Source organism: Microtus oregoni, unplaced genomic scaffold (genome assembly GCF_018167655.1).
Source record: "Microtus oregoni isolate MIOR12 unplaced genomic scaffold, Mior012 000022F_ref0000154, whole genome shotgun sequence".
NCBI classification, from domain to species: domain Eukaryota; kingdom Metazoa; phylum Chordata; class Mammalia; order Rodentia; family Cricetidae; genus Microtus; species Microtus oregoni.
Genome location: NW_024543081.1, coordinates 11196698 through 11337448, shown reverse-complemented (window position 1 = coordinate 11337448; position 140751 = coordinate 11196698). Strand labels below are relative to the sequence as shown.

The 140751-nt window shown below is 46.6% G+C and overlaps 6 protein-coding genes across 8 annotated transcripts in view; 4 read left to right on the top strand and 2 right to left on the bottom strand.

The window, feature by feature from the left end:
• Desi1 (desumoylating isopeptidase 1) overlaps window positions 1–14999 on the bottom strand; it is a 24524-nt gene extending 9525 nt beyond the window's left edge. The window contains exons 1-3 of the mRNA XM_041672084.1: window positions 14688–14999; window positions 2619–2640; window positions 1319–1388 (exon numbers count right to left, since the gene is read on the bottom strand). Coding sequence (XP_041528018.1) covers window positions 1319–1388; window positions 2619–2640; window positions 14688–14775 — 180 coding nt within the window. The 5' untranslated portion in view covers window positions 14776–14999. The remainder of the gene's footprint in view (window positions 1–1318; window positions 1389–2618; window positions 2641–14687) is intronic.
• Window positions 15000–15252: 253 nt separating this feature from the next.
• Window positions 15253–38061, top strand: Xrcc6 (X-ray repair cross complementing 6). Of its 3 annotated transcripts, none has more exons than XM_041671677.1 (13): window positions 15253–15295; window positions 15880–15968; window positions 18071–18183; window positions 21051–21189; window positions 21425–21679; window positions 24905–25088; window positions 26528–26714; window positions 29221–29389; window positions 30667–30828; window positions 32234–32363; window positions 34595–34695; window positions 36082–36195; window positions 37735–38061. In XM_041671677.1, exons 2-13 carry the CDS (start codon window positions 15893–15895, stop codon window positions 37923–37925), a joined length of 1821 nt encoding a protein of 606 aa, XP_041527611.1. In that variant the 5' UTR covers window positions 15253–15295; window positions 15880–15892; the 3' UTR covers window positions 37926–38061. The 3 variants fall into 3 exon arrangements, with proteins under 3 accessions (XP_041527611.1, XP_041527612.1, XP_041527610.1); XM_041671678.1 differs by having other exon boundaries at window positions 15262–15299; XM_041671676.1 differs by having other exon boundaries at window positions 15278–15415.
• Window positions 38062–39841: 1780 nt separating this feature from the next.
• Snu13 (small nuclear ribonucleoprotein 13) lies at window positions 39842–46066 on the bottom strand. Its single transcript, XM_041672262.1, has 3 exons — window positions 45963–46066; window positions 42833–42953; window positions 39842–40929 (listed from the first exon to the last, which is right to left on the bottom strand). Exons 1-3 carry the CDS (start codon window positions 45963–45965, stop codon window positions 40667–40669), a joined length of 387 nt encoding a protein of 128 aa, XP_041528196.1. The 5' UTR covers window positions 45966–46066; the 3' UTR covers window positions 39842–40666.
• Window positions 46067–50710: 4644 nt separating this feature from the next.
• On the top strand, window positions 50711–59512 carry LOC121461451. The gene is made up of 2 exons (XM_041672537.1): window positions 50711–50920; window positions 55151–59512. The coding sequence occupies exons 1-2, from the start codon at window positions 50711–50713 to the stop codon at window positions 59510–59512; spliced, it is 4572 nt and encodes a 1523-aa protein (XP_041528471.1).
• Window positions 59513–62372: 2860 nt separating this feature from the next.
• Window positions 62373–123766, top strand: Mei1 (meiotic double-stranded break formation protein 1). The gene is made up of 31 exons (XM_041672379.1): window positions 62373–62557; window positions 64057–64180; window positions 64897–64947; window positions 72459–72532; window positions 76128–76233; window positions 77462–77665; window positions 79525–79655; window positions 80988–81102; window positions 82094–82210; window positions 83593–83692; window positions 83797–83931; window positions 87756–87870; window positions 89278–89369; window positions 90720–90861; window positions 93469–93580; window positions 97152–97212; window positions 99112–99209; window positions 100851–101019; window positions 101321–101468; window positions 107160–107435; window positions 111561–111726; window positions 114480–114584; window positions 115811–115921; window positions 116189–116349; window positions 118351–118432; window positions 118588–118763; window positions 120616–120697; window positions 121080–121186; window positions 122049–122180; window positions 122346–122458; window positions 123583–123766. Exons 1-31 carry the CDS (start codon window positions 62399–62401, stop codon window positions 123626–123628), a joined length of 3810 nt encoding a protein of 1269 aa, XP_041528313.1. The 5' UTR covers window positions 62373–62398; the 3' UTR covers window positions 123629–123766.
• Window positions 123767–124730: 964 nt separating this feature from the next.
• Window positions 124731–137109, top strand: Ccdc134 (coiled-coil domain containing 134). The gene is made up of 7 exons (XM_041672182.1): window positions 124731–124863; window positions 126601–126719; window positions 127900–128021; window positions 128217–128301; window positions 129751–129932; window positions 130240–130311; window positions 135769–137109. The coding sequence occupies exons 2-7, from the start codon at window positions 126617–126619 to the stop codon at window positions 135892–135894; spliced, it is 690 nt and encodes a 229-aa protein (XP_041528116.1). The 5' UTR covers window positions 124731–124863; window positions 126601–126616; the 3' UTR covers window positions 135895–137109.
• The last annotated feature ends 3642 nt before the right edge of the window (window positions 137110–140751 follow it).

Genomic DNA, 140751 nt, shown 5'->3' with positions numbered 1-140751 from the left:
GCAGAACACTCCAGAACGGAGCTTGCCTATAAAAGCCACTGACTGACAGCCCCAGAGCACTTCCCTTGAGGTTGACATTACTTTAGGCATTGGGGAAAGCATGGTGAGCAGGACCAGTTATTATGGTAGGTAGAGGAAAATTACCCAATGTTCCAGAGAATAAGAGGTCAGTATTGCAACTCCTATTGTTCATTCATATGACAAATGTATATTGAGAACTTATATGCAACATCTAAGGCTAGACAATGGGAGCACAATATATACAAAACATGAGATTTCTGTCCTCACAGAACTTAAAGTTTATTAAGGAAGGCATGTAAAAAATTCTATATACCAGTGGATCAAGAAGCTGAAATAAGGACCTGGCTGAAAAAGTGAAGAAGGGGAAGGCCAGGCTGAGGTTTGTCGGAGGGAATCAACACCCAGCTCAGACCTGAAGAATGTGTGTATGCTAGTTACTAGGCAAGTACACCTCCAACTACTGAAAGCATTTTAAAGACTTTATTCTTTCTCTGTCTTTTTTTTAAACATTTATTTATCTATGTGTGTGTATGTATGCACACATGCGAAGTGGTCAGAGCACAACTTGCAGGAGTCACAATGTGGGTTGCAGAGATTTGTCTGCTTCTGCTTTCTTTTTTTTTAAAATATTTATTTATTTATTATGTATACAATATTCTGTCTGTATATCTGCAGGCCAGAAGAGGGCACCAGACCTCATTACAGATGGTTGTGAGCCACCATGTGGTTGCTGGGAATTGAACTCAGGACCTTTGGAAGAACAGGCAATGCTCTTAACCATTTGAGCCATCTCTCCAGCCCCTGTTTCTGCTTTCTAAGTGCTGGGATTAAAGGTGCGTGCAGCCACCCTGTGTTACGCCCACCTCGACCAGCAAGGAAGACGCAACACTGGAGCTCTCCTTGCTAGGCAGTTTATTCAGAACCTTGTTCACTTTCTCTCTCTCTGGGCAAACCTCTCCCAGCCCTTAAAAAGGCACAGGCCGCCAACCCCGGATTGCCAGGTGGGCACTGCCCACAGGTCCACGCATATGCAAGCAGCTGACAATCACTGCGTGATAATAGCATGAGTCAGGCCTTAGCCAATATTCGGAGCTGATTATCACAGAGAGCACTCGCTTTCGGGATCACGGAGGGCGGGAGCCAGCACCATTAGGTGCGGCTCCACGCAGCTCTCTACAACCCTGCTTGACTTGTATGCTATATGAGGAACTAGCACAGGCCAGAGGTCATGGCAGAAGCCAAACTTCTCAGGCTATAGGAACCCCTCAGACTCTGCAGGTCAGGGGAAGACACTCACCGGGGAACAGCTGGAAATACCGCCACTGCCGAAGAAGAACTCATCCCTGTGGACAACTATAGAGGTGTGCCTGCCACAGAGAGGGACAGTGAGTCAGGAAACTTACAATTTCTCCAAAACAAAACAAGTACATACTGCAGTGAGAATAATTTCTGCCCAAAGACATCATTGTGGTAGCCAATTTTATTACATTAGCCAGATGAAGACATAAGACGTACTGTGTCCCTCTAGATCTGGGATGATTATCTGGAACTGTCCCCACCTCCACACTCGATTTCACAGATGCTCAAATCCCTCATCTAAAATGAAATAGGATCTACACAGAACTTATACACACTCTTAAGTACACGTTAAATCATTTAAAGATGACACACAGTATCTAACATGACGTAAACGTCATATAGTCATTACACTCCATGATTCGGGGAGCAATGATAAAAGAGAACTTTTCAGAACATTTAACATTCCCTCCCTTCCCCCCTTTCTAAGATAGAGTCTCACTGTGTAGCTTTGGAGGGCCTGGAGCTTCCCATGCAGCCAAAACTGACTTCTGTCTCAGAGATCTGCTTGCCTCTGCCTCTCCTGCTGGGTGCTGGGATTAAATGTGTGCGCCACACTCCCAACTAACATTAGGATTTTGACACTGCTCTTATGAGCGAGGGCACAGAAGTATATCCCTTTTTTGAACATTTCAATTTGCAATGGGTGGAACTCGTGGACAGAGGGCAGAGAGCACCACAGATGGAGTGTCCTCCCTCTGAGCACTGACTGACATAGGGGGCAGATGACTATCTATTGTGGGAAGCAGTAATGGAAGGTGACTACCCAATAGGTGACAACAGCACCCTCCCCCTAGTTCTGACAAGTCTCTAGACATGGCCAATAGCTTGGGAGGTAGAGGGATAAAATCAGCTTCATGGAGAACTGCTGTTTTACACATGGGAAATTGGGGTCTAGAGAGATGGCTCAGCAGTTAAGAGCACTGCCTATTCTTCCAGAGGACCCAGGTTCTATTCCCAGCACCCACATGGTGGTTCACAACTGTCTGTAACTTGAGTGAGTATCATGGAATTCGATGCCCTTTTCTGGCCTACTGGGCAGCAAGCACATACATGCTACACAGATATACATACACCCATACACATAAAAATAAAAAATTTAAAAAAATGTCAAGAAAATAAAGGCTATGGGAAATTAACAATGAAGAGCCAGGCTTTGAGCTGGGAAATGTGGAGACAATGGGGCAGTGAGCTGCTCTGGTTCACAGAGCGGACAACACGAGGAGTCCCACCCCACTTACCAGATGCCTTCCAGTTGTTTCCCTGTGGAGAAAAGGAAAGGTTTAGCCATTTGCAACAAGACTGAACGCCCCCCTCAGCCTGCGTAAACTCACTCAAGCAGGAGACGACTGTTAGAGCCCTCCTGGAGGGTTTTCTAGTAAATCAGCTCTCCTCTGTGGCAGCCCTCTGCTGAGACAAGGGTGTTGAGGAAGTTCAGAAGCAACTCTGCTTTATCAGAAGGCAAATAACACCGGCACGCATGTTTATGTCTCTTCTTCCTTCCCATCTTGGGTTGCATCAGCTGACTTTAACCTCTCCGTGTCATTTACAGCAAGCCCACAGTAAAACAACGAAGGATGGGACCTAGTTTTCCATTAAGGTGCAAGTCTTCAGAAATTAATGGAGCCAAACTAAATGCTGTGTGTTTTATTTTTTTAAATATTTATTTATTATGTATACAATATTCTGTCTGCGTGTATGCCTGCAGGTCAGAAGAGAGCACCAGAACTCATTCCAGATGGTTGTGAGCCACCACGTGGTTGCTGGGAATTGAACTCAGGACCTCTGGAAGAGCAGGCAATGCTCTTAACCACTGAGCCATCTCTCCAGCCCCTGTGTGTTTTTTTTTTAAAAGGCAACATGCATTTATTTGGTGCTGGGGACTGAATGAATGCAGGTGTATGAACATGCTAAGCACATGCTCACCCACTGACCTATTATCCTATTCTTCTACTTACCAGCTACCTTCAGAAGCTCCAAGTCAAATCAAAAGAGACATAGGTAAATAATTAACTAAAACACAACGTTGATAAGCTCTGAAACTGTGGGTGCTATGTTAATAAAGATGAAGAACTATCTTCAAGAGCTTGATTTCAGCCAATGAAGGAGCAAGCAGGGGCAAAGTTGGGCGTATCTGCCAGAAAGAGCAGTCTGTGCAAATATGTGAAGACTGAGGTTTTGTAGGGCAGAGGGCAGGAGTGGTGGTACTATAAAGAGCCAGCAGGCCCTGTGGCAAGGCAGGGTGCCTGCACTGGGTAGGACAGAACTTTCTTAAAAAGACTCACTTTTTTAAAAAATAATTTTTACATGTATTTATTTATTGTATGTGTCTGTGTCCCAGTGTATATATGGAGGTCAGAGGACAGAAGCTCTGGGCATCAAACTCAGGTTACAAAGCTGGCCATTAGGCATCTTCACCCACCAAGCTATCTCCTGGCCAAATATAAGATTAGCATTCTATTTTTATTTTATTGTAGTACTGGGGATCAACCCTAGGGCCTTGTGTATGCTAGGCGAGCATGCCACCACTCAGCCACATGTCTGAAGCAACATAGCTCAGGCTGGCCTCAAACTAAAAGCAATCTTCCTAGCTCAGATTCTTGATGTTGAGATAAGAAGAGTCACTTGAATATGTGTGTGTGTGTATAGGCCAAAGGCTGACATTAGGTATCTTTCTCAATCACTCCCCATCTTGTTTTGACACAAAATCTTTTTTTTTTTTTTTTAAGACAGGTTTTCTGTTTGTCCTGAAACTCACTCAGTAGACCAGGCTGGCCTTGAACTCACAAAGATCCTCCTGCGTGATGGGATTAAAGGTGCATGCCACCACACTGGCAACACACAGAATCTCTTAATGAATCTATGAATCAGGTAGGCTGGCTAGCCAGAAAGCCCCAGGAATCCTGTTTTCACTACTCCAATGCTGGGGTTACAAGTGTAACACCTGGTACTTTCTTCTCTTCCAGAGAACTCAAGTTTGGTTCCCAATGCGCTCTTCTGGCATTTGAAGCACTCCCCGCCCCACACACACACACCAACACAAATGTACACACTTAACATATAAGTAAAGACAAATCTTTAAAAAGATGCTGTTGTAAGGGCCAGAAAGATAACTTAGCAGGTAAAGGAGCCTGACATCATGCCTGATGACCTGAATTCAATTCTAGAAGAAGCAACTCCTGAAAGTTGTCTGTGACCCTTCATATGCATGCTATAGTACATATATGCACGCACATTTGTGCGTGTACACACACACACACTCACTAAACATAATTAAAATTTTAAAAAAAGATATGTGGTAAGCTGGGTATGGTGGCACTTGCCTATATTTCAGCATTTGGAAGGCAGAGGCAAGAGGATCAAAAGTTCAAAGCCACCTTCAGCTACATAGCGGCTGAGGCAGCCTGTCCAGGAGAATGCTATGAGATGTGGTAGAGAGAATGAGCTGGAGAGGAGTTAGAGAGCAGGTTAGAGGTCATGGGAAAACATGGGAGACAACACACAAAGATTCAGAAGGACAAGGAAGGCAATGAAAAGGTCAAAACATGGGCGAACCTCACTCACTCACCAGGGTTATCAGTTCAAATGAAGGTTTACTGATTGCTAAATGTCACCCTCATTGTATGTTCTAGGACCTGCTCAAGGACAAAATTCAGTGTTGCCTGGAAGGATAGCAGCATGCTTACACTCCCGCTGTGCTATATAAATTATAGAATTTTAAACATGTATCTCATTCTTTTTAAAAATTTGTATTTGTAGTGGGGAATGCATACAGAGCTTTGCATATGCTAACCATGTACTCTACCACTGAGCTACACTCCAAGGCCTAGGTCCCCCCCCCCCAGACAAGGTCTTACGTATTCTATGCTGGCCTCTAACACACTATGTAGCAAAGGATAACCTTGAATTCTAATTCACTTCCACTTTCTAGGATCAAGCCCAGGTTTTATGCATGCTAGATAAACACTTTGCCAGTGGAGCCGCAGTCCCAGACCTAGTCACATATTTTAAATGTTGCACAGTGTACATTTATAATTTTTATTTATTTTTATTTTTTGCTTTTTTTAATTTTAATTTTTTTTATTTAAATTTATTTATTAAGGATTTCTGCCTCGTCCCCGCAACCGCTTCCCATTTCCCTCCCCCTCCCCCGATCAAGTCCCCCTCCCTCATCTGCTCGAAGAGCAATCAGGGTTCCCTGACCTGTGGGAAGCCCAAGGACTGCCCACCTCTATCCAGGTCTCGTAAGGTGAGCATCCAAACTGCCTAGGCTCCCACAAAGCCAGTACGTGCAGTAGGATCAAAAACATTTATAATTTTTAAAAGATGAAAAAGACCCATGTTTTGAGTCAGGTGGTGGTGGCGCACGCCTTTAATTCCAGCACTCAGGAAGCAGTGGCAGATGGATCTGAGTTTGAGGGCAGCCTAGCCTACAGAGTGAGTTCCAGGATAGACAGACCCATGTTTTGTCTAGTACAGAAAGACAAGACAAGATGTGAAGATAAGTTTGTGGGTGATGTTTAGGTAGAAATGTAAGGATTGCCGTGTTGGAGCCCACCCTGGGGAAGAAAAGCATGAGGCCTTGGCAAGATGGCAGGCACGGGAAAAAGCAGGCTGTACTGAGTTTTAAGTTTTTAAGCAAGATAAGGACAGGAGGAGATGAAGTGGGGGTAGCAGTATGAGCTATGAAAGTAGGGCATAAAGTCCTGTAGGAACCTGAATTAGACTCAATGGATATTAGCATAGCATAGAGCAGATTATTTCCCACTGAGATTTCCTCAGCAAACTGGAGAGTAGGTAGTCACATGGCTGTGTGTCTCTAAGCATATTGGCACCCCACACATTCATTCTAAGGCTTATGGAATATGGATGTGGGAAACAAACAGGAGGCATGGGTGTCAGCTCATGGATGGCAGAAGGTGTAGGACAAGGCATGCTATTGCCAGCCTTCATTGTCCAGGAGCAAAGAGGTACATAAAAGTCTTGGAGTAGCACCCAACCTGTTTTCATCCACGGAGCTGGAAGAAGCATAAACAGACACACAGGCCATCAGCCCCAGTACTGCTGCTGCTATGCAGTGCCTATTAACAAGAGTTAAGTGGATGGCGATGACAGAACTCCTGAGGCACAAGCCTCTTAGGAGGTGGCATTTGTCTCCGTTTGGTAGGGAAAAGAACACATTAGCTCTATGGTATAGTTCAAGTGCAGCCCTGGTTCACTCCACACAACCCTCTCCTAGCAACAAAGTATTTTAACTGGCACCTTAACAATGAGATGCTTACATGTTACCTGGAAAATGCTGGGTATTCTCTGGGAAAAAGTAAAAGGAAGCATTTGAATCATGGAGCCCTCTGCCATCAATATTATAAGCCCCAGTACTGTATTAGCAGTATAAGCCCCAGTATTAGCAGAAGGGTTACCCTCTTTCTCTGCGGGGAAAAAGGGGGTGCCAGGAAACCACACCAAAAAAACCTGGGGGTGAAGCGCAGTGGCAGAGAATTTGTCCTACACTATGCACAAGGCACAGAATTCTAACCTGAGCAACATAAAGTAATAACTTTTTTTCTTTTTGGTTTTTGAGACAGGGTTTCTCTGTAGTTTTGGAGCCCGTCTTGGAACTAGCTCTTGTTGATCAGGCTGGCCTTGAACTCACAGAGATCCGCCTATCTCTGCCTCCCAAGTGCTGGGATAAAAGGTGCGCCACCACCGCCCGCCATGTAATAACATTTTCTTTCTTTCTTTTTTTTTTTTTTTTTAAAGGAGAGAATCAGCGCCAGGCTCCTCTGAGTTAGTTTTTTTTTTTTTTTTTTATTTATTATGTATACAACATTCCTTCCATGTAAGCCTGCTGGTCAGAAGAGGGCACCAGATCTCATTACAGATGGTTGTGAGCCACCATGTGGTTGCTGGGAATTGAACTCAGGACCTCTGGAAGAGCAGTCAGTGCTCTTAACCTCTGAGCCATCTCTCCAGCCCCCTTTTTTTGGATTTTTCGAGACAGGGTTTCTCAGTAGCTTTTGGTTCCTGTCCTGGAACTAGCTCTTGTAGTCTAGGCTGGCCTCGAACTCAGAGATCCACCTGCCTCTGTCTCCCGAGTGCTGGGATTAAAGGTGTGCGCCACCACCACCCGGCCTGTAATAACATTTTCAAAGATAGGTTTAAAAACACTTAACAGGGGGCTGGAGAGATGGCTCAGAGGTTAAGAGCATTGCCTGCTCTTCCAAAGGTCCTGAGTTCAATTCCCAGCAACCACATGGTGGCTCACCACCATCTGTAATGGGGTCTGGGGCCCTCTTCTGGCCTGCAGGCATACACACAGACAGAATATTGTATACATAATAAATAAATAAATAATAATAATAAAAAAAAAACACTTAACAGGGGCTGGAGAGATGGCTCAGAGGTTAAGAGCGCTGGCTATTTTTCCAGAGGTCTTGAGTTCAATTCCCAGCAACCACAAGGTGGGTCACAACCATCTATAATGAGATCTGGTGCCCTCTTCTGGTGTGTAAACAGAACATTATATACATTATATGTAAATAAATTAAACAAATCTTTAAAAACAACTACAATAACAACACAATAGTGTAGTACAGATTCTTTAAGGTCAGTACAGGAATTTTTCTAGTGTGAAAATAACTATAGTCAGAAGTGATAATACACACTTGTAATCCTAGAGAACTGCTGTGCAACCAGCCTGAGGTCCAGGATATGTAAGCCAAATAAACCCTTTCCCCCACAAGTAGCTTTGGTCATGAAAGTGTTCACCACAGCAACAGTAACCATAACTAAAACACTGTTTGTTTTTCTTTTAACAACAGAACTGGACTTTATTGTAGAATCCAACACAGGAAGGCTGACGTCTAGTGAGTTGTGTTAAACATAAGGTGGCTGCAGACGTTAAGCAGGAGTACGCAGAGATGCAAACTACATTCATTTGTATTTTGTCATAATAAGGATGCAGGACTGCTATTCCCTCCTTCCTTCAGTGGATATAGAACAGTGAGCACACAATGAACAATAAAGACAAAAACAAAGCACAATAGACTGCGTTAAGACATGAAAGAAAAAAACAAAACCCTCTCTCAGACCTGAATAAATTCTAGTTAATCTCCAAGTCTGAGTCATTCCTAAAACCAATACTGGGAAAGAGGGTACAGTTCAGTGAGGCCCTGGTTTCCTGCGTGACACCACACACATGGGTGCTCATATCCCTGAAGGAGCACCCACTCTCAGCAGTCACTGGGGGTACTCTGGGGGCAGTCTTCTGCCTCAGAAGCTTCAGGACCCTGCTGAAAAGACAAGTAGCTGCTGCATTTATCTTGGCATGCAACTGTTATCCCTTTTATATGGTTATTTAACTTTATACACACAAGCACATTGCTTTTCAAGAAATAACACCTAGAGTAAAGAGGCCCTATTGCTATTGTGCTAGGATCTAAATATAAAGACCCAAATAGTCACTAGATTGCATTCTGTCAAGGACACAGGTTCAGTGATTTTTTTTTCCCCAAACAATGGTCTCATATATACAAGCTAGGCAAGCTCTCTACCACACAACTTCCCAGAACTTTAACCTGAGAACAATTTGATGAGCTTCTAAGAGAAAATAACTTTGAGTCAGAAAAGAAACACCAAACACCTGTCGCGCTCATCATGCAAGCCGGAGGACCGAGGCAGTATGATGGGAGTTCAAAGCCAGCCTAAACTGCATGAGGCCCTATATTAACCTCCCACTCCTCCAAAGCCTCTGCATTTATCTCTCTGTATTTTTTTTTTCCCACAAAAAGAAGTCAGGGCATTTAAAGAGTAACTAAAATTATTAAGAAGAGCTGAAGGACAATTTTAATAGCTAATTCTATTAGCCAAATAGTGATATGGGGAGAAAAGGCACAAGAACGCTGTCCACTCAATTAGAATGCTAAGGATAATTGTGAGACACTGCAGAATACACATACGTTTGCACGGGAGGCATATGTCCTCAACATAGGACAGGACAGGGGCCAGAGGGATGCTCAGTGGTTAAAGAGCTTAAAAGGGTCCAAGTTTGGGCCCTGGCCCCCATGTCCAGTGGTTCACAATCGCCTCAAACTCTAGTTTCAGGGGATTCAATGCCCTCTTCTGGCTTCCATGGGCACCAGCACACAGGGCATGCTTGTATAACTAGAGCTTTTATTCACTATTTCCCCAGCCCAGAAATGTTTGTTGTTGGTGTGTGTATGTATGTGTTTTGACTTTTTGTTTGTTTTTCTTGAGACAAGGTTTCTTTGTGTAGGCCTGGCTGTCATGGAACTCACGTTGTAGACCAGGCTGGCCTCGAACTCCTGGAGAATAGCTGCTTTTTTATTACTGTAGTATATTCTCAGATGTGTCATACAGGCACACGTAAATAAAACTTAAAAAAGAAGACAGGATAATTTGGTGAAGTCTAAGTCTGTGTTATTTAAGTCAATCATGAACTGTAACAGGATTGGAAAAGGCCTTGAAGTTATTTTTTAAAAGGTTAATTTATTTATTATGTATAAAGCGTTCTGCATGCCAGAAGAGGGCACCAGATCTCATTGTAGGTACCTGGGAGGCACCATGTGGTTGCTGGGAATTGAACTCAGGACCTCTGGAAGAATAGCTAGTGCTCTTAACCACTGAGCCATCTCTCCAGCCCGCTGAAGTTATTATTTTTAAAAGTAACTTTATTATTCTTTATGTGTACAGGTGTGCACCTGTGGAGGTCAGAGGAGTGTCAGATCCCCTGAGCTGGAGTTACAGGCGGTAGTGAACTGGCTGACAAGGGAGCTGGGAACAGGTCCTCTGCAAGAACAGTACGCGCTCCTAACCACTGAACCATCTCTCCAGCCCACGGATAAGATCTTGTAAGAGGAAATTCAAAGACCAAATGTGACATGAATTTGCTGTGGAGAACAGAGGGCTACGAGGGACGGGCACAACACTAGAAGAGTAGCACACACGGGGAGCCCAGATTTCTGCTCAGTAGAACTTGAGACACCTTCAGACGTTTGAACAAGGAAGCCACTTTACATTAGCCGTAAGGGAACACATTACCTTGGACAGCACGTATTAGCAAAATGTGGTGAAATAAGCCGTGTCCATAACCCAGATCTCCCAACTACCTGCTGTGTGACTTGGGGCAAATTACAGACCTATTTCACAAAGGCGTGGTAAGGATTCCAGTGTATGTGACTCAGGAAAAGGAGTGTGTTGTGTGGGGTTGGCTTGCTATATTCTAGAATTCCTTTCAAAAATAAGCAAATAAACACAACCAATTTTACCACATTTACCCATGTGCGTCTATGTGTGGGTGCAGAATGTTGCACCTGTGGTGGAGAGAAGACAACTTGTTGGAGTTGCTTCTCTCCTTAGGTTCTGGGATCAAAGTTAGGTTGTCACGCTTGGTGACAAGTATCTCAACCCAATAAGCTGTCTTGCTGGACTATACGAAAGTTTTTTTTTTTTAAGTTTAAATATATTTAGGAATGAGAAATCAATATACAGGAATTAACTGACTTAGGGTATACCTAACTTTAAGAGTGGTGGTATCTGAAAGGGAAGCACAGAAAGGCAATGCCTATTTCCCACTTTGAAGAGGGCGTCAGACCACCTGGAACTGTGGTTTTACTGGTGGTGTGAGTGGCTAGATGTGGCGCTAGGAACTGAACTCTAGGCCTCTGCAAGAGCAGCAAGTGCTGTTAACCACTGGGCTGCTTCTCCAGCCCGTTGGTTTATTGATGGACTGGCTTGTACGTGTGTCTCCTTGTCTGCACTTACACTACTGCTTACAAAGGCTAGAAGAGGGTATCTGGTCCACTGAAACTAGAGTTACAGAAGCCATGAACCACCCCATGCGGCTGGTGGAAACTGAACCATGTCCTCTGCAAGAGCAGCAAGTGCCATAACTGTTGAGTCATCTCTACAGTTGATTCGTTTTATTTTTGTTTGTTGAGACCGGGTTTCTCTGTGTAGCTTTGGCTGTCCTGGAACTCACTATATAGACCAACCCAACCGTGAACTCATGAAGACCCACCTATTCTGCTTCCCAAGTGCTGGGATTAAAAGCGTGTGCCACCACGACCAGTTTATTTTTAGAGTTTACTGAGTACAACTAGAGCACTGCCTGAGCACACATTTAATTTTGGCACAGAGGCAGAGAGGCTGGAGGATCTCAGAGTTCAAGGCCAGCCTGGTCTACAGAGTGAGTTCCAGGGTAGCCAGGGCTACACAGTGAAACCCTGTCTCAGAAAAATCAATAATAATAACAACTCACTACTACCAAAGCCCTGCCTGCCTTGTTTTTGCTTCTTAGAGACGGGTTCTCACTCTGTAGCTCCAGTTGGCCTCACATTTGTGCTAATCCCCTATCTCGGAGTACTATGACCTACCCTACCTGGCTTTTCCTAAATGTCTTTAACATTAGAAAGTAACGACTCTGATTTTTGCTAACTCTCCCTTCCTTTATTTGTAAAAGGGAATAAAAATACAGAAAAAAGAGAATAAAATTTGTGGCAACACTGTGACCTCTGACGTGCCAAGTTAGTGAAGTTTCATGTTTGGCAATGCCTTCTACAGCATCACATCTATTTAAAAGGACATGGGTGCAAGGGATGTAGCTCAGTGGTGGGACGTGTGCCTAGTAGACTAGATGTGCCTGGGTTCAATCCCTGGAGGCTAAGGGTGACCAGTCTATTACTTCATCTTTCGTATACACTTCTGCCTTGACAACCACAGAAGCACTTTTCAGCCCCTCTGACAGCCAGGTTTTCCTGCTCTACATCTTGGCTGGTCAATCTTTTATCTAGAGGACTCTAACTCCCTCGCCATCTTCCATGGATAGCTTCTTCTTCCTCACCCTATATATTTTTTTTTTTGTTTTTGTTTTTGTTTTTTTCGAGACAGGGTTTCTCTGTGGCTTTGGAGCCTGTCCTGGAACTAGCTCTCTAGACCAGGCTGGTCTCGAACTCACAGAGATCCGCCTACCTCTGCCTCCCAAGTGCTGGGATTAAAGGCGTGCGCCACCATCGCCCGGCCCTATATTTTCATTTTAAAAAACTCTTTGTTTGTTTGTTTTTTGAGACACGGTTTCTCTGTGTAACTCTGATTCCTGTCCTGGAACTTGCTCTGTAGACCAGGCTGACCTCGAACTCACAGAGATTCTCATGTCTCTGCCTCACAGGGCTAGGATTAAAGGCATGTATCATCACTGCCCGGCTCTGAAACTCTTATTTAAAACCTAGCTTCTCTCATTTTCTATCTTGGCATTCAGCACAGATCACAATTTGTTACACACACACAAACACACACACACATATATTTCCCACACTAACCAGCTCTAAGATTGCAAAAATCTCTGTTGGTTCTACCCACCTGATAAACATTAAACATCAGCACATACTAAGCCCTCCAATATTTATTTAATAAATTTGTCCAATGAACGAAACAACCAATCTCTTGGGTCTTTTTCAGCTAAAAATAATATTCTTTTTTAGATATTAGGACAAAAGAATAACCAGTACGGGGAGGGGTGGCTTTATGGGTCTAAGGAGACAAACAATGCCTTCCGGTGCTAAAACCAATGGCTGCACTCCAAGGTTTAGTTAGAACCTGACTGATATAATCTACCAACGACTCGAACTCTCTGTTTAAAAAGAAGAGATGTTTGGCTTTCAGATTTGCTAACGTTCTTCTTAGGTGTGCAGGAGTCTGAACTCAGGCCTTGTGCACGTTAGGCAAGGCCTCTACCACTAAGTCACACCTGGATCCTAAGCCCTGCCAACAACCCATGACCTAGGTCCATATCTCTCTCCAACAATGGAATGGGTTGGTCACATGAGAAAAGCCTGAAACACTCATTAAAAAAACACATTTCCAAAAATTCTGATGTAGTGTTTCTGAAGCATGGCGCCATGATCCACACATTTAAAACTTACAGACGCGAACAGGTATTTAAACAGTGAGGAAACTTTAGGGGGAGTTTCTCTTTCACTCCAGGTCTGCTTTCATAAACTGCCAGATACCAGTTTCTTTGGTAGAGGAACTGTTTTAATCTAATTTCTCACTCTCTCTCTCTCTGTTTTCTTTTTTTACACTATGTAGAACTAGGCTATGTAGCTTAGGTTATTGGTCTTGAACCCACAACCCTCTTGCCTCAGCCTCCTGAGTACTAGGATTACAGTGTGCCCCACCACAGTTGGCTCTAATGGGTTTTATTCTAATTCCATTTAACAATGTATGTTGGAAATGAACACATCTTTTTTTTGTTTGTTTGTTTCAGTGCTAGAGAGCAAACCCAGGCCTTGAAGCACGCCAAGCAAGAACTCTACCAGCGAGTGAGCAACGTACTTCCTAAGTCAGGTGTGCTTTAACAAACATTCTAGATGATTCTGAGGTGAAGCCAAATTTAGAAAGCACTGACTGGCCCAGGGTTGGAGAGTTAAGTTCAACTCAGTGCCATGTCACTAATGGATGCCTTAAAAAGTTGCCTGCCTCCCTTTATCTCTGCCCCTTGTCCTCCCTAAGAACTAAGCCTTTCGCCAGGAAATGAACGATACAAAGCCATGTCATTTTCAGTCCCTGCAATCCTTTCCTGTCCGTCATCACCTGAAATGACAAACCTGACAAGGCCTATGGGACAGACATTTTGGTATTTGAGTCGAAACGAAGTTGGACCTACACGGAAAAACATTCCAACTGAACACCACCGAGGATTACCTTACCGATACAACAGCATCCAGACCTCCCCAGAATTCCTTGCTTTTTTTTTTTTTTTTTTTTTTTTTTTAAAAACATCGGGTCAAAAGCAATTAACCGTTGAGCGAAGACTACCTTGTAGGACGGGCTGTGATTAGTTCCAAGTTCTGGCTCGGGCTGACCTAACTTGACCTAACCTGGAACCGGGCGAGGGCAAAGGCCCTCTAGCGCTCCCTTCCTTCCCGTCCACTCCAAGGACTGCAGAGGGAGTTTCCTTCTGGCGCGGAGGGCAGAGACTCCGAGGGCCACCCGAGAATCTCCTCTGCAGTGTCGCTTCCACCACCAGGGACACGCGCTGGAGGCAGCCTCACTTTCTCGACTTGAGGCCAAGGAAGGCGTGTAGAGGGTTCCCCAAATGCCAGGGAACCCGCCAAGACCAGTCGGCTTACCCTAGTCCCTAGCTGAAGGGCTTGCTCCCAGTCAGAGCATATGCGTCTCCTAGGATCCGATCAGGAAGCTGGAAAGGGGGGTTAGGGAACCCCACCCCACTCTCACCCGTGGGCCCCTCTTCCCGTCTCGGCATTACTTCCCACTGACCCCGGTCCCCTCACCCAGCATGATGGGGCTGAGCCGCCGGGCCAAGCCCTTGGATAGGTCGTACACGTAGAGCTTCACCGGATAGAGATTCGGCGGCTCCATCAGGACCCGTGGCGGCGGCCACGATGGCCCTCGGGCACCCAGTAGCGACTTGGACCTTCCGGTACCCGACCGGGGTGGGGAGAGGAGGGTGCGGGAGACCGAGCCCGGGCCCGGCCTGAGGGCGGGGGAGAAGCAGCCCTGCGCTACTCGCGCCCCCGCGCCCGCGACCAGCAACGACTACTGTGAGGTGACAGAGAGAGATCCCAGAGACTCCCCACGCAAGGAACAGGGGGCGGGGGCGGGGGCGGGGGCGGGGACGCACTTTCGCGCATGTGCGTTCGGCGCTGACGGACTGCGGGGGCGGGGCTTCAAGGAGAGGGCGGGGCTTTCCCTGCCCGCGCGCGATCTAGTTTAGGAAAAGGGGTGGAAGCCACGGATGGGGATGGGCGTGTCCGCTTGACGGGCAGAAGGGCGTGTCGTGCGTGGTGACGTATTCGTCGTTGATTGGGAGAGAGAGCCGGAGCCCGCGCGGACGTGTGGCCCGCCTTCTGTCCCCTCGGCTCGCTCACCTGCCGCAAAAGTAGGTAGGTCGGCTGTGCTGGAAGTGTTGGGTGCACCCTGCTGTTGCCCTGCTCGTCCGCTCAGTGTCGCGCGGCCCCTTGTTTCACAGCAGAGCAGCACCGGTCCGAAGAAACACACTGTGGGTCCTCCTCCTTTTTCCCCTGGGTGTGGTTGAGACTCCATCGGAGTCCCTGGCTGAGGGTTGGTGGAGACGTGGGAGGAAAATGAAGACGATTGTTGCAGCCAGTACACCAAGTACCGTCGCGGTGCGACCTTTAGGTCTGGGCCGCTTCGTTATACCCCGCCCCCCACCGCCAACCACTTTGGTCCTGCAGCTTGCTGGAATGATCCCCATGCTCATTTCCTCTGCTCCCTCCCACCGAGAGCTTTCAAGGTAGCAGGAGCCCTCATTCATATTCCTCAACAGTGACCCGAGCGTTTTGAGCAGATCTAGAAAGAACCTAGAAGTTGACTTTCTTTTATTTATTTTTTGTAGCACAAGACCTGGCACACATGGTAGGCAAGCGCTCTATCTCAGGGCTACCTTCCTCGGTATTTTTTTCTGTTTAAATTTATTTGTTGTTCATAATTTATCTCACCTAGTGAGCAAACCAACATGTCAGGGTGGGAAACCTATTACAAAACCGAGGGCGAAGAAGAGGAAGAAGAGGAGGAGAGCCCTGACTCCGGTGGTAAGTGGCTTCATCACGTAGTGTGGTTTGCGTGGAAGAAAGACTTTTCCTGTGTCCTTTTTTTTTTTTTTTTTTTTTTTTACTGGAAGCACTTTGCTGTCAGATCGCTCTTCCTTTTCTCCCCAGATAATCTAAAATATTTACCCGCTTTGGGTTTTGCAGAGCTGTTCAGATCCTGTTCCAATCTGTGAACATTCATTCCTAACTCTTCATTTTTTACTAGTCACTAATAGATTTTTTTATTAATCTTTAATCAATGATTCGATGCACGGTAATCTTTGTCACTTTATTTACATATTTCCCCCCCTCCCCCAGACAGGGTTTTTTGCATAACAGTCCTAGCTGTCCTGGAACTCACTCTGTATACCAGGCTGGTCTCAAACTCACAGAGATCCACCTGCTACTGCCTCCCTAGTACTGGGATTAAAGGCGTGTGCCACCACTGCCTGGCAATATTTTGGTTTTTAAATTTTTTTTTATTTTATGTGTATGTGTGCATCATGTGCATGTCTGGATGCAAAAAGGAGTCAGAAGAGGCAGCTGGGTTTCCTGAACTGAAGTTTCCATGTGGGTGCAGCAAAGTGGACCTGCGTCGTCTGCAAGAGGGCAGCAAGTGTTTTTAACCACTGAGAGACCTGTCTGGCCCTGTTTGCTTATCATTTATTTATTTATTGTTTTAATTTCAAGACAGGGTTTCTCTGCATAGCCCTGACTGTCCTGGAATTTGCTCTGTAGACCAGACTAGTCTCAAGCTCAGAGATTCAGGTGAACTCTGTCTCCCGAGTTGTGGACTTAGAGGGGTGTACCACCACTGTCCAGCTATTTATTTTTGAGATGTGGTTTCATGTAGACCAGGCTGACTTCACATTCACTGTGCAACTGACATTGACTTTGAGCTCCGTATGAGCCCTGGGAAGTGAGTTTACATGAAGTGGACTTGGTGGCTACACATCCTGCCCTTCGCCTTTCCTCCTGCCTCTTACCTAGGAATCAGAGCCCGACTTCAAGGCTTGCTATGAAACCTCCCTCATCCTTAGAAATGGATAAGAGCTGGACAGAGAAACCCTGTCTCGGAAAAACAAAACAAAGAAAGAAAGAAAAAGGTATAAGAAACTCCCAGGGGCTGGAGAGAAGGCTCAGTGGTTAAGAGCACTGGCTGCACTTCCAGTGGATCTGGGTTCATTCCCATTACCCACATGGTGGTTCACAATCCTCTACAGCTCTTATTTCCAGGGATCTGATGCCCTCTTCTGACCTCCAAGAGGAAACTAACCATGCACATTGTTTACATACATACATGCAAGTTAATCATCCACATATAAAATAAAATGAATACATTTAGTAAATAATTGTTTAAAGTAATTAAAAATAAGAAATCAAGACTAATGATTCAAGATACATACTTAAATGAATTTTTTCCTTTTTTTTAATTTTTTTTTTTTTTTGAGACAAGCTTTCTCTGTGTAACCATGGCTGTATTGGAACTCATTCTGTAGACCAGGCTGGCATCAAACTCAGAGATCCACCTGCTTCTGCCTCCCAAGGGCTGGGATTAAAGGTGTGTGCCAACACCGCCCAGCTACTTATATGAATTTTCTTTAAATATTTATTTATTTATTATGTATACAATATTCTGTGTGTATGCCTGAAGGCCAGAAGAGGGCGCCAGACCTCTTTACAGATGGTTGTGAGCCACCATGTGGTTGCTGGGAATTGAACTCAGGACCTTTGGAAGAGCAGGCAATGCTCTTAACCACTGAGCCATCTCTCCAGCCCCCTTATATGAATTTTTTTTATGAATTTTTTATGTGTAGTGCATGTACTTTGGTTTTGGAGATTGGACCCAGGCCCTCACACGTGTTTTAAAGAAAAACAAGGGAATGAGAGCCAAGACAATCAAGAGAGTGGTTTCCTCTGGGGAGACAAAGGAAGAACAAAGGGAGGAGTAAGGGCACTTGGCAGGACCCGTGTTAAGTGTGTTCACTGTATAGTAATTGTCCGACTGTCCTTTTGTTTTACGGAGCTCTTTGTTTTGTATGAGTGATAAGCATATTAAGTATGATGCAAAAGGCAAACATTTTCTGTCATTTGTTTCCCCATAGGAGAATATAAATATTCAGGAAGAGATAGCTTGATTTTTCTGGTTGATGCCTCCAGGGCTATGTTTGAATCTCAGGGTGAAGATGAAGTCACACCTTTTGATATGACCATCCAGGTAAGACTTCCTTGTTAATGGACTCATAAAATCGAGGGTAGGTGTGATGGTGCATGCCTTATATCCCAGTACTCGGGAGGCAGAGGCTGGCCAGGTCTATATAGCTAGTTCTAGTTCTAGGATAACTAAGGGCTGTATAGTGAGACTCTGTCTCAAAAAACAGGAAGAAGCCCGTGTCACAGAATGTGGGTGGGTAAGGTGCTATGTGGTAATCAGGTCAGAACCCTAGGGAGGGACTAACCATTGTCTCCTAACTGGCTGGCTTAAGCCTGGAGGACCCATACTGGTCCCAGTCCTATCAGACTGTTACTCATCCACAGGCCTCATGTGAGTTCCAGAATCTCCTTTTTGATGAGAATCCTACTTATTTTGCACCCATCCCCCCAAGAAAGGTCTGGGAATGATGACATACGCCTGTAATCTGCATTTTGGAGACTGCAGTAGGAAAAGCATGTCTTCAAAGGCAGCTAGGGTGACATCCTGAGATTCTGCCAAGAAGGAAAAGGAAAATTAGTGCCGCTTTAAATTGTCTTGTTTTTCAAGACAGGGTTTCTCTGTGTAGCCCTGGCTATTCTGGAACTCGCTCTGTATTCCACGATGGCCTCGAACTATACATCTGCCTACCTCTGCCTCCTGAATGTTGAGATTAAAGGCCTGTGCTACCACTGCCTGTATATTTTTAAATTTTAATACTGTGTGTGTGTAGAAGGTCAGGGGTTATCATATCACCTGGAGCTGGAGTTCCAGGCAGTTGTGAGCTGTCTAATATGGGTGCTGGAAATTGAACTTGGGTCTTCTGCAAGAACAATGTGTGCTCTTAACCACTGAGCCATCTCTCCAGCCCTACCCTACCTAGTATTCCTTTTTTAAGTTGAGTGTCTCATGTAGCTTAGGGTGGCTTTAAAATTTGCTTTGCACCCAAGGCTAACCTTAAATCCTTTCTCCATCTCCCACGTACTGGTACTATAAATATGTCCCACCATACCCAGCACATGCCATTTTTATTTATTTTAAAATTTTGTTTATTTTGTGAATATGGGTGTTTTATGTTCAGGTATGTCTGTGTTTGTATGCTTGATACCAGAAGATAACAAAAAGGACTTCAGATTCCCAGACCTGGGGTTACAGTTGTGAGGCACCATGTGGGTGCTGGGAATAGAAACTGAGTCTCTGGAAGAGTAGCCAGTGCTTTTAACTGCTGAGCCGTTTCTTCACCCTCACAAACACCACGTTTAAAAGTTTGTATGTTGATGGCGGATAGTCCTCTCAGATGGTTACCTGTACTTGCATCTGATGAGAGTTGGAGGACACCCTCCATTTTATTCGGGGTACTCTAGGATAATGGCTTCCACCTTCTGGGTGAGCTTGGAGAAGGTAGAGTGGGTTCTCCTTGGAGTTGGATTGTAAAGTCAAGTGTTGCTGTTCTAGTGTGGATAAGGTCCTTTTGAGACTGGCTCAGTGGTTGAGACCAAAGTTTAATCCCCAGTATTACCATAACCACAAACACCACCACTTCCTCCTTCACTTCCTCCTCCACCACCACCACTTCCTCCTCTTCTTCCTCCACCACCACCACCTCCTCTTTTTCCTCCTTCACCTCCACCATCTCCACCACCACCTCCACCTCCTCCTCCTTCACCTCCATCACCTTCTCCTCTTCCTCTTCTTCCTCTTTCACCTCCACCACCACCTCCTCTTTTTCCTCCTTCACCTCCACCCTCACCACCCTCACCACCACCACCCTCACCACCACCACCTCCTCCTCCTCTTTTTCCTCCACCACCTCCACCACAGATAGACACACATACACATATCTTTTTGCAGGTGAAACCTGAGAGTTGAAAATTATTTGTAGTAAACAATTATAATACAGTCTTAAAATGGGCAGAAGAGGCCTAGGGATATAGATCAATAGGGAGAGTGATTGCCTAACATGTGGAAGACCCTGAGTTGGTGATGTGTACCAATATTTCCAGCATCTGGGAGATAAAAGCAAGAGAATTAGAGGTTCAAGGTCATCCTTGGCTACATATTCAAATTCCATGCCAGCCTGGGTCCTGTCTCTAAAAGGGGGCTGGGGACAAAGGACTTGAGTAAGCTGCTGTTAAGAGTGCTGAAAGGGGCCAGGCACGGTGGTGTACCCCTTTATTCCCAGCACTCAGGAGGCAGGCGGATCTCTCTGAATTCAAAGCCAACCTAGTTTACATAGTGAGTTCCAGGACAGGCAGGGCTATGTAGAGAGACCCTGTCTCAAAAAACCAATAAAATAAAATATCATCTTTTTTTTTTTTTTTTTTTTTTTGGTTTTTCAAGACAGGGTATCTTTATGTAGCCTTGACTGTCCTGGATCTCTCTATGTAGACCAAGCTGGCCTTGAATTCACAGAGATTAGCCTGCTGGGATTAAAGCTGTTCACCACCACTGCCCTGGCTAAAATAAAGTCTTAAAAAGAACATGAAAGCATGCAGCTGGTATGTAATAGTTCCTCGGAGATACAGACCTCAGATTGCTGTGGGTTCAGTAGTTCTGCTCTCGATGGGTATGACATGTGGAATGAAAACCAGACACTCCGTTGGTAGGATCCATGTCTACCATGCATAAAGTCAGGAGTTCAGTCACCAGCCCTGCATAAAACCCGCCGTGATGGGCCACTCTGAGGGCCTCCAGCCTCACCTTCCATGTGCTGGGTTACAGACGTGCCACCATGCCTGGTTTATGCGGCACTTGATATCCAGCCTCCGGCTTTGTGCATGCCAGGCAGGCACCCTCTTGACCGAGCTCCATTCCTCAGCTCGTAAACTCTAAGTGCTTACTGCGCCTGGCTCTGACAGAAGCTTAGTAAACACTCAGAATTTTTATTTTCTCAGTGTATCCAGAGTGTGTACACCAGTAAGATCATAAGCAGCGACCGAGATCTCTTGGGAGTGGTGTTCTACGGTACCGAGAAAGACAAAAATTCAGTGAATTTCAAAAATATTTATGTCTTACAAGATTTGGATAACCCAGGTCAGTAATATTAAAAAAAAATGGTTTCCTTCATGTGGGAACTTCACTAAGCCGAAAGAAAGAGGGCTCTGGAGAGGAAGCAGCTTTACCCTTGGCTGGGAACTTGCTTTCTTCACAGAAAGTCCCTGCCACACTAGTTCCATAGCGGTCGAATGAGGAGGCCTCTGTTAGCCTGTGGTGAAGGTGGTGCTCACGGCCTTATTTCTTTGCCCACTTTGACTCTGCCTCTTACCAGGTGCCAAACGTGTGTTAGAGCTTGACCAGTTCAAGGGACAACAGGGAAAAAAGCATTTCCAAGACACAATTGGCCATGGATCTGACTACTCCTTGAGTGAAGTGCTCTGGGTCTGTGCCAACCTCTTCAGCGATGTCCAGGTCAAGATGAGTCATAAGAGGGTCATGCTGTTCACCAATGAAGATGACCCTCACAGCAACGACAGTGCCAAAGCCAGCCGGGCCAGGACCAAAGCTGGTGATCTCCGTGACACCGGTGGGCATTTTCCTCATCCTTTCATTTTGTTATTACTTTAAAAATATTTGTTTTTATCTGTATGTATGTGCCTATATGTAGTTACATGCACCATATGCATCCAAGACTCTGTGGAGGCTGGAAGAGGCATCACATCCCCTAGCGCGGGGGTTACAGATGGTTGTGTGCAGCCATGTGTTGCTGGAAATTGAACTCAGGTCGACTGCAAGAACAGCCAGTGCTCTTCACTCCCGAACCATCTCTCCAGTCTTGTTTCCTTATTTGCTTTTTTTCTTTAATTTTATTTATTTTATGTATGTGGGTTTTTTGAATACATGCATATCTGTGCATCTGTCTCTCCAGCCCCAAAGGAATGTATATTTTAATTTTTTTAAAATTTAATTAATTAATTTAAGAATTTTGTATGTGTGGATATGTATGTGTGCTTGTATAGATGTTTGCATACCACTTTCGTGCCTGGTGCCTGTGGAGGCGTGAAGAGGGCATTGTAGCCCCTGGAACTAGAGTTAGACAACTGGGAGAGCAACCTCTGAGCCATCAAAGCTGAGCCATCTCCCCAGCCCTTCTTATTCTTTTTAAATGACTCCTAACTTATTTTCTTTATAGTTGAGATTAAGCATTTGCTTTTGCCATCAAGAGCCAAATGAAAGAGTAAAGTAAAACTGGGGTCACACCAGTGTGGCCTAAATAGTCTTGCCTGCTATCTAAAGGTCTCTAGCAGGGCACACTTGTCTTGACATCAGTGCTGCTAGGAATGATAATGATTTGAGTGTTGTTTGAAGTAGTTATGACAGCTGATAGGCATAGCCACTTTCTTTAGGTCCTGATAATGTTAATAGTCAATCTAGAGTTTGTATATTTTTGTTATATAGCCCATGCTGGTCTAGAACTTGCTGTGTAGCCAGGCAGGCCTCAAGCAGGCAATCCTGCCATAGCCTCCCAAGTGGTATTATTCCTGGTGTGCACTGTCGTGCCTAGCCTAGGGAGGCATTTGAAGGATGTGTGGCTTAGGCTGGAGAGATAGCTCAGTAGTTAAGAGCACTGGCTGGTCTTCCAGAGGACTTGACCTCCATTGTCTGCACCCACAAGGTGCCTAACAACTGTCTCCAGTTCCAGGGGATCCGACGCCCTCTTCTGGCCTTTTTGGTTACTGCATGCATGAGGTACAGAAACATGCAAACAAAATACAGATAACATATAAGTACATCCTTCAAAAAAAAGAGTAAAGGATATTTGGCTGTACCTGCTTATGCATGGCCAAAATCCCAGCACTTTGAAGACTGAGGCAAGAGGAATATGAGTCCAGCCTGGGCTACAGAGTGAGACCTAAGCTAAAAAACAATCCAGCAAACGAAACCCATTTGAATTGAACTGAAAATAGATGCTTGAGTTGGGCACAGTGTTACATCCCACAGTTTCAGCTGCTAGGGAGCGTGAGGCAGGAGGGCTGCATAATCTAGGAATTTCTGACCAGGCTGTACTGCAGGACACCAAGCACTATCTGCCTGCTTGTTTGATAGATACAGGTTCTCAATTTTCACTCAGGCTGGTTGGGAAGTTGCTGTGGAGCTGAGGATAACCTTGAATTTTTGGTCCTAATCCTGACCTACCTCTCAAGTGCTGGGATTGCAGGCACGCTCCACTACTGCCCTTGGCTGATGTGTGTGTGTAATGTATATACTAAATATATATAAATTCATGTATATTTGTTTTTACGAGACCAGGTTTTTCTGTATATCCCTGACTAGCCTTGAACTCACAGAGATCCATTTGCCTCTGCCTCCTGAGTGCTGGGATTAAAGGCATGTGCCACCATTGCCCAACTAGCTTTTCTGTATTTCCAAGATCAAAAAAAAAAGAAAAGAAAAGAAATAAAGAAAGCAAAGACTACATAAATTCTCTGTGACCTAAAGCTCAGTATGTGGCCCAGTGTAGCCTCAAACTCACAGTAGTCTTTCTGCCTTAGCCCCACAAGTGCTGGGATTATTTGCATGTTTGTTACAGACATGATCTTTTGAATATTTCTCTTTCTGGAGATAGGGTCTCACTGTGTATCCTTGACTAGCCTGGAACTTGCCATGTAGACCTAGTGACTTACAACCTGTTACGTTTCTCCTGCCTCTGTCTTCCAAGATTTAGGATTATCCATATATCACCACATCTTGCCTGACACCATCTCTTTTTAAAACAGAAATTTAAGTCCTCACCCTCAATCCCCCCAAAAAACCAAACTTAGTTGGGTATGGTGGTGCACCTTTGATCTCACCACTGGGAAGACAGAGGCAGATGGATCTCTGTGAATTCCAGGTCAGCTTCGACTACAGAGTTAGTTCCAGGTCAGTCAGAGCTACATATTAAGACCCTGTCTCAACTACCCCCTCGATAGATAGATAGATAGATAGATAGATAGATAGATAGATGAGATTTTTTAAATTGCATTTATGCCAGGTAGTGTTGGCACACACCTTTAATCCCAGCAATTGGGAAGCAGAGGCAGATCTCTAGAAGTTCAAGGCCAGCCTGGGCTACAGAGTAAGTTCCAGGACAGCCAGGGCTACACAGAGACAGACCCTGTCTTAAAAAAAGATAAAGAGGGGGCTGGAGAGATGGCTCAGAGGTTAAGAGCATTGCCTGCTCTTCCAAAGGTCCTGAGTTCAATTCCCAGCAACAACATGGTGGCTCACAACCATCTGTGATGAGGTCTGGTGCCCTCTTCTGACCTTCAGGGTTACACGCAGAAAGAATATTGTATACATAATAAATAAATAAAGAAAAATATAAAAAAAGATAAAAAATTGCATGTATTTATTTTACATATCTGTGTGTGGACACGTGGATGTCACTTTGCAGTCTGTGAAGGTCAAAGGACAATGTGTAGGAGTCAGTTCTCTCCTTCCAGTGTGTAGGTCCTAGTATTGAACTCAGGTCGTCAGGCTTGGTGGCAAGTTCTTTTACCCAGTGAGCCATCATGCTGACTTAACATTGCTTTGTAGAACATGGGAGATGATTTAGTGGTTAATGTGTGGAGCTCTTTTTTAAGAAAAACTTTTCACCAGGTACCGCCCCATCATCCTAGCACTCTGGGAGAGGTGTGGGGTCACAGAGGCAGGAGCCTTGTTAGGAGTCTCAGGCAGCCAGGGCTACATAGTGAGGTCTGTGTGAACACAGAGTGGTAATTCTCATCTGCTGTACTTGGTTTCCCTGTTTGCTCTGTTCTTACCTCAGGCGTCTTCCTTGACTTGATGCATCTGAAGAAACGTGGGGGCTTTGACATATCCTTGTTCTACAGAGACATCATCAGCATAGCTGAGGGTGAGGACCTCGGGGTTCACTTTGAAGAATCAGGCAAGCTGGAAGATCTGCTAAGGAAGGTTCGAGCCAAGGAAACCAGAAAGCGAGTACTGTCCAGGTGGGCACCCAGCCTGTGTGAGCTCCCCATCCTTCTCTAACGCACCGCAAACAGTGCACAGGTTTGACTCCCGCACCTGCGCCGCTGCCACACTGTTCCTCCACCTGCTTTACCTCGGGATAACGAGACCTGTTTCTTCTTTGGCTGGAGATGGTACTGTGAGTCTGCACAGTAATGCAGCCTTCCCTTTCCTTGATGTCTGTGTCCTCTGCTACACTCTTTAGTACCGTGTCTGATCTCTGTAGATGGCAGATGGCAGGAACATCTGCCTCATGAGGTTATGTGTTGTAAAGAGTAAGTAAAAGACATCTAACACACAAAGAAGCTTAACAGGTGTTATGTATTTGTTTATTTTAAGTTATATGTTTGTGTGGGTGCCCATGTAGGCAAGAAGCACTGGATCCCTTGGAGCTGGAGTTATAGATAGTTATGAGCCACCCAGCATGGATGCTGAGAGTCGAACTCAGGTCCTCTGGAAGTACAGCAAGTGCTCTTAAACACTGAGCTGTATCTTCAGCCCCCGGATGATAGTTATCATTGTCAAAATTATATTATTATTAAGCCAGTGAGATAGCTCACCAGATAAAGGTGCCTGATGCCAAGTCTTATGACCTGAGTCCTTTATTATTACTTATGTATTTATGTATTTTTTTATTCATTCATTTAAGACATGATTTCTTTGTGTAGCCTTGGCTGCTTGGAACTTGCTCTACAGAACAGGCTGACCTCAACTGAGAGATCCTCCTGTTCCTGCCTCTGCTTCCTGAGCAGATTTAATCCCTGCCTCGGGGATTAAAGCCATGGGCCAGCACACCTAGCTTTATTTTGATTTCTTTTTTTTCTTTTGGAGACCAGGCTTCTCTGTAGCTCTGGTACCTGTCCTGGAGCTAGATCTTGTAGACCAGGCTGGCCTCAAACTCACAGAGATCTGCCTGCCTCTGCCTCCCAAGTGCTGGGATTAAAGGCGTGCACCACCACTGCTAGTTTTTTTTTTTTTTAGTTTTTTTTTTTATGTATACAATATTCTGTCTGCGTGTATGCCTGAAAGCTACCAGACCTCATTACAGATGGTTGTGAGCCACCATGTGGTTGCTGGGAATTGAACTCAGGACCTTTGGAAGAGCAGGCAATGCTCTTAACCTCTGAGCCATCTCTCCAGCCTCTATTTGTTTTTATATTTTGGACAGAGTCTTGTATTTAGACCTGACTCGCCTGGTATTTGGTATGTTCCCTATGCTGGCCTTGAACTCATGACAATTTTACAGTCTTAGTCCCTCAACTGCTGGGATTAAATTCTTGCTACCACACCCAGTACTATATTCTGTTTAGAGTCTGCATTTTAAGACATTATTGGAAAGAATAAAACAAATTGAAACTTGGCTGCTGTGAAAACATTTTACATGGGAAAGTTCAATGTTTCTTTTTTTCTCCTCCCTCAGGTTAAAGTTCAAGCTTGGTAAAGATGTAGCGCTCATGGTGGGCGTCTATAACTTGGTCCAGAAAGCTAACAAGCCTTTTCCAGTGAGGCTCTATCGAGAAACAAATGAGCCTGTGAAAACCAAGACTAGGACTTTTAATGTAAACACAGGCAGTCTGCTCCTGCCTAGTGATACCAAGCGGTCTCAGGTAGGTGGCTAACCCTGCTCAGTCTTCTGTTCCAGGATTGACAGGAGGTGGGGGCCGGGATGGCTCAGCAGTCAAGAGAGCACTTGCTGTTCTTGCAGAGGACCCAGGTTCCGTTCCCAACATCCACATGATGGCTTACAACCATCCATAACTTCAGTTCCAGGAGCTTAGACCCCTTCTTCTGACTTCTGCCTGCACCAGACGTGGTCATTGTCCATAGGTATGCGTGCAGATAAATAAATCTAAAAAACAAATCAAAAACACCAAAAAGCAGGAACAGGCATGGTGGCACATGACTTTAATCCCAGCACTCTGGAGGCAGAGGCAGTTGGATCTCTGTGAGTTCAAGACCAGCTTGGTCTACAGAGTGAGTTCCTGGACAGCCAGGGCTATAGAGACCCTGTCTTGGGGAGAAAAGATAAAAAAAACAGGAAGGGAACACTTTGAGCAGGCTGACCAGCTAGGTCACTCTTCACCTGCATCTTTCTAGGTAAGTTGTTAAGACAGGAAGCCGCTGACCTTGCAACCATAGCACGTGGGTCTGTGAGGGCAGAAAGCCAAATAGGACAGGTGTTGGTGGGTGGGAATTTTGGCCCTGATTGCTCAGAACACACTGCTATAACTGTTTAAGTACAGCAACAGGAAGTGCTTTGCGGTTAATCCCAGGCGCTGAGGAGTTAGGGTTTGCAGGTGCAGTGGACTGTTTAAGGGGGAGAATTTATTTTTGCTGAATTATTTTGCTTTGCCCCATGGATGTACCCTGCTTTTCTGAGCATGAAAGATCAGGTCCAGCGCCTTCTCTCTTTTTGTCTTTCTCTGGTGTATGTTCTTTAGAAGGATGTGATACTGAAAATTAACACATCCTGCCGGGCGGTGGTGGCGCACGCCTTTAATCCCAGCACTCGGGAGGCAGAGGCGGATCTTTGTGAGTTCGAGACCAGCCTGGTCTACAAGAGCTAGTTCCAGGACAGGCTCCAAAACCACAGAGAAACCCTGTCTCGAAAAAAAACCAAAAAAAAAAAAAAAAAATTAACACATCCTTTTACTATTTTGTGACGGGTTCTTCCTGTAGACCAAGCTGGCCTTGAGCTCAGAGATCGACTTGCCTATGCCTCCCCACTGCTGTAATTAAAGGTGTGCATCACCATGACTGATTAAACACATTAACTATATAAAATGTGGGAGATGATCAGACTTTTGTATACCTGCAGGTCCTAACTGTCTGACTAGTTAAGTATTTTTATTCAACCCATTACACACACGTTTTTTTTCTGAAGTATAAAGTTCACACCAGAAGGTCTCCATGCTGTTTGAAGGATAGAAAGTATAAAACATTCTCTTTTTATTTGTAACTAGACTGTCATGTTGTCTTATTGGGTAGCAGTCATCTGACCACTGAGTTTCTTTATTAATAGATAAATCAGAAGGGTCATTTTAAAGGCCTGTGCCCACTGCCCAGCAGGTGTTTCTTGCTGCCTCCCCGCCTCCCCACCAGAACTCAATCCAGGACCTGATGTGGGACCTTTCATCCCATAAAGTCCTGTGAAACAAGTGCTTTCCCCACTGAGCTGTTTCCACAGTCCTTGGTTTGTGTATCTGTTGTGTGTCATGGATAGGCCTGGGAGCTCAATAAATATAATTAAATAAGAGAAAAAACAATTTCTGAGGATCATGGCCTTTGGCACAAGAAAGATACAGATTTAAAGTTCACCGTCAGCCAGGCGGTGGTGCCTTTAATAAAGACAGTCAGAACTGTGAGCTTGAGGTTAGCCTGGTCTGAAGAACAAGTTTCAGGACAGCCAGGGCTACACGGAGAAACCCTGTTTTTGGAAAGGCAGGGAGAAAGACCACTGTAGTTGTATAATCTGGAGCATGTGCCCAGCTATTGACCTTCAGTTCAGTTGTCTGTTAAATGCGTTTTTGTTGTTGTTTTGCTTGTTTTACTTTAGATCCAACTCAGAGCCTCCTAATTGCTAGGCAGGCACTTGACATTGAGCCATCCCTGCTGCTCCTGTTAAACAGCCTACCTCCCAGGACTGCTACAGAAGACAAGTTAGATGGCACATATAAATTACCTGGGGGTTGTATGAGGAGCATGCTTTCCTTGAAGAAAGCTGGTCTCTGTGTGTGTACACATCTGTGCACCGTGCACTCATGCAGAGGCCAGAGGCCATTGGTTATTCTGCTCTGGCCTCCTTATTCCCGTGAGATACGGTCTCTCGCTGAAACAAAGCTTATTTCCTTCGCCAGGTTGGTAGGCCGCAAACCTCGAGATCCTCCTGATCTCCTCCCCTAACCCAGCTGTGGGGTTCCAGGCACATCTGGTGTTACGGGGTGCCAGGGATATAAACATGTCCTCACAGCTGTACAGCAAGTGCTCTGACCTGTTGAGCCATCTCTCCAGGCCCCACAGAGCTAATTTTAACTTGCTGATGTTTGGTGGCTGTAAATGTATCTCTACATAGCTCTTTGGTGGCCCTTGTTATTCCCATCCTTTCTTTTCTAGACATATGGGAGTCGTCAGATTGTGCTAGAGAAAGAGGAAACAGAGGAGCTGAAGCGGTTTGATGAGCCAGGTTTGATCCTCATGGGCTTTAAGCCCTTGGTAATGCTGAAGAAGCACCACTACCTGAGACCCTCCCTGTTCGTGTACCCAGAGGAGTCCCTGGTAAATGGTGAGTACATGGGCTTCCTATTTGTGTACCCAGAGGAGTCCCTGGTAAACGGTAGACCAAGGAATAACCCACCACTGTCACTGGGTTTCCTAAGTGGATGCTGCTTGGACACGTATAAGAGATATATGAATGGGTATTTTAAAAATGTCTCATGTTTGGGAAAACTAAGGTAATGTTGCATGTTTCTGTTCTGGAAATGGGGACTGAGCAAAGTTAAATTTCTTCAATACTGCCATGTATTGTAAAAAATCCAGGGGGAGGGGCCATGGAATTTGAGTTTTGGGTTTTTGTTTTGTTTTTACGTGCATTGGTGTTTTGCCATGGAGGTCGGGTTCTCTGGGGTTACAAACAGCTGTGACCTGCCCTATGGGTGCTGGAAACTGAACCCGGGTCCTCTGGAAAAGCAGACATCTCTCTAGACAGTCATCTCTGAGCCATCTCTCCAGACCACAATTTGAGGGTTTTGTTGTTTGTTGTTTTTGTGTGTGGTTTTTTTGAGACAGGGTTTCTCTCTGTGTAGCTCTGACTGTCCTGGGACTCACACTATAGACCAGACTGGCCTCGAACTCATAGAGATCCACCTGCCTCTGCCGCCCAAGTGCTGAAATTAAAGACGTGGACCAACACCACCCGGCTGGAATTTTTTTTAAAGCTTTCATCCTATGGAATTAAAAGAGGGACCAAATAATAGAGCGAAAACTGAACCCAGGACATTCCTCTGCTTTAACTGTGGGCAGTTCTAGGTGATAATGACCTTTGCCCTTGTCTGTACTTGAGCATTTCACAAGGAGCTCATCGATACCTGAGTGGCTTCCGTTAGTACTGGAAGCTCATTCCTAACATCAGCCTAACATTGGTGCAGTGGGATGGCAATGAGTCATACTCCCAATGCAGTATTTGAACCCCCAAACTTGATTGCTTTTCTTTCTGTTTCTCTGTCCCTTCGACTTCTACTTTCTCTCACCTTTTCCTTACTGAGGTATCATGGCCCAATAAAGAAAATGAACAAAATTTTATGGCTGGGTGTGTTGGCACATTCCTTTAATGCCTTTAATCCCAGCACTCTGGGAAGCAGAGGCAGGCAAATATCTGAATTCCAGGCCAGCCTGGTCTACAGAGTGAGTTCCAAGACAGTTGGAGCTACACAGAGAAATCCTGACTCAAAAAAAAAAAAAAAAAAAAAAAAACAAATCAAAAGAGACTGTGGTTATGCTGGGGAATGAGGTGGGAGAGGAGAGTGCTTTGGGACACAGGCCCTTGTGCTGTTTGTTTTTCAGGCAGCTCAACCTTGTTCAGTGCTCTGCTCACCAAGTGTCTGGAGAAGGAGGTCATAGCCGTGTGTAGATACACACCCCGAAAAAACGTCCCCCCATATTTTGTGGCTTTGGTGCCACAGGAAGAGGAACTGGACAATCAGAATATTCAGGTGACTCCAGCAGGTGCGTGGCAGAGAGCTCCTGAGCCTTCTGTGTGCTTTGGGATCCCATAAGGGGTCTGAAGCACAGAGTCCCCGATAATCAGGCCTGGGAAATGTGAGATTTTAAGGTTTTGTATGTGGATGTGATGTCCTCACAGGCAAGGCCATCGTAGATGGCAACAGTGTGCAGTCACAGGTTGTCAGGCCTCAGGATGGGCTCCACTGTATGTATTTGCACGTTGTTTCAGGGCTTCTCTGTTGACGTTTTCCTTTACTGAAAGTCTCTTGTTCCCCTTAGTACTTGGTGTAATTGCCAGGGCAGTGGTGTGTGGAGACGACATGGATAAACTGAAGTCAGACTTGCTTTTCCTTTTTAGCCCCTCTGTGCATAGTCTCACTATATAGCCCAGGCTGATCTTGAACTTGTGCTCCTGCCGCCCCTGCCTCCTGAGTACTGTCATTACAAGCACGCACCGCCATACCCAGCTGTGACTTTTGTCTTCTGCTGTACATCTGAGAGCTCACTTTCTTTTGTTTTGAATCCATCTCCACCACTAGCCAACTTGGGGACAGAATTTACTTTTCCTATTCTTGCTTGAAGGTTGTTTTATATTTGGGATAATTTCATGTGCTTATGCTTAGCACAAGATGTCACTGATCTAGTCCTCTAGTCATGCTAATAAGAACCAACGTCAACATGTTAGTTTGGGGCTATCAAAACCAGGGTCATCAACATGCTTGCTTAGTAACCTAACCTCTCATTTAACCTCTCACTGTTTCATGCTATAAGCTGGCTGTCCAAAACCAGTAGTGACCTCAAAGTCCTTGTCAATAGTAGACACAGTGTGTGTGTGTGTGTGTGTGTGTGTGTGTGTGTGTGTGAGAGAGAGAGAGAGAGAGAGAGAGAGAGAGAGAGAGAGAGAGCGAGAGCGCGCGGAGGGGAGAAATTGGCTCGTTTGTTTAACACCTTCAGCCCTGCCATAAGGGCCCTTACCTAGCAGCAGTATTGATTAGAGTGGCTGGGTTTTTCCTTCTAGAACCATGAAGGGACTGTACCAGGATCTACAGGATAACTCCTATCTCTTTAATCTGTGCTTTAAACTGCAGTAACAATGGGAAAAGGCTGTAGCTCAGAGGAGAGCCCGATGAAGCTGGGACCATCTGACTCTGGATTAATAAAATAATAATAATAAAAGCTAGACGCTGGGACCAACTGTTGCTGCCTGGCTGTTGCTCCCTGTTGGGGCATCCCTCTTCTGTCAGGTTTCCCATGAATCCCCAGAGAGTCTGTTCAACTAACTTTCACAGGTATCCCCTGATAAAGGAGGAACTGGACTTATAACCCCCAGCTGCAGCATCACAGGGCTCAGAGACAAACAGCCACACCACTTAAGTCAAACCTCAGAAGACCTGTTTTCCTTCCTCAGGCTTCCAGCTTGTCTTCCTCCCCTTTGCTGACGACAAACGGAAGGTGCCCTTTACTGAGAAGGTGATGGCCAACCCCGAGCAGATAGACAAGATGAAGGCCATTGTTCATAAGCTCCGCTTCACATACAGGTGAGCGCTGGGTCAGCCTTGGGCTTTCTTCTGGTGCTCTACTGAGTTGGACCGTGTTAGAAATTCGGGTTAGACGTAGACTAAGAGGGCGTGGTTCTCTTCAGGTAGTCAAAAACAAGAAATCATTATTTGTCACCAAGAATTTAAAAAGTACATGGGCTTTTAATCCCAGCACTTGGGAGACAGAGGCAGGTGGATCTCTGTGAGTTTGAGGCCAGTCTGATCTACAAGAGCAGTTCCAGGACAGGCTCCAAAGCTACAGAGAAACCCTGTCTGGGAAAAAAAAAAAAAGGCTAGAGGTTTCACAAGTTAGAAAAGAGTGGCATGTGTTTACTTGGTTTCTTGTTTGTTTTAGATTGGCTCTTACTCTAACTCAGGTGGGCCTAGAAATTGCTATGTAGCCCAGGTTAGCCTCAAATTTGCAGTACTCCTTCTGCTATGTAGCCTATGTAGCTGTGGAAGAACTGGAGCTTCTGATCTTGCCTTCTCCACCCCAGCACTGGGGTTACAAGCAGGGGCCTCCATGCCTGGTTTTGGTGTTGGGAATTGAACCCAGGGCTTCATGCTGACTAGTCTCACACTCAGCTGAGCCACATCCCCAGCCGCGTCTTTCATTTTTTGAGAGATGTGATAACTCATGTAGCCTCATCTATATTTCCCTAATGAAAACGACAGTTGAACGAACATCTCGTGTATTTCTTGGCCATGTGTATGTCCTCTTAGGAGACATGCTTATCAAGATCTTAGCTTTAAGTTTTTGAGACATTGTCTTGTTGTCTAGCCCAGAGTGGCCCAAGTGTTGAAACTGGTGGCATACATCATCACACTTAGCTTATAGTCTATTTTAAAGTCAGTTTGTTTCTTTGTTTTTTGAGATAGGGTTTCTCTGTAGCTTTGGAGCCTGTCCTGGAACACTCTCTGTAGATCAGTCAGGCCTCGAATTCACAGAGATCCACCTGCCTCTGCTTCCCAAGTGCTTGAATTAAAGGTGTGCACCACCACCCGGCGTTGTTGTTGTTGTTGTTTTTGCCATCAAGCTTGAGTTTTTCACATTCTATCTTTGCATCCACTTCTACTTGTGGGCAAATGATACCTTTCATTGTAGTACACACCCATAATCCCAGCACTTGAGGAAGTGGTGGCAGGGGTATGAGGAGTTCAAGGTCATTACTGTGCAACAGTTTGAGGCCAGCTTGGGATATATAAAACTCTGTCTCAAAAAAACAACAACAATACAAACAAACAAAAACAAAAAGATGCCTTTCTCCTGCAGCTGTAACTTCCTGCTATAGTCCTTTCCTAGAAAATGGGAGCACTAAGAATCCACCATGTAGGGCTGGGGATGCACTTTCCTAGCCTGTACAAGGCTCGGATTTGATCTCAGGGCATGTCTTACACAAACACACATCAAGAACAATAAAGTACCATGTGTTAACAACAGTGCCAACATTCTATCAATTATTTTTGTTAATATTTGATGCTGAATTGAATCTGGGGTCTCCAGCATATGAGGCAAGTCCTCTTCTCTTAGCTACACCTCAACCCTGTCCTTTATTCTCCTTAAGAAACCTGAAAGGGGGGGCTAAAGATGGCTCAGTGGTTAAGAGCATCTACCGCTTTTGCAAAGGACTGGAATTTGATTCCCAGCACCTATGTCAGGTGCTTCACAACCACCTGTAACTCCAGCGCCAAGGGATCTGACACGTTTGACCTCTGCAGTCTCCTGTGATGTCTGCAGATGCCTATTCTTGTGTGTGTGTGTGTGTGTGTGTGTGTGTGTGTGTTAGCGCAATCCTGAAAGGTTAGTTTTATGCCTACTTTGCAGATGAAACAGGCTAAAGGCCAGTAGGCTCCCTTTTCAGTCTCATCTAACAGAAAAGCGTAGAGACCGGGTTTCAGCTCCGTGTATGTGGCTCAGGGTTCAAACACTTATCTCCTGTGCTGCTCTGTACACAGAAAATACGTTCCATTTCTTCCCTCTCCGTCCCGTTGTCCTTCATTTCTTCTCTCTTTAATCATTCTGTTTTCTCTATTCTTATCTTTGCCTGAAGCTTCTAGTGACAGGCAAGTGGCCAGGTTTGCTTTGCAGTTAATGGTCTAGTATCCAGTGATAAATTGAGAACTGGAGAGAGAAGTTGATTTACTTGTGAACTGGCCTTAGACCCGTGCTGTCTCCGCTGATTATTTAGTTCCTTCCTGAAAGCTCTTGTGTTCCGATGTTGTTTGAACAGGAGTGACAGTTTTGAGAACCCTGTGCTGCAGCAGCACTTCCGGAACCTGGAGGCCCTCGCTCTGGATATGATGGAGTCTGAACAAGTAGTAGATCTGACACGTAAGGAATGTGCTTTTTGTTGTTGGTTGTCGGTGCTGGGGATTGAACCTGGGGCTTATACATTGCAGGGAGGCAGCCTTCTGCTTTGTTTGGTGAGCTACATCCTTAGGCGAGATCTTTCTTTAAATTTCAGTTGGCGGCCTCGACCTGTCCAGTAGCAAGTGGTGATGGTGTGTGTGTGTGCTGGGGGAAGCACAAAGGAAGACAGCTTTTGCTTTTGACCCTCTGACCAGTGATCTGAAGTGTTTTTCTAGCCATCTCCAAGACTCCTCATTCAGACCGTCTCTGCTTGAGATGTTTTCTAGGTCACCTTAGACTGCCTGGAACACATTTGGCTAGCTCTGCACTGTCAGGAGGAAAGAGTGCCAGGCTCCTGAGACCTGACTCAACTAACTAGGCCACCCCATGTCTGTGTGGTGAAAGTTAATGCTGATAACATTTACTGAGGCCTGCAGTGTGGCAGGCACTGTTGTCCTGCCTGCTGACTCAGTTAATATCCATAGTTCTGAAGCGGGGGCTTCTGCTGCCCTTACTTTCCAGAGAAAGGGGTGGTTGGTTTCTCAGAGCAGTCAGTAGTGAATACATTAGGAAACAGAGTCCTTCCCTCGCCCTGAACCGCTATACTTGCTGCTTTTCTCTCGGGCCTTGCTATCAGGACCCCCCCCCCTTTTTTTTTTTTTGTTGTTGTTGGTTTTTTGAGACAGGGTTTCTCTGTAGCTTTGGAGGCTGCCCTGGAATTAGCTCTTGCAGACCAGGCTGATCTTGAACTCACAGAGATCTGTGCCTCTGCCTCCCAAATGCTGGGATTAAAAGCATGCGCCGCCACCGTCCGGCTCTTAGACCCCTTCTTGATAGTGTTTATGAAGATACAGGCTGTGACAGGGAAGTGAATGGTCACTGGAAGTAGATTGGACTTAATGAAGGTCCTCGTGACAGTTAAAAGCACCAGAACAATTAGTTTGGCCTGCTTAGTGTCCTAATTCTCTGAAGCGTCTTACATCAGACAAAATAGCTCTTATTAAAAGCAGACATGATTGTGGGGATTGTCTAGCAGAAGACAGTCTTTCAGTTTAGCAGCCTGTGAGGAAGGACCACTCCCGTATCCTCAGTTCCCTCCAAGTGCAAGAGAGAGTGTGTAGGATATATGAAGGCACTAAGCCATTTAAATAAGGAACTGGCATTTTTCAAGACTTGGGAATCTAAGGAGGTCATAGACTGGTCCATCACAATACTGAGGATGCTATGCATGGAGGATGCCAGAAGGATCTAGTCCGTGTTTTCTTGGTCCCCTGACTCAGTGCTCTCGTGTTTCCCACAGAACTGGAATGGACAGGCCACTGGAATGCGTGTGACTCACATGAGCACCCTGTTGTTTTGATTTTCTAGTGCCCAAGGTTGAAACCATGAAGAAAAGACTGGGTTCCCTGGTAGATGAGTTTAAAGAACTTGTCTACCCCCCAGGTTATGACCCCGAGAGCAAAACTGCCAAGAGAAAACAAGGTGAGGGCTGCTGCTTGATGTACGGCATGCTCCTTTCAAAGGTTTCCTTGTGGTCTTTATGGTCTTATCACAGACATAACTGGCTTTCTTACTTTTCTCTTCATTTCTGGGGGGATGATGAGTGTATAGGGGTCAGTGAGGACCTCACATCTCCAAGTAAGCATTGTCATTGAGCTTCATCCCAGCCTTTTCAGAAATCTATGTACATGGGGTAGTGGGGCAGTATGGGGCAGATAGGGACAAGTCCATATATCAAGGGAATAAGGTGGAGAGCTATAGATGAGGACACCCAACATCCTTCTCTGGCCTCTACAAAGACATGCACTGGTACACATGTGATAAGAATTGCATCAATAGCTGGATGTGGTGGCACAGGCCTATAGACCCAGCACTCAGGAATGACAGGAGGACCTGGGATACACAGCCTCCAAAAAAGTGACATTTATACTCCATCTAGGAAGAAATGAGTCTGTTTTTATATGTTCTTTAGTTGTTTTGCTTTGCGACAGGGTGTTTGTAGTTCAGGCTGACCCTCAAGTCCAGGAAACCCCGACTTCTCTTTCTGGGTGCTGGGATTACAGGCATGGATCACCACACTGGCTTCTATGCTCTTAACAATCTTGTACTTTACGCCTATTATCTAATTTTGTACGATTTATTTATGTGTTTTATATGATGTTTTATCTGTACATCTGCACACCAGAAGAGAGAGCATCAGATCCCATGGGTCTACAGTTATAGACAGTTGTGAGGTACCATGTGGGTACTGGAAATTGAACTTGCGACCTCTGGAGGAACAGCTAGTGCTCTTAACTGCTTAGCCATCGCTCTGGCCCCTAATTATCTAAGTTTCTGCAAAGACAATGGTAAAGAGAATATATGTCCTTCTTTGACGTGTAGCCCTCCAGTTGCGAGTGTAGTCTCTTTGGCTCCCCCTGTTGTCTGCTCCTGGCACTGACCATTTTCCTTACAGATTTCCTTTACTACGAGGCTCACGTTTGTAGAGAAGCACCAGATACACTGTCACCATTTTGGAATGGTTCTGGCTTAGGTTCTAATCCTTTTGGCTGTCTTTGGCAAAGTAAAACCATATTTAATCCTCGTTGCCCAGTAGACCCATGACGACAGGAGTGTCAAGAGATCAGATTGGTGGCCATCCTGATTGCTCCATTTTGCTTCAGAACTGACTCCTGTCATTCCCTAGAGGTTGCGTCAGACATTGTCTGGTTTACCAGTAAATTTGTCACTCGCCCTGTCTTTATTGCCTGGTGCCTCAGAACTTAAATGGTTATTTTCTTACACCTTGGATTTGCTGACATTGAAACCAGGGCCTTAAGCATACTAGGCAAGCAGTCTATTGCTATGCTGTGTTCCAGAAAAAAAAGAAAAAGTGATAGGGCCCACACAGAATGAGCATCTGCACTAGATGAGCAGATGGCAAATGGTCAACTGCATCCGCATCCTAGGACGGTCCTGTGCCACATTGCTAGGGTACCACTGGAAGAATTTCTAGGTTGTTCCTTCCTGCCTTTTCTCTAGATGAAGGTTCTCCAAGTAAAAAGATTAAGGTGGAGTTATCAGAAGAAGAGCTGAAGGCCCATTGTGCCAAGGGCACACTGGGCAAGCTCACTGTGCCTACACTGAAGGAGGTCTGCAAAGCCTATGGGCTCAAGAGTGGACCGAAGAAGCAGGAACTGCTAGATGCTCTCACCAGACACTTCCAGAAGTGAAGACCAGTTGCTGTGTCTCACCAAGCTGCAAAGAGCTGCCTGATAGAAATGCAAGGGACTTTATCATGGATTGTGGCCTTCCCACTCTGCTGTGCTGTGCCTTACACTACTATATGAATAAAGAGCTCTAACTTTATACTGTGTATTGTTCAATATGAACGGGGAAGTAGCTGCCTCAAATCCAGAGGTTACTCTAATTGTCTCTTAGCTTAATTCCTCCCCCCTCCGGATGTACATATCAAGTGGAAACAAACAGGAGGTCGGGGAAGAGTGTGGGAATGGATAAGTGGTCATACAGGTCCTTCTGGAGTGACAAGCCTTAGGAAGATTGTATTCCCATGTCTTCCTACCTGTTCTCTTTAAATATATGATGCTGGGGCTGGAGAGATGGCTCAGCAGTTAAGGATACTTGTTGCTCTTACAGAGGACCCAAGTTTGTTTCCCAGTCCATATATATATATATATATATATATATATATATATATATATACAACCATCTATAACTCCACTTCTAGGGACTCAATACCCTTTCTGATCTCCATGGGCACGAAGCACACAGTGAACATATATATTTGCAGATAAAAAACAGAACTCCTTTTGGATTCATATTAACAAAAGAATTTACAAAGACAGAACTCCCTGAAACCCGAATCCACAAATACCCTGCTTGGGATAACTGGCCCGGTAGGTAAACAGGTCCTTAGCAGTGGGGTTCCTGTCCAACCAGACTGAGGAAGATGAGCATCATCTGTCTTCACTCTTCTGACTTGTATAAAGATGAGCATCATCTGTCTTCACTCTTCTGACTTGTATGGTAGTTATCTGCACACTGTTAGATCTCAACTAAAGTCCTGTTTGTGTGATAGAGGTGTAAAGCGCAAGAGGCAGAAGTGACAGTGACTTCAGTTGCCAACTCTTCATGTGCCTGACTGACTGCCAATAGTGGTTTCAACTCCCAGGGCACACTGGTTAATGGCTTCATTTCTGGTTGGGAGAGAAGGTAGACTGTTACTGCCATCTAGTGTGCGGACGCCTGCCAGGCTGCCTGCAACCAACCAACTTGTGTTAGGAAATCCTGCTATATAGAACAAGTGGGGACAGAAATTTTTTTTTTTTTTTTTGTTTTTTTTTTTGTTTTTTGAGACAGGTTTCTCCGTAGCTTTTGGTTCCTGTCCTGGAACTAGCTCTTGGTAGACCAGGCTGGCCTCGAACTCACAGAGATCCGCCTGCCTCTGCCTCCCGAGTGCTGGGATTAAAGGCGTGTGCCACCACCGCCCGGCTGGGACAGAAATTTTTAATATTATTTTTACCTTTATATGATTTGGTATTTTGTCTGCATGTTTATGAGTGTTGGAAACTGGAGTCAGACAGTTGTGAGCCACCATGTGGGTGCTGGGAATTGAACCCAGGTTCTCTGGAAGAGCAGTCAGTGCTAGTCCCTCTTTTCCTTCAGACAGACAGGGTTTCTGTGTAGACCAGGCCTGCCACTGTGTCCAGCATGCTGGGATTAAAGGTGTGTGCATCATCGCTTGGCTTTTCATGGCCTCTCAGTGAAGAGTTAAGGCTGGAGATATAGTTCAGTAGTAGGTGTGTGCTTGCTGCTTAGCACCAAGTGAAACAACAGCTGGGCTCGGAACAGTAGTAGAGTACCTCGGAAGCCCTGGGCTTCATCTCCAACACCAACACACATATCAAAATACAATAAAGCAGGGGTGTAGTGCATACCTGTAATTACAGCATGGGAGGTGGAGGCGGGAGATCTCTTAAGAATTCAGGCCAGTCTGGTCTACGCACCCGGAACATCTCAATGTTTCCCTACCCGTGTCACAACTGCCCTAGAAATGCTAAGTGTTTCATTTTCAGATATTAGCTGATAAAACCCCAAATCAGGCACTGCTGCCACATTTAAAATGTAATATGAACATATTTATTAGGATGCTCAAGAATGAACATTATTTTCGCTCTTCATGTGACAGAGAATACATTTGACCCATGTTGAAGGAGGAAAGGGATAGGGCTCTCCAAGTGGGTGTCAAACAGCCCCACAAGAAATCCCCATTCAACGAAGGGCAGAATGTCCCTGACAGCATTGTCTCTGCTCTGAGTTCCAGCCCCGATATTCTTTATTACAACTATTCTGTCCTTGTCACTCTTCAAGATCCAGGCAGTCAAACTCAGGCCGCCTAGGAGTCTGCAGACCATCCCTTTGAATTGTTACTGCCTTGATACCCTCAGTAGGGAATGGGGTGAGAATAGAAGGTTACACATATCAAAAACACAACATTAATAAATGGCACTTGGACGTAAGTTTAACATTATCAGACTTTCTCTTCAAATGACGGTGGGTGGGAGGGGCTGCTGAAAGCTCTTCAGTCATGGTAGCATATATGGAGATCTCCTATGCAAAGGTGCAAGGGACGAGTGTTACTGTCATCTTGTCCTGCAGAGGAGTGAGTTTGCAGATGGCTTAGGTGTTTCCTGGTTCTTCCCACTGTTAAACTGTGCCGTTCTGCCTCTCACCTGCTTTAGATATCATTTTGCTTAGTGTAAGTGAAACAGATTAAAAATGGTAGGAGAGGGTGGAGAGATGGGACAGAACAACCCTGTAAGACTATAAAATACAAAAACCAGATGTAGTACAATATTTATAATAGAAACTGGCTGAAAACACTACATGCTAACAGACGGTATGATACAGAGTAGGGTGGGAGCAGACAGGAAGGGCGGGCAGAGCCACAGGCCTACACCAGGAGCCTTTCAATAGACTGCTGGATGGACTGGATCTGCTGCTTCAGCTGAGAGCCTTCTTTGATGGTAACAGAACAGGCGATGACAGGTCTGGAGACCCCACAGGCCCGTCCTAGAGCCTGCTTGGAGCGCACAAATACATAGGGGACATTCTTGTCTTCACACAGCAGTGGGAGGTGCAGGATGATCTCCAAGGGCTCAGCGTCTGCTGCCATCACGATGAACTCAGAGATGCCTCTGTTGAGGGTTTTGGTGGCTGTTGAGACAGGACATGAAATCAACAGATAACATGGGACGTGGGCAGAGCAGCCACAGCAACGCAAAGAACAAGTAACAGGTACAAGGAAGCAGACAAAATGCTTAGGAACAAGTCAGGCAAGGTGGCACACACCTTTAATCTCAGCAATAGGGAGGCAGATCTCTCTGAGTTTGAGGCCAGCCTGGTCTGGTCTACACATTGAGTTCCAGGATAGCCAAAACTACATAGTGAGACCCTGCCTCAAAAAGGGGATGAGGCGGGGGAGAGCAATTTTCTGGCTGGAGCAGCCCTGTGATAAGGCACTCAAATGCTAGCCAGTTGCTTAATCCTTAATGTCTTCCTCACCCACTCAGCATAAAGATCGACCAGCGAGAAGTAATGCTTCTATAGTGTGAACGGGTCACCAAGGCCTCAGTGCTCTGTCCCTACTGCACACTCTAGTCTCCCCACAGCACTGCTGCCTTGCAGACACAGGACACACCTTCCTTCACTATGTGAACTCCAAAAGAGGACACAACAGAACAGGCCCAAAAGTGCTTTATTTTGCCTTCTGCCACAACATAGGTAAAAGATTCTCATTTTTTCAGGGTTCTCCTAAAATCTCAAGCATAGTATTTAAAAACAAATCAGCTCTACCACAGAAAATTATTTGGTTTTATTTTCTCTAGGCAGAAATGTCATGGTGCATGTAATTAGTCCACTGAAAAAGTGCTCACTCACCAAACCAAGCTACAGCCAGGCATGGTAGAACGTATTTATAATCCCAGCACTTGAGAGGTGGGGACAGGAGGATCGGCTGGCTACAGAGTAAATTTGTGAGGCTAGTCTGTGTTCATGAGGCTCTCCCAAACAAACAAACAACAAAACACAAAACTCCCTAGCCTCAGTCTGTCCCTACCTGTACCACCTCCTCCACAGACAAAAGGAAAATGTTTCTGAGAACCATTGGAATCCATGCATCCCAGGGCTGGAGAGGTGGCTCAGTGGTTAACAGCACTGCCTGCTCTTCCAAAGGTTCTGAGTTCAATTCCCAACAACCACATGGTAGCTTACAACCATTTATAAGGATGAGATCTGGTGCCCTCTTCTGGCCTGCAGGCATACATGCAGGCAGAACACTGCATACATAATAATAAATCTTTCTTTTCTTTCCGAGACAGGGCTTTTCTCTGTGTAGCCTTGGCTGTCCTGGAACTCACTCTGTAGACCATGCTGGCCTTGAACTCAGAGATCCATCTGCCTCTGCCTCCAGAGTACTGGGATTAAAGGCATGTGCCACCACATCCTGGCATAAATAAATCTTAAAAAAAATAAAATAAAATACATTCACCTCACAGCACCAGATACTGGGGAAGAAAAAAAAAAGGATTAAAATCCTTTTCCTTTTGATGGTTCTAAAGAGTGAGTACAACTTCATACACGAAGTTTAACTGCCTTCCAAATGGCCCCATAAAAATAAATTATATATTCAGAGAGAAAGATAGCAAAATATTAACTAATGACTCTACATCCTAACTACCCAACACATCTTTCATTGGTCAGTAAAGAATTGGTTTTTCGAGAGAGGGTTTCTCTGTGTAACAGTTCTGGCTATCTCGGAATTCACTTCATAGACCAAGCTGTCTCAAAAGAGATCATCCGCCTGCCTCTGCCTTCCGAGGCCTGGGATTACAGGCGTGCACCACCACTGCCCAGTCTAGAGTGTACTGTTAGCCCAACTATTTAGGAGGTCGAGGTATGAGGACTTTGAGGCCACCCTGGGAACACAGCAAGACTCGTCCACAAACTAAAAACAAAAGTGAAGAAGGGTGAGGGAGAGTGAAAACAAAACAGTCTTTCTTCCAAACTAGAAACGCTGGAAACAGGCCCACAGCACCCCACCATCACCCTGGAGTCTAACCTTCATTGGCTCCTTTCCGAAGCTGCTTGTAGTTGCACGACTGCTGAACAAGGTCCAGCAGCTTCTTGGTGAGGTGGGCATCTGCGAGGGGATAGGCCTTCGGGTTCACGTCAGCCTCTGTCTGTAAGGAAACAGAATCAAAAGGGATTTCAGACAAATGACAAAATATTTATCTACAACCAAGACAAGGACCAGCTTGGTTCCCTCCTTACACATAGACACTTGCATATCCCCCCCCCCATATTTTAGGGACAGACAACGTTCAACTTCAAAAACAGCCCCTAGCGATTCAACAAAGCACCCAACTAAGTACAGACACAACATGTCTATTAATACAGGCCTGACCACTCGTGCTGGCTTCTGGACTCCAAGGGCAAGAGTGATCACACACCCCCAGCACAGGGCTGTTACAACACACAGAAACCCTGTCTCAAAAAACCAAAACCAATACCAATGAAAAAAGATCCTTAAAAAAACAACTTCCATACTTTTATTTAGCCTTAGCGGGTTGTCTAGTTTTATTTTAGCAGTCTGATAACTAACATCCCCTATGGTTCTGCATCTATGTTTCGTGGAGATAACCTCATCTATCACCAAACTCACCAAGTCAGGATTTCCTTACCACAACCACCCAGTTCAGAGCATCAAATTCAAGTTATTCAAATTAACTTTGCCAATGAGGATATTAATATATACAGTTCCTTATAATGATCATTAAAATAACCTTTAATTAAATTAATTAATTATTTTTTTTGGTTTTTAGAGATGGTTTCTCTGTAGCTTTGGAGCCTGTCCTGGAACTAGCTCTTGTAGACCAGGCTGGCCTCGAACTCACAGAGATCCGCCTGCCTCTGCCTCCCAAGTGCTGGGATTAAAGGCGTGCGCCACCACTGCCCGGCTTAATTTTATTTTTCAAATATACAAAATAAGGTTTTATCTTTTGACAAATTCAGGGCTACTGAAATGGTGCTTGCTTCCCACTTGAATGATTCCAGAACCCACATGATGGAGAGAACTCCCCAGGTTGTCTACCGATCCCACATGTACATCCATACCAGTGAACAAATGCAGTAAAAAAGAGAAAAAGTCAGGAGTTTTGGCCGTATGCCTTTAGTCCGGGCACTCAGGAGGCGGAGGCAGAGGCAGGTGGGTCTCTGGAGACAAATGCACTCTTGGGCATGCAGAGCTGGAACATTTAGACCCTATATTTTAAGTACTAACATAGTGGGTTTAATCTTCATTTTGGGTTGCTAGGGTGTTCTGTTTCTTTCCTCTCTTTAGGTTTATTTCTATTTTTCATTATTTTCCCCTCCACAGATTTATTCATTCACTTGTTTTTCCCCCAAACAAACTGAACTAGGTTGGGTGGACCTGAATTCCTGGGCTCAATCAAATAATGCTTTCAAGTAATCGGAACTCCAAGTTCTCAAATATTAGACAACAATCTAAAAGTTTAGGTCTCTTTAATTTCATGTTTTTGAGGTGCTGGCAACTGAATTCAAGACTTTGGGCATGCTACCAAGAACCACACCTTTTTGAGACAAGGCTTGCTATACAGCCCAGGCTAGTCAACTTGAATCCCTAGCTTGATCAATTTGGTCTCCTTTGATACCTGACGGTCAGACATGCATGATTTTCATTTAGCAAATACAGCCATACATAACCTAATAATGCTTCAGTCAACTAGACCCTGCTCACATAAAATGCTAACGGGGCTGAAAAAGGCCAGTGACACTAGTCACCTTAAAGTTCCAGCAAAATACCTTCTTAATATCTGTAAACTGATCGACGTGTTGCTAGTTGTATACAGTGGCACATAAAATTACGCACAGTAATAAAAGGCTTGCTGTTTACCACACTACACTTCCGTATTCTTTTGTGTATTAAATGTTTCCTGTAGACAGTACACTTGTCATGGCAACAGCATCCCGGCTTCTAATCACGAGGCCCAAGCATGACTGACTAGCTCTGGTGTGGCGGCACACACCTGTAATCCCAGCACCCCGGAGGCTGAGGCAGGAGGATCTAGAGTCCAAAGCTAGAACGCACCCGTCCTTGAGGGATGGATGCGCGCACAGCAAGTCTTAGAACTAATTCCTGCCCATTTCAGAGTCGATGCAAAGTTCAACCTGAGTTGCACCGGAGCTCAAAACGTTTTCCCGGGTTCAGCACTGCCGTAGAGGCTTTCTCAAACCAGACGGGGGCGCGAACGTTATCAAAGCAGAGAACCAAAGGGCTGAATGAATATCTCACTAGAGACGTGAAAGGGCTCGGCCAAACTCTTTCCTCCTTACTGTGTTCCGATCCCAATTAGTTACGACAGGAACACGAGCTGGAACCGGTTCCTCTCGCTACAATATTCAAGCGGAGCCGAGGAAGCGTTATCGTCACACGTGAGGCTCTCAGAACCTCTGACTTCTGAGGTGTCGGTCTCACCGACCAGCGGAGGCCACGCCACATTTCCCTTGACTCCCCCCCCCCCCCCATCAATCCTTAATGCGAGGGCGTGAAGACACACGCCTCTAATCCGGAGGCAGAGTCAGACGGATCTGGGAGTTCGAGATCAGCCTGGTCTACGTATCGAGTTCCAGGCCAACCAGGGCTACATACTGAGTCCCTAAAAAAACAAACCGTAATCCGCCCCAGGATTCCCTAAACCGGGTTCCCGACAGGACAGCAGATGCAGACCCCACGGAGCCACGCTCCTGAACCCCAGGGTGTGGGAAGCCGGTGGGCAGCAGTCGACTACCTGTGACTTCATGTCATCTTCTGGAGATTATTATAAAAAGAAAAAAAAATAAGCGAAAGGCAATGGAGGACGATGTTTCCATAGCCCTCCGCCATCCCACGTGGGGCGATCATTTTCCCACGCTGCGCCCGGCCTCTGGCCACGCCCACCGCTGCAAAGCGGCTCGGGCCACGGCGGTCCCGGGCCTCCCGCCGCCTGAGTTCTCCACTCTGCCGCCCACGACCACGCCGCGGCGACCCGAGTTCTACTCCGGGAACCGGAGGTCGGCCATCGCCGGGCGGGCGAGATGGCGCACGCGCTCCGCCTCCCACCGGCATGAGCGAGCAGAAGCCCGCGTCCCCCGCTCCCCGCGCCGGCGGCCCCACACGCTCACTCACTCACCATGGCTGCGGTGCGCCGGCCTCGCCGCGGGTCGAGAACACCCAAGCTCCGACAGACCGAAAGCGCCGCACGGAAAGACGAGCGGAAGTCACTTTCTGCGCGGGAGGAAGCGGAAGTGATATCACTCGGAGCGCGCAGTGACGTCGTCCCGGCCCCCGACCCACCCTGCTCAAATGCCGAAATCCGTTTGCGTGAGGGAACGTGTGTTACTGGTTTCCTTAGCGACTTAGTGTAAATTGTCGGCCAAAACTGTGAATTAAACGTTCGATACAAAGGGATTCAAGGGTCACCATATAAGTGCCATTTTTTTCTTGCTTTTTTTTTTTTTTTGGTTTTTCGAGATGGTCTGTGTAGCCCCATCTGTTCTTTCACTCACTCTGTAGTCCAGGCTGGCCTCGAACTCAGATCCACCTGCCTCTGCCTCCTAAGTGCTGGGATTAAAGGTGTGGGCCACCACCACCCAGCCATTGCCTGACTTTTTGTTATTTATTTATTTTTGAGCATATACTGTACCCTTTGAAAATCCTCTTCTCAGGCCTGAGGTGGAGGTGGTGGCTTGCCTGTCACCCCAGCGTGTGAAAAGTGAGGCAGGAGAATCCGTTTGTTGCCAGCTTCAGTTACATAGCGAGTTCAAGGCCAGCCTTCAGCCACGTGAGACCTTGTCTTCCTCCACAAGAAAAAATAAAAACTCACCTGTCTAACTCCTCAGTGTTAAGACAGAGATCTGCCAGCCTCTGGGATTAAAGGCATGTGCTTGTCCCTCTCTTAATTGCCACACTAAAACTCCATTATTAAAGGATAAATTAATGTCTAGTATTTACTCCTGCGAGGTCCTCAGTGATCCTCTAGGCCCCCCGTTTATTCCAACATGGTGCCATACACATTTGGGACCTTTTGGATCTAGCCCAGCCCACACCATTCGGAGCCAATTCAATGTGGAGAAGCTGAGAGCTGGGGAGATGTTTAAGAACCATGCAAAATAGCGTCTCACTTTTCTAGATGGAGAACAAATGCCGAGAGAAGGGAAGCCTGCCCACCATCACGAGGAAAACAGTGCAACGCTAACACAGAGCTTGAGATTTTTAGCTATTGGCCTGGGTTATTTTCAACATATGTTGCTACTTGAGTATTGCTGGAGGTCAGGCAACCAGAAAGATTCAAATTGCCTGTAGGAGTTGAACAGTTATCGAGTCTGGAGAGATGGATCACTGGTTAAATGCACTGGGTGCTCTTCCGTAGGGTATTGATTCTATTCCTGGCACCCACAAAGCAACTAACAGCTTTGGTGACTCCAGTTCCAACTCCCTCTTCTAGCCTCCGTGAGGACTGTGATGCACAGACTTACATTGGGGCAAACACCCATACACATGAAATATTTTTTTTTAAGATTTTATTTATTGGGGCTGGAGAGATGGCTCAGTGGTTAAGAGCATTGCCTGCTCTTCCAAAGGTCCTGAGTTCAATTCCTGGCAACCACATGGTGGCTCACAACCATCTGTAATGAGTTCTAGTACCCTCTTCTGGCCTGCAGACATACACACAGACAGAATATTGTATCCATAATAAATAAATAAATAAATATTTTAAAAAAAAGATTTTATTTATTAAGTATACAGTGTTCTGCCAGAAGAGGCACCAGATCCCATTATAGATGGTTGTGAACCACCATGTGGTTGCTGGGAATTGAACTCAGGACCTCTGGAAGAGCAGCCAGTGCTCTTAACCTCTGAGCCATCTCTTCAGCTCCTGAAATCTTTTTTTAAAAGAGTGAATATAGCCTGATGGTGGTGGTGCACACCTTTAATCTCAGCACTTGGGAGGCAGAGGCAGGTGGATCTCTGAGCTCGAAGCCAGCCTGGTTACAGAGTTAGTTATTAGGACAGCCAGGTTTTTGGAGACAGGGTTTATCTGTAGCTTTGGAGCCTGCCCTGGAACTAGCGCTTGTAGACCAAGCTAGCCTCGAACTCACGGAGATCCACCTGCCTCTGCCTCCTGAGTGCTGGGATTAAGGGCCTGTGCCACCACTGCCTAGTCATAACTGTTATTGCACAAGTGAAATTACAGATTAAAGCAACAGTTTTCAGAGTCAGTGGCCCTGCAGGCCCTGCTTTTCAGGGTTTCTCCAATAGAGAACCATTTGTCTGGTGGGTTGATATCTGAATTATCAATTGTTATAAACTGTAATTGCATCATGACCCGCAATAGCTCATGACAATTGCTCCTGAAAAGTGTCTAAAAGCAATGGCATTAGAAAAGTCTTTTTTTATTGATATTTATTGAGCTCTACATTTTTCTCTGCTCCCCTCCCTGGCTCTCCCCCCCCCCTCTTCAACCCTCTCTCAAGGTCCCATGCTCCCAATTTACTCAGGAGATCTTGTCTTTTTCTACTTTCTACTTCCCATGTAGATTAGATCTTTGCTTTATGTTTAAAAACCACCTATGAGTGAGTACATGTGATAATTGTCTTTCTGTGTCTGGGTTACCTCACTCAAAGTAATGTTTTCTAGCTCCATCCATTTTCCTGCAAAATTCAAGCTGTTGCTATTTTTTCTGCTGTGTAGTACTCTATTGTGTAAATGTACCACATTTTTCTTAGCCATTCTTCGATCAAGGGGCATTTAGGTTGTTTCTAGGTTATGGCTATGACAAACAAAGCTGCTATGAACATAGTTGAGCACATGTCCTTGTGGCACAATTGAGCATCCTTTGGATATATACCCAAATGTGGTATTACTGAGTCTTGAGAAAGGTTGTTTCCTAATTTTCTGTGAAATAGTCACGCTGACATCCAAAGGGGTTGTACCAGCTTGCATTCCCACCAGCAATGCAGAAGTGTTCCCTTTTCCCCACAATAGCATAAGTGTTTTTGATCTTGGCCATTCTTTCAGGTGTAAGATGGAATCTCAGAGTTGTTTTGATTTGCATTTCTCTGATGACTAAGGATGTTGAACATTTCCTTAAGTGTCTTTCAGCCATTTTAGATTCCTCTGTTGAGAGGTCTCTGTTTAGGTCTGTACTCCATTTTTAAAATTGGATTATGTGATCGTTTGGTGTCCAATTTCTTGAGTTCTTTGTATATTTTGAAGATCAGACCTCTGTCTGATGTGGGGTTAGTAGATCTTTTCCCATTCTGTAGGCTGCCGTTTTGTCTTGTTGAGAAAAGTCTTGATAGAAGATTTAGGTTTATTTTTTAAACTTTTGGAGAGGGTTCAAAGAAATTAGTTTGCTATGGATTATTTGCTACCAGGAACCTAGATTTTTCCATGATTGGGCAGGTTACATCGTTTGATCGTTCATGTCAGGCAGCCTCTTGACATGACACTTATTCTCTTCACTCCAGAGTACAGAAAGGTTTAAGCCAGAGCAACATGGAGATGCCCAGCATGTTCTATTTCAGCCTTCCTCCTCTTCTCTCCTGAGTTCTCTTTTCTCAAGGTCAAACAAGTTTTCTCTAGACAGTTTTGTTATGACTTCATCATCTTTACTGTTGCCTAGACCCTACCCCTTCAAGGCTGCCTCTGTTCCAGAAGAAACCCACAAAGCAGAGCAGAAAGGCTTCTTGTATTCTTTTTTTTTTTCTTTCGAGACAGGGTTTCTATGTGTTGCTTTGGAGTCAGTCCTGGAGCTAGCTCTTGTAGACCAGACTGGCCTCAAACTCACAGAGATCCACTTGCCTCTGCCTACTGAGTGCTGGGATTAAAGGCATGCACCACCACCAACCAGCACTTCTTGTATCCTTTAACTCTAGAAATGGAATTTGTTTTATTTAATAAAATAAAGGCCTTGTGGCTTGTGCCTGTATTGCCACCACTTAGGAAGCTGAGACAGGAGGATTGTTGTGAGTTTGAGGTCAGCCTGGGTTGTACAATGATTTCTAAGCCAGAAATCTCAGAAAAGCAAAAGTAGGGGAGGGGAGAGGAGGAGAGGGGGGAGGACGACAGTGAGTGATTTGGAGATAAGTTCTTCAGCACCTTGTGTGATATGATGGAACCTGGTAATAAATGCCTACATTCCCAGTACTCAGTCTGAGGCAGGAGGATCAATGTGAATTTGAGGATAGCCTGAGTATATAGAAAGGTCTTGTCTCAAAACCAAGAAACAAACAAACAAATTCAGTGAAGTGTTGTCAAACATAGTTATCCCACCATGCTGTAGAACATTAGAAGCTATTCCTTCTGTCCAAATGCACCCGACTACCCATCAACGAGGTAAGCTTTTATTATGCCACTAGCTCCTTTAGGTTCAAAGTCTTCTGTCTAGTCTTTGCTTCCATGAGGGACCAAGAGTTAATTAAAGTCCTCTGTCTAGTCTTTGTTACCAAGGGATCATCTTAAGCTATTTATCAGTCCCTCCCTGGGCACAGTTTATGGCCCTGATTATGGATGCTATTTCCCTCACTGTCCTTGGTGAAGGCTCTGGTACCAATGTCAGGGAAAGCTGAGCAGGTCTCACTTGAACCCAACCCGCTGTTTAGCCATTTGGCCACATGGAGGCATAACACTCCATCTTGGAGCTCCTGTCTGAGCCTAGTCTGGTCTGGCCAGGAGAGGTTTCCTCTCCCAAGGGCCTGCTAGCCAGAACTAGCTAGAGCTGAAAGTGCAGCGGCAGACAGGCTCCTTTGTGAGGTGGCCTCAGTGACAGAGGTACTATGAAGTAAGGGGTACATCATCCCAAACTGGCTGAGCCAGCCACACCAGTATTTCCTTCCCACTCCCCTAAAACACCATCTACCTGACCTAATCTTTGCCATGTTGCTACCACTTCTGGGAGCCTGTGCCGTGGTGGGTCCATTCCATGGCCCTGAGTGGGATCCAGTAAGGGGCCTACTACCCCAGGATCAAAGCTGCAGGGACCCCCGGTGTTGTGGTAATCTGATTGTCTTCTGCCTCTTTCTGATCTGGCAGATCCGACAGTATTGGTACCGGGTTTCCAGGACCAGCAAGAAGAATGCCATCAAGGTAAAGGGGCCACTTCCTTAGCATCACAATTGTTAGTCACTTGCTACATGGACCCCGTTCTGTGTCTTGTGTATCAGAGATGAACTAAAGAGCTTAGGCTGGTCTGTGTAATCAACATCTAAGCCTTCAACCCAGGAGACACCCCAAATTCGCTTCTGTTCCTCACGCCATACACTCAATCCATTTGCAAGTTTTAGGGACCCTCCATGAATCCATCACTCATAGCTATGACTCTGGAGACCTCACTACACCACCCGGGCAGAGCCGCCAGCATGTAATTCTGAACCATGGCTGTCTGCGTCTGTCTGGAGTACCTTCCTTTCTCCTTTTAAAAAAGTTATGTACATGTAATTATGGCTCAGTGGGTAAGGGTGATTGCTGCCAAGCCTGATGACCTGACTTTGATCCCCAGAACCTGATGACTGACTTTGATCCCCAGAACCCCCACATGGTGAAAGTAGAAAAAGAAGTCCCACAAACTGTCCTCTCCACACCTATGCTATGGCATATACACATGGGCTAGTGTGTGTGGTGGTTGGTACAAGCCTGTAATCCCAACATTCAGGAGGCAGAGGCGGGCACTGCCCCAAGTTTGAAGCCATCCTGGTCTACATATCTAGTTCCCAGCCAGCCAGAGTCACGGAACTCTGTTTTGCAAGATATAAAAGGAAAGAAAAGAAACAGGCCATCAAGTAAGAAGTGTTGCTTAGTGAGAGAGAGAACATTTAGCCTGTTATAAAGCCTTGGCTACTGCTATCTGGGGGGCCAGCATCCAGCAGCACAGGGCCTTGAGAGGAATCCACAGAGTAGGTGTAAACTAGACTTTTCTATCTGAGGGGGTTTAGGAACAGAAACATTCACACGCTCTCTTGATGGCTTCCTTCTTTATTCTCTGTTCTCTCTTGTTCTTCCTCTGCTCTTTCTACTGTATGCTTTTTTTTTTTTTACAGCTTCTATAACCCAACAGAGTTTTTCAGGCAATATAGGACTTAACAAGGTGGTTACATTCTGTTTTTTAAGTGAACGGTTATAACGAATACAGGCAAAACCATGTTTTTCATCTCCCTTATGTGATGAAACATTTTATGTACTACAGGTGAAAAACAAATTGCCACAAGAACCCACATCCATTCATGCCCAAGCAACTTGTTATAGATTAATTGTACGGGCAAGCAAGGTGTTCTTGTCGGTTTTTTTTTTACTGGTAGGCTGCATTTTGAAGCTACAAAGAAAGGGCCAATTGCTCGATTACTCATCTTGAAAGGAGTCTTAAAGGAATTAAGTCTTAAAGATTTAAAGGAGTCTTAAGGGAATCACCAACCTAAGCTTTTTTTTTTTTTTTTGGTTTTTCGAGGCAGGGTTTCTCTGTAGCTTTGGAGCCTGTCCTGGAACTAGCTCTTGTAGACCAGGCTGGCCTCAAACTCACAGAGATCCGCCTGCCTCTGCCTCCCGAGTATTGGATTAAAGGTGTGCGCCACTACCGCCAGGCAAACCTAAGCTTTTGTATATGAAAAAGAATCAGTCAGCTCTACTTTAAAATTTTAGGGTACATATCCATTCTTAATAGTTTTTTTTTAATATCAGGAGATTGAGGGCAGAAATGGGTATAAGGAATTAATCATCACCTTTGGTCATCAACCAATCCTAGCAAGGAAAGCCAGCACAATCAGGGTGTATGTTGTATTTTGGATCCTACCCTAGCCTAATGAATCAGACAGCTCAGCTATGTGTTCTTGTGAACTTTAGCTTGTTTTCTGAGGATTTTTATTTATTTATTTTGGTTTTTTGAGAAAAGGATTCTCTGTAGCCTTGGAGCCTGTCCTGGAACTAGCTCTTGTAGACCAGGCTGGCCCGCCTCTCACCGCCTGACTTGAGGATATTTATCTTAAAACCATTATCAAGGCATCTGCTCTAAACTGAAGTTATTTTGAAGCTTTATTTTGGCTAATGGTACATGACAGACTCTTTTTTTTTTTTTTCAGATAGGGTTTCTCTGTAGCTTTGGAGCCTGTCCTGGAACTCGCTCTGTAGACCAGGCTGGCTGTGAACTCACAGAGATTTGCCTGTTTTTGCCTCCTGAGTGCTGGGATTGAAGGTGTGTGCCACCACTGCCTGGCCATATGACTGCCTCTTTTCAGCATTAAGAGTCAGCCTGGCTCCTGAGTAGCTCCTGAGGTGGAACTTATAGGCCTTAGCTGTGAAACATATTCTTGTATTTATTTTTATTCATCAAAACTCTGTATAGGCTATCATTATTATTATCAATTTAGACAGTACAGTTTAGATAGGGGTCATCTTCTTGACAAACTCCAGATAAAAATGCCCGGTAGAACGGGATGTTTCCAAGAGATGAACACACTATATTACAGGCAGTGGCGATCTCCCCACATCCACACACACCATGCTAGACACCAGAGAAAGAGAGCCACAGCAAACATGTAAAGGTACAACAGAAGCAGAAGATATTCCAGGGTCTGCAGTCCCGGGGCCTTGCCTAAATGGGCCCACCAGAGAGTTTCCTCCTGGGAGGCTGACACCTGGAGCTTCAATCATCACCTGCTACTCTTCTGACAAGGCCGTCAGCATTTGGCTTCAAACACTAGCAATGAAAACCAGGCATGAGACTGGGCATGGTGCCCACACCTTTAATCCCAGCACTCAGGAGGCAGAGGCAGGCATCTCTGTGAGTTCAAGGAAAGCCTGGTCCATACAGTAAGTTCCAGGACAGCCAGGGCTATAGAGAGAGACCCTGTCTCGAAAGAAAAAGAAAAAAGCAAACTGGGTATGGTGGTTTATACCTGTGATCCCAGCACTCAGGACCCAGGATGCAGATCAGGAGGAGTAATAGACTCTGTTTCAAGCCTTGCCTCCTCTTACTCCACACCAAGCAAGCAAGCAAGCAAACAAACAAAAAACTACTCTTCAAAAATCCAGACTAAATTGAGTGGTGGTGACGTATGCCTTTAATCCCAGCACTCGGGAGGCAGAGGCAGGCGGATCTCTGTGTGTTTGAGGCCAGTCTGGTTTACAGAGTGAATTCCAGGACAGGCCCCAAAGCTACAGAGAAACCTTATCACAAAAATCTAAAATACAAACAAACAAAAAACCCTGACCGGACTAGAAGATCCTGGGTTCGAATTCCAGCGCTGAAAAGACGCCCTGAACCCCACAATGTGACTTGTAGCTGCTACTAGTGCAGACCTATATGAAATCACAGGACATGCATTCTACACTGACCTTCTGTCCAACACCGTGCTTGTGTGCCAGACAGACTTCAAAACAGATCAAAACTCTGTGCTACATAAAACGCTAGAGTGGTTTCTGTGAGTCCACTCCCTTCTAACAAAACCAAAACCCTGGCCTCAATTCCAAGGCCTGATAGGGTCTAGCCTGCACCCATCTCTGGCCTCATCTTCCAGGGTTCTCCTTGTTGCTGGCTCCATTCTGACCACATGGCTGCTCCTTCCCTTTTTCCTTGTTTTTTAACGCTGGGGCAGAACTCAGGGTCTCACATACTAGGCATTGTGCTGTGCCACTGAACAACAGGAAGCCCTCACTGAGCATCTTTGCTGTCCTACGAACATAATCTTTCTTGTTCTCTTCCCGGGGTCTTTACACTTAATGTCTTTTCTGCCTATCGTACTCTGGTGTCACTTGGCTTGCCCCTAACCTCATTCTGTTTTCCAGACAGATATCACCTCCTCTGAGAGGCCTTCCTTGACTCTTCTGTCTAGCGGAGTTAACTGCAGCCCCTCCTATGCATTTATTTCCATTCAAATGCTTTTTCTGGGTGCTAACATTGATTTTTGTTTTGTTTAAGAAAGGGTTTCATATGGCCCAGGCTGGCTTCTAACTTGCTATGTAGCCAAGGATGACCCCGAACTTCTGATCCTCCTTTGTCTACTTTGTGAGTGCAGAGATAATTGGAGTGGATTCTTCCCATGCTCGGCACAGACTCTGTGAATTGAGCCACACCCCTTGCCTGATAGTTATGTATTTGTTTATTGTCTTCTCCATGTCTAGATTATGTTTCCCAGCATGGACTTTATCTTAGTCACATTAGTACCCACCGCACAGAACGGTGCCTGGCTCAGAGCAAGCCCACAGTATTTTGGGGTGAATACATGCTGTTTGCTTATGGGAAGTGCCTCCCACTTAGCACCAGCACCTACATCTGGGTAGTGGGACACTTAGTCAGATCTGTAAGGATCTCGGTCCTCACTTTTACAGGTGCCACCGCAGAAATGGGCAGTGTCATCTGCCAGACACGAAGCTTTCTCTGGGATGGTTCCCCAATTCTTTCCTCTTGGAAGAATCAGGGACCTGGATGTTCCTGTCCGACAATGGACACCGAAGCAGAGATGGGGATACAGGAAGAATGTCAGACAACAGAGGGGCACCCAGTATCTACTGTCACCACAGAACTCATGCCAAGACCTGCCTTGGTTTGTCCACACCTCTTCTGAGTCCATGCTTTGCACCTCTTCCTTTTCAAGCAGCACTCGTCTTCTTCCTAGGGACAATTCTTGGGACGTGTGGCAGGTCCCCTGGTCTTCTAGCAATAGCCAGGCCCACCCTTCCCTGGACATGTGCCAAAGAATGGAGCAGCTGCTGGCTCCCTCCCAGGAGAAGGTGGTGCCAGGAGAGCCTGTTAACCTGAAGTACCACCTCACCTCCACAACTTTAGCCATCTCCCCTCTAAACTTCCCTTTAGTTCAGAGGTCAAAGTTCTGCCTCAGAGGACTTCTGCCTGGTCCTCTTAACCAACAATTGGAACTGCCCACCAAGAAGTCTCTGGATAGCCCACAAGATCCCCCAGAACCACAGGGTAAAACCCAGACAGCAGACAGAGACTATAGTGAAGCTACTCCACAATACACAAAAAAGAGAGAGAGCAGATGGGAGGTTGCTTCAGAAATACAAGCATCTGGAGATTTCCTTCCAGTAGACTTTGGAGTGGAGAAGGCCAAGGTCCTGGCGTGTGGAAACCAGAGACTAGTCATGGAAACTGATGGAGAGATCTCAATGCCAGGGCGGGAGAAGCAAGACCAAATGGGAACCAAAGATAGAGAACAAACTGAGGAAGTATGGAAGAAAACCAAGGAGCCTGGGGATAAGAATCCTTCTACACAGGCTCTTATGGGAGAGGATCAAGAACAGTTCCAAGGTAAAACTGCCATAGCAACTCAGACACCAGAGTGGGAGAACAAGGAGGATGCTATGGAAACTCTGGCAAGGGGAAAGAAGAATGAGAAAGAAGCTAGTAAGGAGGACGAGGCAGAGGCCCAGGACCAAGGATCAGAAACACAGAGCTGGACTGGAAGTAGGAAGAGGGAGAATTCCCAAATGCTAACTCAGGGGACACAAGACCAGACTGGAGGGAATACTGGGACAGAAACTGAGGCAGGGGAAGGAAGAAGCAAGGAGACTGGAGGTGAGGTTGGTGTGAAAATCCAGACATCTGGGAGGGAGAACCTGAGAGAGGTCAAACAACAGGACAATGGAGAGACACAGGCCCTGCGGTGGGAGAAACAGGGATGTATTAGAACTCAGGATGAGGTCCAGACTCCAGCGGGGAAGAAGCAAGGATGGAGAGGAAACGCCAGGCAGATCCAAGTATCTAAAAAAGAGGACCAGAATCTGTCAAGACAAGAAGTTCGGGTGGGGCTGAGGAAGCTCAAGGAGATAAAAGAAGAGGACTGGATGGTGCTCCAGGCCTCGTGCTGGGGAAACCAGAGCCTGGTGCTGATTGCAATGGACAGAGGACTCAAGATATCGTGTTGGGGGAATCAGGATCAGGTTGGAGGGGAATACATGGCAGGGAGCCTGACACCTGAGGCTGAGAATCAGGGTCAATGCGGAGGTAAAACTGAGCCTTGTCCAGTAGAGAGCAAGAACGAGGAAAAGACTGGAAAGGAAAATGGGACGGATGAGCTGGCACCAGGGGAGAGAGACCCGAGAGGGGCTAAAGGCGAGGATGAAGCATGGCCCCAGACACTTGGGGAAGAAAATCGGGATCAGTTAGGAAATGGAGTTCATAAAAAGATTCACATACTAAAACAGAAGAATCAGGAGCAGACACGAGACAACAAGAGTGTAAATAAGCAGATACCAGAGGCAGAGAACTGGGAAGAAAAATCAAGTCATCATGTTGATGATACAACCCACACAGCAGGGAACAAGGAGGCAGAGAAGGCTGGGCATGAGGATGCTGCAGACATTCTAACACAAGGAATGAGACTCCTGCGAGGAGCTGGAGGAGAGGAAGGTACAGAGACCAAGGCAGTCACAAAAGAGAGCCAGACCGGGTTAGGAAGTAACATGGGTACAAACACCCATTCGTCAGAGTCAAATATCCAGACGCAGGTGGGACGTGAGGATGGAACGGAAGTGCAGGCTCCAGAGAAGAGAAACCAGAGAGAACCTGGAGATGATCATGTAAACCAGAGAGAACCTGGAGATGATTATGTAAAGACCCAGAGACCCGAAAGCGAGAACCAGGGACAGTTGACTGAAAATGGAGGGAGCTGTTCTACCAGGTGGAGGAGCTGGGAGCAGGCTAGAGGAGAGAACGCTTCAGAAAATGGGGCGCTGGAGAAGAAGAACTGGAGAGAGGCTGGAGGCGAGGATGGCAAAAAGATCCAGAGAGCCAGAGGAAAGAATCAGAGAGTATTAAATGAAGCTAATGGACAGACCTACTTGTTTGAGTGGAAGACCCAGCAAAATCTCAGAGACGGGGATGATGCAGAAATTCAAAATCAAGGGAAGAGAAACTTGAAAAATTTCACGGGTGATGGTGACCCAGAGACCCACGCCTCGGTGGAACAGGACCAGAGACAGTCAGGTAATGAAACTGATGGAAACATTCATACATGGGGGCAAAGAATCCAGAGCAAGGGTCCGGATGCTGCTGCAGAAACCCAGGATGTGGGGGCCCAGAGAAAATGCAGCGCTGATGATTTTGAACAACAGTCTCAAGTGAGGAGGAGAGGAGGCAAGGGCCATGTCAGAAGAAAGGATGCGGTCAGGCCCAGTCTCCAGGGTGACTCTTCTGTGACAGTGGGACCCACAGGCAGGAAGTACAGCTTGGTTCAGCCAGCTTCTCTCATTTTTAGGCACAAGCAGCCATTAGGTGGAAATGGTGTAGACTCTGTCCCCTGTCCTGAAGAACATCTAAGTAGCCAGGGCACAGCCCCTGCCTGGAAGCACAGAGGTTGGGTCACTGAAAGCTCCCAGGGGGCCCAACCTGAATCTCAAAGACAAGAGAGGGACAAGCGGGTGGATGCAGCAAAGGCATCCATGACATGCCAGCACCCTCACCCACAGCCTCAGGCATCCTCTGTCTTTCCCTCCCTCCTGTGTCCCCAAGTCTCCCAAGCTGCCCCAGCTCTGGCAAGTGCACCCGTTGTTCTCACCGCTCTGCCCAAAGGGCCAGCCCTCAAGAAGAGCAAGCATCTGCTCCTGGAATCCCTTATGAAGAGGAGGATTGCACACCTGAGGTGGGGCCTCCCTCGACGAATCCTAGAGTCTTACTTGCTTTTTCATTTCTTAGAATCTTGCTCTTTACCTCGGGCTGGCGTGAGGCTGCCTGGAGTACGCACCAACCAAGATCGCCAAAGGCAGCAGGAACGGCATTGTGAGCCCCAAGGATCCCCGTTAGGCCCTGAGTCTCGAGGCAGCTCTCAAAGCTGTCCAGTTCTTGAAAGAAAAAGCTCAAAACTTTCTACCCAAGTCCAGGCTCTGGAGAAGTGTAGGCCACCCAAGTCAGAGCCAAGGGGCAGCTCCATGCCACCTAAGAAACCCAAGAGAACCAGACCACCAGGGGGCGCAAGAGAACCACAGATCCAAGAGGAGGTCCTGAAGACCAATATCCCTGCTTCGAGGAATCCCAGGCCAGCAGCAGAGTCTAAGAGCTGGTGTGGCCCAGGGCAGGTCCAAGAGCTTTCTACTGAGAGCAGCAGGGGCAGAAAAATGGCCAGGCCTCGAGTCTCCCACGTGGAAGAGAGGGCTTCCAGCAGGGTGAGGGCCTTATCCTGTACAGAGGGCCACAACCACTGGAAGAAGGAATGCATACCAAGGGAAGCCTCTGAGCACCCCAGACTCAAATGCCCGCAGCCCCCACGCTGGAGAAGTAGAAGCATGGGACCTGCAGAGGGCAGAGGAGCCTGGCAGCTGCCTTTCCCCTCTTCTGCACGTGTCTCCAGCTTCAAGAACAATGTCCACTCTGCCGCAGCCAGGCTGAGCATGACAATCTTGAGCAAGATGCCACGGTCGCCACAGCCGGCTAAGCCCCAGCGCTCAGCCTCCCTTCTTACGCTGAGGAATCCTACCCCGCTTTCCAAAGTGAGTGACCCATACACAAGGGCAGACGGCACCAGTGCCCCCACTGCTTTGAAGAGGGGCCGTGAGTCAGCAGAACAGTGCTGTGCAGGAGTAACTGCTCCCCAGACGGAGAGCTACGAGGAGCATGAGGCACCTGGGAACCCAACTGGGGCACCCCCAAATCCAGCAGTTTCACAAAAGTTTGGTTTTGTGAGGTACTTGAGATATTTTCTCAGACAGCGTGGTCTTAAAAAGCAGGCCACGGGCTGAAGTCCTTTGGGCGTGCCAGAAAAGTCACGAGAGTGATCTGCTTTGTCCCAGGGCCTCTAATAAATTGGTTATTTGGATTCTGTAGGGCTACAGAAGCTTTGGTGTGTTGTTCAACTGTTCTCTTTTGGGATTTGGGATTCTTTGGGGACAGGATTCTACTTCTGTCCTCTAGTTTTGAGGGCTAGCAGAGTGTAGGACAATGCGGTATCATCTACTACCAGTCCTAATGTTGAAGGGAGCGGGCCCCTTGTTCCGTCCCGCCCACTAGCTTACACCAGAAATAATCACACAGAAACTGTATTAATTAAATTACGGCTTGGTCATTAGCTCTATTGGCTAACTCTCACATCTTTTTTTTTTTTTTAAATTTTCGAGACAAGGTTTCTCTGTAGCTTTTGGTTCCTGTCCTGGAACTAGCTCTTGTAGACCAGGCTGGCCTCGAACTCACAGAAATCCGCCTGCCTCTGCCTCCCGAGTGCTGGGATTAAAGGCGTGCACCACCACCGCCCAGCCTAACTCTTACATCTTGATTTAACCCATTTCTTTTAAATCTGTGTTCAGCATGAGGTTGTTGCTTACCAGGAAAGATTTAGCATGTCTGACCTGGCAGCTCCATGACTGCTCTCTCGCTCTCGCTCTCGCTCTCGCTCTCGCTCTCGCTCTCTCTTTCTTCCTCCCAGAATTCAGTTCTGTCTCCCTGCCTGCCTAAGTTCTGCCCTATCACCAGGCCCAAAGCAGTTTCTTTATTAACCAATGAAAGCAACACAAATACAGAAGGACCTCCTCCACCATCCTAACCTTCTTAGCCCCTCCCCCACATTCCTAGCTCCTCAAGGAAGAGTGCATTGCGGCTGTGTCATGGCTTTGTCTTGCCCCATTCCCAACTAATCCTGGTACTCAGCTCCAGTTGTTTGGAGGGTAGAGTCATCCTCTGCATGAGACGCTACTATCCAGACCCCTTTGAGGTCCTGTCAAGGCTGAGAAACCATTGAGAATGAGGGGACAGACAGACAGCAAGAGGCAGCAAAAGAGGACCAGAGAGAAACCCTGTCTTCTGGACCTGGCAGAACTGCTCCACCCATAAACTCACAGCACCTGTGATGGCCTGCACAAGACCTGTGCAAGATCAAGCCAGTCAGCATCCTAGCATGGAGCGGGAAGGGGTGAAGAAGCCTCCACTCCTGGGGAGCCCTGCAGACTTGATGGTCTCTGTGGAAGGGGAGAGTCAGTTTTCTTTAAGGTGTAGTTCTTGGTAGGTCAACCATACTCTAATGGATGACCCCATACTCAGGAGTATATGTGTTATGATTTCAGCCACAATAAGACTGATACTTCAGGGTTCTAGGGCCATGCATATGCAGACAAGCCCTCAGAGAGAAGTGCCTAATGGCCTCCAGGTATGTTAAAGGGCCCCGCGTGACCCATGTATGACTCAGCTAAGCCCTTGCGGGCATGCGTGAGCCCTGTCACCTGCATATGCCATAGCCACACTAACCCCCTGTGCCCATGTGCTAGGCAGCTTTTAAAAGCTGGACATGCCTCCAACTTAAAGGTGGGCGGTGGTGGCGCATGCCTTTAATTCTAGCACTTGGGAGGCAGAGGCAGGCAAGGCAGATCTCTCTGAGTTTGAGGCCAGCCTAGTCTACGAGAGCTAGTTCCAGGACAGGCTCCAAGCTACAGAGAAACCTTGTCTCGAAAAAAAAAAAGTGGGGAAAAAATGCCAGGTGGTGGTGGAGCATGCCTTTAATCCTAGCAATTGGGAGGCAGATGCAGGTCTGCCAACCTGGTCTACAAGACAGGACAGTCTCCAAAGCTACAGAAAAACCCTGTAAAAAAAAACCAAAAACCAAACAACAACAACAACAAACCCAAACTAAGACAGAACTTGTGGATTAGTGTTTGACAAGTTGACCCTGTCTTTAAAAAGTAGAGGAGGGAGGCAGGAGGACTGAAACCTGGAGTCCTGTTGCCCATGCCTTGTGAAAACCCCTCTTAACTTTTTTTTTTTTTTTTTTTTTTTGGTTTTTTGAGACAGGGTTTCTCTGTAGCTTTTTGGTTCCTGTCCTGGAACTAGCTCTTGTAGACCAGTCTGGCCTTGAACTCACAGAGATCCACCTGCCTCTGCCTCCCGAGTGCTGGGATTAAAGGCGTTCGCCACCACCACCATGCTGAAAGCCACTCTTCCTGAGTGTGATTTGGCACTACTGACTTCCAGCAGCGAGGTACAGCGGAAATGATGGAGCAGTCCTCCTGTCTCAGTCTCAGGAGAATCGGGAATTTAAAGTCATCCTCGACTGCATTTCATGTTTGAGACCAGCCTGAACTACATGAGGGCCTAACTCAAAGCAAAACCAACCAAACAAAAAGCAGGCTGGAGAGATGGCTCAGGGGTTAAGAGTACTTGTTCTTGCAGAGGACCTGGTTTGGTGCCGACGCTCAAATGGTGGCTCTCAAGCCTCCTTAACTCCAGCTCCAGCGGATCTTTCTGACCTCCAGGCACTCACGTAGTGCACATACATAGGCAAACACTCATAAGTAAAATTAAATCTAAAAACAAACAAACCCAAGTAAATAATAGCAGAAATCAATTTTCTTTCCTTTCTTTAAAGTCTGACAGCTACTTTATACTTTTCAACTTTCGATGTACTGAGCAACCACTTCCTGCCAAGGTCTAGGTAGTCCTTTTGGGTTTCGTTGCACACAATCCAGTCCTTGCCTACATAACCCGCCCTTGCATCGGCTGCTCGCTGGCGCTGACTGCAGCCTCGGCGCACAGGAGACACGAGCACGTACACGTGTCCCGTTCAGGCTTCCAAGTGCGCTTGCGCAAAAGCTGCGCGGGAAAACTTGCTGCAGAGCCGGAGCCTGGAGGTGGCTGTGGTGCAGATGACGGCTACTGACCATCCAGCGTTTGGGAGAGATGAAGAAGCGGTGCTGCTGCTCGAGAGGACCCATCACCGGCACGATCCGCGGTGGCTGCTGCCCGTGTCCCCTCATGTCTGCCTGGCCTGCGCACTGGAGCTGCTGCCGGAGCCCGGCGTGTCGGTGCGACCTAAATCCTCCCCCGTGGATCTGGCGCGGCCATTTCCCTCGCCCCCCTCAGCAAGCCGGTTTCTCTGAACTAGGCTTTCCTGAAAGGAAACCCAAACCCCATACGCTTCCCTTAGGCTCGCCCCTCTCTCGGCTGCAGCGGCCATTGCGTCTCCCCTGCAGCCCGCTTCCTCACCCCCTCGGTCCAGGTCGACCTTTCCTCAGCGGGTGCTGCCTGTGGCTTATCCTGTCTGAGTCTAGATGAGCCCTGGAGCCACGTACACCTCTAGAGCTCAGCGCCCAACACCATTCCCTCCCCTCCCCACACCACCTGCTCCCATGTTTGCTGCCCTTCTCCATCTTTAAGAAATAGTTCCGACTCGGCTCTTCCACCCCACTTCCTTTTAGCCCTAGAAAAATGCGCGAGAGGCTGTTTTGAGCTTTGCGATAACAGGAATGGCGACAGGCCCAGGTTCCTGACAGGCAGAAGTGGGGTGTACGGGAAGTTTGTTTGTTTGTTTGTTTATTCTTTTTTGAGACAGGGTTTCTCAGTAGCTATGGAGCCAGTCCTGGAACTTGCTCTGCAGACCAGGCTGGCCTTGAACTCACAGAGATCCTCCTGCTTCTGCCTCCTGAGTGCTGGGATTAAAAAGGATTGCATCACCACCACCTGGCTTGGGAAGTCAGTTTTGATAGGCAGAAGTCCTACACTCACCTTAGTAATGCTGCTAGTTTGGAGACAGGATCTTATAGATATTCCAGGATGGCCTTGACCTCACAGAGATCTGCCTGCCTCTGTGACTCCCAGAGGCCTGGATTAAAGGCTCACATTGCCATGCCTAGTGTTTCCCCCTTCTCTTGGCCTGACTTTTGTCTTGGGCATTTCGCAGGAACTGTATAGGGGACTGGCCCGTGTGAGGATTTATGTGTTTTCTCTGTCTACTGCTGAGGCTCATGAAGGGTTCCCCGAATCCTTCCCTGGGACTGTTGAAGAGGAATGAGCATGGGCCTTAGCAATGCCTACTTAGAGACTTGGATTTAAGTCCCTGGGAAAGTCTCCGAGCCTGTCTTCCTCATCCACAAAATAGGGCCAATATCGTTTTTTGCTCGCTTCGCCAAATTGTTAGGCTGAGATGTGTTGGTGGCACACACTTGTAATTACAGCACTTGGGAGATAGAGGCAGGAGGATCAATTCAAAGCTAGCTTCAGCTACACAGTGAGTTTGAGGCCAACCTGGGCTACATGAGACAAAAAAAGAATGTCTCTCTCCAAATGTATTGGTGGAGAAGAGTGACTGGGAATACGTGTTATGTAAATATAAGGTAGGAACATTAGTTTCTATATACTTCTATACAAATATGAATTCTTTATATATGTGTGAAATAATGGTGCATTTATCCATACTCTCTCTGGGGAGTATGACTCTCCCCACAGTGTAAATGGCTGCTTTAGTATTTCGGGCTATCTGATTATATTTGGTTGCCAATGAATACTTTTCTTCATCCGCTCAAAGTTGGTGCGCAAGAAGCACGTAGTGTTCTGCTTCCAAGATGCTCTCGTGAGACACACCTGCTTGGTCACGCAGCTGGTAGCTCAGGACGTAAGAGTCTGCATCCGTTTGGTACGCGTGCTTTTTGGTGAGCATCAACGGGAAAACTGTCATGAACTTGGCGTGTGAAGCGTGGTTTTCCCTCGGAGGATTTGGAAAGACGACTTCGATGTTTTGTATCATATGGCAGTTAACTAGCAAGTTTTGTTATACTCATAGCAAGATGGCTCCCTTCCTAAGCTACACGAGTCATTCTAATAAGGTAACTGTCCTTATTAGATCTAAGAGGCTAGTGAGTTACGGGAAGTGGGCGAGTCCTCCTGTACAGTTGAGGTTCCGCTCAGGGTCGGAGGCCTGGAATGGAGTCTGCTGACCTTGGTTATGATACTCATCAAGTTGCCTTTTCATGTGCCTTGGTTTCTTTCCCTGTAAAGTGAGGTGAGTCCTTCTTTTATAGGAGTCCAGTGTCCGGTGGAATGAGTCCTTGTGGGGAGGATGTTAACACGCATTCGTGCTGTGTGTTGAGGCTTTCTGGGTTTTCGACTGCCCGCTTAGACCTTTGTGGGGGATAGGACGATCTTTGAAGAAAGTAACAGCCAAAATTCATCTTTTAACCCTTAGATGTGTCAGACTCCAGAGCATACCGTCTGTTTGCTGTGCACATGGGCTATCTTAGACTGGTCATTGAGAAGTCTCGGTGTTGCTGAGGGTAGAATTTAGCAAGGGCATGATGCCTGCCTTTGAGGAACTGTATCTTCAGACGTCTCTGTTAACCAGGCGTTTCTTGTCTCACCCTGCTCCAAGGACTGTTGAACAGCGTGGAAGATGGGAGTGTAGCAGACCTCTGTACTGAAGGTAAGGCGCGCCTACCGAAACTGTGGTGCCTGCTATTCACACTGAACGGCAGCCCTGGTGGCCGAGGCTGTAGTGAAACTGCCCACTTCGGAACACAGGAGGGAACCCAGTCAGTTCATAAGGAGCTCCAGGTTTCTTCTGAGCATCAGCTCTTTGCGAAGTCCTGCATTAGGTATTAGGGACATTAGGGGTAAGATGTGGCCCCTGCCTTCTAAGAGTCTACAGTCCAGAGTGTAATGGTGAAAATAAAAACGCTGCTGTTCCCTGAGGGGCGCAGCGGCAGAAATGCTGCAGGTCCCCTAGTGGCTGCAGGCAGCGGGCAGCAGGTCCTGAGACCAGGGAGCCGCATGGTGGCTGAGAGACCAAGACAGATTGGCATGCCATGCAGAGAAAATGGGTATTTATTTAGTGGGTTATGGAAGGGAAGGGAAAAATGGGGAGAGAGGGAGAAGGGAGAAGAGCAGAGAGAGGCAGAGAGAGAAGTGGGGGGAAGGGAGCGAACAGCCGCTGCCTCTTTGGGAGAGAGACAGAAAGGGCTGCAGGCAGGCAGGAAGATCTGCCTGCCTCTGAGGTGGACAGGGGAAGGAGTCAGTGGGGCCTGTCTCTTAAAGGGGCAGGACAGACCGTTACACGGAAAAGAGATTGACTGGTAAGTAAGTGGGGTTGATGGGTGCTGTTACAAAGGCACGCATGATGGCTGTGTGCTGGGCATAGTGGCGCGTGCCTTTAAAACCAGCATTCTGGTGGCAGAGACAGGAGGATTTCTGTGGGCTTGAGGCTGGCCTGGTTTGTATATTGAGTTCCAGGGCAGCCAGGACTACCCAGGGAGACCGCCCCCCAACCAAACAAAAAAAGAAAAGAAAGGAAGGAAGACATGGCCAACACATTTTTTTTGAGCTCGGTGTGGTGGTTTGTGCCTGTAATCCCAGCTCTTGGTAGGTAGAGGCAGAGGTATCAGTAATTCAAGGACATCTTTGGCTCCCTACCATCCTGAGCTACCTAAGGACCTGTTTCAAACAAACAATAGGGCTGAAGAGATGGCTCAGTGGTTTAGAGCACATGTTGTCCTTGCAGAGGGCCTGAGTTGAATTCCTAGCACCCACATGGTAGCTTACAACTATCTACAGTTCCATTTCCAGGGAATCAGTGCCCTCTTCTAACCTCCCTAGGCACTAGGCATGTGCCTTAGTTTGGGTTTCTATTGCTGTGAAGAGACACCATGACCCCAGAAACTCCTATGAAGGAAAACATTTAATTGGGGTGACTCACAGTTCATATTGAAGTTTATTTTGGGGTTAAGCCCACTAAACTCTCAGGGTTCAGAAAGATTTGCCATAGCGGGCAAAAACTGGCTAGTTGGGTCTGAGGGTAAACGAAATAAATTAACTCACATCACTCTTTATCATGTCCCATCTTTTTATGACCTCTCCAGTGCCCATGCTGTTCCTTGCTCTTTGCTGTTTCTGTTGTTCTCGCTGTGCTTGCTGCTGTTCCCCCTCCCATGAGGTTTCCATCTATATAACCCACACAGACATTAGCAACCGTCTCAACATGCTTTTCTTTATTTTATTTTATTTATTTATTTATTTATTTTGGTTTTTCGAGACAGGGTTTCTTTGTGGCTTTGGAGCCTGTCCTGGAACTAGCTCTTGTAGACTAGACTGGCCTCAAACTCACAGAGATCCACCTGCCTCTGCCTCCCTGTAGCTTGAATTTTGACTATAATTCAGCCAACCTTATAAAGAGGGCACCAGTTTTTCATAACAAGCTCTAGCACTGGGTAGGCAGAGTCAGGTGGATCTCTGAGTTCCAGGTCAGCCTGGTCTACAGGGTGAGTTCCAGGACATCCAGGGCTACACAGAGAAATTCTATTTAAAAAAAAACAAACCAGCAAACAAAAAAGAGTTTTTCAGTAACTGGAGAGGTTTCAGTAACTGTAGGTGTTGACAGATTGGAAAGCCTATTCCAGATGCTTAAAAAAGTTCATCCTTGCTGGGTGGTAGTAGTGGTACGAGCCTTTAATCCAGCACTCAGCAGAGACAGGTGGATCTCTGTGAGTTTAAGGCCTGCCTTGTTTACTTAGTGAGTTCCAGGACAGCCAGAGATACACAGAGAAACCATGTCTCAAAAAACAACAACAAAAATTCATCCCTTTACTTCTCCAGATCCACGAAAATCTGTTAGCATTCTTTAAAGGAATAGAATTTACTGAATAAATTTGTCTGTCTGTCTATATCTATCTATCTGTCTGTCTGTCTGTCTGTCCATCCATCCATCTATCCATCTTATCTATAGAGAAAGGATTTATTAAAGTTGCTTACAGGCTGTGGTCCAACCAGTCCAACAATGGCTGCCTACCAACAGATGGTCCAAGAATCCTAATAGTGTTCAGTCCGTGAGGCTGGATGTCTCATTGGGGATCCAGAACCCTAAAGAGGTGAGCTTCTAATGGCAGTAAAGGAATGGACTTGTCAGTGAGAGCAAGCAGGCAAAGAAAGAACTTCCTCCTTCCATGGCCTTTAATATAGGCTGCCAGAAGAAGACGTGGCCCAGATTTAAGGTTTATCTCTCCCCTCAAAAGATCTGAATTCCAGATTACAAGTGGGTCTTCCCACTTCAAATGATTTAACTAAGAAAAAAATCCCTCGCAGGTGTGCCCAGCCGCTTGGGTTTTAGTTAATTCCAGATATAGTCAAGTTGACAACCAAGAATAGTCTCTGCAGATGGCAAAGGTGCTGGGGTGGAACGATTCTCGCCGAGAGTGAGAAGTGTGCTAGTTAGGTCAGAAACCATTCCAGTTGTCTGAACAGAAAAACAAAACCAACAAGAACATTTTAAAGAATTTTTTTTGAGACAGGGTTTCTCTGTGTAACAGCCATAGCTGTCTTATAACTAGTTCGGTAGACCAGGCTGATCTTGAACTCATAGTGATCCGCCTGCTTCTGCCTCCTGAGTGGTGAGATCAAAGGCATGCCACCACCACCCAGAAAAAATTTTTTTTTTTTTGATTTTTCGAGACAGGGTTTCTCTGTAGCTTTTGGTTCCTGTCCTGGAACTAGCTCCTGCAGACCAGGCTGGCCTCGAACTCACAGAGATCCGCCTGCCTCTGCCTCCCGAGTGCTGGGCTTAAAGGCGTGCACCACCACTGCCCGGCCCAGAAAGAATTTTTAAGTAGGTAACTGAAGACACAAAAAGTTTTCTTAGAGGCAGTTACTGTAGAAAGCAGCTTCCACTGCTGGGGCTGCATCTCTGAAGGAGAGGTTAGAGTTGTTAAAACTTAGAAGTTTGGAGGGCGAGCCAGGTGGTTGTGGTGCAGCCCTTTAATCCCAGCACTCTGGGGGCAGAGGCAGGTGGATCTCTATGAGTTCAAGACCAGCCAAGTATAGAGTATGAGTTCCAGGAAGTCAGAGCTGTACAGAGAAACCCTGTCTTGAAAAAACAAACAATTAGAAAAAGGAGTTTGGAGAGTGAGTCCTGTGAATGAAACAGTATCCTACTTACATACTGCTGAGCCATGGAGTTCGCCTGGTACCCAGGTCTGAGGCAGGGTGTCAACCGGAAGTGTCTGTCAGTGAGTGTCTTCTAGGGAAGAGGGGTGCAAAGAAGCTGATTGTGGAAAAACTGCAGGCTTAATTCAGCTCCTGTGGTGGAAAGGCATTGTTCCAGTTAAGATAAGGAAGTCTTAGGGAAATACTCCTCAGTATAGGAAGCAGACAGTGAACAAAACAAATAAATAAAAGAAGCAAAGGGAACAGCTCACTCTTTCCACTGCCCGTTATTGGCAGACATTAATTCAGCTTCACCCTCCCCAAATAACATCCAAAGGGTGGGTTTGGAGCTAAAAGACCATTATGTCACTCCTCCAACCCCCAAATTCATATGTTGAAACCCTAATTTCCAGGACCTCATGTCTTTTGGAGACAGAGCCTTCAAAGAGACAAGTTAGAATGAGGCCAGCGAGTGTGTGGCGGACGTTAAACACACAAAGAGACACTTAGTATGTACTTGTATAAAGAAGAGGCCTTGGGAGGACACAGAAGGCAGGCAGGCATCTGCAAGCCTGGGAAAAGGCCACATAGTGTGTTTCCAGCCTCCAAAAACCGTAAGAAAATGAATTTTGATTGTTTGACGTATTTCATCTGTGGGTATTTTTATTATGGAATTCCCAAAGAGCTAATACAGGATATAAAAATTCTCCAACAGTAAGAGGAGTGTTTCCCACTTAGTCACTGGTTCCTGACCCATGTATTCCGTGGTGCAGAGGACGCTTTAGGTCCTACGCAAGGAAGGTGCCCACCCTTTCAGAGTGGTGACCTCTCAACGGTGTCATAACTGAGTCTTTTTGTCTGATTTCCTTTTTGGGACAGGGTTTCTCTGTGTAGCCTTGGGACCTGTTCTGGGACTCTCTCTGTAGACCAGGCTGGCCTCGAACTCACAGAGATCCAGCTGCCTCTGCCTCCCGAGTGCTGGGATCAAAGGTGTGCGCCACCACCCGGTGCCATAACTGAGTTTTTATAGGCTGTTCCATGTTGTTAGTTCCAGGCCCACATTGGTTCCAGGTGGTGAAATATAGGACAAGATCGGTGGGTTTCATGAGCTGAAGCCCCTTTGTGTCCTTCTGCTGCGGTGAGATGAGTTCTTTGACCAAAGAGATGCTGTGTGGAATACAACAGCAGTGAACAAGGATTCTGTGAACTTATAGATGAGCTGCTGGCAGAACGAGCATGGGTTAGGAAGGTAAACCCATGGCCAGAGTATGTGTGTATTCCAGTGGGGACAAATTTGTGCCTTTCCGCCATGCAAGGGCACAGTATGTTATCCACCCATTGCCATGTGAATGGTCCCCATAGTGCCACTCTGTAAACTCAGAGTTGGTCTCTGCTATCTGTGGATTAAACATTCAGTTGTAACAGGGCTGGAGAGGTGGCTCAGTGGTTAAGAGCATTGACTGCTCTTCCAGAGGTCTTGAGTTCAATTCCCAGCAGTCACATGGTGACTCAAAACCATCTATAATGAGGTCTGGCGTCCTCTTCTGGCATTTCGGCATATATGGAGGCAGAATGTTGTATACATAATAAATAAGTCTTTAAAAAAAACAGTAATTAGTCTAGCCTTCAGGCGGAGTCCACGTTGAGCCCATCCGTGCACAGCCTCCAAGTCTGCCAGCACAGCCACGTTATAAATGTGTCTATTAAACAAACGTTGGGGGTTCAGAGAGGAGAGGATGGACACCCGTATGTGCCGTTCTGTGACCTCGAGTGTTCAGAACAGATACTCCCTAGAAAATGCTCACATAGGAGACAGATCTTGTCAGCAGATCTATTTATTTTGTCTTTCCCATGTTTGTGAACATTCCACAAGTCAATGTGATCTGTGTCTTTTTTCTGACCACATCTGTCCAGACAAATATGTGGACAGACATTTATTGTTTGTTTATTTTTGGTTTTTGGGGACAGGGTTTCTCTGTAGCTTTGGAGCCTATCCTGGAACTAGCTCTTGTAGACCAGGCTGGCCTCAAACTCACAGAGATCCGCCTGCCTCTGTCTCTTGAGTGATGGGATTAAAGGCGTGCACCACCATCGTCTGGCTGGATGTGTTTGGGCTACTTGTGTAGCCCAAACTGGCTTTAAACTCCTGTAGCTGAGGATAACTTTGAACTTGGGATCCCACCTAGTGCTGGGATTATAGGGTGTGTCACCACACTCAGTTTTGTGTGGTCCTGAAAACTGAACTTAGGGTTTCATGCATGATAGGCAAGTATTTTACCAACCGAGCCTTCCTGGGTGGGATTTTTGTTCGTGAGCACCACTGCAGTGATCCACTTTTAGCTGGTGCCGATGTATCGTACAGAACCGTTACCAGACCCCTATGAACGTCTCTTGAGGCCCTAGGGGGAAACTGGAAAGTGCTAGGAGGACCTGATTCTTTTTCCTGGTCCTTGTTTGCTTCCTGCTGCATCTTGGCTTTAGGGGTGGTGTCTTAGACTTCTACTTTTTTTTTAGTTTTTTTTTTTTTTTTTAGTTTTTCGAGACAGGGTTTCTCTGTGGCTTTGGAGCCTGTCCTGGAACTAGCTCTGTAGACCAGGCTGGCCTCGAACTCACAGAGATCTGCCTGCCTCTGCCTCCCAAGTGCTGGGATTAAAGGCGTGCGCCACCATCACCTGGCCAGACTTACTTTTTTAAAGAATTTTATAGTGTTCTGCCTTCATGTTTGCCTGCAGGCCAGAAGAGGGCACCAGATCTCTTTACAGATGGTTGTGAGCCACCATATGATAGCTGGGAATTGAACTCAAGACCTCTGGAAGAGCAGCCAAAGCTCTTAACTACTGAGCCATCTCTCCAACCCTGTTAGACTGCTTCTTTGTTCCAACAATGGTAGAACATTCCAGCAATGGCTATAAATCCACATAGCAGTTTTTCTAACCATTTCATGCTTCTTAAAAGTGCTAGCAGAAACATCTCAATAATTGTATAGCAAAGTAGATTTGGGGCTGAGAGATATGTTAATAATTGTCCCAGGAACTCAGCTTATAATTATCTTTTCTTAGATATAAAGGAGCAAACTCTGAGGAAGGAGAAAAGCAGTTAAAACAAAGTAATTTCCAGCCCTGGCTTCACAATAGATTTACTAAGAGACTTCAGCAATGTACTCACATTTTATATTAAGAAAAATGATGTTTGGGGAGAGGCCAGTGAGATAGCCCAGAGCGTAAGGACAGGTACTGTCAAAGCCTGATGCCCGGGGTTCAGTTCCTAGGACTCACATAATGGAGGAAGAGAACTGACTTCCAAAGGTGGTTGACCTACACACACACACACACACACACCACAAATGTAATAAAATGTTTAAAAAAACCCAAAACATATTAATAGGTAACTATATGTAAATATACCAGGAAATTTAAATAAATTATATATATATGCTTGTATTTGTTCATATTTAAGAACTGTTAATTCTTAATTGTTAATTCTAATTGTGGTGGTGCATATCCATAATCCCAGAGTTTGGGGAGGTAGAGGCAGGAAGATCAAGGGTTCAAGATCAAACTTGGTTATATCATGAGTTCAAGGCTATTCTGGACTACATCAGACCTTGTTTCAAAGCAAATAATAAATAAATAATAAAGGTACTTGGGTTTTTGTAGAAACTCTGATTGGTCTGGAATGGGACTTGGGTACTAGTGTTTTCTTATTCTTGTTTTGGTGTTGTTGAAGGTTGAACCCAGGACACCACACACGGTAAGCAGGCACCCCACCATTGTCATGGCCTCTGTTCCATATTGCCATGTTTTAAAAGCCTAGGTGATCCTGCTGTGCAGCCTGAGTTGGGAACGGCTCATACAGAACAATGAAGGTTGGCACACGCGCTTTAACGAGGGAGGTAGCGAAACCGACACCATTAGCAGCAAGCTAGTTACTGCCGTGCCCTTAGTTTGAGTAGACGGGCGGTGATAGCGGGATCATAGGCGTGCGGTTGGTCTTCTGGTTTGTAATGCGGTTGTGTCTCTTCAGTTCTTATCCAGCTCACCACCCAGCTGAAGCTGGAGCAGGTCATCCATTGCCTGGTGAGCGAGTGCTACAGAGAGGTGAGTACGGAGCTGTGGGTCCTCGAGACCCTCAGAGCCCTCAGATTCTATCTGAGCTAAGTCGGCCCTTCCACGTTCAGCATCCCGAATCCTGCCTCTTTGCAGTAGAGCCTCTTCTTGCCTGTGGAGTCATCCCATAACCCACGCCGGGTATCTAAGTACAGCGCACATTTCTACGATGAATTTATCAAGGGACTGGGGATTCTGTGTCTGGATTCGGGATTTCCACTCGGTTTTGAGTTGTAGGCGTGACTTGGTATCAGTATCTGAAGCAAACCTTGTACACATATGTGCAGTGTGCTTCCTTTGCCATGCTCACAGCCAGTTAAACAAGACCGAGACTGAGGGATAAGATCAGGACCATCTATTTGTTTGAGTTGAAATCTTAGCATGTAGCCTTGGCTGGGGGGAACTTGATGTGTGTGTAGTTCATGCTGACCTTGAATTCATGGACATCTGCCTACCTTTGCCTCCTGAATGTGGGACCAAAGGTTCGTAGCAGCTTAGAATTCTATGCACCCAGCTTAGAATCCCTTTTTATTTATGTTTCAGAAGGAAGATAAATGTTTACCTTAATCTCATAAAGAGCAATATTTAATTACATATAATTACACACACACACACACACATATTTGTTTGTTTGTTTTTCGAGACAGAGTTTCTCTGTAGCTTTGGAGCCTGTCCTGGAACTAGCTCTTGTAGACCAGGCTGGTCTCGAACTCACAGAGATCTGCCTGCCTCTGCCTCCCAAGTGCTGGGATTAAAGGCGTGCACCACCACCGCCCGGCTTAATTTTATATTGTATTTAAATGATATAATTATTTTGTATGGAATAGAGTAAATTTATAATTATTGTAAATATTCATCATGATGCCATTAACACCTATTAAGCACTTGCTCTGTGTTAGGCACTGTGAGGTGATTTGTATGCATTATTTCTTTCTTTTTCTTTTTTTTTGAGATCATCTATCCATATGTAGTCTAGCCATTGAACTTTTGAGCCTTTCAAGTGTTTGCATTATACACAACAATATCCAGTTTACATGAAATATCTTTTAAAATTAAAATTAAACTTTTATTTTAATGTGTATGGGTGTTTTGTCTGCGTGCATACCTGTGCACCACATGCATGCCCTCAGAAACTAAAAGATGGTGTTGGTTCCACTGGAACTGGAGTTACAGATGAGGTGGGTGCTGGGAACCAAACCTGAGTCTTTTGAAAGAGCAGCTAGTACTCTTAACCACCGAGGCATGTCTCTAGACCCCCTCCCCAGTTTTGAGACAGGATCTTATTAACAGACCAGCCTATCCTTGGATTCGGGATCCCACATCTCTGCCTCCTGAGTTTATGGGATTAAAGGCATGAGTTGTCATGCCTGCCGTGTCTCATCATTCCACCACAAGAGTCTATGCAGTAGCATCTCAGGCTGGAGAGATGGCTCAGAGGTTAAGAGCACTGGCTGCTGCTCTTCTAGAGGTCCTAGGTTCAATTCCTAGGAACCACATGTTGGCTCACAGCCATCTTTTTGTTAAAGATATATTTATTTATTATGTATACAGTATTCTTCCTTCATGTATGCTCATATGCCACAGAGGTCACCAAATCTCGTTACAGATGGTTCTGAGCTACCATGTGGTTGCTAGGAATTGAACTCAGGACCCCTAAAAGAGCAGCCAGTGCTCCTAACCTCTGAACTGTCTCTCTAGCCCCCCTCACAACCACCTATAATGAGATCTGGTGCCCTTTGTGGTATATGGACATACATGCAGGTAGAACACTGTATATATAATAAATAAAAGAAAGAAAAGGATTTTTAAAAGACAGGAAAGGTTACTCTCCCTGTAAAGCAAAAAACATAGTGCTGGTCACACACAGAGCATTCATTAAAAACAGCCTGGTGTTGCAGCCTGTAATACCCAGCCACAGCTATATAGATTTTAGGCTAGCATGGGCAATGCGAGATCTCAAAAAACAAAGTAGTAAAAGTTCACATCCATTATAAGGTCAGTAAAATAGAAATGATGACTCAAGTCATGTGACACCCATTTATTATGCTGGGGATATAGCTCAGTGGCATAGTGAAGTCCTGCGTTTAATCCTCAGTACTACATCCACAAAAAGTTAATTGAATTTTCAATAACAGCAGCTAAAATATGTATGTAGCCGGGCGATGGTGGCGCACGCCTTTAATCCCAGCACTTGGGAGGCAGAGTTCGAGACCAGCCTGGTCTACAAGAGCTAGTTCCAGGACAGGCTCCAAAGCTACAGAGAAACCCTGTCTCGAAAAACCAATAAAATAAAATAAAATAAAATATTTATGTATATATATATTAGAGTCTGTAAATGGAGGCTGCTTATTCATTTCCCGGCCACCTGGACACAAATAATCACACAGAAACTATATTAATTACAACACCATTTGGCCGATATCTCAGATGTATTTCTAGCTGGCTCTTAAATCTTTTTTTTTTTTTTTTAGTATTTATTTATTATGTATACAATATTCTATTTGTGTGTATGCCTGCATGCCAGAAGAGGGCACCAGACCTCATTACAGATGGTTGTGAGCCACCATGTGGTTGCTGGGAATTGAACTCAGGACCTTTGGAAGTGCAGGCAATGCTCTTAACCTCTGAGCCATCTCTCCAGCCCCTGGCTCTTAAATCTTAAACTAACCCATTTACATTCTATTTTACCATGAGGCTCGTGGTTTGTAACCTCTTGCTTCTTGGGCAGCTATATGATATCTCCTATTTTCTCTGTATATCTCTATTTGGATTTCCCACCTAGCTTTATTCTGTCCTGCCATAGGCGAAAGCAACTTTATTCATTAACCAATAAAAGCAACACATATACAGAAGGACCTCCCACATCAAGAGTCAGTGTTTTTTTGTTTTTTTTTTAAAGATTTATTTATTTTTTTATGTATACCTTGTTCTCTCTGCATGTACGCCTGCAGGCCAGAAGAGGGCACCAGGTCTCTTTACAGATGGTTGTGAGTCTTTACAGATGATTGTGAGCCACCTTATGATAGCTGGGAATTTAACTCAGGACCTCTAGAAGAGCAGCCTGAACTCTTAACCTTTCAGTCACCTCTCTAGGCCTAGAGTCAGTGTTTTATCTTTATGAGACTTCCAGGTTTTATCTTCCAGTTTCTGGTTCTAAAGGAAGCAAAAAAAAAAAAAAACCGAAAAAAAACAAAACAAAAACCCCCAAAACAAAAAAACACCTTACCTATTTATAGATTTTGCATTTTTAAACCATTTTGTTACGTGTGTGTGTGTGTGTGTGTGTGTGTGTGTGTGTAGATTGAGCCCAGGACCTCAAGCATGCTAGGCAAGTGTTCAGCCACCAAGCTACATTCCCAAACCAGAATATGGTAATATTAGTACAGTTTAACAAGAGTGTACTGAGCCAGGTTCTGAGGCCTTGGAGAGGAATCTGACTTGGTCCCCTCCTCCAGGTGCTCCCAGTTGAATGGAGACTTAGCTAAAGTTAATTGTGGTGAGAGACAGGCATAACAGGCACTAGTCTGGGTAGGGCAAAGTCATCACTGGAGGCTAGCCATGAATCTGACGTGTTCACTTTCTGCAGCTGTGTTGCATGCCCTCCATGGGAGGCAGCCTGGCCATCATGACTCTTCTCGGCAAGCTGGTGGATGCCGTTTCTGGTTTGGCGGATGAGCTTGTAAGGGAGCATGGTGAGTTTCCTATGGAGAGGGTGGCTCCTACCCTTTACCTGCTTTGGTCACATTGCCACTTGAGTGTCCTGTTAACTGTGTGCTCATACTTGGGAAGGCATTGCTTTCCTTATTGTTTTTGTTTGCTTGCTTGTTTTTTTTTTTTTTTTTTTTTTTGATTTTTCGAGACAGGGTTTCTCCGTAGCTTTTTGGTTCCTGTCCTGGAACTAGCTCTTGTAGACCAGGCTGGCCTTGAATTCACAGGCTGGCCTCTGCCTCCCGAGAGCTGGGATTAAAGGCGTGCGCCATCTCAGCCCGGCTTGTTTTTTTTTTTTTCAATCTGCAGTATGTGCTTCATATTGTTCAGTTTGAAAACAAAACAACAACAAAAAAACAAAACAGTTTCCGAGTTTCTTGACTCTGGTCTAGGGGATACCAGAATTAGAGGTGTGCACTACAAATGAACTAAGGGCTTATCATGACCTTCCTTCTGGGTGAAAAAACAAATTAGTTCTGGGACATAGAAGCACCTTTACATTATATTAGAGTGTTTGTTTGTGTGCACAAGTGTGTGCAGCGATGTACGTGCCTAGACAGTTTGTGGGATGCAGAGAACAACTCTTGGGAGTCATTTTCTTCTGCCAGCCTGTGGGATCTGGAGACCAAGCTCATGTCATCAGGTTTCCAGGCAAGCCCTCTACCCACTACTCACAGACCCAGACACACTCTAGAAAAGATCTGTGGCATGCAAATCATATCTCCCAGAGGGTCGTCCTTTAAGTTCTGACTTTCTCTTTTGGTCGTGTACTTAGGAAGCGTTTTTTTTTGTTTTTTTTGTAGGGAAATCACTATTACCTCACTGAAGGCCCAAAGAGAGTGTCATGTCCCCTGGAACTGGAGTTATACGGTTGTGCAAGCCCTTTGATGTGGGTGCTGGGACCTGAACTCAGGTCCTCTGTAAGAGCTGCAAGTGCTCTTTAACTCTGAGCCGTTTCTCCAGCCCCTAGTCTGGAGTATATGGTAACTGACGTAAGATTCCTTGTTTGTGGCTGGAGCGATGGCTGACCGACTAAGACTGGTTCCGTTCCCAGTACCCACATCGGTAGCACACAGCTGACTGTAGCTCTTGATCTGACACCCTCTTCTGCCGTCCTTGGGCACCTGCCCTCTGCACTCACATGCTCAAACCCACCCGCAGACACGACATTAATAACAAAACTTAAAAGATTGCTTCTACTTTTCTGGATAGGCACATTGATGGAGCATTTGCTGAGGGGCTTGGTTTACCCCAACGAGGCAGTGCAGGCCTCCGTCTGCTACCTCTATGGGAAGCTCTACTCCTCGCCTACTGCAGCTGAGATGCTTGCAGGCCATTTCCGGGAGAAGCTGTGTCCCCTCTTCCTTTCCACCCTGAACAATGCCCAGACAAAGGATCTACAGTTCAACTGCCTGGGTAAGACGATGTTGGCGGGTTAAGGAAGAAGCTCTTGAATTTGAGGACTTACGATACTGGCTGTTGCAGGTGGAGCTGAGGTTTGCTACATTGGAGAGGGCAGAAGGCAGGTCAGGGAGAGAAGATTCATAGTGAGAGATGCCTACATTTGGTGTGGCTCTTTAAGAATGTTGTCTTTGGGAGAAAAAGATGAAGGAAATAGAGGATGTTTTGCTTTGAATCTTTGCTGCCTGAATTTGCTTTCATGGTTAATTGTTATACCACACAGTTTTCATCTCCTGGACAGTCACTCTCCTAGTCCGAAAAATCCTCTATGTTCTCTTCTGGCCTCCAGGGTAAAGGTCAGGTTTCCCTGCTTGTTATATAGGCGGCTTCTTCCTCTTTCTCTTCCTATTCTTCCTCCTCCTCCATTTGAGACTGGTCTCAGTGTATAGCCTAGGCTGGCCTTCAACCTTGTCTTCCAGATTTGTGGCACCACGCCTGGTTGTTTGAGGATTTTAGGAGCCTCGGTTTAGCCTTCAGGTCTCTTGTCCTGCTCCTTACGTGGATGCACAGGAGCTGGTGGATGCTTCTGAGCCGTGAGCTGTCTAGTTTGCTGTATTTGTTGGCACGGGTGATTGGACTCTACGTCAGCTCCAGCTTTCCGTTTCCAGACAGCGTGGATTGACGCTGTCATAGGGAACCGAGTGTGGGCTGCTTTCAGACCAGGAGCTAGAGGGAAAAGCATCATCTATGTGACCACAGCTTCTTTCCACAGTCTATGCCAAGAGCTGTCAGGAACAGCCCAGCCACTCAGAGAATGTTAATTCTGAGCCAGGCTGTGTGCTGGACTCTTGGATCACAAAGATGGTCAGACCCAGCTTCTATCCTGTGGGGACTCACAGGCCATGTGCAGAACAGACATGGACAGCTAGGATACAGTGTGGCATCCTGACATAGAGCTGCAAAGAGGGTGAGGAGGGCAGAGGGCAGGAGAAGCTTCCTATAGGGAAAGATGCTTAGACTGAGCCTGTGTGTGCTTGGGAATGTGAGGGAGGGAAGTAACGTGGGCAAAAGCACCAGGCATGAAGCAGCCTGATGGATAGCTTGTGACAAGACAGTGTTGGAATCAGAGAAGATTAGCATTCAGAGGGACATTAAGTTGAAATCCTGGTTGCTCCCAGAGCTGGCCTAGGGAAAGAAGAGAGAAATCTCATTTTAAATCCTATCTCTTCTCTGGAGCCTTTCTCTCCAAATAGGTATGCAGTTATATTCTTATTTTTTAAGCTTTTTTTAGATGTATTTATTTTTATGTGTATGAGTGTTCTGTTTCTCTGTATGTCCAAGTGCCACATGCACAAAGAGCCTGCAGAGGCCAGAAGAGGGAATCAGATCCTCTTGACTGGAGTTACAGATGGTCTCTGTAGGCAGTGCCACCCCTGAGTAGGCGGACCTGGGTTGTAGAAGGCAAACTGAGCGTACCCTGCAAAGCCAGCCAGGAATCAGCATTCTTACATGGTTCCTAACTGGGTCTGCTTGAGTCCCTGCCCTGCCTTCCCTCAGTGGTGGACTCTGAGGTAGAAGTAGAGGACAAAGAAATGCTTTGCTCCCTGAGTTGCTTCTGTTCAGAGTTTTATCATAGCAACAGGAAGCCAGACCAGGCCACAGCTGAATTCCTAGACTCACAGGCCTTACAGTTGTAGGTTCTCCTCTGGTGTTTGTGGGAGAAAGCTGGGTCACAGACAGCAAACTGATGCCTAAGCCTTCTAACCCAACTTCACATCTACGGAGACCCCAAGAAGTCTCTCGGGCTGTCTGAGGGGCCATCTTGGGAGGACCCTGGTGCCCTTCTGAACTCAGTCAACCCCTCTGCACCCTAGGTTTGCTAAGGCAGCTGCTGAAGTATGATCTCTTTGTGTCCGTGATCATGAGCAAGTCGGTGCTGGTGGAGAGTGCCGAGAGTGTTGAGCGGCCATCAAGAGAGACCTCGCTGCCTTTGGTGCTCAAAAAGGTAGTGGTGGGCCAGGGGTCGGAGCTCCATTGTAGAGCATGTGCGTAGCATGTGGGGCAGGATCAGGCATGCAAGATTACCTGGGCCACATGGGATCCTGCCTCAAAACAACAGCAGTAGCAGTAGCAACAACAACAACAACAACCCTAAAGAACAAAGCAAAACCCAAACAACCTCTCTCAAAACAACCAAGTTTTGATGAGATAATTTAGTTATGGTTAAGACCTCAAATTTACCTTTGAGGTAAATTTGGTTATGGTTTGACCTTGGCTTTGCCTCTTCTTAATGATCTGCATAGAGAACTCATTGGCCTGGGTGTTTATTATATGACAATGACTTTTTTTGTTGTTGTTTTAAGATTTATTTATTATGTATACAGTGTTCTGTCTGCATGTATGCCTGAAGGCCAGAAGAGGGCACCAGAACTCATTACGGCTGGCTATGAGCTGCCATATGGTTGCTGGGAATTGAACTCAGGACCTCTGGAAGAGCAGCCAGCACTCTTAACCGCTGAGCCATCTCTCCAGCCCCTTTGGCAATGACTTCTTACACTGAATGGCTACAAGACAAAATTAAGAAGGGAAAAGGCACATGCAGTAAGGTCCAAGGGAAACCGGACAGAGGTTCCTAAAATCCTCTCACAGGGTGCTGTAGGTCCTCCAACAGTTCGCTGTGAAAATCGATGGGAAATGTTGCCTACTGAGGGAAGTTTTTGTGTCCTGGAGTTTTGCCTGGAGCAGGGTGGTCACGAAGGTACCCTTTGCCTCCCACAGCCTAGGTTTCTGGGCTCCCAGAAGGACAGCAGCTGCTCTCAGATGCATTGGTGTTCACATAGTTTAGTCATAGCTGCCCTCATTGGGCCCGACAGGAGCAGGACCCCCCCCCCCCCCAAAACCCAAATTCCAAATCCAGCCAAAGTTCAGTTTAGTAAACACTTCTCGCCAAGAGCAATAGCTTCAGACTAGTTACACGAACTCTTTTTGACACACTCAGAAAAGCAAAGATCACAGTGGCGCACTCTTCTCTTGTTGTGTTGTGACTATAGCGAATGCCTGAGCCAGATAAGAGTTTTTGCTAATGAATCCCCGTTTATGAGTTGGTGCTCCTTTTAGAACCGGGTGTCTCTGCTGGATTTCACGTTGAGTCCTTCACTCTGTTTTCCCCTGAGTCAGGCAGAGACTCATTACCATAGTCTATGATTGTTCTCCTTCTGCCCGGTGTCACAACATGGAAGCAATGATGATTTGGGTTTCTGCCCTAAGATGCTTAGGTTGGGCTCTCCGGTCTTCTTGATGACGTGACTGGGGCGCTTTTCGCTATCTGTTTCTCCAGTTTCTCCTCTCCAGAGACGAGATCCTGCAGGTGGCCAGCTCCCACTGTATAACTGCCGTGCTGGTCCACTCCCCCGCAAAGCATGCCGCTGCCTTCATTCATGCTGACATCCCAGGTATGGGGAGCCGCTGATCTTCCTTTCTGAGGACTGGAGGATTTTGACTAGAGCTGGGAGGCCGCAGCCGCGGTTTGTCAGAAGATCTCTGATAACTCGCTCAGGAGGGACCCGGCAGGGCTAAGGTCAACTATATGTCAAGTAGGCTTCCTACTAACTTATGGACTTGAGCAGTTTGTTACTGAGACTTTCCATTCATTTGACCTTCAGGGGGTGGCAGAAGGACCTGAGACAGGAAGGCAAATGTCTGTTGAGGAGCTTTGAGGAACCAGGAAATAAGCCTGGCGGTTATTGCAGATGTCAAACATGGTGGAACCCATCTGGGTTGTTTTACTTTTTGTGGTCAGGGTTTCAAACAAGGACCTTGCTCATGCTAAGTGGGTACTCTGTCACCGATGGGCGTTCCAGCCCATCTTTATTTTATGGTTTAGGAAACTAATTCTTTTTCCTAGAAAAGACACAAACTTACATAAATGGAGACCATTACATAGTACTCACCAGACTCTTGTGAATAGTTGCACCTCTTTTGGTAAAGGAGGTGGAAGGATGTGGAATGTGCTCAGTGTGGAAGCGCTGTAAATGATAACTGGGGAGAATTAAGGTTCAGAGAAGGGAGACGATACTCCAAGCCAGCCAGAGCAGTCGCTGGCAGATATGCAACGTGCAGCTGAGGCCGATTATCAAAGCTCTTTATTTCTAAACTGTGCTGCTGCCCATCTGCCCTTCCCGAGAGTGTGAAGACCCCAAGTTCCCGTGGCTACCAAGCAGAAATGGCTTTCACTGTGGCTGTGGCTTTTTCGGGTCCTCGGTTTCTCCATCTGTTAAAAAAGAAAGACCTTTGTGACCCTGAGAGCACTTTGAAGGTTTATCTGTGGATTGGCAGTTCTGATGGAGAAGGGTGTGTGGACAGACAGAAGGAGAAAGGGGGGATGTGTGGCTAAAGGGCCCCGACCTCCAGCTGTCATCCATTGTCCTCTCCGTCCCTGGCCAGAGTTCCTCTTCGAGCATCTGTCGGCTTCCAGCGAAGTGCTCGTCTGGTCCAGCTACAATTGCTTGATCCTCCTGGCAGAAGAACCGCTCTTCTTTTCCAAGTGTCACACAGTGTATGGTTGGTAATAGGGGCCCCGTGCCGACTCCAGGGTCATGGGCAGCGGTTGGGTCGCAGCCGCAGAGGCTGTGGAGGGGCTGGCATCCACTTTAGGGGTGCAGCGTAGACTCATTCCATGTGTAAATGTATCTAGGTGTTTCTGTAGAGACTCTTCGTCAGGAAGGGGCATTCTTATTAGCCGTTCAGTGAATTCTAGCTTCACACCAAACACAATTTCAAGACAGGGTTTCTCTGTAGCTTTGGTGCCTGTCCTGGATCTCACGCTGTAGACCAGGTTGGTCTTGAACTCACAGAGATCTGCCTGCCTCTGCCTGGGATTAAAGATGTGTGCCACCACTGCCCAGCCCAAACACAATTTCAAACAGTTAGATTCAGCCTTGGATTCATTCTGGTGTGTGACCTAGATATCTGTCCGTCTAGTTAATCTCTTGCCGGGCGGTGGTGGCGCACGCCTTTAATCCCAGCACTCGGGAGGCAGAGGTAGGCGGATTTCTGTGAGTTCGAGGCCAGCCTGGTCTACAAGAGCTAGTTCCAGGACAGGAACCAAAAAGCTACAGAGAAACCCTGTCTCAAAAATCAAAAAAAAAAAAAAAAAAAAAAGAAAATAGCGTCTAGTTAATCTCTAGATTTTCCAGTTCATCCTTTCAGGGTCGTTTGTGAGAGGGTTTCCCTGTTTAGCTATGGCTGTCCTGGAACTCGCTCTGTAGACCAGGCTGGTCTCAACTCAGAGATCTGCCTGACTCAGCCTCCTGAGTGCTGGGATTAAAGGTGTGTGCCACCACCACCCGTCCAACTTTGTGTGCTGTTTCTCATCTATGTTGGGTATCAGACTGGGGCCAGGAAGTTTAGAAATACGTATATCATGGTCTGTGTGCCTAAGAAAGGAAGAGAGGTGTGAATAAGCAGTTTCGATACAACTTAATGCAGTCTCTTAAACAGAAGCAAAAAGAGCTCAGGAGGGAGAGGTTCCCAGCTCTTCCTGGATGGAGCTGGGGGCTTTGTGGAGGAGCAGAGGAGGAAGGGGAAAGAGGTGACTTAATCAGTAGGGGCCACTGACTCCCTCCTGTGCTTGAGTCTGTGTGGAAGTAGGGGGATAGAATAAGACAGATCAGGACATGGCCTTGAAAACCTCACACCTGGGTCTCATCTTATCCCCACCCCGCCCATCACTGGTGTAATGGAGCCCAGGCCTTTACACGCTAGGCAAGCACTCTGTCCCTGAGGGGTACCTGTAGTCCCGGTCTTAGGAATCAGTTCAGCTGCATCAGGGTCCTGTATACAGCCTGTAGGTTCTGTTTAGGGTATGTCACCTCTCCTGGGTGGGTTCATGGAAGAACCACAGAGTGCTGACCCCGTGTCTGTGGTCTGTTATCCTGAGGCAGGGATTGAGGCAGTGGTCAGGAGCCTCCAGGGAAGCCTGCAGGTGACCAACACAGAACTGCATAAGCAGGGCCTGCTGCTCTTTGCGGAAATTCTGACTCGGTAAGCAAAGATGTCAGGTAGGGCTGGTGATGGAGAGGTGAGCATTAATTCCTGGTGGGGCCAGGGATGAATCAGTCACTCGTTCCTCACCTACCGTTTCACAGGCAGCCAGAAGAGATCAGGCTGTTCACAAGCTCAGCCATGTGCAGAGATGCCAACCGTGCCCTCCAGGAGGCCGTGAGCAGCCCGGTGGTAGATGTGGCCGCTGAAGCACTGAGGGCCATTTCGGCTTTTCTGAGGTGAGAGGCTGAGGCAGGCTGAACTGAACATGCCTGAGGGTCTGTGGAGGCCAGGCAGCTTCCGGGATGCTTTCTTGTACCACAGTCATTATTATCATTTGTTGCTGTTGTTGTTTTGTTGAGACTGGATCTCATGGTGTAGCCCACCATGTACTCCAGGTTGGCTTCAAACAGTAATTTTCCTGTCTCTACTTTCTAAGTGTTAGGACTAGCACGAGCCCCACACCTGATTTCCTATAGTTCCTTCCTCTTTTTTTTTTCTTTTCTGAGACAAGGTTTCTTTACATATCCCTGACTGTCCTGGAACTCACACTGTAGACCAGACTGGCCTCGAACTCACAGAGATTCTCTTGCCTTTGCCTCCTGAGCACTAGGATTAAAGGTTTTGCCACCACACCCGGTTTCTGTTTGTTTCTTTTTGAGGAAAGATCTGGTATAATCCAGGCTGGCCTCAAAGTTGCTGCGTGGCAGATGACCTTGGATTGCTTTGCATCCTGCCTCAGCCTTCTGAGTACTGGGATTATACAAGCATGTACCACCTCAGTCAGCTAAATACGGTTTTTGAAGCAATATCTGTTGGTTCTCGTTCTCTTAACAGCCCCCACATCCCCCACCAAGCCCTCTCTTCTTCTTTTCAAGGTCGGTCAGCTGTAACTTTATTTTTACATTGTAAAGGTTGTTAACATTTTTAGTTCCTTCCTTCCTTATATTTAAAATCTTTGTGATTTAACTCCAGGGTGGTTCTAAAAATTGAAGCAAAAAAAAAAAATAACATTTACATTACAATAACTCGATTCTCTCTCTCCTTCCTTTTGTGGTTCCCTGGATTTGAATCTCTAAATCTGGAGCATGAATCCCAGGGTGGATGAGATGAGTAAGTCCCCACCATGCCAGGGCACAGCTAGAGTAAAAAGTCATGGCAGTCAGGCTCCCGTGCACAGGAGGGCTGTGCTTGGAGAAGGCAGGAAGCAGCTCTCAAGCAGGTGGTGGTATTTGAGCTGTGCCTGGAGGGCTGAGGGAAGGCAGGTTGTGGAAAGACAGGGTGGGTGGAAAGGCAAGGGGAGCATCCCGAGGAGCAGCAGTTGGCTCAGTTAGCAGGTTACAAGAAGCGGCGGTACCTGCAAAGATGTTTGGTCAGAGCTGGGGAGAGGTGGGGAGGAAGGTGAGTGAGTCATTCATATTTGCAGGCTGCCGAGGGGTTGACTTTACCCCCCAAAACGCTGGCTGAGGTGGTCGCTCTGAGATGGAGTGGTCCGGCTCCAGGAGACAAACTAGAAGGAGAATGAAGAAAGCAAGAAGCTGAAACACAGATAGCGCACACCAAATATAAGGGACCCGGGGCTTGAGGATCACTGTAGGGAAAAGTTAGAGGGCCAGCATTCATGCGGTGGTACACCCCTGCAATCCCAGCACTTGGGAGGGTTGCTTGAGGATAGTGAAAACCCATCTGCATGGCCTGGCAAGATGGCTCTGTGGACGAAAGCTCTTGTAGCATAAGCCGAGGGTCCGAGTTCAGTCCCCAGAAAACCATGTCGGAAGGAGAGAGCTCACTCCTGAAAGTTGCCTTCTGACTTCCATGCATGGACTCTGACGTTCCTGCTCACACGTATATGACAGACGACAATCAATAATTTTTAAAGAAATGGTCTGTGCAACATACCAAGACCCTGTCTCAAAAAACTAAACAAAGGCCAGGTGGTAGTGGTGCCCACTTTTAATCCCAGCACTTGGGAAGTGGATCTCTGAGTTTGAAGCCAGCCTGGTCTACAAAGTGAGTTCTAGGACAGCCAGGGCTATGCAGAGAATTCTGTCTCAAAAAACAAAAAAACCCTAAAAACCAAAACAAAACAGCAACAACAAGAAGCCAAAAATCAATCAAAGAAGAGAACAAGGGGTTTCCAGAAGGAGGAAGGAGAGGCCAAGCGTAAACTATGTGCAGTTGGCTGAGAACGTACTAGAAAGCCAAATAGCTCACTTAGTGTCAAAGGACCCAGGAACGAGAGATGATAGTGTTCCCTAGTTACGCTACTCAGTTTAATAGAGTCCTTCCAGAGTCCTGTCTATGTAGACCTGAGTATGTCTTCAGACACAGTGCTCTTGTGGATATTGTCAAGTTAAGATAAAGTCATATAGCAGGGGTTGCAAATTCAAGGACTATTGTCTAAGCTACAGTGGTGGCATTTACCTATAATCCTAACACTGGGTGATGGAGATAGGAGAATCAGGAGTTCAAGACCATCTTCAGGTACATAGGGAGCATTTGAAGTTAGCCCCAGCCACTTGAGACACCATCTCAAAACAAAAAAACAAAACAAAACAAAAGAACACAATCCAGACATGATGGTGTGATGCCTGTAATCTCAGTACTTGGGAGGCTGAAACAAGAGAATTTCTGAGAGTTTAGGGTTAGCCTGGGTTACATAGTGAATTCTGAGCCAGCAAACTAAGAGTGAGACGCTGTTTCAAAAAGGTTGGGGTGGAGGATTGGGGTTAGAGAGATAGCTCAGTGGTTAAGAGCACTGGTTGCTCTTCCAGAGGACCTAGGTTCAGTTCCAAGTACCCACACGACAGTCACAACTGTCTGTAACTGCAGTTCCCGGGGGTCTGATGCCCTCTCTCGGCCCCCAGTGTTACCAGCCACCACATGTTGTGCACATAAATACAAATGCAACCAAAACATTTGTATGTATAAAAATAAATGAAACTTTAAAAGGGATGATTTAGATACATGGTAACTTGGAAAAGAGGAGGGAGAAGATACCATTGTGAAGACGGGCAGAATTAGGGCAATGCCAAGGAATGCAGAGATTGCTGGCAACCACCAACAAGCTAAGACAAGGAAAGATACTTCCCAAGATGCTTTAGATTTGCAGGTCAGTTCCGTCTTCTAACATTATGACAAGACATTGTTGTCTACAGAAATCACACTCAAGAACTACACAATTGGCCGGGCGATGGTGGCACACACCTTTAATCCCAGCACTCGGGAGGCAGAAGCAGGCAGATCTCTGTGAGTTTGAGACCAGCCTGGTCTACAGAGCTAGTTCCAGGACAGGCTCCAAAGCCACAGCGAAACCCTGTCTGGAAAAACAAAAACAACAACAACAAAAAAGAACTACGCAATTGAACCAGTCAGTGATGACATGTATCTTTAATTCCAGCGCTTGGGAGGCAGAGGCAGGCGGATCTCTGTCAGTTTGAGGCCAGCCTGGTCAACAAAATGAGTTCCAGAACAGCCTGGGTTACACAGAGAAACCTTGTCATAAATAAATAAATAAATAAATAGCAAAAACCAAACCAAAACCCAGGAACCAAAATTTAAAAAAAAAAGAACACAAAAAACCCTACCCAATTGAATTATAAAAATTATCTCATAATATCCTAAGTATTGTGATTGGTTTAATGTCAGCTTGCCAGACATTAGAATCACCTGAACAGGAGTCCTCTCCTGAAGAGCTGTCCTGACGGCCTCGACTGATGTGGGTAGGAAGACCCGCACTCAGGATGGCATCTTCCTTCCTGGGACGGCCCAGACTTTTAAAAGAAAGAGGTGTGTCAGAAAGAAGGCCGTTTCCGTGTTTTGTTCCCTGGCCTTCCCTCTTGCCACCTTGGTTGACTGGCCTAGTCTGGTCCCCAGCATCAGTCTGTGAGGTTCCCTGCTGTTAGGCTTCCCTGCACGGGCGGGCGAGGCAGGTGACTGCAGAGGGTGAACATGTACAGAAAGCTATGCATGTGCTGTGGGCCTCCCAATGCCCCAAACTCTGGGGCGTGGATTTTAGGGCTATCTTACCTCTCCGAGCTTATTTTTGCCTCCACGGTTGTAGGAAGGACCATCAGAGCTCTCTGCCTGTGCAATACAGAGCCCTTCGGGCCTTGCTTGAAGCCATGCTGAGTCGATGCATGGAGTTTTCCCAGACCCCGTTGAACAGGAGACCCCTGGTGAGTGAAGTGCAAGCCCCTGCCCTAATGTCTGTCCGTCTTTTTTTTTTCTCTCTCTGCCATGGGGACTGGAAGCATGCATCATCTTGCTTATCCTATTTATTAGTTTTTTTTTTATTTTGGAATACTGGGGATTGAACCTAGGGCCTTGTACATGCTAGGCAAGCACTTTACCACTGAGCTATCTCTCCAGCTCTACAACTTGTCTTTAGAAAAGTAATTTGTACATCACCTCACCTCCCGTGCCAATTTACAGGCGTAAGGATAACTATCTCCATTCTGATTGGTGAAGAAACTGAAGCCCCAGGGGTTAAACACTTTTCTCTAAAGACCAAAATTTCTCTGGGCAGTGGTGGTGGCATCTGCCTTTAATCTCAGCACTCACTTGGCAGACAGAGACAGGCGGGTCTCTTGTGAGTTTGATGCCAGCCTGGTCTACAGAGTGAGTTCCAGAACAGGTTCCAATGCTACAGAGATATTTTTTTTTCCTCGGAAAAAAAATATTCAAGGTACCTTAGCAAGCAAGGCTCATACCTATAATCCTTATATTCAAGAGGCTGAAGTAGGAGGATTGAAGAGTTTGAAGCTGGCCTCGGCTACATAATGTCCCAAAATAATTTATCTACTATCCAAGCAGGGTTAATTACATTTTCCCTTGTTTTGTTTCTGTTTTTTTGCTTACTGTTGTGCTTCTGGGAATCAGTAAAAGGCAAGTCCTCCCCACTAAGCCACATTCCTAACCCTACCTTGTAGGTATGCTAAACATTCTCACATTATGTCATACTGGACGCTTTAGGATCTTAGAAAGAATCTGACTGATGGGTACTATGTTGTAATCATTGGCTGTTTTTATTTTTGAGCCCTGGCTTTCCTGAAACTAGTTCTGTAGCCCAGGCTGGCCTCGAACTCACAGAGATGCACCTGCTTCTGCCTCCCAAGTGCTAGGATTAAAGGTGTGCACCACCACCGCCCGGCTAATTATTGGCTTTTTTTTAATGGTTCATAGCCTTATGATATCAGGAAAGATGCTCTCAGTCTGAATGCTCTGTTTTTCAGGGTTTGTATTCTCAGACTGCTGGAGTGAGGGCTTTCTTGTGTTATGGAGCAACAATATGGATGTTACAACTACTTAGCTATTGTTCACCTGCTGTGATAGCTTCCTTTCTGTTTGTAATAGACCAAGAACCATTCTTGAGGTGCTAGGCACATGAGGTTAAAGTTATTGCCTCTATTATTTTTAAGGGAGTTACTCAGATTTGTGAAGATATTAGCACGATCCCTTGGAAAGTTAGGTGTATGTCCAGGGCAGGCTGCAGCGAGGGAAGGAGAGGCCTGTGCCATCTAGGCCTCGGCTGGCACGTGGAGTGGGGGTGTGACTCATAATCTCCTCTCCCCTCCTCACCCCAGGGCCATGCTTGCAGTAGAAACTCAGAGAAGGCCACTCTTCGAATGGGAAAATTCCTCCTGAGCACTCTGGAGGGGTTCAGGAATGCCTGCAGGTAGGCCGCCTCTGCAGCCTGAGGCTGGAGAGTAGGGTCTGGCGAGTCTTAGGCAAAGGGCAGAGTAGCATGTAGGTGTTTTGCTTGAATGTATGTATGTGTACCATGTACATACATTACCCATGGAAGCTAAGAGAGGGTATCAAGCCAGGTAGTGGTGATGAATGCCTTTAATTCCAGCTTTTGGGAGGCAGAGGTAGGTAGATCTTTGAGTTTGACATCAGCCTCATCTACAGAATGAGTTCCAGGTCAGCCAGGGCTTCACAGGTAAACCCTGTCTCGAAAAACCAAAGAGAGAGAAAGAAGGAAAGAGAGAGGGAGTAGCGGATCCCCTGAAACTGGAGTTACAGGTGGTTGACAGCCATCATGTAGGTGCTGGGAATTGAACCTGCATCCTCTGGAAGAGTAGCCAGTGTTTTTAACCCCTTGAGCCATCTCTCCAGCCCCCATGAAGTTATGTCTTATTTGTTTTTGTTTTGTTCTTCCCTGAAACTAGCCTGATGTCACCCATTACTCTTTTCTGAACACACTTCACATAAACAGATGTTTGTCACATCTGTGTGCCAGACCTGGAGATAGAGAGATATGTCAGAGTGACTTCTGCCCACAGGGAGCTGACAGTCTGCAAGAAGAGACACTTTTGGGTATATGTGCAAATTCTCTAAGTTGTATAACATCCAAGGAAGGTGTTATAGGCAGGGAGAGGAGCATCAGCAGATAGCATGAGATGGTCAGGGGGTACACATGGGTATGGAAGAGCCGTATGTAATGGGGCAGCAGAGACTTGGAGGGCTAATTAAAGCCCTGAACTTCTCATTGAGGACTCTTAAAATTGCCCCCACCTGAGGGTGGGAATACTTTCCCCGAATGAGCTCAGTCTAAGAGGGTACATCCTCTCTCTCTTTTTATTTTTTTTTATTTTTTTTGGTTTTTCGAGACAGGGTTTCTCTGTGGCTTTTGGAGCCTGTCCTGGAACTAGCTCTGTAGATCAGGCTGGTCTCGAACTCACAGAGATCCGCCTGCCTCTGCCTCCCGAGTGCTGGGATTAAAGGCGTGCGCCACCATCGCCTGGCCCTCTCTCTCTTTTTAAAAGATTACACACACACACACACACACACACACACACACACACACACACACACATGTCTACACGTATGCCTACATGCCAGAAGAGGGCACCAGATCTCATTACAGATGGTTGTGAGCCACCATGTGGGTGCTGGGAATTGAACTCAGGACCTCTGGAAGAGCAGCCAGTGCTCTTAACCACTGAGCCATCTCTCCAGCCTTGGATACATCCTCTCTTGCAGTGCATGGGTGTTAATAATAACATATGTACTGATTTCTCAGGTTGGCTGTGGAATTCCAAGGCGAGCCTTCCACTCAGGAGAATCCCTTCACAGCTCCAGGTGCAGAGAAGGAAGACACCTTGGAAGCCTTCTCAGAATTTCTTCTCAGTGCCTGTGACTCCCAGTGCATCCCTATGGTGATGGTAGGCTCTCCTCCATAGTTTATCCCTGTGGTGATGGTAGGCTCTCCTCCACAGAGCATCCCTATGGTGATGGTAGGCTCTCCTCTGTGATTCCTAGTGCATCCTTGTGATGGTGGTAGGCTCTCCTCCCAGTGCATCTCTATGGTGCTGGTAGGCTCTCCTCCTGTGACTCCCAGTGCATCCCTGTGATGGTGGTAGGCTCCTCTCCACAGGGCATCTCTGTGATGATGGCAGGCTCTTCTCCATAGGCAGCACGAATCTCAGGGAGCACTCAGCTAGTCCTTAGCCCCTTATCAATGCTATTCCTGCTGCCACCTTACTTTGGTTGTAACAAGAAAAGTGAGTTTCATTATAAAAGTAATAGACTCATCTGACAAAAGAGTTGAAATCAGTAGCAGGTAACGTTTGTAATGTGGTACCTGTTTTACAGTCACATGTAATTTTGTCCCTGTGGCCATGGGAGAAGGGTATTAGAATTTTCCCTGTATCTCTCCCCTGCCTCAGACTTTACACGTGGCTGTCACTAAACTGTAGCGTGAATTCTAATTGGTCTTAATAACAAAAGCCTGGAGTTAGATATGGGGTAAATGCTGAAAGATCAGAGAAGTAAAGGAGCCAGCCACTAGAGAGACATTTTACCTGTACCAAATCCTCAGACCAAAGTGGACAAGATCCTGGCTCCACGAATCTTCAGACTGAATCTTGGAGCTTCTGTCTCCTCTCGCCGCATATAACTCTCTGCCCAGTCGTATCCTTCCTGTCTCCACCTCCTTAGTGCTGGGATTAAAGGCCTGTGACTGCCTGGCTCTGTTTCTCTTTCAGACTGGATCAATCTCGTGTAGCCCAGGGTGATCTTGAACTCACAGAGATTGTCTCTCTCTGCCTCCCGAGTGCTGGGATTAAAGGTGTGTCCCACTACTGCCTGGCATCTGTGGCTAACTAGTGGCTAGCTCCGCACTCTGATCTTCAGGAAAGCTTTATTTGTTAGATCACAAACAAAATATCACCACACTAAACTATATTCCGTAATTTTTAAATGGTACTCTTCTACTGTTAGAAAGCATGTACATGCCAGGCATGGTGGCACCCGTCTCTAATCCCAGCACTCAGGAAGCAGGGGCAGGTGGAATTCTGTGATTTTGAGGCCAGTCTAGTCTACATAGTAAATTCCAGGACAGCCAGAGCTATGTAGAGAGACCCTGCGCCCCCCCGCCAAAAAAAAAAAAGAAGAAAGAAAGAAAGAAAGAGCAAAGCAAAGCAAAGCAAGCACATTACGGTGCCAAGAAAGAACATGTAATTTCATATTCATAGCTTTTCTTGCTTTTCCCCCAAGTAATTAGCAACGGTGAATGTCTTTGATCCTGGCTTCAGTAAGGACATGTGTGTTCCATAAATCAGAGACACCAATCTGAAATGAGACCTGGTCCCAGAGAGCTTTGTTTATGGTTGACCTGGAAGAAGACGATGGGAAACAGGTTTGGGGGGGACAGAGTGGTTGGCTTTAGGGTCATCCAGAGTCCTCTCCTGAGGGTTGGAGCATCCTGTGAGCTGCCAAGAGTCCCGTGTTAGTCAGGGCAGATTATAGAATTATTATATTATTCCTGCTTCCTACTTTCCTTTATTTTGTAGATTTTTCTTTAATAAGTGCACATACTACTTTTTTTTTGGTTTTGTGGTTTTGGGGACAGTCTCACTGTGTAGTTCTGGCGATCCTGGAACTTGCTATGTAGACCAGGCTGGCCTCTGACTTGTAGAGATCTACGTGCCTTTGCTTCCTAAGTATTAGTATTAAAGGTGTGTCTTACTACCCCCAGTTACTACTTTTATAATAATTTATATATATTTAAATATTTTGTTTTAAAACTAAAGGACTGGAATGTCCAAGAATAATGTCTCAAAGGTCCCAGCTGTTCACACTTAGGAGACTCATGGAGGGAAGAAGGTTACTGTCTAAGGGCATACAGAAATAGCCCTAAATTGAGCTTGAGTTTGATAGAAGACAAATTCCTTTAACCTCAATCCTGAAGTACTATATCAGGCTGTCTCATGACTGCCCAAGGATCACACGAAAAAAAAAATGAAGGCAGAAGTTGGGTATGGTGGTGGACATCTTAAATCTCCCAGCATTCTGGAGGCAGAGACAGGTGGGTGGATCTCTGAGTTCGGGGCCAGCCTGGTCTACAAATTGAGTTCCAGGACAGCCAGGGCTATTCAGAGAAACCTTGTCTTTGGGAAAAATAAAAATGAAGATTGAATTCTATATTAAAACTATAACTGTAGTGAGAGAAATATGTCACCCTGCATTATGGCCTAGAAATGCCTTCTGTACATTATAACTTATCTTTTTCTCGGAGATAGGTGTTCTTGTTCTTGTTTGGGGGAAGAGGATAGAGCAGAGGCCAGGGAGGTAAAGTACCTGGTATGATCTATTGGCCAAGTCCTTTGGTGTAGGCCTGTGAGTTCAGAGTCCCTAGACTTTCTTGTGTTGGTCAAATGGAAGTGGTTATCCCAACCTGGTAGATTTGATGCTGGTTTCTGCAGCTGTCTTTTCTTCTTCGGAGACTCAGGCCTGGTGCTGCGTTGTCTTCTCGCTTCTGGTACTTTCAGAGATACTCGGAGGAGGCCATGCATCCAAGCCTGATGGAAGTTTTCCTCTCAGTTCTGCACAGCCTCTTTGTCATCGTTCCCCACATGAAGGTGAAGTTCTCCAGGAAGCTTGGTAGGTGGCCGGCCGTTCTGGGGTCTGCAGAGAGGCGAGCTCTGCCAGCTGCTGTTGGGAGTGCTCAAAGAGAACATTAGCTACAGGGTGGATTTGCATGTCTGCTAAACTTTGTGTCCTTCTCTCTGTCCAGTGTTGGCTGGCAGGAAAATCAGGGACCAATCAAAGCTACTGAAGTCAGTTTTCCAACTTATTGATACTTTCAGTGTTGTCGTTCTTCTTTTTTTTTTTTGAGACAGGGCCTCACTGTATAGAGCTGCCTGTCCTAGCATTCACTACATAGACCAGACTGACCTTGAACTCACAGAGAGCCACCTGCCTCTGCCTCTTAAGTGCTGGGGTTAAATGTGTGTGCCTCTAATCCTGGATCCCCCATTTCTTTTATATACCATATCCCTTGAGACTACAAATGATGTTTAGAAGCTCTCTCTCTCTCTCTCTCTTTCAGTCAAGATTTATTTTTAGTTACATGTAATAAATATTTATTAAAATTAATAAAATATTTAATGAAATTTAATTCATTAAATTTTGTTTTTTGAGACAGGGTTTCTCTGTGTGGCTCTGGCTGTCCTGGAACTCACTTTATAGATCAGGCTGGTGTCAAACTCAGAGATCCACTTGCCTCTGCCTTCCTGAGTGCTGGTATTAAAGGCTTGTGACATCCATACCCTGCAAAAAATATTTTAAAGATCGTAAAGAATAAATAAATTGCATGGATGTGTGTGGGTGTATGGATACGGATGGGTGTGTGTGTGGATGTATGTGCGTGTGTGGATATGAATGGGTGGATGTGTGTGGGTGTGTATATGTGTGTGTTGGTGTGTGCTGGTGTGTGGCTATGGATGGGTGTGTGTGTGTGTGCGTGTGCGTGTGGATATGGATGGGTGGATGTGTGTGGGTGTGTAAATGTGTGTGTTGGTGTGTGCTGGTGTGTGGCTATGGATGGGTGTGTGTGTGTGTGCGTGTGCGTGTGGATATGAATGGGTGGATGTGTGTGGGTGTGTATATGTGTGTGTTGGTGTGTGCTGGTGTGTGGCTATGGATGGGTGGGTGTGTGTGTGCGTGTGCGTGTGGATATGGATGGGTGGATGTGTGTGGGTGTGTAAATGTGTGTGTTGGTGTGTGCTGGTGTGTGGCTATGGATGGGTGTGTGTGTGTGTGCGTGTGCGTGTGGATATGAATGGGTGGATGTGTGTGGGTGTGTATATGTGTGTGTTGGTGTGTGCTGGTGTGTGGCTATGGATGGGTGGGTGTGTGTGTGCGTGTGCGTGTGGCTATGGATGGGTGGATGTGTGTGGGTGTGTAAATGTGTGTGTTGGTGTGTGCTGGTGTGTGGCTATGGATGGGTGGATGTGTGTGGGTGTGTAAATGTGTGTGCTGGTGTGTGCTGGTGTGTGGCTATGGATGGGTGGGTGTGTGGATGTGTGTGTGCATGTGGATATGGATGGGTGGGTGTGTGGTTGTGTGTGGATATGGGTGTGTGGATATGGGTGGGTGGGTGGATGTGTGTGTGTGAATGTGTGTGAGGATATGGATGGGTGGGTGTATGTGTGTGGATATGGGTGTGTGGAAGTTTGTGTGTGTGTATGTGTGTAGATATGGATGGGTGGGTGTGTGGTTGTGTGTGGTTGTGTGTGTGTGTGTGTGTGTGTGGATATGGATGGGTGGGTGTATGAGTGTGTGGATGTTTGTGTGGGTGTGTGGATATGGGAGGGTGGATGTGTGTGTGTGTGTGTGGCTATGGATGAAACATGTGGTTGTGTGCATGTGAGTGAAGGTGGATCCCCTGAAGCTGGAGTTACAAGCAGTTATGGGTCACCTGACATGGGTGTTGGGAACTGAACATAGAATCTTTACAAAAACAGAATATGCACTTTGATGCTTAGTCATCTCTCCAGCCCCCAGGATCTCTGATTCTGAGTACTGGAGGCCACTGAGAAAGGTCTTAATATACTTCCAAGTGTCTTCTAAGGGAGCCGTTGTACTCTGTATAGAAGCTACTATTTAGTGGTCCATTGAGGTTCCTTCCATTTCTCTCTCTCTCTCTCTCTCTCTATCTATCTATCTATCTATCTATCCAACTAGCCATCTATCATCTTCCTTCCTTCCTTCCTTCCTTCCTTTCTGTCATGTGTATATGTGTGCATCAAAGGATAACTTACATAAATCATCTCTCCATTTCTATTGTGTGGGTCCTGAGGATTCAACTTGGGTGATCAGTCTTGGTAGCAAGTGCCTGAGCCACCTGGCCTCTGTTTTTTTTTTTTTTTTTTGTTTGTTTTTGTTTTTGTTTTTTGCCTTCTCCATCCTCAATAATTTAAGTTCTTACTGTGTTGTAGAAATTAGCTCGATTCAGGAAATAACCAGGCTAGCTAAAGGATAAAACAATTATATTTTTATTTATTACAAGGGGAAAACTCCGAAACAGGAATGAGAAGTCCAAGCTCAGTTGTGCCCCGCAGGAATCACACAGAGAGAGTAATTTTTTTTTCTTTTCTCTCCCGGTCCCAGAAAGCCACGCCTTAACTTAGATCCACCTCTTAAAGATAATTGGCTAACAAGGTTTCCCCATCACTGTCTGAGACACTATTTGATATGCTTTACATATATTGATGGATTAAAAACTCATGGGAATTACATGTAGTCTTCACTGAAGTGATGGATAAACTGAGTTATCAGGGAGACATAGGAACTTGCCCGGGGTTACAAGTAATCCCGTGACTGTGTATTTAGAGCATTCTTTCCTTTTTAACAATTGTTTTTGAGGTGTGTGTGTGTGTGTGTGTGTGTTTGTGTGTGTGTGTTATGTGTGTAGGGTATTTGCTCATAACTGCAGGTAGAGGCCAGAAGAGGGCATAGACTCCCTGGAGCTACAGATAATTGTGAGCCACTTGAATTGGATGCTGGGAGTGAAAGCCAATCTGAGGGAGAAGCCTAGGAGAAACTTTGCAGTGGAAGCTAGGCCAGGGTCACTAGCTAAGACAGAAGCTGTTGTCAGGTCTGTGGCCTGAGATCCAGTCTCCTTCACATAGACAGTTTAGAGATAGGAATAAGACAATGACAACCACTCTTCTTTCTGAGTCTGAAGCTAGATTGTTTTCTACAAAGATGAGACAAGGTAGAAGCAACAAGGTCCTTTCTGGTGCCTGCAGAAAGTACCATTTTATAATAGAACATAAGAGAGAGAGAGAGAGAGAGAGAGAGAGAGAGAGAGAGAGATCCAGCAAGCATTTGTTAGGTGTGCTATTCCCACCAGGTGGTAGTGGCATACACTTGGGAGGCAGAAGCAGGTGTGTCTCTGTGAGTTCGAGGCCACTGAGCCAGTACCAGGACAGCTGAGGGCTGCACAGTGAGACCCTGTCTCTAAAAATAGACAAACAAACAAAAGATGTACTTATTCCCAACCTATAAGGGGCAGATAATGAAAACAGAGTCTCAGAAGTTAACTACTACTAGATCCTGGTGAGCTGGGCCCCATGACTACAAAACCAATACCCTGACACCAACACCTGCAAGTGTCTGTGACAAGCCTGGTTTAAACAGCTCTGCTTTTCCCCCCACTTCCCCAAAGCTGACTCATCATTCATACGGCTGGCCCTGGAGCTGAAGGCCAAGTTCTGCAATGGCCAGAGGTACGTATGGCTTCCTGCAGAACTGGACAGCAGGGGCCAAAAAAGTTCTGCTCAGACAAGCGGGAGTGTCTGGTTGGTGGTTTAGTCGTGGGACCCTGGTGTGTTGGAAACCGTGTCAGTGTTGCCCAGCAACTGACACACGAGCTGAAGATGCTTCTGTGAGTTGAGATTCGTCTGCCACGGAAAGGTGATGTGTGATAGGGCAGCCGTCACATCAAAATTGGGAGAGCTCTGTCCTCGTTTCGTTTCTGTGGCTGCGATAAATCACCCTGGCAGAAACAACGTGGGGGAGAAAAGGCTTGTTTCAGCTTAGAATAGGGAAGTTAAGGCAGGTCCTTCAAACAGCTGGTCACATCGTATCCACAGTCAAGAAGAGAGAAAAATGAATGTGTGCTTGCTTGGCTGCTCACACTGTTGGCTTTCTTTATTCTTTTTTATTTATTATGTATGCAGTGTTCTACCTGCATCTATGCCTGCAGGCCAGAAGAAGGCGCTGGATCTCATTACAGATGGTTATGAGCCACCATGTGATTTCTGGGAATTGAACTCAGGACCTCTAGAAGAGCAGCCAGCACTCTCAACCATTAATCCATCTCCAGCCCACTTTCTTTATTCTAATACAGTTCAGGGCTCCCTACCTAGAAACGGTGCCACCCACAGTGGGCTGGGTCTTCCTGCACCGGTTAACTTAGTTAACACAACCTTCAAAGACATGCCCAAAGGCTAACCCAATACAGACAACTTCTCACCAACTCTTGGAGGAGAGCCTACGTTGTGTCAAGTTCACAAGGAAAGATAAACACCGCAGGCTCTTGGAGATCATTTGTGTAATCTAGTTAATGGAGAAACTGAGGCCTGCAGAGGCGAAAGGATACAGTATTTATCAACTTGTAGTTATTGCCAGCCCAGTGATTTCAGAGGATCAATTTTTGCTCAGAGTGGATGTCAGTATTTCAGTGTCTTGCTAGTTTTCTAGATCTTCCTTCTGTACCTTCCCATCTGGAATTTGCCACTGTCCAGAGCTTACAAAGTGATCACAGTGTCACACGTGGCGGCTCTCCTTCCGTAGCTCTGAATAGAATGCTCACAGTCAAGATTATTCAGGAGTCAGTCTGGGTTCAAGGTCAGAACTGCACTTCAGTGTCTTCTTCCTCTTCTTCCTCCCTCTTCCTTTTCCTCCTCCCTCTTCTTCCTTCTTCCTCTTCTTTCTTCATCCTCCTCTTTCCTCTTCCTTTTCTTTCTTTCTTCTTTTCTTTTATTTGCAAATTGTCTACCTCAGGCTGGATCCTCCTGCCTCAGCCTTCTGAGAGCTGGAATTATGGATATGTACTTCCATGTCAGGTCACTTCTTACATTTGTACTACTCTTCAGCCCTGTATGTTTGGGCAGCCTTCCTTAGTGTATTTTGTGTGTTGTATGTTTGGGCAGCCTTCCTTAGTGTATGTTTCAGGAAGCTTTCAATGATCGCACAGGAGCAGGTGCATGTTGCAAATGTGGCAGCTGTTACATATTTACTTTTAAATATTTTTGATTTTTATTTTGTGTGTGTGTGTGTGCGTGTACCTACTTGTCTGTATGTGTGCTGTGCCCATGGAGGCAAAATATGGCATTGGAGCCCTTAGAAGTGGTGGTTGAATGCTGTCCATTATGGGTGCTGGAAACAGAACCTGGGTCCTTTGCCAGATCAGCAAATGCCCTTAACCACTGAGCCATCTCTCCACTCCCCCTCCCCAGCTACTTACTTTTTCTAACCACCTTAGGGTCTCCTCTGCTGTAGCCATGATTAGACTTTCACTGGGCTCTGGCACAAGGCAGTGATGTCTTAGCACATGCTGGGGCTAATGGTGTTGGAGCCCCAGTAGTAATGCTGCCTCTTTTGTTCTTATTTCCCCCTTCAAGTCACTCATCCCTCAATCAGGTGTGTTCCAGTTTCCTCTACTACATGTGCCTCAATCTGCTCTCAGCTCCAGAGAAGACAGAACCATTGTCCCAAGAAGGTAAGATGAAGTGATCTGACCACCCTTGAGTCCCTTGACAGTTCTCAGTCTGCTAGTCTTGCTGATTGGCTGTATAATAAGTCAATGCAATGAGACCACATTGCTAGAAGGTACACTGATGGAGTTCTAGAATGATTTCTAAGGACGTGGAATAACAGTAGAGTCACTGATGGGATCCAAGGTTCCTGGATGTTAGTCTCTGGAAGGTTGAGAAGGACCCTGGAGTCTATTGGGTCTAAATCCTCTCTCTCACCTGTCTCCTTTGCGCCACCCCATCCCCACACCAACACCCTCCTGGTCTGCATCAGCCCAGGACTCAGTGTCTCCCGAATAGTCCGTTCTATTTCTTTGTTCGTTCATTCATGAAGTAGTTCTTGTGCATACATTTTGTGCCAGGTGCTAGTGAAAGAGCTGGGGAGACAAGGCCCTTTCTCTTCAGTGAGAAAGGCAGGTGTTACACAATAAATGCAACATCAGGCATAGCATTATGAAAGAAATAAAAGTGGGCAAAGGGATGGAGGAAGACAGAAGAGAGGAGGCTATGTCAGACAGGGGACCAAAGGAGAGCCATGCAGGACCCACGCAGGAAGAACAGTGAGTGTAGGCCTCTTGTTAGAACCTTCTCTTTTGTTGGTTCCCTGAATTTTTCCCCTATGCCTGGTGAGGCACAGGTAGACAGACAATGATTGCAGGGTTATTTCTTATGAAATTCCCCTATTCTAGACTTATCATTTGAGATAACATAGGACAATCACTGTTTTATGTATGCACTCATGTTATTCTGTCTTTGTGGGTTAGACTTGGTGTTGAAAGTGTTTCTTCCTTTTATCACGATGAAGACTGGGTCATCCCCTATCTCCCGGGTCCATTCCCTTTCTCAGATACCATGCCGAGACAGACAGGAGTCCAGGCAAGCATTTTATTACTTCCAGCCATGTCTTGGGGCCTGTTTCTTTCATTACACTGGCCAGTTTTGGCCTAATGGTTCCCAGCAGTCTGCTGCTCAGGCATAACTTGCAGAGAGAAGACCTCAGTGCCTCCGTTATGGTGACGGAGACTTTTGGCAGCCTTATCACTGTGGCTGGCCTCTCACACTCCCTCACTTGTCAGAACAAAAGGAAGCCCCCCTGCCCAGTTCCCTTGGGCACTGAGCACTTGTCAGAGCTCAGAATGCCAGGGGGAGCAGCTGACTTACTCTCACACTCGTGACTTTATTTCCTTTTCCTGTGTGTATCAGAGGAGAGGGCGGTGGACGTGTGAGGCTCAAGGACACTCACCTCATTATCATACACATTCTGGAGTTTGTTGCGGGAGAAGGAATTGAATTGGAGTTAGAACACCTGATGGGCTGTGCTACCATGTTGTTCTGGGAATCCCCTCTGCATGTTTAGAACTTGGCCTTGGCAGGGTGTGTTCCTTCAGCTGGCCTTTAGCTTGGATGCCCGCTTCTAGTCGCTCATTCTCTAACCTGTCTCCACTCACTGCTGAAGCATCACCGGGAAGTTTTATTGCCTTACCCCCCCCCCCCCCCCCCTTCAGCTGTGGTCCTCACCCGTCAGTCTGTGTAGCAGTGGTCCTCAGGCACCATCACCTGCTTTCCTGTGTTCTCTTTGCCGCCTTCCCCTACCTGCTGCCTCCCAGACCTCAGTGCAGTGTCTGAGTTCCTGCAGCATGGACTGCCCCAGATAAGCAGCAGGACCGGAGAAAGCCTCGCCTTCCTGTCAGATCGCCAGTATGTGGAGGCCGCTGCACGCCAGAGACAGTATTGCATCCTGCTCCTCTTCTACCTGGCTCATATCCATGATGACAGGTCAGTTCTCAGAGCTGGCGCCCCACCAGTAGTGAGTCCTGGGGCTTTTATCTGTAACCCAGTTCTGCGGAATGCATGTGTGCATGTGTCTGTGTTCATCTGTGCACACGCATTTGAGCGCATTTGTATTGCACATGTGTGACAATGCTTTGAAAGTCTATACAACACACTGTGCCCAGAATGACCAGGCTGTGGGTGTGCTGGGGACGAACGCTGAGCGCAGGGAGAATGGGGCCGCAGGACAGGAGGCTGCACCGGCCAGCAGCTCTGCCTTTCTCACTCAGGCTCTTCTGGTCAACAGGTTTGTCCCGGAGGCAGAGTTATTTGTGGCTGTGCAGAGCTTCCTTTTGTCTCTGCAGGACCAGGGCGAGTGCCCTCCGCCAGCGGCCTGCAAAGCCTCCCTCTACCTGCTGGCCGTGTGCCAGGACAGGGACAGCGCACTGGGCGAGGTACGAACGAGAAGGCCTGGGGCTCTCCTCTATGGTCTTTGGGAGAGCGTGATGATCTGTGTAGACAGGGATGGCAGAGCGAGGCTGAGCTGAAGTGCCGTGGGACAAGAGAGGACAGTGCTGACACACGGCAAACCTATAAACTCACTAATTCTCTCGACAGCCCTGGCTGGTGGAGATTGTGATTTCCATTTTATAGGTAAGAAAATGGAGACAGAAGTGAAAGTAGCTAAGCCAGACGTGGGATCACACCTATAATGCTAGTGAGGTGGAGACGATAAAGGCCAGCCTGGGTAGCCTGCCTCTAACAACAACCCCTGCCAAAAAATAAAAAAATGAAAATAACTTTCTCTAGGTGCACAGGCCTGTCCTTGGTGCCACCTCTGTGCTTTGAGGGAGCTATGATGACAACGCATCAAATTGAGTGGCCATTGTTAGTTGGACTGATTGTGTATCTCCTCTCTCTCTCTCTCTCTCTCTCTCTCTCCCTCCCTCCCTCTCTCTCTTCTCTCTCTCTGTTTATGTGTGTATATATAAGGTGGTTCTAGAGATTGAACCTAAGGCCTTCCACATGCTATGCTCAACTACTCAACTATATTCCTAGACTTTTTTTTTCTTATTTTATTTTGAAACAGGATTTCACTAAATTGCATAGGTGGGTCCCAAACTTGGAATTCTCCTGACTCACTCTTCCAAGAAACTAGAATTAAATGCTCTGCCACACCTGGCTATTGGATCTTTTTTTTAAACTTTCCACCTACTTTAATGGTGGTGATAGTTGTATTGTACAAGTTTTCTCAGTCCCGGAAATCAAGAACAGTGTCTAACTCATAACAGAATGTTTTTCTTAGAAGTTTGCTTCTATGTCTTTTTTTTTTAATGTATCTTATTTTTATTGTTGTGTGTGTGTATCTAAGTGAATGTGTAGCACAACTGTGTGGTAGCCTGTGGAAGCCAGAAGAGGATGTCAAATTCCCTGGAGGCAGCTGTGAGCTGTGTGACTTAGGTGCTGGAACAGAACTTGGTCCTCTGGAGGAGCAGGAAGTACTCTTGACCACTGAGCCAGCTTTCCAACCCCACTTCAATTTCTTGACTGTGAACTTCTCAGTTTTTACCTAAGAATATATAGGTGTTTTTTTTTTTTTTTCAAACAGGATTTTTCTGTGTAACAGCCCTGGCTGTCCTAGAATTAGGTCAGTAGACCAAGCTGGCCTTGAACTCACAGAGATCCGCCTGCCTCTGCCTGCCAGGTGCTAGGATTAAAGGCATGTTCATGGGGGCTGGAGAGATGGCTCAGAGGTTAAGAGCACTGATTGCTCTTCCAGAGGTCCTGAGTTCAATTCCCAGCAACTACATGGTGGCTCACAACCATCTATAATGAGATCTGGTGCCCTCTTCTGGCATACAAACATACATGGAAGGAATGTTGTATACATAATAAATAAATAAATCTTTAAAAAAAAAAAGCATAAAAAAAAAGCATGTTCATCCCCTGCCTGGTTACCACAGACTGTTTTTATTGCTCTGTTTACTTGATTTTTCAGTGCTGGGTATTGAATTCAGTGTGTTGCATATGTTAGGCAAGTGCTGTATCACTGGTCTACAGTAACGATTTTTTTTGTTTTTGATTTTGTTTTTTTGAGACAAGGTCTTACTATGTACCCTTGGCTAGCTTAGAACTCACTGGCCTCAAAGTCTAAGAGATCTGGCTGCTTCTGTTTCCTGAGTTTGGGGACTAAAGGTGTGTGACACCAATTAACTTTTATTCTTTTTTTTTAAATTGATACTGGTCCAAATGTGATGTAAAGAGATTAAGTTTCATTGGAATAGAAGCATAAAGAACATGACATGACTCTGTACGGTCTAGCACACAGGGTCCCATTGCTTGTCTTTGTGGGTTATCAGCAGCCTCCAGTGATTGTTGCCTACACTCATTACTTCACTGGAGATTTCCACACAATACTATCCTAATTCTAGCATTCTTTTTGTTTGTAGATTAAAAGCTTGGCTATTATTGTGTGAGTGTATATGTGTGCATGTTGTCTGTGTTAAGTGCGTGCACATATGCTGAAGCGTATGTGTGGAGGTCAGGGGACTACTCTGTAGTACTGGTTCTCTCCTTCCACCCTTAAACAAGTTCCAGGGATCAAATTCAGACGGTCAGTCTTGGACAGCATGGACTTTGACCTTCTGGGTCATTCCACCGGCCTGAATTTAATATTCTTTATTTAGTCTTTGTTGTTTTCAGACATGGTCTCATTTAGTTGAGACTGGCTTGGAACTCAACTCACTCAACTTCCTGTATAGCCAATAATAGCCTTGAACACACTTCCTGGGTGCTGAGTTCACAGGTAGAAACACCGTGCCCTGCCCTCGACAGTTATTAACTAGAGTACTCATTCACTCTCAAGGGTAGATTGCATAGGAAATAGCTGGAATGATTGGTTCCTATTTTGGGTGCCAGGAATGAAACACAGGACCTCATGTAAGCGAGCATGCATTCCACCACTGAGCTGTATCCCCAGCTGGGATATTCTCTCTCTCTCTCATTGGTTTTTCGAGACAGGTTTTCTCTGTAGCTTTGGATCCTGTCCTGGACTAGCTCTTGTAGGTCTCGAACTCACGGAGATCCACCTGCCTCTGCTTCCCGGGATTAATGGTGTGAGCCACCACCACCCGGTGATTCTTTCTCTTTAATTAGCAGTTTTCAAAAAAGAAATAAAAAGAGTTTCTTATATTTTCACACCTGCTGCATCTTTTTTTTACGTGTATTGGTGTTTTGCCTCCATGTATGTCTGTACCAGCATGCACGTAGTCTGCACAGAAGCTAGAAACACACATGCTACAGAAGTCCTGTGGCGGTCACAGGACATCTTACAGGAGTGGGTTCTCTCCTTTCACTGTGTGGCCCTCAGGGACTGAACCCAGGTTTTCAGGCTTGAGTGGACAGAACCACAGACATGAATAGCTGAGGCAGGTGGAAGAAACTGGGAGGAAGTCACAGAATTTAGAACTCAGGGTTCTGGAAGTAGGGAAGGTGGGACAGAAAACACTTCCACTCAAGAGGCTAAAGGCCAAGCCAGTGAGTGTTTGGAAAGGAATCGAAGTAGCAGAGGGGAGGGGGTGTTCAGAGAAGTTTGAAAACACAGAATTTTTCAGTAACTGTTTGTGCATTGGGTCAGAGGGCACAGTGCACAGTTTGGGGAGCTTAGTAAGACAGGACAGGAGGACAGGAAAGGGTGTGTCCTGAGCCCCAAGTGGATGACTCTGGACTTCTGTGACTGCCAGAGACACAGAGGAGAAAGGCATGACGGGAGCAGTCCCAGTGGCTTCTCAATTGGTGTGTAGCAAGGCTGGATTGCTGGGTCTTTTTCACATCTGCTGCTGGTGTGGGAGCCAAGAAGGAACTGAATGAGACTCCGGGCTTTCCCTTTTAGGCACGAATCCATAATGTTATATAATACTTCAAAAAAATTACAGCCTTTACATGGCAGGCCAGCACTCTATTGAGCTATAGTCTTATCTTAATTTTTCCATAAATATGTAAATGGTAATTCACAACCACAGCCTGATTTAGGGGAGTTACGACAGGGTCTCATGCTCTAACTCTGGCTGTCCTCAAACTTGAAATAATCCCCCAGCCTTAGCTTTCTGAGTGCACCGTCATGCCTATCACCACAATATTTTATTTATATCATTTTATTTTATTTATATACTTTGAGAATCTAGGGCAGGAAGGTCTTGGCCAGCTTAGACTACATAGTAAGTTCTGGGCCAATCTGGGTGAGGCTCTGTCTCAAGCAAACAAAATCTAGAGATACTATTGCTATACTCAATCCTTAAGTCGGTTGTCTAATTTCACTTTTTGGGGTGAAAATTTCACTGCTGGGGATTGAACCTGCTGCTTTTTAGACACGCTATTGAAACAATCTACTACTGAGCTATACAACCTTAGTCACCAAATTTTACTACTTAAACTAATAATGTTCTTTGTAGCAATTTTTCTCCACTCTGAGATACAGTGCAAAACTACATATCACATTTACTTGCTGGTTCCCTCTCTCTTTTTTCCTAAAATAAAAATAGTTCATGATCTTGACTTTTTTGTTTTTTTGAATCAGCAGCTCCTGTGGTTGGCCTTGAACTCATTATCTGGCTAATCACATTCTTGAACTTCTGATTCTCCTGTTTCTACTTCCTCAAAGCTTGGATCACAGGCATCTGTCACTACCCCTGGTTTATACAGTGCTGGGAATAGAACCCAGGGCCTCGTACAGGCTAAGCAAGCCAATTGAGCTCTCCCTCTATTTTTAAAAAACTTATTAGCTGGGTGCTGGTGGCACACACTTTTAATCCCTTTTACTCTCTGTGACTTTGAGGCCAGCATGGTCTTCAGAGCAAGTTCCAGGACAGCCAGGGTTGCACAGAGAAACCCTGTCTCAGGAAAACAAAACAAAATAAAAAAGATGTATGTTTATTTATGTGTGTAGAAGCCCTTGGAGGCCAGGAACTAGAGTTACAGATGGTTGTTAGTTGTCCGAAATTGAACTCAGATCCTCTGCAAGACCAACTGATGCTCTTGACCACGGAGGCATCTGCTGGACTCACAAAGCTACCTCAGCCACAACCTATCTTGATTTTTTTTTTTTTTTGAGTCAAGGTCTCTCTGAGTAGCGCTGGCTGTCCTGAAGTTCACTGTGTAGACCAGACTGGCCTTGAACTCAGACGTCCGCCTGCCTCTGCTGGATTGGAAGCGCGTGCCATCACCTTTTTCCCTTTTCTCCCCTTTATTACCATCCGAGAGCCCCCACCCTCTCGGATGGTAATACTCACATTCAGGGTGCTCTTCCCTCCCTCCCCCTACGTAATTAGGCTTTTTTTTTTTTTTTTGGTTTTTTGAGACAGGGTTTCTCTGTGGCTTTGGAGCCTGTCCTGGAACTAGCTCTTGTAGACCAGGCTGGTCTCGAACTCACAGAGATCTGCCTGCTTCTGCCTCCCGAGTGCTGGGATTAAAGGCGTGCGCCACCATCGCCCGGCCGTAATTAGGCTTTCTGAAAATGCCCTCACAGACACACTTGGGTATGTCTTACTGATCTCCTGAGCAGTTTCCAATAAAATTCAGCCTTTCTGTTACTCTTTACTGTCAAGACTATAAGGAATTTGAATGCTGATCAGTTTTCCATGGGAAGGGAGTGGTTACTAGTGTTTAGTACATGACACATCTGCTTTCTCCCTTCTGAGGCAGACCCACTGCTAGGTGCACTTTCAGTCTGGGGTAGGAGACAGACAGAAATATTGATAATCATCTTACACTGAGGTGCCATGACAGGCCTGGGCTCCTCAGCCCCAGATCTACTTTATCTTGCATTGGGGTTTTCCCCTGGGAGGATCTTTGCTGGGCTTTGTAGGGTATCTAACAGCATCCCTGCAGTCTCCCCAGTAGATGCCAGAAGCACTTCCCCTGTCGTGACAACGAGAAACATCTCCAGACCCTACCAGACATCACACAGGGAGCAAATCGCTCCTGCCTGAGAATTGCTGTTAGAGCCAAGCACTGTGGGGTTTTCTCTCCAAGCCGTTGGGATGATCAGCGAGATGCCCTGGGATGCTGAGATACCTCAGTCATTGGTTACCTCTTTGGGGTTTCAGGTCCTCTGCAAGGTCTATTCATTTGCTCTCTTCTCCCTCCAGACTGTGATCAGTGCAATCAGGAAATTCCTAGAAGGCATCTCTGACCTGCGCCTGGTCTACACCCATCACCCACTGCTGCTCAGGCTCTTCCTGCTCTACCCAGAGCTGATGAGCAGGTTCGGGTATCGTGTCCTGGAGCTTTGGTTTTCTTGGGAAGAGTGCAACTATGAGAACCTAGATCACGACTCGTCTCCTGGATGTGCCGTCCTTCCTGCCAGCTTGGCAGCCCTGTTCCAGATGCTCAGAAGCACGCCTAGCATCCTCCTCATTTTGCTGGTGGGTGCATTCATTCATTTCTGCATTCAAGGACAGCAGGCCTGGGGAGATGCAACTCGGTTGACAGAGTGCTTGCCTAGCATGCCGGAGGCCCATGGTTTCATCCCAGTTTGCATAAACTGAGCATGGTGATGAGCAGCAGTAATCCCACCACTAGGGAAGTGGAGGCAGGAGGATCGGAAGTTCAAGGTCATCCTCTACCGTACAGTGAGTTTAAAGAAGGAGGGAGAAGGAGAAGAACAAAAGCAGGAGAAGGAAGAAGGGAGAGAGAGAAGGAGAGAGAGAGAGATTGGTTTTTGTGTGTGAGTGTAAGCCCTGCGCACTATTCTCTAATTGCTCTGAAGGCCTTCTCCTTTTACCTACGGGCTCCCGAGTCCCTGCCTCCTGCTCTTTATGTTTTGATTTCCCTCCTTGACACAGCCCAACTCTTAGAAGTAATTGTTTCCTTCCAGCTTTTCACCTCCATCTCATCAATTCCTCCACCCTTTGGCTTCAGGCCCTGATGCTCCTTAACACTGCATCACCATTATAACAAGGATGTCTCTGCCTGATTACCGCTGGCTTGCTGGTAATCATCTTAAGTGACCTGTTGATATTGATGGCTGTCCTCTTTCTTTTTAGTGGCCCACTCTTGGTTTAAGGTATGCCATCTCTCGATTTTCCTCACCCTTCTTCTGATGCTCCTTCTGAGTCCCTTAGAGATTTCCCTGTGCCCTGGCTAGGTCTTGAAGGGTGGTATTCTGCAGAGCTCTGTCTGAAGCTGTCTTCACTCAGTGCATCTCTCCTGAGCTGGTCACCTATCCCAGATTCTGGTAGCCTCTACCTATATGCTGATGAGTCAAGTCTACACTTCACTTCTGACCACTCCAGACTCAGTCTTGTAATACCAACCATGTACTTGGCAGTTTTGTCTAACATGAAGCTCTGTAGACAGAAGTTTCTGTCCACCTGGTCCTGCAGCTGCTCAGTCTCAAAGAAACACACAGAGGCTTATATTAATTATAAATTGATTGGCCTATTGCTCAGGCTTATTACTAACTACCTCTTACAACTTAAATTGACGCATAATTCTTGTTTATGTGTAACCACGTGGTTTGGTACCTTTTCTCAGTGAGTCTTTCTCATCTTGCTTCCTCTGCATTTGGCTGGTGACTCTTGTCTCTGCCTTTCCTCTTCCCAGAATTCTCTTAGTCTGGTTGCCCTGCCTATACTTCCTGCCTGGCTACTGGCCAATCAGCGTTTTATTAAACCAATACAAGTGACAACTCTTTACAGTGTACAGGAGAATTTTCCCACAGCAGAGCTCCTTGGAATGGAGGTGTAAATCGGTGATAGAGCTTGTGCTTGGAACACATGAAGTACCGAGTTCATGAATAAGTAAACATATAAATCTATAATTCATATGAAAACAATGCAGCTCGTTATCTCTTCTTTCTGTGCCTTTCATAGTTTGGACCTTGTTAGGGTGGAGACTACCCTGAAAACTGCCCTGGGCCACCAGTGTCAAAGGAAATAAACACTTAGGAGAAGCAAACCAAAAAGAAAGTGAATCTCACAAGACCAAATCCTTAGATTTCACGTGCTCAGGAAGGGATGGGGTGCACCATTTTATCCTCCCTGCTCAGACCTTGCCCTCGAATGTAAACTGTCCCGTTCATCTCTTCTTGGAGGTGGCTACATCAGGCCCCAGGAGTTTTTTACTTCCCTTTGCCTAGAGCTCAATAGGAAGGAGCCACCTTCAGGGCTGGATGCTGTTTAGAGATCTGGGAAAGGAGGCTTTCCTGTGTTTCAGATAAAAAGGAGACAGCAGGCGGAGGGGGAGTTTGAGGGATATTAAGCCCCGTATACAGATAATCGCTTGCTAATCACTGGCTCTAAGTCTGAGCTGGATAATACTCAGAGATGCTAATAGAGCTGCCCAAGGTGATAAGGATCATGGCCTGGACTGCAGACCACAGCTACCGAGTCTTACTGAAGTAGGTCCTAGAAACATCAGTGCTGAAAAGAACAGCAAGGCACAACTTTGCTTGCTGTTCACAAATAGAATTCCCACCATTTCTTCCCAGCTTTTAGCCACAGGGGGGGAAAGGAATCTAAAAATATATGCTGGGACCAATTTCTGGTTTTGATATGGGTAATTAGCAGCTGAAAACAAAGCCCTTAATCGTCACTCTTATCCACGGGTGGTCTTTCACACACATTGTTCGGCTGTGAAAAACAAGGCTGTCACAGATGCTCTGTTCTGAGTCTGCACAGCTTTGGACAGTTGAAAACGCAGTGGGCCATGGGTCCGCCCAACACCTTCTCACCAACCAGCGTGAGGAGGTGCGCACCAGCACGCCGCATTCACTGCGGCCCACAAAGACCACGCAACCCCTCTCCTTTTAGAGCTTTAACATTCACAGATGTCTGAGGGACCAGTTTTGTGACACTGGAGCAGGGATGGGCCAGCAAAGGACGGCAGGAAAACTGACTTGGCCTTTTCTCTCTTGACCCTGAGTAAGTTATTCCTACTTTAGGTTTCAGCCTAAAGCAGAGGAGGTGGGTGAATTTGAGACCCACCCATCCCTGCCTCCGAGTTCTAGAATTTTAGGCTCAGGCCACACATCTGTCTCTGAAATTATCTTGATTTTCCTTAGCCCTCCAATTTGTGATTTTTGTCTTCTCAGAGATGTGTTTTTTTGAGTCTCCATGAAGTGTCAGAGATAAAGCCACTTCACCCCTCCCCTTCATTAACACATTCTGGAGTAGAATTTACAGCACTACTATTTCCTTTTTCTTTTTAAGACACCATCTTATTCTGTAGCCTAGGCTAGCCCAGGCTGGCCTCACGCACATGGAATTCCTCTGCCTCATCCTCCTGAGTGCCGAGATTGTAGCACTCTGTCTGGTTCTCTACTATTTTCTAGATTAGTTGATAGACAACTAATCTGCCTGCCTCAGTTTCCCCATTTGTAAATTGGAGTTATACCTAAAGTTATCAGGAAGATGTAAAAAAAAATGTATAGACAGCCAGGCATGGTGGTGCACGCCTTTAATCCCAGCACTTGGGAGGCAGAAGCAGGTGGATCTCTGTGAGTTCGAGGCCTGCATGGTCTACAGAGTGAGCTCCAGGACAAACAAGATCACACAGAGTAACCCTGTCTGGAAAAACCAAATAAATAAATAACTAAACAAATAAAGATAAATGTATAGACAAACGTATGGCTATCATATATAAACAGAGCAGCACCTATGTTATTAGGTTCTAATTGCTGATATTGTCATTGTTTCTCCAAAGCCCAAGCCCTATGCTCACAATTCCTCATTGCATCCTGCCTGCCCAGAGGTCATCACATCAGGGTTTGTTTGGCTGAAGGGCCCTGCAGTCATGTTTCTCTGCACTGGGAGATGCTCTCTGGATGGCGTCTGAGCGACCTTGGATTCATAGCACCCTATCATAACTGGCTTGACACACTCACTTGTCCAAAGGCATTGGTGTATTTGAGCTGGTAGGTGCCAGGAGCTATCAGGGACAGTGCCTGGTGTGCCTTCTGCCTGCTTTGCCTTCAACATACGCTCATTAAAATAACTCCAAAAGCAAAACAAACAAAATAAAATGTCCTTTTCCATTCCCTGAACCCAAGTCCTTCACTGCTTGGGGCAGGGATGGGCAGATGCCATGGCAGAGAAGGGGCCTAACCTGGTCCTCACTTCCTGTCCCTGAATCTTTCCCAACCTATTTTTCTCCTGACCTGTGACATCTCTGCCCTCTGTGTCGTCTTCTGGCTCTCAGGTTCCTGTTCCTAAAAGCAACTTCTTCTTGCCTCTAACTACAAGAGAGACATCCTGAGGCCAGAGGCATACAGTCACATCCTTGGTGCCACTTACTGGCTTTATATGACCTCGGGCAAATCGTGGAATGTCTGTGTTTGCTTCTTCATATAATACGATGGGACTGTTCACCAGGATTTGTGAGGAGTCCGTTCATCCACCAGGGCATTTGGTACAAAGTTAGGTGCTAAGTGAGATCTCACTCAGTTTCTGTGAAACCATCATCCTGGTTATGGTCCCTGACTCTTCCCTGCATTGTCTACCTGTCCCTGGCTGTGTACCCTCTGAGCTCCGGCTTCCTTCTCTTCTCAGGACCTCGTCTATTCCAGCCCCATGGACACAGCCCGCAAGGTCCTGGTTGTCCTGGGGACCTTCATCCGGGAGAATGAAGATGTTGAGCTGGGTGGTCTCATCCGAGGCCACTTCCTGCTCATCCTGCAGCGCCTGCTGGTGGAGTGCGGAGCTCCCGCCTCAGGAGGTCAGTTTTCCTTGGACATGGTTTTTTTTTTTTTTTTTTTTTTGGTTTTTCAAGTCAGGGTTTCTCTATGGTTTTGGAGCCTGTCCTGGAACTAGCTCTTGTAGACCAGGCTGGTCTCGAACTCACAGAGATCCGCCTGCCTCTGCCTCCCGAGTGCTGGGATTAAAGGCGTGTGCCACCACCGCCCGGCCCTTGGACATGTTTTGACATGTAGGGTAGACCATTCTATTTTGGTGAAGTATGCTCTAAGAAAGAGCATCAGGTTTTGCAACAGAAGAAAAATCAGGCCAGTCCCTACCGTGCACAGCATGTGCACAGAGCTATTTGTCACAAAAATGGCAGCTCCCAGAGGGAAAAGGAAAGTGCAGATCTGGAGGAGGCTTGGGAACCAGCAGGGCTGTGGGAGTAGGGTGGATCTGTGATGTGTTGAATCCCCAGTGAGCCCCAGGAGGATATGCTAGCAGTCACAGAAGCTGGCTTCTCAGTATGAAGAAACTCAAAATTAGGGTTGATTTGTCTTCAGCTATTTTTAAAGAAGCTGACTTTTTTTTTTTCTTTGAGAATCTGATTTTGCTTTTGGGTTTTGAGAGAAAGTCTCATATAGACCAGGCTAGCCACACATTCATAGAGATCCACCTGCCTCTGTCTTTGGAGTATTGGGATTAGAGGTATGTATATACCACCATGCCTGGCTCAAGAATCTGATTTCTTTTAAAAAGGTCTCCCTGTGTAGCCTTGGCTGCATGCAGCTCGCTTTGCAGAGCAGGCTGGCCTCGAATTCACAAAGATCCACTGTCTCTGCTTGCTGAGTGCTAGAATTAAAGCCATCATTGCCACACCTGAGCCAAGAATCTTATTTTTTTTAACTAACTTTCTGAGCCATCAAGGGGAGGTGGGAAGAGGCTTGTGGTTCCCATGTCCACTTTCTGAAAGAACCCTGGAGTTTTGAGGATCCAAGCCCTTCCTTTCCAGGGAAGAACAAAATGTATCTGGACAATGATGCTGTTTACAGTAAGGGTTGGACTGGCCAAATGGCTCAGCAGGTGACAGCTGAGCAACCTTGCTCAACAGCCAGCCAAGCCAAGTTTGATTTCTGGAACCCATGTAAAGGTGGACAGAGAGAACTGATTTCATGAAGTTGTCCTCTGATCTCCATGTATGTGCTGCTGCACCCTCCCCCATTACAGTACACACACACTAATAATTGTAATAATAATAATATTAAATTTAAAAATTTGAGGCCAGGTGTAACAGTGTGACAGCACTGGAGAGACCAAGGCAGACCGATCTCTGTGAGTTTGAGGCCAGCCTGATCTACATAGTGAGTTCCAGGACAGCCAGAGCTATACAGAGAAACCCTGTCTCAAAACAAAAACACAATTATTTTTTTTTGAGATTCATTATGGACAGGTATGGTGGTGCATTCCTTTAATTCCAGAACTTGGCAGGCAGAGGCAAGGAGATCTCAGAGTTCTAGGTCAGCCTTGTCTACAAAGGGAGCCCTAGGATAGCCAGGGCTGCACTTAGAAACCCTGACTCAAAAAAAAAAAAAAAAGAAGAAGAAAGAAAGAAAGAAAAAGACTGTCAGGCAATGGTGGCACAGGGCTTTAATCCCAGTGCTCAGGAGGCAGAGGTAGATGATCTCTGTGAGTTAGGACGGAGTGAGTTTTAGGACAGCCAGGATTGTTAGACAGCAAAACCCTGTCTCAAAAAGCCAAAAGAAAAAAAGAAAGAAAGAAAGAAAGAAAGAAAGAAAGAGATTAAGTGAAAAGGATGGAAAATAGATTTAGGTTTGTGTTCAATTTCTGTCTTTGTTTGGTGACTCGTGAACAATAGGATATTATTAACAGTGCTTGGGAAATCCAGAGTACAGATAGTAGCAGATTTGATGTCTGGTGAGAGTGCATGTCCAGACATCTTGTGTCCTTGTGCGGCAGAAGGGACAAGTGGCTAGTTCTTCAGAGTCTCTTTATTCGGTGCTAATCCTATCCATGGTGACTATGGCTTATGACTTGATCAGCTCCTAGTGGCCCCCCCATTCACAGTGAAGGTTAGGGTTTCAACATAGGAGCTGGGGGCTCGCAAGCAATCAGGGCATGACACCCGCCTTGCAGTAGCAGTGGGACCCTTGTGAGAAATCACTATGAGCTTTGTTTTTTTGTTTTTTGGTTTTTCAAGACAGTGTTTCTCTGTATTGCTTTGGAGCCTGTCCTGGAACTAGCTCTTGTAGACCAGGCTGGCCTCGAACTCACAGAGATCCGTCTGCCTCTGCCTCCCGAGTGCTGGGATTAAAGTCATATACCACCACCGCCAGCGAGCTCTGTTTTCTTAACTGCAAAGTAGGAATAAAAGTCCTTTTTTTACACCGTTTTTTAAAAAACTTTTAATGATTTATTTAACTTTATTTTATGTGCATTGGTGTGAAGGTGTCAGATCTTGTGGAACTGCATTTTCAGACAGTTGTGAGCTGCCATGTGGGTGCTGGGAATTGAACCCGGGTCCTCTGGAAGAACAATCAGTGCTCTTAACCGCTGAGCCATATCTCCAGCCCTTTTTACATGTTTTTAAATGGGCTTTAGTGAAGTAATGAATTCCCAATGGCGCCCTAGAGTTGGCACCCAGTGTCTAAGCTACTGCTGTCCCTCATGAGAGAGCCAAGTGCCCTTTCTTGGGACTGTTTGTGGCAGGGTGGTATTCGACCATTGGGTAGTCTGAGCTTGGCTCTCTGAGCAGCCGGTTCTTGTTCTCCATAGTCTCAGGGAACCTGCCTCTGCTGCTGAATCTCCTCTCCTTGGTGCAGCTCAGGAGTGAGTCGGAGCAAGAACTGGACAGCATGGCCATGAAGCTGCTTCATCAAGGTGACTTGGCTGCTTGAGACAGTGTCCATGGGCCTGGGGCTGAGCGTGCTGGGGCCCACTCGGTTCGGAAAATGTGAACAAGTCAGTCTGTTCCTAGGGTCGTCTTTTGACCTCCTCTGCTCATTATAAAGAAATATTTGGGAGACACCCACTCTAAAAAGCAAACAAAAACCCCAAACAGCAGACTAACAATCAGTGTAGGATAGGTACCAGCTGTAGTGAAGTCAGGAAGACATTTGCATGTTAGCTATTGATAATTGTATACAGAGCCACCTTGCCGGTACTGAGTTCATAGGTAAAAATGGAGCATCCCTCATGTAGGGTTGAGATACACATATGTGTTCTGGTAGATGTGTAGTTCTTGGCACACAGAGGCCTCTGGATGCAGTCTGTGTCAGGTAACACTTCCCAATATCTGGTCGGCTGTCTTCCCTGTCTTACAGCTGACTCAGGCCATCCAGTCCACAGTTCTTTGGGCATCTTTTTAAAAATATGTTTAGCCGGGCGGTGGTGGCGCACGCCTTTAATCCCAGCACTCGGGAGGCAGAGACAGGCGGATCTCTGTGAGTTCGAGACCAGCCTGGTCTACAAGAGCTAGTTCCAGGACAGGCTCCAAAACCATAGAGAAACCCTGTCTTGAAAAAACCAAAAAAAAAAAATATGTTTATTCAGCCGGGCAGTAGTGATGCATGCCTTTAATCCCAGCACTTGGGAGGCAGAGGCAGGCGGATCTCAGTGAGTTCGAGGCCAGCCTGGTCTACAAGAGCTAGTTCCAAGATAGGCTTCAAAGCCCCAGAGAAGCCCTGTCTTGAAAAAAAAATTTTTTTTTCTTTTCATTATTGTGATCCCAGAACTTCAGAGGGAGCAGGATCAGGAGCTGATGACTCTAGCTTGTGTCGAGTTGACACACAAAACCAGCCAGTACAGGTAGCAGGCTGACATGTGCACAGTAAGAGGATGCCCTTGGCAAGTGAACCAACAGTGTGTTCAGATTGCCGGCTGGTTGTGGGTTGCTCATGTGTTTGTAGAGATGGAGGGTGTGGACAAACATACCTTTAAGTCTGTCGCCTTCCTTCTTTCCACTGGCTATAACACAGCGTTTGTCTTCTCCCCCGAGACTGGCATCTGAAACCAGCCAGTTGTTGGCCCACATCTGTGTGAGGTGTAAGGGTGCTTAAACTAGAGTGCTGTGCCGTGGGCTACCCATGGACTCTGGTTTCTTGCAGTCAGCAAGCTGTGTGGGAAGTGCAGCCCTGCAGATATGGACATCCTGCAGCCCTCCTTCAACTTCTTGTACTGGAGTCTCCATCGAACCACACCCAGTAGCCAGAAAAGAGGTACAGGGGCTCCCACAGAGTCACTGAAGAGGCCAATGTCAGGGGTCCTTGGTGCCCTTGGGTTTTTCTTCTTAAAAAGTAACTAGGTGTTTGTGTGTGGTTGATGATGAGACTCAAAATCTGGTAGGCTTTGATTCTTCAATGCACAAGTCTCCTTAGGTCCCCTTGATGAGCCATTGTTTGTTTTTGTATGCTCGAAGCCTTACTAGGTACCCAGTATCGTAGAGGTGGTAAGCTAGACGGTTGCCCCTCCCCCTTTCCCTGCAGCTGCTGCTGTACTGCTGAGCTGCACAGCCTTGGTTGAGCTCCTGGAGAAGATGCTGGCCCTCACCTGGACGGAAGCAGGCTCTCCCAGGACTCCACTGCTTTGCTCTGCCTGGCTGCTCACTGCCTCCATCTCTGTCCAGCAGCACGATGGCAATTTGCAGGTTAGTGTCTAGTGCCATATCCTCAGGACGTGAGATAGCGCTCACAGAAGAGGTGAAATTCTGAGTTCTGTCCCCAGTTCTGTGGCATATTAGCTGTGTGACCTTGGCAAAATACTTTACTATACTAAGTTTCAGAGTTCTTACCTACAACAATAAGGGAGTCCAGATTATTGACAGCTTGGTTTAAATTACTCTTTTTTTTAACAGGAATGGATCACCTACATGTCAGGCTGTATTCTGGGCACAGAGAAATAAAAATGGCTATCGCATTTGCCCTACCCTTAGGGAATGTGTTTTCTAAGTAAAGCCTTGAAGGAAGACTACTTGACAAAGGTAGTGGGGGAAGGTGCTCCAGGGCAGAGAGTACAATGTGAGCAAGGGCATAAAGATGCACAAATTTAGGACATGGGTCCGTACTTAGTGATAAGCTGGTATGTGTAGCTGGAATGAGGGAGTGAAAAAAAAAATAGATCGGTTTAGACAAGAAGGCAGGAGCCAGCTGTGACCTTGTAGTGCCCACCGGCAAGATGTAGAGTGCCACATGTAGTTAGTTAGCTGTCATTGTCATTGTTGGAGGTGGACGCAGAGAACACGAAAGCAGTGGACATCTCCATAGAAACCCTCATTTCCTTCTGGAGGAACTTGTCATCACAAGGTCCTTTGTGAGCGCCACTCCTGGCCATTTCATACACAGCTAGCTCTTCCCCAAGCTGCTCCTCATGGGCAGACACCATCTCTGGCTTCCGCAGTATTTGCGCAGCAGCCAGCACGGCCAGTTCTCTGTTAGAAGGGAAATCAGCTTTGGCTCCTGTGGTAGTGGCAAATGACGGCAGTTCTGTGCTGTGGCCGATCCTGCGTGGCGTTGCCTATGGCTGATTTTTGTTTATTATTTATTTATTGAAACAGGGTTCCTCTCTATAGCCCCGGAGCTGGTTACGGAGATTGGGTTGATCTCCACCTCACAGAGATGTGCCTGCCACTGCCATTGGAATGGGGGAATTAAAGGCATGTCTAGCCATGCCTTCTCTTTTTCTTTTTAAATTTTATTGTGATAGGATGTCATGTGACCCAGACAGACCTCAGATTTGTTAGGTAGCTGGTTCTGGCCTTTGACTCCTCATCCTTCTGCCTCAGCCTCCCAAATATGATTTTATAGGTATGTGTCACTGTGATGGTCCTATGGGTGATTCAGAACAGAACCTCCTCTTTTACTCTGTGAGGAGCTTGGACCACTCTCACTTCTCTGGTCATGTGCCTGGGTAGAAGGCTGCCCTCCTTCCTCCTTCTTGACTGTGGCTGGCCATCAGCATATACCTAGCCGGCAACCTGCTCCCACCCAGCTGCACTGCCCTAATTCAGTCTCAGATATGTAAGGGATTTCCTTGTGCTAGACTCTGAGTCGAGTGGAGTAGTCGTAGTTGCCCTCTGGCAGCTCGTGTTCTGATGGAGGAGGACAGAACAGACCGGCTTTGAACCCGCCACCCTGTCCAGCTGCTCAGTTGGACATTTGACTCATGTTTACTTATGGTGCTCCTGCACCAGTCTCCAAGATAACTCTGGAGGCAGAGATTCCGTGACTTACCCGCTATGTTTATCTAGTGATTCACTATATAATTCAGGCTGGCCTTGAACTCCCAATCCTCCCCTCTCAAGGCAACAATCGGCATGTGCCACCACCCTTGGCAAGAGCCAAGGTTCTGATTTGGTGTGTCGAACTCTAGGTGTTCCGGGTTAGGTGAGTGGAACCAGAGACCAAGCTGCAGATGAAGCTGAACAAGGCTTCCTGGAGGCTGTACTATCTGCGATGACTTCAGCGTGGAGTTAGTTCTCTAGGTGCAGGCTAGATGTCCTCACACTCCTGGCATCAGGACAGTAAAGCTCAGAGGGCTCTGTCGCCTCCATGTCTTGATGCAGCAGGTGCAATAGGAAGTGGGCAGCCATTTCTACCTCCACCTACAGAACACTGATTGGAATTAGCTCCTTTCCCCGCTTCTCTGCCAGGTCCATCAGACATTATCTGTGGAACTAAGCCAAGTACTGAAGGCTCTCAGCTTTCCAAAGAAAAAGTCTGCACTGCTGTCAGGTATGGTATGGACTTCCCCGCGGGAGAAAAAACCTTTCCCTTGGATTCCTAGACAGGACCACCCGCCCAGACCATAATTATCAGCACCGTTTCCCCTTCTGGGTAGAAGATGGGAGTGGAGGAGGAATGGGGTGTCAGGAGTCTCCTCTTTCTAGCTGCCATCCTACGATTCCTGCGGACAGCCCTGAAGCAAAGATTTTCTTCTGCCTTGGTGGCCTTGGTGCCCTCAGGGGGCCAACCGCTGCCAACTACTGAGGACTCTGTCCTAGCTCCACTGGAAACCTCACAGGTGCTGTCCCTGCTCATCGGGCTTCAGAACCTCCTGGTGCAGGTAAGGCTCCGGCTGAGCAGGCCCCTGCGGTGGGACAGCAGGAAAAGACGGCTTCCTCTCAGGAGAAGAGTGATTCCATCAGAGCAGTCACTGAGTCACGTATGTGAAATCCCAGCATTTGGGAGGTGGAAGCAGGAAGACCAAGAGTTCAGGTCATTGTATTAGACACTTCTAGAGGAACAGAGCAGATAGTATGAATGTGTAGTTGAAGGAGTCTTTTAGAAGGCATATAAGATACAGATCTGTAGGTTTTTTTTTTCTCTTTGAGGGCCCACCACGCAACTCCCAAATAAATACACAGAGACTTGCTTATGAATGCCCAGCCTTAGCTTGGCTTGTTTCTCGCTAGCTTTCCTGACTTACATGATGGAGTTTCTCTCTAACTAGCTCTTGCCTCTGGGCTTTTTACCTTTATTCTGTATTTCTTTTTTTCTAACTCTGTGGCTAGGTGGCTGTGTGGCTGGCCCCTGGTGTCCTCGTCTTCTTTTTCTTGCTCCTCCTATCTATTCCTCTCCTTCCTAGCTATTGGCCGTTCAGCTCTTTATTAGACCAATCAGGTGTTTTAGGCAGGCAAAGTAACAAAGCTTCACAGAGTTAAACAAGTGCAGCATGAAAGAATGCAGCACATCTGTGCATCATTAAACAAGTGACTGGTGATGGTGAATTTTTAATGTGTTTGTTAGAGTTTAAAGTGTTGTTTGATAAAAGGTTCTGATGTTTAAAAAGTAAACCAGGTTCTGCTGGTTTAGACACACTGTAAGTCTTCCAGTGTCTTATGGGTGAACCTTTTAGTGGGTCCCAGGGTTCATCTCCTTTTCTAAAACAAATCACAGTTCCAAAAAAGGTAACTTTTAAGGGCACTCCCTCCTCTTGCAGAGGACCTGAGTTCAGTTTCCAGCATTCACAAGGGTGATGACAACCATCTATGACTCCAGTTCCCAGAGATCCAGTGATCTTTTCTGGCCTCTGTGGGTACTGCATTCACATGGTACACTTTCATACATATACTCATACATATAAAATAAAAATAAATACATCTTTGGGGGCTGTAGAGCTGGTTCAGTTGTTAACAGTGCTAGATACTCTGGCAGAAAACTCAGGTTCAGTTTCCAGCAGCACACAGTGGTTCACAACCATCTGTAATTCCACTTTTTTTTTCATTTTTCGAGACAGGGTTTCTCTGTAGCTTTGGTGCCGGTCCTGGAACTAGCTCTTGTAGACCAGGCTGGCCTCGAACTCACAGAGATCCGCCTGCCTCTGCCTCCCGAGTGCTGGGATTAAAGGCGTACACCACCACCGCCCGGTTTGTAATTCCACTTCTGTGGGCTGCAACCCCTCTTCTGGCCTCTATGGGCACCAGGCACACATATAGTGCATAGATATACATATAGGCAAACACTTGTATACCTAAAACAGAAGTAAATAAGTCTTTCTTTGAAAGTTTGTTACAACTGGGTGCCTTGTTGTGTCCCTAATTTAGTACTTGGGAAATAGAAGCATGAGGATTGCCCCAAGTCTGAGGCCAGCCTGATCTCCACAGTAGAATCTAAGTCAGCTGGGAATGTAATAGTGAGACCTGTTTCAGGAAAAATAAAAGAGTATGCTTCACAAAAAGGTGCTACTTAATATAAATATTGTGCTTTGTACATGACAGATGACTCTGACAAGCACTTAAAGTTTTCTACAGGATTGTATTCCATATCTGAAAAACAAATCTAAATAACTAAAAAACTAAATCTTATTGGTTAATATATATATGATGTTCCTGGAGTTTGGGGCCAGCCTAACTACATGAGATCTTGTCTTAGAAAAACAAATAAATCCTGACTCTAATTCTGTTTTGTTTTCCCAGAAAGATCCTCTATTATCGCAAGCCTGTGTTGGCTGTCTGGAAGCCTTGCTGGACTACTTGCATGCCAGGAGCCCAGACATTGGTAGAAACCTTCCTTATTCTCTCATTGTCCATGATCAAGATGGGAGGGAATCAACCCATCATTACTGCTTCAGTGCTCTGACAACCATGCAGAGGACTCTATATGCCCATTGTAAGATGTGGGCACTGAGCACCAGAGTGTTCAAGTGATCTGCCTAACCGTGGTCACAGTGCTCTTAAGTAGCAGAGACTTTCTAGTTGTCTACCTCTCATAGTTATGGGATAGACTGTTTTACTGAGAGTCCAGATAGGTGGGTAGAAGTCGAGGCAAGAGACCTCATGAACCCAGCCTGTTTTAAGCCAATAGGAGAAACTCCTCTTTGGGCATGCTCCCGGGTCTCTGGAAGGACAGCATTAACCACGGGGACTGATGTTTCTTACAGCACTCCATGTGGCCTCCCAGCCCTGGAATCGGTTTTTGCTGTTCACCCTCTTGGATGCTGGAGAGAATTCCTTCCTTAGACCTGAGATACTGAGACTTATGACCGTGGTAAGTGCAGACAGGATAGCCCTATGGTTGGAAGATACCAGCAGGGTGTTGCTAAAGAAGTTCAAAACACAAAGGTACTTTAGGTGACCCTAATCTTTAAGGAGCAGTTGTAAGCCTTCTCCCTACAAGAGACCTGCCCAGGGATTGCCTGTGAGTAGCTACAGCTAACCTTAGGACACATTTTCTCTTACTTCTTTAATGAAACGATGGCCAAGGTCTTTTGCCACATGACAGGTCTAAGTACTAAGGATGTCCCAGAGTCACATACTCTGCCTCCAGAGGTCCCTTATTCTAGAAAATGAGAAAGACAAGTAAATGAATAGTTAAGTTTGATACTTTGAGTGACAGAGTATTTGGCACATTAATAATTCTTGCTGAATGAAGAACAAAGGAACAAGCTCATGGCTGACAGTGAAGCTCACCCACAAATAAACCAGAGGTGAAAACACGAAGAGAATTAATTGCTTTTGTGAAGTGTAAGTAATGTGTCAGCCAAAGCTTAAAGGAGCAATAGGCAGAAGGAGACAGTATTTTAGGAAGTGAGGTGGGAGTAGAAGGGTCAAGAGCACATAGGGAGGTTACAGGAACCACACTCAGTCCATCTTGGCCATGAGTTTGCAGTGCAAGGCTGAGGGAAGGAGCCTGATGAAGAAGTCACTAAGGCCAGCTCTCTCTGGATCTCAATCTACCTCATTTGCCCTGTTCCCCTGTGAGACAACCCCACCCATTCTCACCAGTGCAGCCCTTAAAAACAGGACTCTGGACTTGAGAATGGTGTCCCCTGCTCAGTGCTGGGCACAGCAGTGCACAGAAACAGCATCTCTTCTAATTATGGACTTTTGGGGCTTTTCTCCTGGGCTAGTTTGTGCAGTACCGGAGCAACAACATCCTCTCTCGTGAAGAGGTGGGTCTTATTTTGCAAGCTGAAGCACTGGCTGACCTGTCAACTCTCCCAAATGATACCCTCCAGGCTCTGCGTGGCTTCTTCCTGCAGGTGAGTGGAAAAAGGATAGTATACAGCTGTATAAGGCTAGACCCTCAAGACCATCTTCTCTGTGGCGAGTGGAAGCTCTGGCCACTTAAGCCACTGGGAAGTCAAGAATATGAGTGGTGGGGGACAGTTAGAGAGGGCCTGTCTCTCCTGTCCCTTCTCCTGCAGGTCCAGAGTGTGGGTCTCCTGACTGACCACAACAAAATCCAGACCTTGCAGGCCTCCTTGGAGAGACTTTGTTCCAGGACCTTCCCAACCCAGCCAGCCCTTCAAGACATGCTGTATCCTTTCTTGCATCTGGGTGGGCGCTGTGGCCTGGGCAACATCTCCAAGGCCATGGAGGCTGTAGCAGTATTCTTTCCCCTAGTTCAAGTAGGGAGGGCTGGTAAGTTCCTAAGAAAGCTGGGATTGAGACACGGTAATACATACCTGTAAATCTCAGTGCACAGGAAGCTGAGGCAAGAGGATCTTAAATTTTTATGCCAGCCTAGGCTACATAACAATACTTTATTTACTGATTGATTTTTTTTTCAAGACAAGGTTTCTCTGTAGCTTTGGTTCCTGTCCTGGAACTAGCTCTTGTAGACCAGGCTGGCCTCTAACTCACAGAGATCCACCTGCCTCTGCCTCCCGAGTGCTGGGATTAAAGGCGTGCGCCACCACTGCCCGGCTTAACAATACCTTATCTCAAAGAGAGAGACAGAGACAGAGAGATAGAGAGACAGAGACAGATGGAGAGAGGGAGGTAAGGAGGAGAGAGAGAGAGAGAGAGAGAGAGAGAGAGAGAGAGAGAGAGTTAGTTACCAGGCACTGGTAATGCACACCTCTAATCCCAGGACTCAGGAAGAGGCAGGCGGAGACTAGCCTGGTCTACAAAGTGAGTTCCTGGGTAGCCAGGGCTGTTATAGAGAAACTGTGTCTTGAAAAACATGGGAGGGAGGAGGAGGAGGAGAAGTAAAAAGAGGGGGGACGACTGGCTGTCCTGGTGGCCACAGTCCTCTAGGTTGTGATGTGCTGGAGACATTATAGTGCCTGTGTGTGTGTGTGTGTGTGTGTGTGTGTGTGTGTGTGTGTGTGTGTAGGAGGACTACTTCTCCATTTTAGAAGCACCCATGCTCTTTTTAAGACATAATTTACTTCTACTTTATGTACATTGGGGTTTTACCTGCATGTATGTATTGTGAGGGTGTATTCCCTGGAACTGGAGTTACAGATAGTTGAGAACCATCATGTGGGTCCTCTGGAAGAACATCCAGTGCTCCTAACCACTGAGCTGTCTTTCCAGCCCCACATCCATGCTCTTGTCCGACCGTTCCTGCCCTTTGGGGTTCTGGAGGTGTGAGATTCCCTTCCCTACGCCTTTAGCTCCATTTCTCTCCTATTCTCCTCTCATGCTTCCTGCCAGCTGCCTTGGAGGTGTGTCAGTTTCCCTGTCCCACATCAGAGACTGAGCTCTAAGGACACGAAGGCCCAGACACGGAAAGAAGGGAGACCTGTAGAAGAATTCAGGACAGTTGTTGATGGAAAAATGTCAATCTCAGTCCTTCGCCAGGAGCCATTTACTCCACTGTGAAAATGGAATCCTGAAATAAAGCAATGAGTTCACATTCCTGTGTGGGCTTTCTTTCTGAACTCACCTTTCTGAAAGTTGTTCCTCAGCTGTCAGTCGGACACTGGGTTTTAACAAAGGTGGAGAGGGGCGGAGTGGAGACGGCATTTAAGGAGCCTGTGCAAAGTGCCTCATAGTAGATGTGCATAGAGAACGAGAGGACCCTGAGCTGGGAGGGCAGAGCAAGGGCTTGTGATTGGAACTCTGAGGGTGTCTTTCCCTCGAGTGGTCATAGGGAGAGGTATAAATCTCAGGCAAAGGCAATCAAACCCTCAGCCTGCCTTGCTGAGCAAATCTGCCTCAGTTCCCCTGGCTCAAGCCCACATGGGTAGTGATCTTTTAACAGCTACCCGTCGCTGGCTGCTGGCAGACAACTCTGCCCACACCTGTTTATCAGCCCAGCCTGGGCCTCTGCGCTCTAACTGACCGCTCCACCTGTCTTCCCGGATCTAGCTGTCCTGACACCCTCCCCGACCCCTACCCCCCCCCCCCCCCCAGCAAAACTGAAAATGTATGACCAGACAGAGCGCTCTGATTTAGAAATTGGTGGACTGGAGCGGCAAGTAGTGGGTGCCCGCGTTCCGCACTAAGAGTTCTGCTAGTTCTTCCAAAAGTTCTCTGGATCTTGTGAACTGCGGTTTAAAGAAGACTCAGATGAGACATCAAGCATCACACTTGCAGCGCCTGGGCAGCCAGGGTTTCGGGCCTGGGCTTGCTGACGCGCTTTAAGCAAGGTAAAGCCCCCACCGCAGCTTAGCTTAGCTTCCTCTAACTCGACCAGAAATGAGATCTGCCGCGCCGAGGGACGCCTTCGACCGGACCACGCCGGGGCTGACAGCTGTCGTGACAAGCACCGGAGCCCGCCGGGGGCGGGGCCGGAAGTGAGGTCAGCGGCGCGCGGCGGTCGCGGCCCGATCTCATTGGTCCGTAGCAGCGCAGTGGGTGGGACGGTGGTCGGTCTTGGTGCCGGCGGGCCAGGTGCTCTTAGAGTTCCGCGCTTTCGCCCGAGTTGCCTGCGTCTGGGAGTTGAGCTGCACGCCGAGGGGCTGCCGTCATCTCCTTGCACCGCCGGCCCGGGTAGGTGGTGGCGGGGGTGCCGGGCTGTGGTGTCGGCTTCTTGGGAGGGGAGTGCGGAACCCACCGCCCTGCGTCCGGGTTTCGAGCCTCTTACATGGGCTCGCTAGCCCTAACGTACCAACGGCCGGCCGCTACCACTGGCTCTTCTAAACAAGTTCAGAGAGGCTTGCAGAGTCCAGGGACGCGTGGGACAGAAGCGAGGTTTCGAGGCCGAATAGTAGAGTTACAGTAAAGAAACCCAGACTTGTCCCCACAGTCCGCTCCTTTCTTTCCCTTCCTCACGTTTGTCCTGCTCGAGTTATCTTAGTTTGTCTGGTAAATTTCTGTTTACCTAAGTTTTGCTGTGGCCTGATTCAGGTTCCCTAGGGTCCTGGAACGTGAAGCAGGAGGTGGAGGGTCATGAATGATCTTAGAGTCCTTCTCTAGACTTCAGCTGCCCCATCTAGGAAGTCGGGGCAGAGGTTCTAACGGCCTCTGACTGAGCAATTCAAACTCTGGGTTGAGGTCGGGTGTGGCCAGCTTTGATATCAGGTGCCCTTTCCTTATTTAGAGACAAGAGACACTGAACTGAGAGTTGGACTTTTGGCTCAGTGTAGGAACAACTGTGAGGTTCTGGACAGACCTTTCAGTCGTTCATTCATTCGTTTGTTTATTTTTGTTCCCCAAATGGAAACATTAGTAAAACCGGGTATCTGAGTATGACGCCTCCCTTGACTTTCATCTTCCACCCATTATTCTATCCATTTTGGAGTTTTAGACACGATCTCACCATGTACCCTAGAATAGCCTCAAACTTAAGGAAGTTCTCCTGCCTCAGCCTCCCAAGTGATAGGCTTAAAGTCATGAGCCACTACTCCTGGCCCCCACTTACCAATGTTGTACCTGATCAGCTTCTTCTCATGATTTTCTTTTTAAATTGTGTATGTGTTCATGTGTGGACACTTCTGTGCGTGTGCATGTAGAGACCAGAGGCCAATATCAAATATCTTCCTTAATTGTCCTCTACCCTATTTGTTGAGACAGTGTCTGTCACTGAACCTGGGCTCCTAGATTCAGCCAGACTAGTTGAGTCCCAGGGGTCGTTCTGTCTCCAGCTCTAGACCACAAACATGCACTGTGCCCAGTGTGTACGTAGATGCTAGGGATTGAACTCAAAACTTCATGGTTCCAACTTTACCAATCGAATCATCTCCCTAGCCCTGTCTTTTTTTTTTTTTTAAGTATATTTGCTTGTATGTTTGTTCTGATGTTGGAAGAAGTTGGAGAAGGAGGGAACCCACACAAGTTTTACATGTTTTTTCACTGCCTGAGAGTTCCTGGTTGGTACCCTCTTAGGAGGCTAGGGCAGGGAACTAGAGGAGAGCTATTGACCAGCCCCTTCCTCCATACATAGTACATCATCCAGACCTGCCTCTGCATCAGGAAAGAGACCTCCTAAGTCCTGCTTTACAAGTAGAGAGCTGGGACAATTGCCCAGTTATAAAGGCAGATGTTCTCACACTCCATCCTAGAGCTCTGGCCTCAGTCGCCCCATCCAGTATTGTAAGCATTGCCAAGTCCCTCTTCCTGTCTTTCTCCTGCAGTCCTATAGACCTGTACTGTGTGTGTGCTAGTCACCAGTCCTGGCTAGATCTTCAGGGCTTCCCAAAGCTGAATTCTTGGCATTTGGAGGTTGGCCATGTCTGAGGGAGTTGCTTTTCACTGAACTCACTCGTCTTCTCTGGTTTACCCCTGCAGCTCCAGAGTCTCAGACATGGACCTTCTTCAGTTCCTCGTGTCTGTCTTTGTCCTACTGTTGTCCGGCACAGAAGTCACAGGCACCCTAAAGACCACCGTGGACCCCAGCCTTAAGATCTGTATCTCTTTGGGGATTGGGTGGGGTAAATGAGATCTCTCAGTGCCCGTAACTTCTTAGGGGAATCCCAGGAATGAGCAGAGTTGGGGAAGAATGGGAGGGAGGAGGAAGCAAGCTCTAACCAGACTATGAGCAAGTCAGTTTTCTCCTGAGCTGGTTCCCCATATGTTAACTGAAGTTTAGGCCCATCTCTCAGCTCTGCAAATGAGGGGTGTTCATGTGTAGCGCCTGGCTGGTGAGACCCCAGGCAGGTCCTCCAGAACTCAGAATTGCTAGCTTATCTTAACACTGGTTCTCTGAGCCATGTCTTGGCAACACAAGGACAAGACCATCCCTGGTTTTTTGAGGCATTCACAGAACTAGAAGGAGAAACATGTGCGTTAGTTACTGTTGCTGTGAAGAGAAACCATGACCAAGGCTGCATTTGATTGAGAGCTTGCTTACAGTTTCAGAGGGTTAGTCCTTGATCATCATGGTGGGAAGACAGGCAGCCATGGTACTGGAACAGTAGCTAAGACCTTATATCCTTGTCTATAGGCAGGAGGCAGAGAGAAAGAGAGACTGTGCTTGGTGTGAGCTTCATCTCCAGTGATACACCTCCAACAAGGTCACACTTCCACCTCCTAATCCTTCCTAAAGGGTCTAACAAACTGGGAACCAAACATTTAAATACGAACCTATGGGGGCCATTCTCATTTAAACCACCAGAACATCCAAGTGGATAGCCTTGATTCTCTGAATCGAGGCTCTGGTGGATACTGGAGGTCTTGGGAGAAGCACTGTACTGTGAACCTTCTTTCTGAGCAAGGTCTTGATAGAAGCACCAGGAAAATAGTGGGGGCATCTCGGGATGAAGTTATAGGTTAAGCGGATTGCTGGAGGTCCTGGAATAATGAATGATTGTGAGAGACGACAGGAAGACACAGAGATGGGAGGGTAGTGCCAGGTCTTGGAGTGTTGGCTTTCGGTTCTTTTCTGGGTATGGAGTCTCTGAGATCTGGAGAAATGGTACATTACAGGACCTATATACTTCACAGGCAGCCCACCTCTTCCCAGGGGCATCCCAGCCATGGCCATCCAAGGCTTTTAATAGCATGGGTCAGAAAGGGGCCCCTGAGTCAGGGCCATCAGGTTGTCCGGGTAGGTGTTATCTGCTAGTCCCTTAACTTAATGGTGCTCAGACAAGAAGATGTTTGAGGTGAAACGGCGGGAGCAGTTATTGGCACTGAAGAACCTGGCCCAGCTGAACGACATTCACCAGCAGTACAAGATTCTTGATGTCATGCTTAAGGGACTCTTTAAGGTGTGTCAGGGAACAGGGCAGCTCCCAGCAGGGCAAGGCTTTGATTTGTGCTGACAGAGTTCTCTGCGGGGGTAGTGTTCAATGAGGAAGTGACTGTATATGCGGAAGAGTGGGAGCGACGTTCAGGTAACTGGGGCTGGAGCTAGGTTGTGAAGGTCTCCCCAGAGCCACTTAGCATACATGGGGTTCCTGCAGGTGCTGGAGGACTCCCGGACAGTACTCACCACAGCCAATGTGCTCCCCGACGGGCCCTTCCCCCAGGACGAGAAGCTGAAGGACGGTATGGTCTCCCCAGCACTTGGCTTTGCTGCCTGCCACCCTGGTATTCTCTAGCTGGTCCTTCTCTGTTCTCGTCATTTGTCCCCTGGGGATATCCTCAATGTGTGCCTGAGTAGTTGGCCTGGGGTGGATAAGGGCCTCGTCTGTGGTGCTCTAAGCATTCCTGGGGTCCAGAGCCAGTTTCTCTGCCCTTGCACGTATTCCCTTATGTTGTCCTGTGCTTAGGACAGGGAAACCAGAAAAGAATCTCTGCCCTCCTCACCCAGGGACTGGATAGAGTCTGCCAGCTACTTTTTGGGAGGGCAGGTTTCTGTTGGAAGGTGAAATGGCCGAGGTTTGTGAGATAGCTGAGTCAGAGTGTGATTGCCAGCACTCTTAGCTTCTATAGTAAAATACACAAGCTCCTTAAATCCCTTTTTAGACAAGGGGAGAAAAGTGAGTAAGATGAAAGAATGTCTCACATTCCTTTGTCCCCTCTCGCAAGAACGTCTCTTCAGTGGCGGTCCCTCCTCACTCATGCCTACCAACAGATGACATTTTTGTTTCTTCTTACTATGTAACCGTGACTGTCCTAGAACTTGATGTGTAGACCAAGTTGGCTTCAAATGCATTGTGATCCACCTGCCTCTGCCTCCCAAGTGCTGGGGTTAAAGGCCTGGCCTCACCAGTCCTGAGAGTCACTGAGAGGAGGGAACAGTTCATGCGTAGGAACGATGACTGTTACAGCGGCCACCCCTCATGCCTGGGAGTTGCTTCTCTTCTCCAATTGGCAGAGAACAAGTCATTTGCCTTTGCTCTTCTCTCTGAGCATCAAGATTATTCTGAAGTCTATGGGTCCATGTCCCACATGCCAGCCCGGCAGATCTTTGGCTTCTTCTTGCCTCCCTGTGATGCCCAGCCAGTGCTAGGCCGGGCTCTCCAGTTCCTCTCTGCTCGAGGAGTGAAGAGATGGCTACTCTTTGTTGTGAACATTCTAATTACATCCCAGTGTAAACTGATCTGTTGGTCTCATTTGTGGGAAAACTGACCAAATTCAAATGACAAATAGTTGTGGGTAAGTATTGCTAATTTCCTGATTTAGATACAGTGATCTAGGACCATGGCATTAGAGGTATGTGATTGAGGTTCCCTCTTCCCAGATGACTCTAGCTTATGTCAAGTTGAAAAAAAAAAAAAAAGAATCCAACAACAAATAAAACAAGCACCTAACCAACACAGTCTGTAAAACAGGAACAGCCATTGTCTCTCCCTCCAAATTCCATCAATGGGGACTTGAGAGGGTCTTACTGCATATTGCACATGCAGTGAACAGCCTGTGATCAATGGGTGCCGACCCTTCTCTGGTTGGGGGATTTGGTAAGTGCCTCCATTCCTGGAGGAGGTCTGGGGCCATCTGGGTGGACAAGAGGAGAACAACTACCCTGATGACTCACTTAGAGCCTCCTGCCAGCTTTCTCGCACGTGGTGGAGAACACAGCCTTCTTTGGTGATGTGGTGCTGCGCTTCCCAAAGATCGTGCACTACTACTTTGACCGTAATTCCAACTGGAACCTCCTCATCCGGTGGGGCATCAGCTTCTGCAACCAGACAGGTGTCTTTGACCAGGGGCCCCACTCACCCATCCTCAACCTGGTAAGGACTAGTAAGAAGGCTGGGAACCCTGTCAAGTGGTGGGCTGGGAGCCTCGCATCTGTCTGTGGTTGGCCCTGTCAGTTATCTTAGGTTGTGAATGTTTAGTTACATTTGTTTGTGTGTCTCAGAGCACTTTGGGTCATAGAGGCTTAATTCAAGGGGTTCTGTGCTGACTTGGAGGGTCCCTAGGGATTGTTTCTGGCCCACATCAGGGCCTGAGTTTGAGGCTTAAGTCCATGCATAGTGGGAATGGCTGGTAACCAGGGAACAGAAGGCAGAAGAGGGTTACTAGTTTTTTCATCCACAGATGGCCCAGGAGCTGGGGATCACTGAAAAAGACTCTGACTTCCAGAACCCGTTTAGAATGGACCGGACAGAGGTGAGCTGCTGGGTCCTGTGACTGCTTTGTGTCTGATGGGCGTGGGAGACTGGGTCTGCAGGGCTAAGGCCTAGGGTAGACTGTGAGAGCTTTAAACTTGTAAGTGGATACCCCAGTGAATACAGGTCCAGAAATCATTACTCAAGTCACTGAAGGTTTTGGCAAGTCATCATTCCTCTCTGAATATGTACCATAGCTGAGGATGGAGTAGAGATTGGGGGACGGTGGGATTCCTGCGGCTATGAGCATCTTTATCTCATTGCACAGTACGTACCCCAAGTTGTGAATGTCAGAATGACCAGGTGAGGTCAGATGATGTTCCCAGCTTTGAGCCTGTGGTTCTGGTACACTGGGGCTTCTGTTCTCACTCCTACACATGCCTTTCATCTAGAGTTCTAAAGTTGGCTTTGGGGGCTAACAGCTGCAGTTTGAGAAGACAGATGGTGACACATACAGGGAAGAAGGGACCAGAGGGAGCAGGGCAGGGCCAAGAAGGACGGGAAGGAAGGGTCCCTCCTATGCCTAGGAAACGAGGACTGACGCCTGTGCAGAGGGTGTGGAGTCTGACAGGTCCAAGGCTGTACCTGCTTGCAGACTGACAAAGTAGCCTGCTACTGTTTATAGATGCTGGCAGGTCACAGATGCTCTTCAGTGCAGCAAAAGCAGTAGCTTGACTGTTGGGCTATCGTCTTGGGTACCCTGTTCTTCCAGATCTTTACATGGAAGGCCGGGCAGATGCTGTGTGTGTAGTGGGTTTGCATTATGCCTGCAGACCTCAATGCTTGGAAAGTTTGCCATCTTTCTTCACAGTGAATTGACTAGATCTGTGCATTATCCAGGGAAAGATACTCATCCTTCCAAGATTAGTCTCTCTGCAAAAATAATCCTGAGAAACGCTCTGGGTAAAGTTGCTAGCAGGGAGGTGCGATCCTCACCTATAACCCCAGCGCTCAGGAGGCTGGAGCAAGAGGCCACCTTGGCTGTCTACTGAATCTGAGGCCAGCCTGACCTAAAACTGCCTTAAAACAAAACAAAATTAATCAAACAAAAGAACTTCCCAGATTTTGCATTATTAGTGTCCTCAGCAAGAACACAGGAAGGTGCCCAGCACCCTCGCAAATGGTGTACTCCATAGCCTACTGCCTGGTTAATCTGACCGAGAGGCGAGGACCAAATCTGTTCAGTTTGTTTCATGTCATTTATTGAGGCTGCAGATACTGCTGTTTGATTGTTTGGTTTGGGTTTTGAGACAGTCTTGCTCTGTAACCTCAGTTGACCTTGAACTTTCCACATTTCTGCCTTAGCTGAGATTACAGGCACAAGCCACCATAGCTAGCTAGTCTGAGTACTAGGGCAAAGCCAACCTGCAGAACTGACTACAATTATGTTCTCTGGGTCCTTGACTCAACCCAGACTTAAATATTGGGGGGACTAGTGAGTCTTATTTTGAATCATCAGAATATCATCTAAAATCAATATATATTATCTGTTATATCCACCTAAAATTTAGATTTTTTTGTTTTTGTTTTTTTGTTTTTCGAGACAGGGTTTCTCTGTGGCTTTGGAGCCTGTCCTGGAACTAGCTCTGTAGACCAGGCTGGTCTCTAACTCACAGAGATCCGCCTGCCTCTGCCTCCCGAGTGCTGGGATTAAAGGCGTGCGCCACCATCGCCCGGCTTAAAATTTAGATTTTTACCTGCCAGTCTCATTGAATGTATTTGTTAATAATTATAGGAAGCAATAGATAGGCCCAAAGCAACAGTCATCCTCCGTGGAGAGATTCCTGTGGCCCTTTCTCTTCTGCTTTACACTTTTAAGTCTTCAGTACATTGAGGGTATTTAACTGCAGAATTTTAACCTCAGTTGCCTGTGTTGTATAACCCAAAGATACCTAGGCATTAGAAATAAAGATAGACCAGGTCATGTTGGCACACGCCTTTAATCTCAGTACTTGGGAGACAGAGGCAGGCAAATCTCTGTGTCCAAAGCCAGTCTGGTCCTCTGTTGAAGGAGCGGTGGGCTGCTTCCTGCCACTTGGCTCCTGGCCACCAGCTAGCTTTACCCAAAATAATTACACGGAAACTGTATTCTTTTAAACACTGCTTGGCCCATTAGCTCTAACCTCTTACTGGCTAATTCTCACATCTTGATTAACCCATTTCTAATAATCTGTGTAGCACCACGAGGTGGTGGCTTACCGGGAAGGATCTTAACCTGTGTCCATCTTGGAGAGGAGAGCTATAGCATCTGCCTGAATCTGCTTCTTTCTCCCAGCATTATGTTCTGTTTACTCTGTCTACCTAATTTTCTGTCCTATCAAAGGGCCAAGGCAGTTTCTTTATTAACCAATGAAAGTAACATATAGACACATGACTCTCCTCCATCACTGGTCTATAGAGTGAGTTCCAGGACCGTAGTGAGCTACAGTTACACAGAAAAGCTCTGTTAACAAACAAACAAACAAAAAAAGGAATAAAGGATAGTTTATCTGTGAGAGAAAAGCAGGTTTGTGTCATCCTTCATGGGTACATAGGTACTCTGAGGAGATCTCTGATGGTGTGAGACACAGACTGTGCCAGTTTGAGTGTTCCCATCATGGGGGTGGGAACTACACACCCTGTGATGGTTAGTGGCACCTGCCACTGTGTTCTCTGTGCCTTCTACAGTCTCAAGCCCTTCCTAGGTGCTCGAGTCATTGCTGAATTATTCATGTGTCCCATCTGAATGCCCATAATTTTTCTTTTCTCTATTCACCCCCTCTTTCACCTTGAGCCTTCAGAAGATTCAGATGTGAGTGGGACAAGGGAGTTTCTACAACATTATAGAGATCTGTTGGCCAATTGTGGTGGCACACATGTGATCCTAATTATAGAGACCTGTTGACCAGTTGTGGCGGCACACATGTGATCCCAGCTATTTGGGAGGCTGACAGGGATGATCACTTGAGCTCTGGAATTTGACACCAGCCTTGACACATGGGAAACGAGCTGTTAGCATTTGCTTCCAGTGGTCACAGATGTATTTAATTCCCCCAGCAACAAGTTGTATGTAAGAGCTTCCTTTGTCAACTCACTAGAGACCTGGTTTTTACTGGGAGTTGGTTTTATGAGTGCACTGTATCTAACTAGTACCCAAACTCCAAGCTGCTGTGAGGAAAGTTATCATAAACCATTTCGATTTCACAGACAGTTTGAGAACAGTGAACCACTTTTACTTATTTAGACTATGGTTCCCAGCTGCTAGTCAAGGGCCAACTTTAGACACGTGACTTTTAAAAGATAGCAGCCAGACCTGCAACTCCTTTCCTATGTTTCTCTGTTGTTTCCTTATTTGTTGAGACAGGGTCTCATGAAGTGCAGGCTAGCCTCAACTCCAGATTTGCTTGCTGGGATTCCAAGTGCAGGGACTACAGCCATATGCCACCACACATGGCCACACCTGCAACGTTTACTAATTTCTGTTCAGCACCTTAGTTTTTTAACCCAGCTGAACCACAGTGGACCATGCCTGGCTGTTTATATCTAGCAGAACCTCTGAGGTTCCTGTTTTATACAGAAAGGGTAGGGAATATGGTTTTCCCATCAAAGTAGCTACTACCCCTTTCCAGTGGTATACCCCTCAAGGCTGCTTTCTATCATCATAACCCTGATAAGTAGCCCTGACCAGACCTTGATTCTAGGTGTACTCAGTCAGCGCACTCAGGTGCTCAGGGTCTTGGAGAGATTCTTTCCACCACAAGGGGGCACCTAGGGAGATGCTAAATTTCTGCAAGTACTCGCAGTGTAAATCTTGTGTGCTTCTGTCACACAGGACGGTGTCAGAGTACTTTCAAGATAAATTTAGGGAAGCCAGGCAGTGGTGGTACACACCTTTAATCCCAGCACTTGAGAGACAGACAGGTGGATCTCTGTGAGTTCAAGGCCAACCTGATCTACAGAGCGAGTTCTAGGACAGGCTCCAAAGCTACAGAAAAACCCTGTTTTGAAAAACCAAAATAAATAAATTTAGTGTAACATTATAATATATAATATAATGTCATATAATATCATTATCATAATATAGTGTCTTAGACACTACTATAGGAGCAACATAATTTCTTCTTGTTGGTCAGGGATGATCCTGATAGTTTTCCCACCCTCCCCCCCCACTGGGGCTTGAACCTAGGGCTTTACGCATGCTATCCAAATGATCCCCAGCCTGTCTACTATTTTGTATTCAGCGAGAATATTCTCTTATGAGAGAAGAGTGGCAGCTATCTGGAGGTGCATGCAATGCCTGGTTGAATTAGTTCTAGTTAGTTGGGCATTCCACTAGCTGTGTGGCCTGTCTTTGAACCACTATTGGGATGTCCCCCTTTTCCCAGAGGCATGGCTGCATATGTGGCAGGTAGGTTAAGCCACAAGGTGGCACTCTTAGTTTGTTTTTAATGCCTACCTTGATCACACTTGTCCATTCACAGTCTGAGTTTTGGATACTTTTGTATTTTATAGTCTCATGTTCATTTTGTTCGTAGTGCACACTGAATGCTATTGTGAGGCTTTGTGTTTGGGACATAGTGTAGTACAGCACCCAATACCAGCATTGCATCTTTATGGAACATGCTGCCGTAGGTGACCACAAAGGAGGAGCACAAGAATAAATTAGCACAAAGCTGAAGAGAGGGTGCCAGCGAGGAGGAGGGTGCCCGTGAGGAGGCAGCCATGGAAGAGGTCCCCAGGGTAGTGGGAGCAGAGTTGGAGCAAATGAGACAAAGCAGACAGGGCTGGAAAGGGCATTCTGGGCCTAGGCCACAGCATGTGAAAAGGCCTGCCGGAGTGTCGTCATGGAAACCAGCCATCGGTTACAGAGACAAATAGACATAGAAATCCAAGTTTGATAGTTTTTTTAGCCACAGAGACCAACAGAAGCTTTGGGTTGAATGAGACTTGTGGAAAAGGATGGGAGGGAGGAGAGGCATGCCCTGGGATTGAAGCTGAAGTTGCCCCCAAATCCTTGTCCTTTCCCATCCCTGCCTGCCTGGAAGTCCCATCTCTTTCTCTTCTGGCCCACTTTGCTCCTGTGTGCTCCTCTCCTGGGGGACTGTTCCTTGTTCCCTAGTGGCAGCACCTGTAGTCTAGGATTCCTAGCTTGCTTTGCTCCTGAAGGGTGTCAGGCAGGTATTTCCAGACCCACACAGCTCCCTCTTTCTTGAAGAGACTATTTGTTTTCCAGTTCACACCTTAGCTGGCATTTGTCCCCCAGGCCTGGAATCTCTTGTCTTCCCTGTCTGCCTGTCAAGCTCCTGATTATCTCAAGATACAGTCAGCTTTTCCCAGAGCCCTCTCATTGGCTTCCTTGTCTGGGACTTCCTGGAGGCAGGGCCTTCTCTGGGACCTTCTTGTTTTACATTCTATGATTTCGCTGGGCGGAAACTCTTTGGTACTCCTAGACTAAATTAAATGACTCTGCTCATCTCAGTTCATTCCTAGCACTGACCCTTTCCAGAAGGCCCTGAGGGAAGAAGAAAAACGCCGGAAGAAGGAGGAGAAGCGGAAAGAGATCCGCAAAGGCCCAAGAATCTCAAGGTCCCAGTCCGAGTTGTAGCCCTGCAGCAGTTTGGGGCCTAAGGGTTCAGCAAGAGGCCAGTCAGAAGAGGCACAACCGTGTGGCTGTGGTGTAGCAACGTCTAGCACCATGGTGAGCAACAGCCAGTTCTAGATGGGGACTCTATGTTTTCTGGGTCTTCAGGAGCTGGGTCTGAGCCTCGACCAGAAAGACTGAGCCTCTGGAATCTTAGGGCACACCGAGGGGGACCTTGAGAGGACACAGTTCTGCAGACTGGATTTGTAGGGAAACTGTTAGGGGAGGCTGACTTAAGGGACTCCTGGTCTGGATCCTCTTGGTAAGTGAGGGCTGCAGGGCCAGGTGCTGCCCTTTGAGGAAGCAGTAGAACCTGGCTCTGAGTTACGGAAGGTGCCATGCTTGCAGCTGGCCTCCCTGTATTCCTGGGCTGCCTATCACCAGTCCAACAGCTCTCTGCAGAGCAACACTACAAGCCAGCAAATCCATTGGCCTCACCAAGCTGATGAAGAGGTTCTGAGGGTACCAGGAGCTCCTAGATGTCAAGACCAGCCTGGAGTATGTTTCTCCCTTATCAGGAGGGAGCCCCAGGCCTTTGCATTGCAGAGAAACGAGTCAGGTTTAGGCTTCTTCTTCACTCAGTGCTGCCCTTCATGAGGGACTAGTTTGGAGAGGGGACCCAGAAATGTCCTGGGAGGGTATTTATTTCAAGGAGACCTTAAAAGAACATGATCTCTATTCTCAGATAACTGGGGACAGTCATTGAGCTGGTTCAGGGGACAATCAACTTGTTCTCTCTACTGCTGAAAAATAGAGCTTGTGTGTGGGAAGAGGCCGTAGGAGACAGGTTACAGGAGACTGTGCTTTGTAATGGGGCTACTGTGAGCTGCAGTGATCAGACAGTGGGCTTCCCAGTTCAGGGTTCAAGCGGAGTCCCATAGCCACAGGGCAGGAAGCTATGGAAGGAGTTTAGGCCCTCAGAGGGCAGCCTGGTTTCTGTGAATCCCAAGGCACGTGGCTGCCTTGACTCTATTGAAATTACAACACCACCTCTTTGATCTTGCCAAGCCAGAATGTATCTCCTAAAGGCACAGAGACACCCACCATCCCTGTGTCATTCCCAGCCATCCCCTACCTTCCAAATAAAGTTTTCCTCTTACTGCTGACTGTGCTCACGAGACCTGAGTCATAGCCTGACTGATCCTGGCCTACTCTCTCTTCCCTGTGCTGTGCCTTCATTGGTAAAATAAATTTGATGGTGTCTGAATCCTCTGCCAAGCTCTAAACTATTTCCTTGGAGGCTGACTTTTCTACTGGCCAGCATAGCAAAGGGAAGCCATGTGTTAGGGAGATTTCATGGAAGATCCTGAGTAGCCTGCATCCCAATTCATTCAGGATTCTATTCAGGAAAAGTAAAGAAATGAGAAGTCACTGGGAGGAGGGCTGGAGAAATTTTCCCATCAGAAATGCTTGTCTCCCTTGTGAGGCAGAAGAAATACACAGCTGGCTCCAGAGACCTAGGCTGCATTCCCAGTCCTGTCCCTTCCAGCTGTTATGACCCAGCCCATTCCTGTGAGGTTTATAGATAATGGCACTAGGCCTATGAAAAGGGTGACATCTACCCTACATGTCAAAGCTGAGTGAGTGCTTGTGAGGGTCAGAGCCAGCCATGAGGGTCCTCCCTGTTCGTCTTTGCTGACTCTGCAAGGAAAATGTTTCTTCCTTTAACTGAGGGGAGAGCTTCTAAAGAACCAGGACAGCTTGGCTGGGAACCTGTCTTTCTTTTTGTTTTTGTTTGTCTCTTTTTGTGTCTTTGAGACAGGGTCTCACTATGTAGCTCTGGCTGCCTTGGAACTCACTCTGTAGGCTAGGCTGACCTCATAGAGATCCACATGCCCTTGCCTTCTGAGTGCTGGAATTAAAGGCATGTGTCACCATGACTGGTGGTGGGTAGGTGGGTGGGTGGATTTAGGAAACAAAAACACAAAACACTTGAGGGAGGGCACTGGCTTCTCCAGCTCACCCAGCAGCTGGGTTCAGTTTTGTGATAGTAGCTCTACCAATCGTGTGTTTAGGTAGTGGCAGTGTCAAGGTAACAAGAGTGTGTGTGTTTTCGAGTGGCCTGATGAGTGGCCATTGCTAGGGGTGCTCATGATGGCAACAGTGACAGTGTGGTCTTGGATTGTCCAGTCTTGTAAGTCCAGTCAATGGCACTCCTGGAGACTCTGGGAGCCCCTGAATTATCCCTTAAGGAAGGGCAGCTCAACAGTGGCACTGTTGACATTTTGGACTACTTTACTGTTGTGTGAGAAGACTATCCTGAGTGGTGTAGGATATTTAGCAGTACCCCTGGTCACCACGTACTAGATGCCAGTAGCAGTCCCGCGCTTAGGACAACTAAGAATATCTCCAGTCATTGCTAGATGTCTTTCCTTCCCTCCCCTCAGTCCTCCATTTTCTTCTGACCTCCCTAGTCATTGTCCAGATAGATGTTGAGGGCTTTTGGGGATGATCTACCAGGGTTATTTTATTTATTTTAAAGTTTATTTTATGTGCATTGGTGTGAAGGTGTCAGATCTGCTGGAACAGGAGTTACAGACAGTTGTGAACTGCCATGTGGGTGCTAGGAATTGAACCCTGGGCCCTCTGGAAGAGCAGCAGTGATCTTAACCACTGAGCCATCTCTCCAGCCCATTCTGGGTTATTTCTTGTTCCGAGCTCTGTCCTTGTCTGCTCTGTCTTCCCTCATCTCTTTAAATGAATAGGTATTTTGACCTAGCTTCCTGTCTCTGCTCTTTTCTTCTTGGACAGTCAAACCATCTGGACTTAAATCTGCCCTGCCACCCCTGACAACCATCATTACCTATGCTTCCACTCATTCCACTCATCAGCCAGAAAGCTTCCCAGAGGTAGTGACAGCTGAAAGATGATGGAGGAGGTGTGAGCGCAGAGCTCTTAGAGGAGTGGGAACTATTTCTGTAATGTACAGCAGCTACCCAACCCAGAGGGCGTACCGTGACATAACACTTAGACACTTCAGATGAACAGCTCAGGTCCCGGGGAGTAGTGTGACAGCCTGGCCTCCCAGTGGGAGCCGGCTGGAAGAGAAATTCAGTTATGTGGGCAAGGCTAGGAGATGTCGGCCCAGGTTTGGGCCCAGTGCAGTAACCATCTTGTTACCATTTATTGAATTTATTTATTTATATATTTATTTATTTATTTATTTTTGGTTCAAGACAAGGTTTCTCTGTGAAGCCCTGGCTGTCCTGGAACTCACTCTGTAGACCAGGCTAGCCGCAAACGCAGAGATTTGCCTGACTCTGCCTCCTGAGTGCTAGGATTAAAGGTGTGTGCTGATACTGCCTGGCTTAAAAAAGTATTAAGAGAAAAAACAAAAAAGACTATACACCTAGTTCTAAGACCAGCATGGACTGCATAAAACCTTGTCTGAAAAGAAAAGGAATGAGTCACAACCATTTCTACTGAGCCTTCATTTGTGTTTTCTCAGGCCTGTTGGCTAAGCATACACACATGTAAAGGACATAGAACTTACAGGAATTGAACTTGAGTCATTTAGTTTAGTAGCAGTCTTACTGGCCCCAGGCGAGAGTCTTGGCGTCACAAATCAGGCCCCTTGTTAGTGTCATCACACCTCTTTTCCTTGGTCACTTGTACCATTGTCTGTTATTTTATGTTCATTATTTTTATTTTTACACACACAAACACAGAGGTCCTTAGTGTAAGCCCCTTGGGGCCCGAGTGGCCAGGTTCTGTCTCCCAGATTACTGTAAGGACCTTAAAAGCAGTTTTCAGCTCCTGGAGAGACAGGTGGCCAAACTCTGCCCTAAAAAAAAAAAAGGAGAGAAGAAGCTGCAGTCCAAGATCAGGCCACAGAATCCCACCAGGAAACCTTTCCCCTCCAGCCAAGAAACCCTTTACAAAGTCCACCTCCTGCTCAGTTCTTTGCTGCTTCTCCCAGCCACACTCTTGTGTCTTTGCTAATAAACATCTTGTGTGAGGGTTGTTACCTTTCCCCTCAGAGCTGCAACACTTGTTCTGGGGAAGCCTTTCCTTCCATGCTGCAACATTTATACCTACAAGGTAAGAGCTGTGTGCTTGCTGCGGAAATCAAATAGATATGAAAATTACAAAGGTGGTCTTGTGCTACTTTCAAGATGGCAAAACTGAGGCTTAGCAACAGTTGCCTAACCAGCCCAGTTGCACAGAGTGGATTAATGGATCCACAAGTTTCTCCATACAGCCTGTATGTTCTTTAGTTCTGACCCCTAAAACAGCTGCCTCAGACTCACAGGAAGATTTTCCTATGTATGGCATGAAAGCCTTTTTTTTTTTCCTGTCAATAAATACACAGGTCTTTGTTTCTAATGTCCATTCGATGATCTGTTAAGGATGTCGTGGTATTTCACCGTGTGAAATTTACTTATATAGTGCCTTCCTGGGCTTCTTGATTTTCCCTAGTTACAAAGAACTCAGTGATGGATGTCTTGGTATGTGTGTTTGCTCAGCATTTCTTTGAACACTAATCTTTGCTTTGGAAGTTTGCACCTTTGTGTACTGTGCGACCACCTGTAAGATGATGCCCAGATGACTGCGGCGGTGGGGTGCTTCAGAATCCTGGGAGTCCCACCTCTAGAGACCATTGGTGGGCTTGGGCAAATGACCACCTTTAAAGGCCCTGAATAATCCTGAGGTTCTCCAGATCGAGGGCCAGTTGTAATATGTCGACACTGAGGCGATTCACCACCCTGTCAAGTCTTGGGTGGAATAAAGCCTGACCCGCCAGGCTGGGAGGCCTATCCCTAAGTGTTGGGGTACTATGAGTCTAACCAGGGCTGGGTGAGGGAGAGGCAACGGGGAAGA

Bases quoted from the DNA above. Each gene is read 5' to 3' on its own strand.
- Xrcc6 (XM_041671677.1), top strand. From the start codon at position 15,893: ATGTCAGGGTGGGAAACCTATTACAAAACCGAGGGCGAAGAAGAGGAA. The intron at 30,829-32,233 runs GTGCGTGGCAGA...TTCCTTCCTCAG, and splicing joins TATTCAGGTGACTCCAGCAG to GCTTCCAGCTTGTCTTCCTC. The intron at 34,696-36,081 runs GTAAGGAATGTG...TTGATTTTCTAG, and splicing joins ACAAGTAGTAGATCTGACAC to TGCCCAAGGTTGAAACCATG.
- Snu13 (XM_041672262.1), bottom strand. The intron at 40,930-42,832 runs GTTAGACTCCAG...CTGTCTCAACAG, and splicing joins TCGGAAAGGAGCCAATGAAG to CCACCAAAACCCTCAACAGA.
- LOC121461451 (XM_041672537.1), top strand. From the start codon at position 50,711: ATGTTGCTACCACTTCTGGGAGCCTGTGCCGTGGTGGGTCCATTCCAT. The intron at 50,921-55,150 runs GTAAAGGGGCCA...TCACTTTTACAG, and splicing joins GCAAGAAGAATGCCATCAAG to GTGCCACCGCAGAAATGGGC.
- Mei1 (XM_041672379.1), top strand. From the start codon at position 62,399: ATGACGGCTACTGACCATCCAGCGTTTGGGAGAGATGAAGAAGCGGTG. The intron at 99,210-100,850 runs GTAAGATGAAGT...GCTGCCTCCCAG, and splicing joins AGAACCATTGTCCCAAGAAG to ACCTCAGTGCAGTGTCTGAG. The intron at 121,187-122,048 runs GTAAGTGCAGAC...CTCCTGGGCTAG, and splicing joins TACTGAGACTTATGACCGTG to TTTGTGCAGTACCGGAGCAA.
- Ccdc134 (XM_041672182.1), top strand. From the start codon at position 126,617: ATGGACCTTCTTCAGTTCCTCGTGTCTGTCTTTGTCCTACTGTTGTCC. The intron at 129,933-130,239 runs GTAAGGACTAGT...TTTCATCCACAG, and splicing joins ACTCACCCATCCTCAACCTG to ATGGCCCAGGAGCTGGGGAT. The intron at 130,312-135,768 runs GTGAGCTGCTGG...TGCTCATCTCAG, and splicing joins TTAGAATGGACCGGACAGAG to TTCATTCCTAGCACTGACCC.